Source organism: Amblyomma maculatum, chromosome 3, assembly GCF_055883805.1.
Source record: "Amblyomma maculatum isolate TAMU_Amacu chromosome 3, ASM5588380v1, whole genome shotgun sequence".
NCBI lineage: Eukaryota > Metazoa > Arthropoda > Arachnida > Ixodida > Ixodidae > Amblyomma > Amblyomma maculatum.
This window is the reverse complement of record NC_139346.1, coordinates 196,573,571-196,694,743: the sequence shown is the minus strand read 5'-3', so window position 1 is coordinate 196,694,743 and position 121,173 is coordinate 196,573,571. Positions and strand designations below refer to the sequence as shown.

The 121,173-nt window shown below is 47.3% G+C and overlaps 3 protein-coding genes across 3 annotated transcripts in view; 1 reads left to right on the top strand and 2 right to left on the bottom strand.

The window, feature by feature from the left end:
• LOC146197357 (high-affinity choline transporter 1-like) overlaps positions 1–3,987 on the top strand; it is an 18,431-nt gene extending 14,444 nt beyond the window's left edge. Inside the window, exon 9 of the mRNA XM_084597176.1 lies at positions 2,915–3,987. Within this exon, the coding sequence (XP_084453302.1) occupies positions 2,915–3,987 (1,073 nt within the window). The remainder of the gene's footprint in view (positions 1–2,914) is intronic.
• Positions 3,988–9,325: 5,338 nt separating this feature from the next.
• Positions 9,326–51,389, bottom strand: LOC146197356 (scoloptoxin SSD14-like). Its single transcript, XM_084597175.1, has 11 exons — positions 51,359–51,389; positions 50,059–50,218; positions 44,051–44,173; positions 42,434–42,531; positions 38,467–38,659; positions 32,185–32,321; positions 25,942–26,092; positions 20,481–20,550; positions 12,359–12,546; positions 10,488–10,722; positions 9,326–9,535 (listed from the first exon to the last, which is right to left on the bottom strand). Exons 1-11 carry the CDS (start codon positions 51,387–51,389, stop codon positions 9,326–9,328), a joined length of 1,596 nt encoding a protein of 531 aa, XP_084453301.1.
• A 5,917-nt stretch (positions 51,390–57,306) lies between these two features.
• Positions 57,307–113,530, bottom strand: LOC146197355 (glutathione hydrolase 1 proenzyme-like). The gene is made up of 12 exons (XM_084597174.1): positions 113,327–113,530; positions 110,276–110,398; positions 108,076–108,173; positions 107,335–107,527; positions 102,318–102,481; positions 94,416–94,572; positions 92,812–92,880; positions 90,608–90,677; positions 78,441–78,625; positions 75,803–76,037; positions 64,960–65,085; positions 57,307–58,137 (listed from the first exon to the last, which is right to left on the bottom strand). The coding sequence occupies exons 1-12, from the start codon at positions 113,509–113,511 to the stop codon at positions 57,958–57,960; spliced, it is 1,785 nt and encodes a 594-aa protein (XP_084453300.1). The 5' UTR covers positions 113,512–113,530; the 3' UTR covers positions 57,307–57,957.
• Positions 113,531–121,173: the final 7,643 nt, after the last annotated feature.

The window sequence follows — 121,173 nt, the reverse complement described above, 5'->3', positions numbered from 1 at the left end:
TACATACATACATACATACATACATACGTACGTACGTACGTACGTACGTACGTACGTACATACATACATACATACATACATACATACATACATACATACATACATACATACATACATACATACATACATACATACATACATACATACATACATACATACATACATACATACATACATACATACATACATGCATATGTGCATACATTCATGCATATGTGCATGCGTACATACATACATACATACATACATACATACATACATACATACATACATACATACATACATACATACATACATACATACATACATACATACATACATACATACATACATACATACATACATACATGCATACATACATACATACATGCATACATTCATGCATATGTGCATGCGCACATACATACATACATACATACATACATACATACATACATACATACATACATACATACATACATACATACATACATACATACATACATACATACATACATACATACATACATACATACATACATACACCAGTGCTTCGCTTTTGCTTGGTTTCACAGTAGCGTTCCAATTCGCAACCTAAGGATCAGGAGTTCGAATCCTGACTAACTATTATACTGTCACGCGCTTCGGGGCGTCAGAAAGGAAGAAGAAGCTGGGGAGAAGAAGAAGGAACAGAAGAGACAGTGGTGCGTGCTGGGGTTCCTTGGGGGACTCGCAGCGCTTTAGACGACAAATAAGCCCCCCTGTTACGTACTGTGTACGTAACAGTTGTGGTGGAGGTGCGGGGTGATCATGGCGAAATGATCATGGCTGTGCGCGAAAATATTCGCCCGCAGAGGGCGTCACATCATACCTGTAGAAGAATGAGGTGCTTTATGAGTAAAATAATGTATGAAAAAGAGGGTGAAAAATATCTCTATGTGCAAAATTTTGGTGATGTGGACTATTTAATTATTAAGAGCCAAACAAGCCAATTCGACGTCGAAACAGCCACTGACGTCGAAGTTGTGCAAAAAATGAAAGATGGCTTTGCTCTGCTATGCCTGGATATACGTAGCGAAAAGCAGTTACTACCTCGGGATCAGAAGTTAATTTCTCTAGTCTTCTGCACCGTTCGCCAGCAGCTAAACTCTCCTTGGCTTCCATGTCGAACACGTCTAAGTTCACCAGCGTTCTATAATTTGTTTACAGGAAAGAAAAGGCGCAGCATCTGTTGTTGATAATGATGATGATGATGATGATGTGGTCTTGCCTTTTGCAACGGGTTCGGAAGGCAAGAAGCGCCGCCCTGCGGCGTTGGAGCGCACTCGTCCCCGCTTGGTCTGGCTTGGTCCTCATAGCTGAAGGGCAGATGGGTGACGTCACATCCTTGACGTCACCCTTATTGAGTGACCTAACTATTTTTTTGTCTATATTTATATATGCTCTGTGGTGCGGCGTTCGAGGAAGCGCCAAATGAAAGGCGTCGCACGGACACAGGGATGGAACGCCCAGCGGGGTCAACTTCGTATATGCGTGAATCTCATGGTGATGTCACCACCAGTGATGACGTCATAAACGGATGTGATGTCATTATCACGTCCGGTTATTATACATGACCGAATGTGGCGTCATGATGACATCACATCCGGTCATGACATCCCGGCCGATATCGTCACAATGTGACGGCTATGGACGTCTCGAAACGTCTAACCATTACTATTGATTAGTGATAGTTGACCATGACTCGCACTTTCTGAGTACGTACTAGTTAATGTCTGATTAGTGTTACTTAAACACCCCTTAACTAGTAAGTGATGGTTAGTGATAGTTACGGTGACCTCCAAATGCATGGGTTCCTATGGGCATCTGCAACGCCGGAAGAGCACGGCGATGGGGCTGGCTGCGCAGCTGGCCTTGGCTGTGACGTCACTCGGTCGCGGCATACGGGTACGGCATACGGCATACGCGAAGCTCGGCTTTGACCCTCGTAGTGAAGCTTTTCGCTTCAAAAACGTGCAAAATAGTTGCAAAACCTTAATGCAAGGCCTCGTCACTGCGTTACAACATCGAAAACACTCAGTCAAGAGTAAAAGGGGGAAAAAAGTAGTCAAAGATAAAAGAGTAGAAAAGTAAAAAGAGGAAAGAGCAAAAAAAAAAAAACAGAAAAACAGCCAAACGAGATAAAGGAAAAAAAAAGAACAAAATAAAAAGGAGCAGAAAAGAAAAAAGCGTATTATTGAAAAAAGTATACACATCGCGGGAAAGGCGTTCGCCTTACCGCGTAAGAGAGATTGCTGTGATTCCAACGAAGTTTTCCTTTTCTGCACAATTCATTTATTTTATAAGTATACATTTCTGAATGTCATTAGAATCTTGTTGCGACCTACTAATTACAATTTATGTAATGCTTTATTCACCCTCGATTATGTCGCTTCACATTAAACCTTTTCAACCTATCTGGAGTTTCGCTACACAACGGCGGTTATCGACGGGACCCTTTTCTATTAAAATAGACCTTTAATACTCTCGCGTAGAAACAACGGACACGCACGTAGGGCTCAATGATAACTTGTAGCAGCAACGTTGCTTCGATGCTGTCGCATTCCACTCTTAGGGTGACTTAAGCTTTTCTTTTCAAACAATTTTTTATTCATTCATTCTTGTGCATATTTGCCTTTAGCCAGCTCAGCGTTCAACAACGTAAGCCTGTGTATGAAATCGCTTGCTATTCACTCTGACATGGGCGTAGCCAGCAGAGGGGAGGGGGGTGTGAGTAACATTCCTGGTTACGCTATTGAAGTTTGAAGTCGCAGGCGGCAGCCACCAGTAATAGCACAAAAGACTTGCCTCTGCTTTAATCTCTCGGGGCGAACGGAAGAAAAACTAGGAACTATAAGCCCCTGAAGTAAACTAATTCTTGCCCTTCTCGCCGCAGGCTTCGTGGCCGGCATCGTACTGCGCGTCCTCTGCGGGGAGCCCAATATTAGCGTGCCGGCGGCTATCCGCCTTCCTCTGTACGACAGCGAGCGTGGCCAGCAATTCCCGTTCCGTACGCTCTGTATGCTGTTCAGCCTGTTCACTGCACTGGTGACGTCGGCGCTAGCAGCCGCCGCCTTCCGATGCAAGCTCATCCCCGAGCATCTAGATGTGTGGCGATGCTTCGTGACAAGCGACCAGAGGCCCACGGAAGGTGCCGCGCCGAGCATGGCCGGCCTTGTGCCGAGAGGTCACGACGGCCAACACACTTCCGGAAGTGTCGACTCGAGAGGTGCAGCCGCGGCCACTGGGAAAAGCGGCCGTGTGGAGGCCATCTTCCCGCGTCATGGGAGTTTCACCAGCCTGACCTGTCACTCGGAATTAGTAAGCAGCGTGTGGAAGGAGCTGGAACCCTTAGAAAGCGAAGTCGTCGAAGTGTTGTTCGCGCCAGAGTCCGCGGAAATCGAGAGCAGTGCAACGCCGTCATCTTCCCAGGCACCTGAAGACCTTAACGTGGCGGCGGCATTGCAGGCTTCTCATTCACCGTCTTCTAAAAACGATACCTCTGGATTCTCGGGTGTTTTTTCGAAACGACGGCGCCACAAGCGCCGCAAGCCGAAGCGCTCCAAGCCTGCTTCCAGGGATTCGGAAGCAGGAGGTGTTGCCAGCACGGATAAGGATGGCGAGACGAAAAGAAAAGTAGGCACAGAAAAAGCTGGCAAAGACGGCTCCAGAGTACGTAGGAGCAAACGGTCTAAGGGGACCAGGTCCAGGTCAACTGATACTACGGCGTCAGCCACTGTACAAGCCAATAAGACAAATAACACAGAGTCGCGCAAAGAAGAGGCTAACACCGATGTCCAAGACACTGCGTACACTATCTCGGGCAAACAAAAAGTCGAGGAAGGATCCATCTACACGTCCCTGAAAGAGGAGGGCGGGGCTGCCTCCAAAGGAGCTGAAGAAGATTGTGCCACTGTGAGCAAGGACGTGTCGGCGAGGCGCCGTAAGAAAAAGTCCCTCCCAGCATAACAACTAGGAGGCGTCCTCGAGTCACCGAGACGCCCTCTTTGCGTGTGCTCACATTGCTGCACTCACTCATATCATAGACCTGTTGGCCCCATGATGCATTATTGGTTAACCGATCTCGTTTCAATTACCACTGCACTTCAGTGAAAACTACCTTGAACGTACGTCAGGTACTTTATGCGTGTCTTGCTCTTAGTTTGTTAAAGAAAAAAAAACTGGGGAACCGGTTACTTCATTCAATTGATGACATCGAGGAGAGCAAAAACTATGACGTGTTTAACTACAATGAAACTTTAAATAATTCGAACTGCAGCTTTATTCCGCTGAAACCAATATTTGCGGCCTTGAGCAAATCGGGCATGATGACTTAACTCATACGTCCATATTCAGATGATCCGATATGTTAAACATAAACATGAACGGTGTTTGAATTTTAATTTGTACTTTTCTTCTGAAGCCTCATTTGAACCATGTTGATGACGTAGACTTACCACCATCAGGCTTGTACATTAGCATAGTTTAAAGCAGTGGCACTGTGAAAGGTCTGAACCTTTGCAGCGGAACTAGCTTAACTGTATCCCAGCTATAGTTAACGCACAGGCGACGCTCCGGTACACATCATAGCAACAAAACTACATAGTTTTGAATTTTTTCGCGCGTTTATGCCTCTTTGCTCTTGTACTCGTGAAACGTTGTAACCGGAGGAGTGGCATGGTATTTAAAGCTTCTAACAAGGTTTCGAAAAGTATGGTACTGTTTTCTGATGCTATAATTTCCGGGCAGCGAATACATTCATGCACATTGAGTGAAACCAGTGACTTCGCGTTCAATAACGCATCGTGTTCCTACACGTGTTCCCACAGTAATGTGTTGCACGCCAGTAATGGCACATAAGCTGGTGCAAGTAAAGAATTCGAGGCGCAAGAAGGATACTGAAATAATGGTATATTCTCAACAAACTACTCCAACGCTGTGCTCTGAAGAGAGTGGCTTACGCGCTTTGTGCGTGTCCGATGAGAATTCTTGTTCGACTACTCCGCATTACACCAAGTACTTGCTGTAATGCACGCTTTACAGGCGCTCTTCCACTTGTGTTTGAATTCGATGGATGGGAAAATCACATTTCGCTTCACACTCGCGTCAAGTACCGCAAGGTAATGACGGTAGAGTCAGTAGTTGAGAAAAAAAAAAAAAAACGTAAAGTAGACAAAGTAGAAATTAGAGTAAAAAAAAACGAAATAAAACTGAAGACGAATGGCGCCATAGAACAGCTCTGATTTAATCACCGCAGAGCCAGGTGATAGTTTGACTACATCGCAGCGTTGTGAGATATCGACGTGACAATTTTCTGCTGGACGAAGAAACCTGATGAGACGGGTTTTGCACAAGAATTTCGTCACAACGCGTTCGTGAACGTTTCCTGCTAGATGGATAGCGTGTGTCATTCGAGACGGCCATACTCACTGCGTTGCAATGCGAACAAGTAGCTCTAGTCTGTATAAATCGAGCCAGGCCAAAGAGCGTCAAGTTCATCCACACCATACTTCCACATGATGCTACGGAATCAGATGAATTTGTCATACAGCCTCAATTCCTGATGACATTCCCCTTCCCTCATACTTAACGAGATTGGAGGAGGTTTCCCTTAGAAGGATAAGAGCTGGGGTGGCCCTTACCCCGTCGGTAACATGCCGATGGGAATCTCAAGCAGACATCGGACCAACCACATGCCCGAAGTGTTCCACACCAGCTGCAGAAGTGGATGTTCGCCACCTGCCATGGACTTGTGCAGGGACAAGGGCATCAAGGACACAGATTCTGCGCGAAGTGGGACTAACCACAACAAGGGTAGAGAACTTGTCTAAATGGCTCACCGACAACGCTAAAAGCGGGAGCCTGCTCCGGTTCCTCACAGAAAACCATTTACATGAGTTTCAATCTAAAATATGCCTTATGGCAAGCTTGCGTACAAAAAAAAAAAAAAAACTAGACAATGTGCAAAAGGCGCATGAGATTGTAAGAAAAACTACGAATAGTTAATCGTATCAGTGGTCACTTCCAGAAGTCTCGCGTTTATTTTGACTAAAGGTTCAGCTACTTCGTGTATCTACTACATCATTTTAGTGCTTCTTTCCATAAATTTATATTCCGCCTCGACCACAAAGTCAATACGAAGAGCAAAATATGGCTGCGCGGCTTAGCCCAGCTAAGCCCGGTTATACAAGCGAAAACTTTGTTATGCTTGGTGATGTTTGCTAAGCCAGTTTAGACTCTATAGATAACCTTAGTTAGCAGAAACTCGATAAAGCATGGTCAGAGATGGTTTGCTGCGGTTTAACTCCTGTCTCTTTTTCGTCGCACAAGAAACAAACCGCACGCCTAGTGTGGAGCTCGCATCACTATACCACTGCGCTGGACCTTATCCTGTCCACCACCCAATCTACTAGAAACCAGTCATATACCGTGGGTCTGTGTCTAGTTGCGCTAATAGAGCGGGAGAGAGGCGGGGACTAGGACAGGCGCGAAACAGTGGTACAATGAAGCGAGCCATATACAGTAGTGTATATGACTCCCAATTACACTTAATCGGCTCTAATTACCTAATTGACCCACCTCAACCATTTTGTCGATTGTATACCTTTCCTTGACGCTATATCTGATGGCACCATTCTTTTTACGATATACCAACTAGTTCTTTTACAGCTCCGATAAGGTCACGCCCATTCGAAACCCGTCTAAACAGCTATACAGTGCATACGCATTACTAAGCTCAATGGGAGGGGAAAGCTAGTTGTTTACTAAAGCAGATATTTTAGTCACGCAGAGATGAAAATTTTAATACACGAAGTTTTTCAAACTATTGCTTGGGCGATTTGGGCAGAAAATGTAATTACTATTCTTAGTGCTCGCGTTTCTGTAAACGTCGCAGCGGCATTAGTTAAGCTAAGCACATGTGCCCCCATGATTCCCTGCAATTGCCACAAACATTGTAGACATGTTCCTTCCGATTTAAATTGTGTAGGGGTGTTTATTCAGTCGACCCAGATGGAGCCAGCCGCTCAAGATGAACTCGCAGCAGAGCGTCAGGGGTAGCGAATCACGAAAACAGCGACCAACTTCTTCGTCCTCGGGTGCGGCAGCACGCGATGCATGCCAGTGGCTATGCCGACGAAGATTAGCACACTACAACACCAGGACCTTTGAATGAAGCAATGGATTCAAACGCATTGCTGTTTAGAGAGAGTAAATGGATTACTGTCAGCACATTGTGTGAGACTCAACGTGTTCAGTTTTTGCTGTGTTTATTGTTATGGGACAGGCATTCGGCTCCGGAATCTTCAGCGCCTGAGGATCAAGGAAGACGATGGCGACAACCACAGAACGCTGGCCCCGATGCTCGTGCGTGTGCTGGAAAAGATTTTTGCCTACAAATAACGAAGATGGTTGTCCCTTTGATTTAGTCATGCCCGTCCTAATTGTATACGGAGCTTGCGGATGGCTGGGCATTACTGCGATATTGACAACCGGCCGGCACGCATGTACTCTTCTGTCTATTGAGGTATTGAAGTACCAAACGTGTCCTGGACCGGTTACCAAGGTTAGAGCTCTTCGTCGCACTTAGTTAATTTTAGTGTGCTAAAATACTCCTGCGACGTATTTTGATAAATTTTTATGTCTGTTAAAGCCTGGCAATAAATATATAAAAAAGTGTGCTGGAAAAATCTACAACTAATCGCCAGACGTTCTGCTCATTATTCGTGGCGTAGCGTCCTGTTCAATTCAATGTACTTTATTACAAGAGGTGGAGGTGATAGCGACCGTCTCACCCTGAAGCTCCAGGTCCGACGATTGTCTACCACTTGTGGGATGCCTGTGACCAAGCCAAGCGAGCCAAGCGATCGATGATATCAGTTGACGGCAGCATGACGCAGCGCCGATTTTTATTTGCCGATGCAAACGCTACTCGCAGTGCACGGGGTGCAACGCCGCCATCGCGATTCGTCACTTGTATGGGCGAGGCTAACGAGGCCATTCGCGACGCGCTCGCGAGTTCCCTTTCATAAAGTTCACGACTGTACCTGCTAAGTAAGGACAGAGGGTTGGCCGCTGCCCAGTCTTACAGCTGCCTGCGTTGCACCAAAATGACCATGGCCGACCAACGCCAGGAAACAACTTAAGGAGATTCCCTTGCCGTTCCCAATGCATTGGAGAAAGTCTGGCGGAAGTGACGTCAAAATTTAGGGTTAGCCAAGTCGGGCCATTAGCAACGGCATCGCTGTTGCTATGAAAACTCGGGCCACTAGCAACAGCGTTGCTAAGGGCCCGAGGTATGTAAACATCGCGGAGAAAGAAAATGCGGAGGGTAAAGGAGGAGGAGAGACTCTGCAGCGTCCGGTCGCGGCGCGGCCGCGCCGGCTTCAAAACCAACGCCAACTTTTACAGCATGGCGGTGACGTCAACTAAGGGTGAGAATGTGCTGAAGGCGTTGCTGGGTGAACAACTTGCGCCGACACCTTGGCAGCCTTTGAAGCAGCACCATAATTTGGCAGGGAAGTGGTGCAAGGGGTTGGCCGTGCCCAGTCTTACGACTGCCTGGATAGCTTCAAAATGACCTTTGAGTTGAAGTGATCTTTCCACAGGTGATTCCGTATTTTGCGTCTACCGACGTGCGGCTGTTGCTGAATTGAACCTAGGATGACTCATGTCGGTTCGCGCGTTGTCACAACTCGTTAAACAGCAGTCCTGCCCACTCTAAATAGGAAAGAGATAACTGTTCAAGTAAAACAAACAAATGGTGACGCACTTATTTCGTACTAAACCGAAGAAATATCACCTGCTGTGTAGTTACTAGAAAAGCACACAAACTGCGAAATCCCCCTTTGTAATTTTTGAAACATCTGTATGCATTTTTTTGAGTGCCACGCGTTCGTTTCCTTGTTTTTCTCAGCATGTGCATAAATTACGGTCTAACTACTTTTGCCTTCCAGAGTGATTAGTTTAGTTACCACATCTTCCCGAATTAAATAGCACAAACAACGTGCAATGAACTACTTCCTGAAGGAAGTGCGATTTTGTAGATAATGATGAATTCTTTATTTTTGCGTCACGTCGCACATCTGTAATGCTCTCACGAACAATGCTATTTGAAAAAAAATAAATAAATAAAAATACGCAGAATAGTAAATATTGTGCCAAGCCTTATTGATGAATCATAGTAGCTGAGGGTCTGTTGTGTATGACTGCAGAGTTGGTGTGAGCGATGTACTTTATGTTTTCTTGAGAGTCTAATACATGAAGCGGCTGGCGCGGGCATGTTCCAGGGCTATGGTACCCATGCAATTTATGACACTCCAAGTCCACGGCTATGCGTTTCTACCCGCGGGTTTCGCAATATTGGGTGCACGTAGTGTTCACCGGCGCTACCTCCGTTGGTCGTAGACACATCGGCCACGCCCACCCAGGTACCTCGGTCCGTCGACATGATCCCGCTGACCGTCGACGTCAACACTCCTTTGACAATCTTGTGGCCCTTACCATGAAGGAGTTTACCCTGAAAAAGGATGAAGCGAGGGCCTTAAGCCGAGGTTCGCGGCCAAACGCAAAATATTTATTGTAAAAAATACGAGGCACTGCCATCTCCCGCGGCGTGCACTTTTCGGGTCAGTCACCACTACATGTCGTAAAATTAACCGCGAAGTAGGCGTTATTTACTAAGCATTACATGAGCAACGTACAGTACATGTTACAAGTACAGCGCTGTGTACTTATTCGCAATGCTTATCATGTAAGCTTTTCTAAAGTTTACGTATCTGTACGTGTAGAAGCTTCCGCGCATAGCACGATCTAGTTTCATGTGCGCTATAGCTCACCAATGCCATCTACGCAGTGAGTCGTTAGCGTGTGTGGTGACGGTGTATGGTAACGCTGCAGTGAAACTCTGCAGTAAATGTATGCGTACCGGGTCATAGTCGCCACTAGCAGGTCCCGTCATGACAGAGAACCCATTTTGTTCCGGAACCACGCGAACTCGCACGTTATTCCGTACACAGCTGAATAGCGGAAACTTGGTGAGGCAACTCAGGAGCTGAAAGATAGAAAGTGAGATTAGTCTCACCGGCGAAGCGTTAGTTTCCCAGTCAGTTTCGCGATGAACCATTGAAGACGTACCGTAGCGTTCACACAAAGAAAATTACACACTGCGTTCAAGGCTTTCAGTTCGGCGATACAATGCACCTCCAAGGCCATTTTATAACACAATGTTAGGACCCTATGTTTAGCGGGAAGTAAGACCCCCATGATAAAGCGTGAAGCATCAATGTTGTTAAAGCCAAGCATTTGCCAGAGAGTGGTCTTGCTCATCGTAAGCCGGAAGTTAGCCTTGAGTACCGGTGAATTTTTACTTGTTGCTTTGCTTCGATTGTGCAGAGCTAAGAAAATCAGAACCTTTTTCATAAAGTTCAAATTCGTGAGTCTTATTCCCTTGCACCTTGATGCAGTCTTACCTGTCCCATTGCCGAGATCGACTCCAGACCGCCGGTTGTACCTAGGGCGGCGAAAAAGTGATTGTTCAAGCCGTCCGTGATTATAGTTGGTATTATGGAAGTCTGCGGTCTCTTGAGCCGCATAAGCTTGTTGCTCTTAGATTGCTTCAGGCCCCATTTGCCTCCGGACCGGGAAAACAGATCCATGAAATTGTTCATGATGATGCCCGAGCTGGTTTCGTACATGGAGCCGAACCTGTTGCGGGGGCATAGCAAAATTTTGTGTGCTTACCGAAGTGGATTTCGAGTGGTAAAGAAGCGAGCATAGCGAATGGAAAGAAATGGCTAATGGCAAGAGTTTGCCATGATTTACCTTTATCGAAGAACTTCAATCATTTGGCGTTTTATCGAGGGCATAAAATTTTAACAAAAACAAACAAACAAACAAACTTGCTACAGATTTATTTGAGCCTTGGGGCTGCAATAGGGCTACGTCGAGTACTATTTCAGAGACGCAATTTAATAAGTTCGCTAATTGACTAAATGGGCTAACTCTAATTTTACTAATTTTAATTTTGAAGGCATCCGTAGAAATGGAGGATATCCTCCAATGAGTACACCGGAGAAAAATTTCATAAGAAAATTTCTAAGCGTGTAACAGGGCGCGCAGATGTCACACTGATACGAGGCTTCGCGCCGTAGCACAGCAGCAGTGAGCCCTTCCTTATACCCTGTCGCCTCATCTTTAGGCCCAGACGGGCGGCGTGTCGGCATCGTTGCTTGCTTCGCTTCGCCAGCAGCCTCGTCGAGTTGAAGCCGGACGGCAAACATAATAGAGAGATTTAGCTTACCGTGATCCGCGATCCGCTACCGTGATCCGCCACCGCGCGTTCTACTGAGTATACCCAGATCCCCTTGACGCCGATAGATGGCGCCACATACTTGATGTCGGCACATAGACCTGCAGCGTCGGAACCAATTAGCTTGAGCGCCCGCGCCGCCCACGCGCTTTAGTGGGTCACGGTGGCGTATCGCGGATCACGCTAAGCTAAATCTCTCTAATGACTGCACGCATTGGACACCGACACGGCAGTTAGCGAGACCACGGACGCGACGAGGCACACCAATACATGCTGATATCGCCGCGCACTCGTCTGAGCTTCAAGTGAAGCCTACATGGGGCGCGAAGCGCTGTGCGGAACTACCTGCGTCAGATGCGCTTGACGTCACTGTGTTACGATCTTAATCAGCCTATCAAAGTCACTGGTGCCCCTCGTAAAGTGCGCTATAGATGTTTTAGGAAATCTTTTCTCGGCTGTCTTATTTGGAAGAAGAGCCCAAATTCAGCAGATACAACATGACCTCAAAAGAGAAAAATAGAAAGGGTAATCAACGCATTTTTTTTTTAACGAATGATTGAATTTTTCTTAAACTACGAAGTTTCTCAGAAAGCTGCACAGCTTTCCTTTGTAGCCGTATGGCTGCGATCGGGTGGATGTCAATGAGTACTCATTCCATTATTACAAATATGCTCTACCTTAGGGGATTCCCCTAAACATTAGACCAAAAGCAACGCTATACACTCACAGAGGACAGCAGTATGTGAGAACACCAGAAATGTGAGAAAGCGCACCTGTGTTGTACTAGAGATGCTCACGTTGTCATGGACAATGACTTCCATGACGGGAAGTTGCGAAGAAAATTATGTCTCGCCGCCCTGACTAATTCCAACTGATTCAGCTTGCGCGTCCCACCATGTTCAGAGGCTTTTCATTAAATTAGTCTTACCCAAAATAAACTAATTTTGACCGGGCAGAAATAAAAGGTTGTACCAGCGCCTGAATCCTGAATCCCCTTACGGTTCATTGCCTGTAATGAAAATGTTCACTCACTCCGAGTTGAGGCTCGTGACGATGGACAGCGCGTTACCTTGCTTGTCGCGTACAGCAAGGTAAGCTCCGCCGTAGTCTTCGTTGAAGTTGTAGGTGGCGTTGTAAGAGGCGTAACCCTTGAGCGGGCTGCCTTCGGTGAAGTTCCTTTCAAATGCGGTCGCGATTAAATGGGTGGCCCTATCTTGAAACTGCGATATGCGAAAGCGCAAGAATTCGTGAGCGCGTACAGCGCTGGCTTGACTTGGCGCATACGGATGCTCTAAAATACCCGCATCTCGCCCCCACGTCTCTAGGTGGTCGCATGTAGAAACTTAATCTCCCCAACGCGTAGCAGATGACTACTAATGATTTAGGCTTCACTTCACGTGTAACATTCTGCGCCCCCCCCCCCCCCAAAAAAAAAAAGCCCAGCTTTGATTTTTTTTTATTGCGTAAGCAATACTACGCGAGGTTTCAGCCCGTCGCGTAAACCCGGCCAGTAGCCACGTTTGACCTTTAGAGCGACCGCAGATGGGGCCCCTCTTCAAGCGGTCGGGTAAACTCGACCGGTAGCCACGCCGCGCCGCAGAACAAGAAGAAGAATAAGAGGAAGAAAAAGAAGCAGGAACAGAAAGAGAAGCTGCGGTGGCTTTGCTTACGCAACCTACCGGGTTACCAGCAAATTTTTTTTTTCGTGAATATTAGACATGCTGACTAAACTATCTCTGCCATTTACTGGCGGTAATGACTATACAAGTACGTCGGGTAACTTAAACTGCAGTAAACACAAATATGACACAAACTCGCACCATCTTTGTAAACGATGGTCTCTTAAATGGACTACCTTAGGTCCCTGCCAAACTAAGAAAATGAACCAACTGTTATAAGGTCACCGCTGAGATACTTTGAAATCTTCATGGCCAGCAAGGGGGAGTACAAATACATGAATGATTGAACACAGGCTTTCTTTAGCAAGGCTTTGTTTTGTCCGGTCGTCTCTAGCTTCCAAAATGGAGTAGTTTACTACTGAACGCTAATGATGGTTTGGTTTGGTTTCTGCGGTTTTAACGTATCAAAGCGACTCAGGTTACGAAAGACGCCGTAGTGGAGGGCTTCAGAAGTTTAGGCCACCCGTGGTTCCTCAACGTGCACTGACATACGGATCCCAATGAAAAGCAGCGGCCACGGCCGGGGTGGGATGCATCCTTGAGCACAGAAGTCGAGCGACTTAGCTACTGCGCCACCGCGTTATTGAGTGCTAATGAGCAGGTGCGAAATAATAGACACAAATTAAGAGACTAGTAAATAAGCGTGTAGAAAAGGTTATGTACGCGAACGAGGGTCCGCAAGGAGAGCCGCAGAGAGGAGACATTAAAGCTGTTGCGCAATGCCTTTGAGGGTGAAGCTTAAGTGCTCTTTTTATTTTGCTATAATGGGTAGTGTAATGCTGAAGTGTTAAAGAGAAACAGCAGTCGCCCTTATTTATACTTCAGGCATACACTGCTCAGAAGTTTATGACTGTCTTGACTGTCTTAGTGAAGTGGCATGAGGACTAAATACACATATACCCATCCCTCCGCATCTGCGGAGCCTCCTCGAGCTCAAACCCCTCCCACAAAATATGGATCCCGAACACCACAAAGGTCATCGCGCAGCCCGTGCCTCATATTTTTCCAAACAGTACTCTACACGCCAAGACATCATCTACACGGATGCTTCACACAGTCCAGACATTCCTCCCATTTGCACTGCTGTACTCACGGACATTCGCCGCTCAACATTCAATGCCGCCTCCATCCACTGCACTAGCATCGCCGAGGCCGAATGCTTGGCCATTACACTCGCAATTGCACACATCAGTCAGTTGCAGACTCAGCACACCACAATATGCACAGACTCCCAAACAGCATACAGATATATACTGCGAGGAACCCTCCCACACTCATCTGCTAAAATATTATCTACTCTACCTACCCCTCCCGATACCATCACCATCACATGGGTTCTTGGGCATGAGGACATCCTCGGAAATGAGCGCGCTCATGCGTTTGCCCGAGAACTAAGCTTCCGGGCGCCGGTGGATGTCCTCCCCAAACCTTCATTATACACCACCATCGAACCTATTGACTACACTACAACTGTTCAGTACTATTGTCGCTGCCGTGCCACGTTCCCGCCACCACATCCCACGCTTTCCCACATCGACAGCACGTACTGGCGACAACTCCAAACACATTCGTTTCCATCTCCTCAATTTGCCCACATATTTCAACCCACGGACTTCCCACCGTACTGCACCACATGCAACGCCACGCCACCCACCCTCTACCATTACTTATGGGAATGCCCACATCCAATCCGCGTTCCTCCCGTCAAACACCCCACCCCCTCCTCCTGGGAGGCTGCCCTTCTAGCCACGCAACCTGCAGATCAGTTACGGCTGGTCGAGCGGGCTAAGCTAGAAGGAACAGCCAGAGGGCTCCTGGACTAAGAGGTCCTCCTGGGAGTGTTTACATTTTTTTTCTAAATAAAGTTTTTTCCTCCTCCTCCTCCTCCTCCTCCTCCTAAATAAAGCGTTACAGTCAAGTTGCAGGTGCATTAACATTGTTAATATCCTTATATGGAAGGAGATGCATTTTCAATTTTGAAACAAGTGTACGGAAGGTCTGGCTATAGGTTATCTCTCGGAGGTTACATGCTCTGCTTACAGTATAGGTACATGTAAAATTAAAGAAAACTTAGTTGAAGTTGAAGAGACGTTGCGAAATGTAGGCTTTTCTTTCAAAATGCTCTGGATGGTGCGTTTAAGAATAGCGCGGCGAATTAGTGATTGGTAAAACTAATTTATTTAGAAGGTATGGGGACGTCGCGAACGGCACTCTACTCAGCCCGTGTGACTCCGCTCTTCCACCTCTTCATCTTCATTCCACTGCTTCTGAGCGCAAAGTGTCACTTCCCCTGGTTCAGTCAAAGCTCGTCCTCGAGCAACTACATTAATTAGCAGGCAAACGACAAGGCTTTAGGCGGGCGACATAGGCGGCCTGGGTCTAGCGGCACCGGCAATGGCTTGAAGTAACTTTAGAAATAATGTAATTGACGTCACAGAGGCGCTCGACGATGACAAAGGGACAGGAAAACGTGCACATAAATCTCTGATAGTGGATTCGTCAGCGCAGAGGGGTCCACCAGAGCCAAACGTATAGTCACTGTGAGCGTGCGGGACTGCGATGCGGCCGTCATCATACTCTGCCTCAGTGCGAACCTCTGTGCTGAGGGTTCTCAGGCTAGAAAGTTGGCGAGCTTCCTCTGCACGGCATAGAGTCTTCGAAACGGATATATCAGGATGGATGGAAAATGGCAGAATCGTGTCGAGAAAGGTGCGTAGAGAGCGGACGTAGCGAAGAAAGAACGGTGAATAACAAATGGTCTCATGCTGAGCAGTATTGTACGCTTAAGTGACCAAAGGCAGCGCTGTGTCCCAGTTCTTATGGTCAATGTCAACGTATACATCGCTAACATGTTCGTCAATATGCGGTTCATGCGCTCTGTGAGGCCATTCGTCTGTGGATGATAGGGTGTAGAGTGCCGATAATCACAGTGACATAGTTGGAGTGACTCTTCGACGACATCGGCAGTGAATTGAAGACTACGGTCACTGATGATGACTCGATGGGTGCCGTGTTGAAGAATGATGGAGTGCAGCGATAAAGTAGAAACTTCTCGCATTCTGTCAGAAAAGAAAGCAACGGTCTCTACGTATCGTGGGCGGTAGTCGACGCATACAGTAATTCAGCGGTGGACGGTTGCTGACTTGGGGAGCGGACCAAGCAAGTCGATGCCAATTTTCTGAAATAGGGTATATGCGGCAGGCTGACCAGTTGCAGAAGTCCAACTAGGGGAATATTGCGATGTTTGAACTGCAAGCACTGGATGAAGCTTGCAACATACATGCCGCTCTGCCTTGTATAATCAGGGACAGTAGAATCGTTGCTGTGTTCGGTAGTACGTACGGGCAAAGCTTCCCAATTGGCCTGATGCAATATCATCGCGCATGGCGTGAAGGAAAGCACCATGAAGGCTTGAGGCTTGCAGGGAAGAGCAAAATCAGGCGGGCGTCCTCAATTGAATAGTTCTTAAAATGCAAGCTTTCATGACTGACGAGCGAATTTCCAGGTTACTGTTCCGCGACCTCACCTCCATCAGCCGTATCAGTTAGTTTTCCGGAAGTGGCGATACAGAGCGGCGGCGTGGAGACGGTGAACAGTGTCGCTGAATAGGCGGTGTGGAACAGAAGTCGGAAGTGGGTGAGTAGTTTCGGAGTGTTCCTTGTCGCAGCGACCGTGAAAGAGATGGCTTCCAGGGCAGGTAGTCACGGAATGCCACCGAAGGTTGATCAGAGAGACTTACATATGAACGTGGATGTTGGCCATGTTGCTCCCGACGCTGGCAGTGCCGGGAAACGTGCCCACGATGACTACAACAGTAACACATCGAAGCCGCACGATGAGTTGCTGGACCGTGAAAGTCATTGTTGGAATGGTAGTAGCGGCGAGGTGCAGGGACGACGAAGTCGGTCAAAGGGTGGTAGTAGGCTCGCGCTCTTCCATAGAGCGGCTTGAAAATGAGTCCTGGAGGAGGTCAGGTGCTGGATCGCTACCGGTACTACATAGTGGACGACTGCAGCTCGGACCGGCCCAGTAAGGCGGTGATTCAAAACATTGCGCCTAGAGCGCACATTCACTATTGACGGTCTAGGCGGTAGAATGCTGGAATTTCTTTGACGATCCGCCAGATGAAGGACACCATATCATCACGGTTGCAACTCTCGACACTGTAACAGTTGGGACGTTGAAGGGACGACCGAACTTGGAGGCGACACGCCGTCTATAACGCCTCAATTGTCCTGCAGTGATGGATGAACACGAAGTGCCCACACAAGAGCTCCATGGCCGAAAGAAGGAAAACCACTTTCGCCAGCTGCATGGTCGTGTCTCGGTGGCTATACTTGCTCACTCGTTGGTAATGTGTGAGCCACTCTTGGACTCTTCGTCAGGCATTCCAGAAAACGTGCGCGACTCGCGTTGATGCGGCCAGTACCTTATCTGTTCCCGGGGATGTTGTTGACTAATCCCAGACGTCCCCGTAGGCTGGTCGTTTCCTCTCGAGGTGTTCATAGTGGGCATGCAACGATGCCCGGCCAGCTGTCGGCTCTTTCTAAGGGCTGATGGGTCCAGAATCGATACCCCGCACCATCACCAGGTGTCACGAAGTAGCGATTGGTAGAACTAATTTATTTACCGAGTATATATGGAGACGGTCAGCGAACGGACAGCTACTGAGCCAGCGTGTCTCCGCTCCTTTTCTTTTCATCTTCATCCCTTGCTTTTAAGCGCAGCGTATCAATATAGAGCTAGATATCTTTGGCGAAATATCTTTGCTACCCATGAAAGGTGTTGTTGAACAGAAGCAACCAATGAAGGCGAATTCAAATGCATTAGTCATAAATTTATAATGCAGTTCTGATCATATTTTGTAAAAGTGCGCTAACTACCCTCTGGGATGTGGCGTGTGCGATCCGGTCTTTCCGCTATCGCCTTTTGCGCGGCCGCCGCCAGATCCCCGGTTCTTTTTCTCTTTCTCCCCCCTCAGGTGTTGGAGAGATGTCCGGACGACTTGCTCTGTCGTTCGGTCACAGCTCCCCCCCGGCGTCTCAGTGGCTTTACTCATTACTTTTGGCGGAAACACGGCATCGCTTGGACGGCTGAGCTCCCACGACCGTCCGAGCGGAGCCAAGAAAGAAACCCCTCCGAGATCGTGATCTCACTTGTACATCGGTACAATCAGTGGTCAAAGAGCCCAGGACCCAAACAAGGGGCTCCTCCAGCACAAAAACATCGTCGTCGTCACTATCCCCCTTCTGATCAACATCATCACTATTCTCCCCGCGTAATATTGCTACGAAGATGACGAAGCGGGCAGAGGCGCGGGGCGGAGCGCTCGCGCCAGGCCCGCTGGCCATTAAAGCATATTTCATCGTCATGTCATCACGTCGTTCTGTTTCTGTTGTATCGCCGTGTTCCATCGCTTCGTCATGCCACCACGTAACATTTGGTTGAAGGTGCGGTTCATCCCCATCCTCGCCTTTCACCGTCGAAACCAACCGTACGCCGGGTCCATCTGCCGAAAGAAAGCCCGTGGAGATCGCCGCTCAGCTCTGCCCCAGCCCTTTTTGCTCAGACCCAACCAGCCGTTGTCCGCAGCCTCGCCCCCAGCCCTGACCACCACACACGACGACCAGGAAGAGCCCATAGCCGACCGTACCGACCCTACCGACCCCACGACGAAGCGACCTCACGACCACTCGAGCGAAGACAGCACCCCCTCCCAAGCCTTTCGGAGTTTCCATGAGCCTTGGCCTTCGGCAAACAGTGAAGATTGAACTTGATGCTCCCGGTGCAAGCATTCTTCCCATCTTCGCATTCATTGTGGTGTCCAGCGTTTCATGTCTCAATCGTGTGTCTGTGTTCATCGTCACGTCATGCATTGGATTTCTAGCAATCGATCGGGACGATCGCTCGGTGGCCCCGGGTAATGCTGCGAAGATGACGAAGCGGGCAGAGGCGCGGGGCGGAGCGCTCGCGCCAGGCCCGCTGGCCATTAAAGCATATTTCATCGTCATGACATCACGTCGTTCTGTTTCTGCTGTGTCGCCATGTTACATCGCTTCGTCATGCCGCCACGTAACAATATTAAGTGAAATATTAAGCGCTATACATGTTAGTCTGTTATCGGCAGGGAACAGTTTGGTCGCATACGGGCAAACAACAACATCCTTCAGTCGAGTTTATTTCAGGTTATTTTTATTCTTTCTGCAAACACACCTGCAATACGGGAAAAATGGTATCGCCGAATACGGCCAGGGCTTGCCGCCTGATTAATATAAATGAATTACAATCATTTGATTTTAAACCAGTAAACGATGTACCAGCGCAATAAGTAAACAAATGAAATGGAATAGCGCTTAAACAGCCCAATATAGGAAGGCGCATGCTCACAATGAAATAAGAAGTTGAAAAAGGAAAAGATATGAAATACAGAAAAGAATTAAATAAGACAGTAGCCAAAAATTGCAATAAATTTACTAATGTATATAATAAGTAACAATGAAGTCAGCGTATTTTGGTTTTTAATTCTAGCGGAGTTTTGGAACCCTCTATCTAGTGTTTGCGGATGTCGATTGAGTGCTTATTTGCGTAGTGCTCGATTTTTCCAGCACCGTAATAACTAGTTTGCTCCTTGCATGGGCATATTTTATGTAACGGCCTATTACATTACCGTAAATGACTTTTGCCACTGTACACCTTGGTCTCATACCTTATAAGGACACAGCCGTAGTTACGTATCTCAAAATTGAACGAAATGCGAGGATTTTCCTAAAAAGCCTTCATATGTTCTGTTGAAATGCCCGTGCCGTTGAGAGCTATCGAATAGATAGTAATATCATGTTAGCAATGTTAACGGACTAGACTAGACAGACTAGAGAATTGAAGTGCATTTCTGTCTGCCTAAGCAGGGAATTTGCCGTTTATATTTGCCTCTGATACACTCTAAACTGGCGAACGTGAAGGTTATTTGCAGGCCATCAACATATACATTTAATTCATGGAATTTATTTTTACAACAAACAGTATAGTGCTTTAGGTATACACACGTATAGGTATCCTGTTACCCTGACTAAGGTCCTTTCACATTGCTGTGCCGAGACGGGCTCATTGAATGAGCGGTTGGCAGAAATACTTTCAGAAAGACGAGGCAAATCGCATCCTCGCAATGATGTCTACGAAGTCCGCTCCCAGATATAGTGAATGAACGTATGCGGCATGACTATTTAAAAAAGGTAAATGAGTACGCGCATTTTTCTCTACCAGCCCTTCAAAAGACTTGCACACACAACTATACAAGCCTTTTGAATATAGTGCTGGATTTTTTGATGGGTTTAACATCATAAAGCAACTTAGGCTATCAGAGAGGCGAGAGAGAGCGCTTCTTCCATGCGCGCCTCTGAGCGTGGTACGTTTTTCCTATAATAATAAAAAGGCTGTGCTTTCGGGATCCGAGTAGCACATAGCATGGGGCTCCTCACCCCTCCGCCCCGTTTCGAGTCGCCAAGATTGCCCACGCGGGAGATGGTGAACTTCAGCAGCTCCACTAGCCTGGAAAAAGAAGGAGGAAACACGCAGCTAGCGTGAAATTCTCCCTAACAAGCAGTTAAATATTCAGAGATAGGCTAAACAGGAGGGACTGTGTGCGAGAGCGGCAATTTTTACAAATTCACTGCTCTGTCTGCGACAGTATTGAGCCTTGCTCCTAAATAATTTTGAGCAAGTTTCAAATTTTTAGAAGTTAAAAGAGCAAACCTCAGCATGCTCCTGATATCTGGAATTTCCTCAAAAGAGTGACCAAATATTAGCTACGGGAAATGCCACTGCTTTTAACAGTACAAAGTTTTGTCACCCATTCTTAGCCGCCTTGTCCCAATGTCATTCCAGAATCATGGCTAACGTGGCGCCAAAATATAATGGCAAAGTTTTCGTCACAATACACGAATCCGCGAGCGTCTTACTAGATGTCAGGCAAATATAGTGACAACAGATGGCGCCAGGTAAATCACACTGCCTCTTATTTATTAGGCAGGGTATCATCCGACTATCCACTCACTGGATACTGACTTCACATATGGCGCTGTACAGGTAGAAGAGGAGAGTTTCCATTGATTGTGAAGCCTGTAGCGATATCCAGAACGACACCTTCCTCCCAACACTCTGGATTTCAGATGTAGTGGAAGTAAAACTAGCCGAACCAGGACATTTTCTTTAACACGAATTAGCTACAATAGTGCCGCAAACTCTATTTGAAGTGTTGGAGGTATGCTGCATTAGCGCAGCTAATTTAGGTAAAAAGGGCCACAGTAGTAGAATTGAGCAAAAACAATAGCTATAGCACCCATGGTACAAAATCAGAAATTAAAAATTTCAAAACCTTCATGAAAATCAAACCAAAGTAACTTTGAACAGGGCTTATAATAGCAAAGGTAAGTATAAGTCTGAAAACTGCAATACGATTACTAAAATAACCAGTATTGAACAGGCAAGAAGAACAACGCACGCCGCTCCAACAACACAACAACGAAACAGCAGAAAGTGCTCAGATCATCGACAACGGCAGACGTGGCCCTTCGATACTTTTGTGTAGGTATTTGTTACCACTAACAAGAAATTAAAGTATCGGAGTAATGGTATTAAAAATATCATTACTCCAAAAACAAAATACCTATCATTAAACTATCTTCATCAAAATAAAACCGATATTGAAAAGGTTAAGTAGAAAACAATATATCAATTTTTTTTTATGTCACAAAGGTAAATGTGCTGTGCTGTTTTTTCTTGTTCTTTTATATTTATAGATCTGAGACGGAGCTCATTTTGGTACTATTCGCTGATCCTGTTGATTTTCCATGTTGTGTAGTTATCTCGAAATTTTCTAGACGGAAATATGCACGTTAAAAATACGATGTTTTTAACTTTTTTTTTTTGTAAAATCACCGTCGGAAGTTTAGATGCACCATGATTTTTATCACTGACACCTCGCTCTTTTGGCATGTAGCGGGCCCGAGCTAGCGCGGCCGGTAGCCACGTCTTACCCATGTGACGATGTGACGTCACACCCCACGTGACACTAGGGTGAGAGCTGGACTACCAACTCAAGCGGTCGGCAGGAGCTGCCAACTTGGGTCTCTCGTATCACATGGGACGATTATGTCAGAATCAGCCTGCTAGGACCCTGACATTCCCGTTACCCCTATAGGCCACAAAGGCACGTTCATAAGACTTGGTTAAATGGGGCTTTGTATGTGGGCCGAGGAAGAAGAACGCTCGGCCACCCGCAGCTAATGCTTTCGCTCAATATTTAGTTCAGCTGCGTTGAACGCTTGTAATTTTTAGTTTGGAGAAGAAAGTGCTGCTACAAGCCATAAGTTCACAAGAGGCTCTAATAAGCTCGAATGTATATATACCTTCAGAATACTCGACAAGATAAATTAACAAAAAAAAAAAAATCCTCATGGCAACGAGGTCATCTTACTGGAGAGAGGCGTTCTGCATTTGCTTTAAATATAGCACGGCCGCATCGCGGCATCTTCGGAACTGGCTGTTTGAACGAAAGCTGTCCTTAGTGGAGTTAAGTTCAGTTAACATCTGAATAATGAATGTTATCAAGATATGTTGTACCTAATAACATCTTTGCCATTTCGTTTTTCCTTGTTTTTATTCTGAAGTTTTATCGCGGAAGGTTTCGATTCAAACGTCTGTTAATCACGGCATTCATTTCTTGTGATTAATTAACAACTTCTTCAGCCTTAGCCGGCGATTAATACACCCTATAAGGCGAAATATGACCGTAGGTTTAGAGGCAGTTTAATTTCGCGATATGGGGGCCGAGGTTAAGCTTTAACTGATATGCTTGATATATGTGAATCTAGAGCTTATTCTATATTGTTCTACGCAATGATATTTCAACTGACACCCAATCCTCTCGCACTTCTATACTAGACTGTTATACGGGAGGCGCTTTCACGATACCTGCCGGAGCCGCGGCAGTGTTTCGACAACTTCGCTCCGAGCGCGCGCTTCTCGTCAAAGAAAAAAAAAAAACGAAAAAAAAAATTCCTGCGCGGAAATATTTTGGGGACATCTGAGCTCCATCTGAGCGCCACTTTAATGTCTGCAATATGAGGCACCCCTTTCAGATCCACGCTCGCGCATATGCAATTTTTAATCTCTAAATGCTTAATCACTATTCATTTAATGCCTGCCTGTCTAACTTAAGGTTTAGCTATCCAGCTTTTCCTTTAAAAGTTCGAAGATTGCGGGTAAGGCCGGGCGCACATAGGCACAACCCCGCGTGCGAAACTTCGGTGGCTTGAAATGCTGGCCGTCACTATTCTCGCTTTGCGCGTGCTTTCAGGGTGCCCAACTAGGCAAACAATAGGTCAAATCTAGCAGCGACGCATTCCTAATAGAAGTAACTTTTACAGCAATCAATTGCGTCCGCTTCAAAAATCACCACCCGGAAGTAAGCCATTACATCGCCTAATTACTAAACCAGAAAAGTAAGTTATTACAATGTACATTACAAATAAAATAACTAGCTTACTTGAATTGCGTTGAGTAGAGTAAATACTCTCATGTCTTCTACAGAGCAATGATAAACTAATAAAAGCAGCTGCATCGACTGTGCAGCTTAAAATGCAGCCTAAATAAATTTGTGCAGCCAGATTCGTTATTATCCATTCATAAACAGTGCACGAAATTTGAATACACTAAATATTTCACTAATATAATTTCAAACTTCCCTATTTATGTTACCAACCTGATATTTAATGGATGTATCGCAATATTCACAATACACTACCGAGTATCTATATCAGAAATTAATTTGAGTTCTATACCTTGCATCGGTATAAGAAATCTAACGGCATCTGTATCGAAGATACTTTATTTTGAAATACAGTGTCTAGCCTTGGCCAACGAAAGTATCTGCATCGGAAATATAGTTTCGATTATATATTTTCTGTCGGTATAAGAAATTAAAATTTTCAGGACACATGCATCGAATATCAATTTTTTGACTTGAAGTTCCATGGCGAGCCGTGGGAAAAGACAGTATCTGCATCGGAAATCAATTTCGGTTGTATATCCTGCATAGGTACGGAAAACAAATATAGAGGGCAACTGCATCGAAAATACTTTTTTGATACATCGCGCCCAGCTCTGGGCAAGGAAGGTCAACGCGGTCACACGCAAGGCTTACCGGTGCAGTTCATCGGAGTCAAATACAGGGACCTGAATTTGTTTCTTTGCCGTCAGCACAGGATCCCTGCGGAAAAAAATTCACGCATTTTTCTTTCGTGTTTTGCCAAGCCACTAAGCAAGCGTTCTACGCAGCTGGGTGACGCGCCCGTGACGCCACCTGGCCGCCTCAGAATGGAGATGCCAGTACGAGGTAGCTAGCTGATGGTGGAGTCAACCACGATATTACTGGGAATGTAAAAATGGAAGGAGCTGTACGTACAAATATTTCACGCATAATGACTATTAACTTCCGGGTGATTTGCGATTACGTTAAAATTGAATACAGCGAAAATATGTAAAAAACAAGCGATATGCTTGATACTAAGAAACAGAAACCGCGTGGACTTATCAACGCTAGTAATGATATACATGATTAAACCGAGAGGGGAGAAAACACTGCTGAGTATCCCGAGGAGTCTGCCCCTCGTCAACCTTGGCTCGTGCCCTTCCAATAGCGAACCGGCAACTTCAATGTCATCATCTTTCAACAGCATGTTTTCGTTAAAATTACGCTAAACAAGGCGACATATATACAAGCTATATTGAGGCCGTTCTAGACGCTGCGTATACTAGGGAGCGTCTGGCTATTTTGCACAAGCTGATGTTTATAGCCCACTGTGTATCGCGACCGGGAATCCAACTCTGGATGAATAATGCTTAGTAAAACTTGCACGCAGGCTAGTTTGTTAGTTGAATCTGATGACTTCTGGCGCTGTATTGTCTAACACATACGCACATACACAAGCGATTGCAACAATACGTCCATACCGGTGATGTGCACGATATCAACTGGCTATTATTTATGGTATGAAGAAGAAAACGTGACAAAGAAACGGAAGGGTACAACAAGAAGAGGAAGAAAACTTGGAGAAAAAAAACGGAGAAGAAAAATAGAAAGAATATTAAAGAATAAAAAACGAAAACTATAATTAAACAATGAAAAATCCGCATATCTTCATGTTCTGCTGTCCAGACGAAGCATTAGAAATTCCTTCCTGATGAGCGCTACTGACGGTACACTCACGCACTCCCCCTCCTGACCCGAAATCATTTTAAAGATTCAATAATCTCTCTCTTCAAATTATTTTTCGCCCGAGCCAGCACCTTAGTTTCCCTGAATCTGGCCACATAACGTTTCATCTTTGGATCTTGTTCAGTGCCATCCTTTCCACTCCGAGAGCAGAGAGGGTTAACAAGTTCCCTGGAGCCGGCAATACTTCTCACGCATTCCTGTGCTAGCTTAACGTCTCATCTCTTGTAAATCTCTCTCTCTCGCGCGCGCGCGTGTGTGTGTGTGTGTGTGTGTGAGAGAGAGAGAGAGAGAGAGAGAGAGATAGATAGATAGATAGATAGATAGATAGATAGATAGATAGATAGATAGATAGATAGATAGATAGATAGATAGATAGATAGATAGATAGATAGATAGATAGATAGATAGATAGATAGATAGATAGATAGATAGATAGATAGATAGATAGATAGATAGATAGATAGATAGATAGATAGATAGATAGATAGATAGAGAGAGAGAGAGAGAGAGAGAGAGAGAGAGAGAGAGAGAGAGAGAGAGAGAGAGAGAGAGAGAGAGAGAGAGAGAGAGAGAGAGAGAGAATGCAGCGCCAGAAGTCATCAGATTCAACTCAGGACTTTGGGCTCTGGAGCAGAAACAGCGCTTGTGGGCGCAGGACTTACGTCAAAGTGTATGTGCTGGCGAGTGTCCCCAGCAGTGCTCCAGCACCAGGAACAGGAACAGTGTAAAGCGTCCTCGTCCCAAAGTAGTGCTCTATAGGAGTGACCCACCGCGCCATGTAGTAGATTATGTCTTCTGGCGTCATAACGCCTCCTGCAACGGCGACAACCAGTGTGATATATGAACGCGTTCGAACAGCAGAGTTTTTGAGCAGCGTGCACTGTAGTGAACCATTCCCGCCAGCCGCGAATGGTTCCGAGGCGCAAGTGCAGACGAAAAGTTGGCCTGAACATAGTCTGCACCTAGCCTGTCGAAGCTTTCCGCGTATGGTCTGCTCTCGGCTGGCGATGGCGATATATGCAATAGCGTTGCATGGTAGTGCAGTGCTAAAATTTTGATTTTAATGCGATAGCAATAATGGATCTGTTCTCCAGAAAAACCTCCGTCGGCACTGTGAGCGAAAAATCTTCTGGAAGGTGTTGATTGACAAGTGACTTGGGCTGGCACTGATTGGTCGTCGGGTTGTGTGACGTCATGAGACTACATGCCATTGTACTTCTATGCCATTGTCGAATTAGCAGGTAGCTCCTGTGAGATGGATGGCTGACTGTGGGAATCGAACTTGGGACCTTTGGAAGGGTCAGACGAGGATATCCATAGGCCGCGCAGGCGCGTTCGTACGTGTTGGTTAAAGCGGGCTTTATATTACGTCAGGTGGCCTTACGCTTAACGTGGTAGATCATGGCTGTATGTTAATAAGAACGTGTGATAAAAGAGGAGCGTAAATTTAATGCTTTAATGATCAATAGAGGAGCAAAATGCGTGCATGCGAAAGTAGATACGCAAGGGGAGCCGCAAATGGTGGCCTGTAGAGTGACAAACGCAAATACAGAGCTTAAAGGGGTCACGAAAAAATATTTTCTAAAACTATATAACGCACTCTAGGAACAGGTACCGCATTAATTCCTCGCGCGACGCAAAACATATTAAGCTAGCGTCATTCATGGGCAATAGAAGACATTGCTCCTCATTCAATCCTCAACAAGCAATCTAGGCCGGCGCGTAAGAAGAACAAACAAACAAACAAGCAAACAAAAATCCAGCCGCGACGCGCAACTTGGGAGCGTCATTGGCCGGGTGCACCCGCAGCCGCAATGACGTCAGCGGGGAGATTTGCGCGTGGAGTTGTGTGGCCTTAATGTCACTCTTTTAAGTTATTTGCAAACAGTTGATTCCAAGCAAAGCTTTAAATCTTGACTCGAATTCTCACAAAGACCACCTTTATGGATTTGTTGCATTAAAATGTTACCGCAAATACCATTTCAGGGGCCATTTAGGTGCCCCCCCCCCCCCCCCCCCCCTCTAACAAAAAGAGTGCGTCAAAGGATAGGTTGGGCACACACTTTCAATGATATCACCCGCACCCCGCCCTACAAAAGTGCGATTCGTTTCGTCGTGGACGATCGTAATCTGGAATTCGGAGCAGCTCCCAGTTGGAGCTGCCACTACAGAGCCTCGCCTAGACCGCCTCGAAGAGGGCTGCGCTTAAGTTTCGCATCATCTAGAGTTTTGACTTTCGGCAAATTGTTTCAAGAATCTACACCTCCAACCGATTTTTTTTTTGCACCTTCCAACAGGACAGGTAGTGGGCCTTTGTATTTTCAGTGCCATGTTTGCCGAAACATTTCCAGGGGTGCACTAAAATCCGCTTAAGTGCAGCCGTTTCCTTCTTACTGCTACCGATTATGTTGCATATGTTTTTTTTTTTTTTTATGCCTTTGCCGTCTCTCGAGGCTAATTGGAGGCGCAAGGCTTATTTGTTGTCCCCGGGCGAGAGCAGCACGAGATTCATTCATTCGTAAATCTTTTTTCATGCGGATGACCTGAGGCCTAGAGGGGAAGGGGGTGGGTTAGATGAGGTTGAGGGCGCCAGACTCCGACATCAAGTCTAGCAGGGCACTAAGCTTGCGCTTGGCGTCGGTAATGGGGGCTGTCCAGTCTTCTTAAGTTTGAATGTGGTGAGCAGATGTGTAACGGGCGCGGAGGCTAGCCGTACCAGGACAGGTCCAGATCAAGTGCTGCAGGTCAACGGAGTCAGCAGGGCAGTTGGGGCAGCCGATCTTGGTTTGGCGCCAACTGCTATGCTGTGGCTTTTTGTGTGAATTTCGCTAGATGGCACCACGCGTCTGTCTAACGGGTGGTTCGTTGTCTTGGTCGTTCGAATTTTCTATGCGCATATTTCGATACGCGGTCGTTGCCTTAGATAGCCTATACTCGGGAAAGCTTTTTAGATTTTTTTTTATCATTATCGATATTTTTTCTTTTCTAACTTACTACCACCCTCCTTTCCCTAAGTGCACTCTGATATTACGATGAGTATTACGATCGCGTACTCAGGAAGTCGGCGTTTTGCGGCGGATTGCGCATTCGACAGGGGATTGGAAGTTTGGTGGCTATATTCGTGGCGGACTTCTTTTCTTATTAATGAGTGCCAGTTCCTGCGGACACTCTTTAATGACAGGCTCTGCCGGCACATTCTGTCCCAGCCATTCATGAGACAAAAATAAGAAAAAGAGATATCAGAATTTTTTTTAACGCACTTACCACATCTCAAGGCGTAGTTTTATAAACGAGTACGTCCACATGGTTATACACTGCGCGCAGTAGGCTAACCAATGAATATATCGATTGGACCATAGACGAGAGGTTCAACGCAACACAGGCAAGAAATTCGCATGTCGAGACTTCTTTAAAACTACGGAAAAATATACAGCCGTTGGTTTGTCAAGCGTCATGCGGTGGCAAACGAACTTAACTGGACTACAGTCCCAAATTTCTGGTAAGGGCTGAGCGGGATACCTGGTGGCGCGTGGTTGACTTTATGGGGGTTATTCTCGTAAGTACGCTCCAAAGGAAGTCGCCTTCTAGCCCCAGCGTGCCAGCCCTAAGAGACAGAGCTGTGATTCCCAACCCGCGGTGCGAGAAGATCGCCACTGCAGCGGGTTCCGGCAAGAGGGGACAGACAAAGGTTGCGTATTCCAAGCAGGCTTTATTCTGCCCGAGTACACGGCAAAAACACAGCACTCAAATACAACCGCCGTAGCGAGCGAACGACCCGACCCGTTCGCGTACGGGGATGAAATAAAACCACCGAAATGGGGAAAAACACGCGAGAAGGCGGGAGAGGCGTTCTGCTCTCCTGGCGAGGCTTCGCGTTCACGGTCCGGATGCGGTATGCGTATGCGGTGGTCTCATGGGTGGAGTCTGAACTGCGCGCGATATCACCCGTGGAAAGACGAGATAATCGCGGGAGGCGGCGCTCATTTCGGACTGTGGAGAGGAGGTCTCCAGGGTAGGCAGGGAGGAGAGAGGGAAAGTCTCGGCTGCGTCGCTGCGGGAGGCAGTATGGGGTGAGCAGTGTGCCCTCCTCACGCCATCCTCCCTACCAGCGCGTGCGCAAACTCGAGTGATAATTACGCGCGGCCGTTATAATGGGACAGAGTATTCGTGTGTATTCCTAGACCCCCCCCCCCCCCTCCTTAAAACCGATGTACGACTAAGAAGTAGCCGCGCTCACTTTAAACCCATTTAAGAAAAGCGCCAACATATCAAAAGTTGCAGACAGCTCACCGCCACGGGCGCCGCTGCAGAAGGCCATGGGTACCAGCAGGGCCGACGACCACCTACAGACGACCATGGAACCCAGGATGGAAGTGACGATCACCGCACGCGCACTACCGCCCTTCATCGTCGGTCGGCCATGGCAGCTTGCTGGGGACGCGCGAGCGGCGGGTAGGATTGTGTCCTTCCGTTGCGTAGCGTGCTGCAGGTTTCCCCCCAGCTGATCGAACGCTCGCTCCTGGCGTGCCTCTTTTCCCTCCTTCGTCGACGCATCCGAGGGTGAGCGCAGCGGATGCCAAGATGCTCGCGTTGGTGAGATCGCAGCTGCGAGCCTGAATCGGCGCCTGTCTCGCTGTGGTAGACATAGGCGCTCGTTCCACGATCTTCAGCTCGATCGCTCTATGGCTGACGGAAACCGTTTTTGAATGTGGCTTGCTTGACGGTGACAGCAGGCTTTTACTCTAGGAATGCGGCCACCATCTTAACGGCTTGGCCCTCGATGCTGTAACGTTTGTAGTAGCGTCCACCGGCTCCCTTCTCTGCTGGTTCGATGCGAAGCTGTGTATTTCCTAGTTACTTTTTGCCCTTTACATTAATTTCTTCCAAACTTACCCAACTCGGATGCTTGCTCTGGATGCAAGCATGCACTCAATATCGACAGAGCATCCCGACAGTGTTCAGCACGAGAAATTACTCCCTGCGCCTTGGTCAGAGTTATTTCTATACCGTGGGCGCAAGTTGTAACGAGGTGCGATGCTCGAATGTCGAGCCTGGCTTCTCGCTGCAGGTGCATGCTGGTGGGGGAGAGCGCCTTTCTCGGGCCACGCACTGGTGCTCGGATTGCGATGCGCGTTGTGTAAATAAAGCCTTCGCCACCTTCGCTTGCAGCTCTGTCGCGCAGTCGGCGGGTGCCCGAGGCAGCAACCGTGGCGTTGCTAAATTATAAAGTTCTACGCGTTCGACAACTTCATCATGCGCATCACATGGCAGCGAAATGGTCCAACTTAAAGCAGGTCTTAGGGCAGCTCGCATGCTTAGCGATGCACACGTAGTGCAATATAGCTCGTCTAAGCGTGACGTTACTAACTTCGAAGGACTCACGTGTATCCTCCTCGTGGGGAAAAGGGTTGCGAAAGGTGCCATCAAAGTTTAGCAGGCAGGGATCCAACGCACTAACAGAAATACAAGCTACGTTCTGGCGCCCGCAGAGGCAGCGCTACCGGCATGCCCTCATGTATGCCGCGGCCGCACCACTCAGCTCTCAGAGCCCGTCAAACACTCGTCGACAAAAACGGATCCTACCGTTGTTCGTCCTAAAATTCTCTTCAGCTGACTAGGCTTCCCAATGTACCCATGCAATTAGTATGGTCACCATTTGCACCCAGCGAAGGCGCCCAACGAAGGCACCCGGTAAGCCTCTTCTCTGAGGCTGCCTGCTGCAAGCTATCGCGACGAACTGGCGAAAGGACTCGGCAGCACGGATTGCAATGTCATACTTTTCGTTCCCAGAACGTTTGCACGCAAAGGTGCATACGCTACAACGGTGTTCGTCGTAGAGCACGGTAAAGTCAAAACAATACGAGAGAATGTCCATCACACCAGCGTTCACGTGTCAGCCTGCTTTAGAGCGGTGCAGTCGTGCAACCACTTGTTCTCGCAGAAAATGCCAAGATCGCACTGGGTAGTGTCAGCCTCTGAGCTCTCGCGGCAATATAAGTTACGAGGTTTTTACTTTGTTGCCGTTGTGGAATCACTACTGCAGTATTAGAAGAGACTGAAAGTCAGTCCTGCACATTGCCACGACTAGGCTGTGTGTCGCTAGTCGGATACACACAGACACTCGATTTGTCACTCATCTGGCTCCACGTTCGGGCACTAGGAATGTGGGAGTTATTCTTTAAATAACGCTCTAAAGGGGGCTATACGTGAAAGTCGCCTTCTAGCCTAGCGTGCCAGCCCTAACATTCAGATCTGAGACCCCCAACCCGTGGTGCGAGATGTCGCCACTGCGGTGGGTTCAGGCCAGAAGGTACAAACGCGAGTTGCGTACTCGAAACAGCTTTTATTTTGGCCGAGTATACATCGAAGCACAGCACTCAAGAAACCACTGTAGCGGGCGACCCACTCGCGTATGGGAGTGAAATAAAACATCAAAGGGGGTGAGCTCACGCGAAAGGGGAGAGGAATGTTCTGCTCACCACGCGTGGCTTCACGCGCACGGCCCGCTGCGGTAGGTGCGTACGATGACCGGGTGACTCAGGTGACGGAAAGTCTGAACCGTGCGCGTGCGCAATCACCCGTAGAAAGACAAGAGAAAATCGAGGGATGCACGCTCCTCTCGGACTGTGGAGAGGAGGCCTCCTCGGTAGGCCGAGAGGTGAGAGGGAAAGTCGCAGCGGCATCGCTGCGGGAGACTGGGAGGAAGTGGGGAGTGGCCGGTGGGCACTCCTCTCACCATCCTCCCTAAGAGCGCGCACGTAAACTCAACTGACACGCTGCAGTTATAATAGGACAGGCGATTCATGTGTATCCCCACAACTTAGGCAGCAGTTAATGCATTGTAAGAGCTCGCGATGTATGACAGATCTGTGCAGAGTGAGAAGAGAAACGGATCGAATGGGTACCTTCTCTCTGAAGGTCTGCAGCGATCTCTTCGCCGATGTGGCTCCTGTAGAAGTAGCGTCGTTCCCTGTACTTGGCCATCTCTTCAAGCAGCTCGGCGAGCAACGGCTGTTGCAGCGCCTCGTTAGGGTGCATCAACCTATTCGCGGGATAATTCCAGAACCGATGCCTGCAACAGCAATTGAAAAATCTTATTCGCTCCGTAAAAAAAGGGTACATCTTGACAGGTAGGCAGGGCTGAGATAGAAAAATCATGGGGATTTAGCTCTTGTAAACCAAGCTACAGAGCGAGGGGAGCGTTTGACTTGGTTATGCTTGTTGTTAAATGCGTATATGCACAAAATTTTGGTTGCATTTTTCTTGTTGGTAGTGATGCGTAAAACGTACATTAATGTATATGAATCAGCAGCACTTGGTTTTTACTTGCCGAACGAAGGCTGTGATCGTCACAGGAGGAATGGTGTCACGTCAGGAATGAAAAAACAGCGATAAATTGCTGTTCATCGGTTGTTGTGATTCCTGTACGTTAAGCTTGCCGCGGTGGACGAAGAAAAATTATATAACTATTTTTCTATCGCTCACGTGACCTAGACTTGCCTTTCACGTCACATCCATCGCTCGACTTACGTGATCGAAACAAAAACAGGTGAGAAAAGAAATTTGACTTAAATTACTCAGCGGTCGTAGGCAAACATCACAAGGTATTCCGTGAACAGCAATATCTTGCGTATCAGCAAATGATAAAACACGGATCCAAAACTTAAGTGTCCATACTACTTTAATCTTCCAAACCAAGTGTCAAAAGTCAAGGCCAAATGTCAAAGGTGGAAGTTCATTGGGGTAAATGGTCAACTCAATGCTAAGCGGTCTAGTAAAGTTTAAACGAGAATTTCTGCAGCTTCAACATCAAATTGTTCCACCCGATTGCCTTTGTGAAACCTGGTGAGAGCTCCTGCATATCAGGTTTCAGCAAAATTATTCCTTGCACACTGTGTAACGCAAGAAAGGTTATGTACCCTGACTAAACCTAACTTGAGCTTAATTTATGAGCCGGCAATCACTTGGGTAGCTCTTCACAAATACAATCTTTCAGAGAGCTGTTCTTTCTATAGTTCGTACTCTATTCCACAGTGTTGCCTTATTGAAGTAACTACTGCAGAAACATTAGTGTTCAACATCTAGCGGTAAAAGTGAACCTCGTCTCCTTCCAAAGCTTTATAGCCGGTTACAGGTGAAGAGGGCAGCGGCAAGTACCCTTTAAAGAAGGCCCTCCAGCCAAAATACGTGGACAGAGCTACCGCTCAACAACTGAGGCACGAAAGGATTCTGCCCTCCGATGCCAGTAGATGACAAACGGCAGTGTGTTGGCGACCGGCGTTCAGAATCCAGAAGAAAGGAAACTAAGAAACTGCCAGCCTAGGGAGACGTCGACAAAGTTTGGTGTCTCTCCCTTTGGAGGGGTACCAGCGTCGAGAACGGAAGCTACTGCCTGGAAAACGCTCTTCTTCTGCCTTCTTGACCTGTAACTAATTAGGCACCTCGCTGTTTTCAGATGTTATCAGCACAGACGTAACGGATGTAGGAGATTCGTGCGGCGTTTGCCTTTGTCGTGCAAACCCCGAAAAACTTGCAAAGGTGAGTCAGCTAAAGCACAGAAAACATGCCCGTTAAGGAAGCGTCACCCCAGACCGAATGTGCGAGAAGCGGAATATCTGTAGCGAATACCCACAAATTCTGAACGGTGCTACGATTCCTCTGTTGGCGCAGATGGACAGTTACCGCGCCTTTTTATGCTTCACAACCTGCTCTCTCTTCATAAGATGCAAGCATTCTCCGTTGGTCGGGTCAAGGCAGAACTGTAAAAGCAGCGAATATAGCATAAAGCGACAGTTCTTTCCGCGAGTGATGTTCTTGCGTTTTTACTAACTGCTATAGCATAGGGGGGATTAAATATCTTTCTTGTCTGTTATCCTCAAGACAAAGGCTTGCAAAACAGTTTACCGCATACGTATGACCGTTTTAAGTGTATGTTTTTCTAGAACGATCACTGAGTTGAATAAGCTTAGTAACGACAGACTTTGGAACAAAACTTAACATTTTTTTTTTTACATATCACCTAATCACAGCAGACTTCTGCAGACTTTAGCAGCAGCGGCGGCGAGGGAAAGAGCAATTTTAAGCCATACTTCTGTTTTTTACAGGCACGTGAGCCTGGCGGACCTTTCCTCAGTTCCACCCCTGTGATCTATTCCGGTGGCAGAAATCTCACACTGCGATTTAACGACTGTGCAGAGTTTGGAAACAGCGCTTCATTGATCTTGAAGGCGTCGCAAGGACAGACTGATGTCACACTTGCCAAAGCGGACAGCTATAAAAACACATGACCTCCTTTACTATGGCAGTAGTGGTGACCCAGGAATCATAGATTGAAAGCCGTATATATACTCCTGATTTTTAAAAGTTGGTGTGTTTTTGTGTACTCTGGGTATTTTCTCCGACTTTCCTCCATGTCCCTGCTGCTGCCAATAGTTTCTAGTTTAACCTGAATGATGAATGATGATGGTGATGATAATGTGGCGGTGACGTGTGTAGCGTGCGGTAATAAACTCGACATCATTGGACGTACGTCATCTGAGATGTAATGAGTGTATGTGTACCATTCAGGAACGTGCTCTGGCATCACAGAGGTGCAAAATGGAAGTGACACAAAAGGCATGGCAGTGTCAGACGTGTCGTGTTAGCAAATCCAAAGGTAGCACGAAAGGAACGCACAAAGCTGACGCTGCTCAATGTACTATATAGCTTTGCACAGCAGTTAGCTGAAGACAGGCCTGATATCAGTCATATCTTGCACGACATTCAAGCAAAGCTCAGCGCTCTCATGTCGCCTAAAAATACCGTGGAAAATGTTGAGCCATCTGTGCAGATGATGTAGGATAAATATGATAAACGCCTTGCTCACACGGCATGTCATGACAGTTAGATAAAACACACGAAAAGCAGGGTCCAAGTGTTAGAAGTGCCCCGCCGGGGTGGTACAGTGGTAAGACGCCCGACTACTGTCCGGAGTTCCCGGGTTCGAACCCGACCACGGCGGCTGCGTTTCGATGCAGGCGAAACGAAGTGGCGTCCGTGTGCTGTGCGATGTCAGCACACGTTACAGATCCCCAGGTGGTCGAAATTACTCCGTAGCCCTCCACTACGGCTCCCCTTTCTCGCTTTACACTTTCACTCCCACCTTCATCCCTTCCCTTACGGCGCGGTTCAGGTGTCCACAGAGCAAGTGTGACAGATACTGCGCCTTTCCCTTCAGGTTAACCAATTATTATTATTAAGTGTTAGAAGCAAACTCAAGCCCCGAATCGCTGTCTGTGCAGGAATAACTGAATGGTTTAGAATGACGAAATCGGAAACTCAACATATTAATACGTGTAATCGATCAGAGAGACAATGAGAACTTGCTTGGAAAATTAAACGATTTAGCGAAGTCATCGGAAGTCCCCCCCTTCTCTAGAGCATATAGAGTTACAGTTCACCGAATGCTGTCCAATCCTGATAAGACGCCTGGCGTTATCGAAGGTTTTCTAAAACACACGCGGGACGACTGGTTTCAGAAAGGTATGCACTAATTTCATCTGTAAAGTTTGTTTTCATCCAAGAACACTTGACTAAGCGTTGTAGGGCTCTTCTTTGGGACGCGAAGAAATGGGAAAAAATCGCGGCGCAGGAACTCATTTTTTTTTTTTTTTGTCAGACGCAAAGACGGCTAGAATGGCTTTCTCATCAAGGCAGTAAGTAACCTGAAAAAATCGAACTGTATAGTTTGTAGTGGTGTTGAGTGGTTCACTTAGACTGTTAAAAGTAAGGAGAATGAGTCTCCAGTGGAAAATGAGCCCCGCTCTAAGAAGTTACGACTGAAGGTAGTGAAGATAAGGAAGAAAATTGAAAGAATTAAGGGAGAACCAATTATTTCTCCGCGATATGCTCAATCAAGAGAGCAATGTTCTAACTATGCGAGTGAAACCTGAGCAATCGTGCTTCAGTGTGAAAGGAAGTCAAAATGAAAAGAAAAGAATTCAACCCTGTCAAAGCAGGTGAAGCAGACCGGGAATACCCCATAGAACGATAACGAAGAAGCGGCTGCAGGACTGGAAGCGCAAGCTCAAAGAGAACAGCATAAGCCGAGAAGAAACTAGACTGCCGACACGAAGCTAAAAAGGGAGTAGGAAAGAGAACTCGACGCGCGAAAGAAATAAGTCAATGTTTTTTTTTTGTTGTTGTTTTGTTTTGAAAGAGAATTCGCATACGTGAAAGGTACAGAGGAACTAATCTGTTCCAAACGGGAGGCGCCGGGCGTTTTTGGAAATATAGTAGAAAGCATGGCTTGTTTGAGTGCTTAACATTTGATAGGGTGGGTGTTTCTGTATTGCTGATTTTTATGTGCATCTTGAGAATAGTGAGTTATGTTTGAAGCATAATTGTACTGATGTGTGTATTTTGAGATACCTATTTGAGACCTATTTGAACTCGGGGTGAGCGTACGTTTGCATTTGCAATATGAAGTTTGTGAGGGAATGCATGTGCGCGTGATGTACGTGTGTATTGAGAATATATTAGGACAATATTCTTTAAGGGAGCGGCAGTGTCATGAAATCGGCGCACATTTTTATTAGGCCAGCACGGCGCGAAGGGAGCACGCGCGGCGTCTGCATGTTGTTGTTGTTGTGGCTGTAGGAAGAAGGAAAAGGAAATGGACGGGCCTGCTACAGGCTCTGTTGCTGAGCCACCTCCGCTGCCTCGTGTGGACAGAGGAGAAAATAGAGGAGAAAGGAAAAAAGAAGAGGGAGAGAAAGGCGCGCGCCGCAACAACAGCCGTCGGCTACCACCGAAGCAGTGGCTGGTGCAATGACAGCCTACAACAGATAAAATTTGGTGGCTGGCTAGCCCCCGCCGCAAGCGGCGTTGACCTACTGTCCCAGCCCCGTAAGGCCAGGAACTGCCCCCGTCTGCATGGAACATTCTAGCACATTGCAAAAGCGTCTCCTTTCCCTGGCGAGGAGAGCTTGTAGCCTTCTAGCACATTGTAAAAGCGTCTCCTTTTCCTGGCGAGGAGAGCTTGTAGCCTTGCGCGCATCGGCGTCACCCCCCTCCTCATCACCCGGTGGCGATGGTGACTCAACCGGCCGGGAATGTGCCAGTCTTCTCGAAAACTTTCGTCAGTGCCTAACCAATTACGACGTGCGGCTCGGCGGGAGGGGGAGGGGAAGCTTAAAACAGCGAAGTTTCGTGTATGTGCGTGACGGCCTTGGCGCGTTTTAACAGAAAGACGCGGCGCGCCCTATTTATTGAGGTGTGCGCCGCTTGAGCCACCCAGCCGGTGCTTGAGCCAGTGTTGCTGCGAGTTCATAAGTGCGACTGCTCGGCTTCCGGGGTCAACCCGCTGCTCGGCAAGCCCGCAGATCTGCGAGGAAGCGGCGCTCGTCTTACATGGCGGCCACATCGTGACCCTCCAGAGGACGGTCTGCGACAGTGCCCGTTGAACAATTTGGTGTTTGTTTTACTCTTTCGTGGATTCCACAGTGTTGCAAAGCACCTGGGCTTATGAAGCTTCTTTAGTTGCATGCTGATGCTTCAGCAGCTGGCTGCAATCGCCTACTTGTCCCTTGGGGCACTTATGTCATTATAGAGAGGTTTAGCATAGCGCGGTCCGTGATCTGTCACCATTACCCATTACAGCGGATCGACGGTACTTATGCGCTGATTGATCAAGACGCGCCAGGTCTCTGTGCCGGATGGATGAATGTATGGAATGGATGGAATATAGGAGCGTCCCCTTTGAAACGGGGTGGTAGCAGTAGCTATCATGCTCATTTTTCTCCATATATCTTAATTATTGATTTAGAATGGTTAACTAAACCATCATTCTATTTATTAAAATTTAGTTCCTACATTACTAACATTGTGTCACTTCTCTGCTTTTAAGCCACCAATCTTCCAGTCGTTTTTTGCTAGTTTCCACCGCCGGTTTATTCACCCGGCCACTGGTATCTCTAAACCCCAGAGCTTCAGGAACAGTGATTGCGCCTGCATCAACTTCCGGGTGGATACCATTACATTCGCCATAGGCCGGCTCCCGGCATATGGCGCCCTCTGGTGACGTCAAGGCGATCTGGGCATGCGCAATAGAACGCGCAGTAGCGGATCACAGTAACAGATCGTAGATCGTGCTACACTGAAACTCTAATTGTCCCGTAGACTACTGTCTAACAGCTTTATAGGCCTACCGCAGCTTGGGCTCCAAATTGAGGCGTCTCTCGTTCCTCAGCAGAGCGGCAGCGAGTTGGGTGCTGACGGCAAATCCCTTCTTGGCGTAGTTGATGGCAGGCGTTATAAGCACCTTCCAGGGAAGCCTGCCCAGCCGCCGGTGCAGGGCCGCGAAGCCAGCCACGGCACCAGGCACTATGGACGCCTTGCGGCCTGCGTTCACCCGGACACAAAACTCAACGCTCAGCGCGAGAGAAGTGGCAGCCAAGGTCTAGAATACGAGTCTCGTTCGTAAGGTTCGCATTAAAAAACCGTTCGGAGATAACTTAAGCTTTAAAGGGCTGAGAAAGTGTGTGACAACAACCAATAGTCATTGGAACGCTCATTATCACTCGTGAAAAGAGAACAGGGTACTGTTGAACATAATACACTAACGATGTGGAGACACCAAATTTCCTTTTTTTTGTTCTTTGTTTCAAACGTTCGTTTTCACTCCAAAAACCATGATAACGCTCAAATATTCACATATTCGAAGCGAATAATTTAATATTGCATTATTTATGCCAACAATTCTCCCCCCTATCAACTGAACACAAGCCGACAGCGCCAGAAAAAAGAAAGGAATACAGGTTGCGACCACACCCTTGGCATAGCGTCTTTTATTTCGGGGACTTATTCGTAAGTCCCGAGGGAAGAGTTAACGTTGGTAACATGAGCACTTAAAGTAACGTTAGTAATGTTTTAGCTTGTGGCGTGGGGTTTTATGGCGGCTAAGCAACTATAGCTATCATGCGCCAAACACAAGATTAGAGGTTTAGACATCTATAGTTGACATAAGAAAACTGGCTTTTTGAGAAGCGGTAAAACATGTGAAAAATGCATAAGTGCTCGTTGTCCTAAAAGCAGTGCTGTATGAAATGGGATACGCTGACTGTAAAATAAAATGGGATACATTTACTGCAGAATAATGTAAACGATTCCTTTTTTTTTTCTGAATTCTTCGAGTTTTGTACATGTGATGTGAGAAAGAACCGACCTCAAGCTGCTTATGGAGAGATGCGCCTGCATTATTCGAACAAATGCGACTGTGAAGTATCAGCGCAATAACTACATCAAGAAGAAAAATCTAAGAAAGGAATACTTGGACAAAATAACATAGTTATTAATTATAATTAACATTTCAACGACGCAATGAACCATATAGTATGCTGACAATACCAATGCTTTTTTTAAAGCGATAAAGTTGAAAGGGACGTTACGTCGAAAATCCGGCATCGATGTCGTCGCCGGTGTCGTTGGCGTTGGCGTTCTGAGCAAACCATGGGCACGGTTGGAGTAGCTGCTAACACGAAGTAGCTTGTAGCTGAATTGGCCGAGAGCCGATTATTCGATGGTTTGTACGGCTTATGTCACGTACTAAAGTTGGGAGGAGCTGCCAACTCGGGTAGTTCATTAATCAGTAATCATTAATCAATAACAGTCAATCTTGCAATGCTGTTGGTTGCCGAGTCCGGAACGCTACTCCTAGGCCACGCATGCAGGTCAAATTTTCATACGGTTTCTTTAAAGCGGGATTATAGGATAGGGTTTATTGGCCTATCGCGTCAAACGCTTTAAGGTGGAGCTTAAGCGCACATCATGTTTTTTTCTGGCCCTAATTAACCTTACAGATACTAGAACAAACAAACAAAAAAAACTCATTCCGCCATAAAAATGCAAGCATGATATTATTATGCGCTACGCTTGCACAATACTGGAACAAGTTGAAAAGCCATTGATTTCTAGGCGTTATTTTTGAAATTAATCTTCTCTGATCCTACAGATAATGTCTGTAGCTAAGCAGCCCGTCTTGTTGGCATGACTTATGAATTTCGATATATTCTACCAACTCGGTTCAAGAAATAGTTGTATTTTTCACTTCTTCGCTTTCAATTATCGCTCAATAGTCTGGGGGACTTGCGGCTGAACTGACATGGATAAATTGTTAGTTCTCTAACGCAGAGCAGCCTAATCATTTGCGCCCCCCCCCCCCCCCCCTCAAAGCTGCATAAACTTAAAAGACCTAACGAAACATTTTGCTATACAACTAGTAGAAAGTTACAATAACTTCGCTAATTATTATCTTTGTAGACATACTAGTCATTCTTCTTGGCACGCCTCAATTCTATAGAACGTCTCGTACCTGGTAATCTACGGAAATGAAACTGTGTATTATCTAATCATGCTGACCTGTTATGTCCACCTACAACTAGTTAATGTAGGCAGAAAACTAAACCAGCTATTAGTTTTAGGCATGAATGCTCAACCTTTATAACAGTGCATGCTTGATCCATACTACGCAAATTTGTAAGTTTTCTTTTAACGTGAGAGAGTTACAGGCCCCGCTCCCAAGGACATGCGTGCTCGGAATCATGAGCGAAAAATCACAGCATGCCTTTGGCAGGTGATAGTTGGCAGGTGACATGGGTGACGTCAAGAGACCACATGGCATAGCCAATTTGGCAGGAGCTGCCAATTCGGGCTTCGCCTTTGAGATGGGAGGGTTAGATTAGATCCAGTACCCTTGGTTCCAGTAGGTTAGATCCAGTACCCTTGAATCCCGAGTTGGACACGCTGACCCTTGACTACACAGGCAAGTTCACACGGCGTGGTTACAGCGGGAGTTTATCTATACGTCTTTCGTATATTATGGTAGGATATGTCTTTGTGCCAATTAGTTTGTGCGCGATAATAGCTGGACCAATTAACAAAATCGGCAATTTATCGTAGCACGGATACAACTTAAGAAAGCAGCAGTTGCTAACACTGGGCGGTTATACGCGGCGTCGTGTGTATTTCTCCGCTGAACAGTAAACAAAATCAGTTTTTAATATTTGGCAATGCAGACAAGCAACAGGCCCCGCAATTCTTGCGATTTTATTTTGTTATGACGGTTAGCTTGTTACTTGAGCAACCACAGAAGACCTAACACTTTCTGTCGTGGAGGAACGGTGCGTGTCTGTAACTGCAGACTTAAGTTGTAGACTATTCGAATATAGTAGTAAAAATGCGTGTACGTGACCAAGGGTCCGCAAGAGGAGCTGGGAAGCGGTAACGCTATGACGTCATGCACTTAGAGGCGGAGGTGAATAATCGCCCCAATTTGTTTAATATATATATATATATATATATATATATATATATATATATATATATATATATATATATATCATCTTTCGTGTTTTTCCTCCTATTACAACAAATGTTTGCTGTACACTTTTTCATGACCAAGTCCTTTGCCTCTTGCGCAACCCACTTAAGCAGTCCCGGGAAACTAAAGTTGCGAAATGTAAAAATTATATTCTTTTGATTTGCATACAGCTAAAACGTGACGTTACGCACATATAGTTTTTTTTTTTTTAAACTGTTGACGTCACCACTGTCGCTGCATCCTCGTTGTCGTCGCGAGATCAGGGCCACTTTAGGAGGACATGTTCCATCCCTCTGCCTTTCCTCAAGAGTACGGTATTACATCGATTCTGCTGCGAATAGATTCTAAATTCTGATGCTCTAATGAAATAAAAAAATGTGTAATGTGGAACAGCTGGAATGGAGCGACACACTGTAAACCTATAGCCTATGCAATTTGGCCGGATCAAGAGAACTGCTGTGTTTAGTTTTAATTTTAAAATAGACAGTCATTAGACACAAAGCTACACATATGCACGTTCGCGCAATAAACTTAGACGTTGCATAAAGATCAGCTAGAAATTGTTTAGATCATCTTGAAGCAGTTACTTTAAATATACGTATGCCTGTTTGTAGCGCTGTGCTAGTTTTCTTTTCTCGATCGATAGAGGGGCCTAGGCATTGCAACTGTAGGAAAAAGAACCAATAATGAGTCGATATGAAAGAAAGGAAGCCTGCCCCATAAGTCCCACTAACCCAGGGTGGTAGTTAATTTTCTCCCAAGCGGTCTCCCAGAGACAGGGTAGCGAACATACTTACCGAGGCTCGCCAGTGTTTCGTTTTCGGCAAACATCGGCTCGACAGTATTCAACGGCGACCAACCCAAAGCGTCCAGTGCCTCCACCTTACCGGTCGAGCTGCAGTTGGAGAGAAGAAGCGACGGAATCAACTTTCTACAACACTGGGGGCAAAGAATACTGCGCCTCATGTTACGCGATACAACACTGAAACAACGCAAGAAAACCTAACGAGCATATCTCGGAGTGAAAGTCTCAGTGCGACCAACAAAGAACATTCGTGACATTTGAAATGGCAAAAGAGGGCGTCTCAGTCACTTGTCATTGCTGATCCACTTTCAGGTCGGTGAGCTAAGTGGCAGCTAAGAGAGAGAGAGGCCACCTTGACCACTCGTCAAATGTGTATTGTTCGCAAGCTGCGTCACCGCGGTGTCCAGAAAACAATGTAGGGTTGAATAACTCAAACCTTCAGCAGCATGGCTGTAACACATAGTTTTCAGAAAAGAAGGGCAAATAAGACGTGGACAAAGACGAGACGACAAAGGCGGGCGCGTCTCGTCTTTGTCCAAGTATTTTTTGCTCTGCTTTTCTGAAAACTATGTACTAACACGCCCACCTCGCAGCATTAGCTGCGATACATCTTATGCTACACGTATAATCTAGTATATGCTTTAGTGTACACGTTTCCAGAGAGGGCGCGTACATCGATCTTGCGCCGTGCAATTCGAAGTTGATTACGAAGTTGGAAATTAAAGCTGCAGGAAAGGTTGGAATAGGGATTAGTGATAGATGAGTGAAAGCCCAGAAGTTCATGAACGAGCCTTTATAAATTAGAAGTGAGGGCATATACTGTCTTCTTTCACTTGTCACGCGAATGGATCGGCCCTGCTTTCATTTTACCCCTACTTGCGCAGATGACGTCGCGAATGCCTTCAACCAGGCTTTGTTAAGCGGTAATTAGCGGCAACCATTTATATTTCAGAGCTTCTGCGCCATGTCCTCCCATCGCATAAAGGAGACACTTATGCAAGCGACTATTTTTACAAGGACGGCGGACCCGCGGCTAGCTGTTCTGCGGCACAACACGAATTAACCCCCCCCCCCCTCCTCCCCTTGCTTTTCAGCCCAACACCGCTTCAATGCATGGCGCATCTAAATCTGATGTCTAATATCAGAATAATCGCTTATTGTTGAGAAAATATTCTTGCCCATAAATTCAATCCCCGACGTCTTAACAGGACTGACTCCGCAATCGTATACTGACGGCCTAGCCCGCAGCCACGAACATTCGCGCCAAGAAGACTATACGTCAATGGAGCTACCGGCGTGCAAAACAAATCAATGATGACCGTGTGTGCAATCTTTCTTGTGCCCTGCATCAAAGTTCGGTCGACCGAGTAGGGTCTGTTTTATCATTAAGAACACGGTAATCTATCTGTATAGGGGAAATCCCAATTCTCCTTACTGTTCTTTTTAAAATGCACGAAAATTTCATCGTACGGGGCAGTTGCATTTCGAGTCCACCAAGCTTGCAACTATGAGTGCAACACTCAGAACGACAAAAGTCATATCGCGGGGTCACGGGCCCTCTCCATGACCCTGCGATGGAGGCTGGCGAGCTCTAAGGGCAGGTACTCACTGGTTGTAGTAGAGAGCCATCAGGCCTCCTCCAAGGCCTGACCGATGAGGAAGCAAGACGGCCATGCAGAACAAAGCGGCCACGGCGGCGTCGCCAATATAGCCTCCGGCCAGGAAGGTATTCCTGAATCGGTAGAACAGAGTATGAGACGTCTGCCGTAGTACTGTGCGCACGCAAGAGGGAGCACTCGAAAACTGAGAGACTTTCGAAGCAACTTTTCCCTTTGAGGCTGTCTGCAGAACAGAGTACGCTTGCGAGCTTTGTTCCGTTCCAGCCAGGCCTAAGTTGAAATATACTTCCGCGAACGCGCACGCGAACTGCGAAAGACGAAAGAAGGGCCATTGAACCAAGACGGCAAGGCTCACCACGGTGAGGCGCGCTCATAGCCTTTCGTCATGGGCACCGTAGAGGTCACTGTAGTGCGCTACGCCACACAGAGAATGCATTGAATTTTGCACGTGGCTGAGAAACTCAGATCACGGTGTGAGGGCATTTCCAGTAGCCAACAAGTTCCACGAAGTTATCCAGCCGCAGTGACGTGGGGATCCACATGACGCCCGTGTGGATGCTGCTCCCAACTCGGCTGTATGGTGCTCATTACACGCACTGATATATATGGAAAGATATATGCAATTAGTGCGGCTGCAAGGACTGCTACAAGACGGACTACTAGAGCGGTTCAATAATCTTAAAATTGCTTGGCTTCTTTCGTATCTCTTCAACTCTTTGTGGAGGCCTTTTCTACACGGAGATTTGGTCTAATAAAACGAGACTGGTAGGTCAACGCGGCTACACCATACATTATATGCAGATGACCTGACTCTGTGGATGTGCAGGGGCAGTGACGGTGAAATTGAACAGACACTCTAGCGGGCAATCGAAGTTATAGAAAGATACTTAGAACCGATCGGGCTCAGATGTTCGGCCGAGAAATCGGAAGCGCTCGTTCTCACGTCAATGCGATCGCCTCATCGTCGGCGTATAAAGCAGGATAACCCGAAAATAACACTCAGGGTCAACGGTAACGTTATACCAACGGTGGAAACCATTAGAGTTCTGGGATTACGAATTCAGGCCAACGGCAGGAACTCGGAAACGATACAGAGGCTAGACGCTAGCACCAGTCAAACCTGTAGACTCCTGAAGCGGATCGCAAACAAAGATGCGGGAATGAAAGAAGCTAACCTCCTTAGGCTAGTCCAGTCTTTTATAATCAGTAGGATAGTCTACGTGGCGCCGTAATTACGGCTTTACGAGGCAGAAAAGGAGAAACTTGACGTTCTCATTCGTAAAGGGATAAAAACGGCACTAGGTTTACCACCCAATACATCGACAAACAAGATTATGAGACTAGGGGTCTCCAATACCCTCGAAGAGCTCATTGAAGCTGCAAGGACTTCACAATACCAGAGACTGCTGCGCAGTCGTACTGGTCGGAGCATTTTGGAAAAACTGGGGTATGAGCCGCAAGCATGCTCCAGACGTACAGAAAAAGTACCTAGACAGGTTAGAGACAAATTAAAAATACCTCCGCTCCCCAAAAACATGCACCCCGTTTACCATGAGAGCCGGAGGAGTGATAGAGCAACAGCGCTGCAAGCCCGTTTTAAGGGAAGACAGGACGTCTTATATACAGATGCCGCACAATGCGCGAACGGTAGGGGACGTGTTTCAGTAGCAACTAGAGAAGACGGGGGCTCGGTAGTATGCTGCAGCACCAGAAATTCGACGACAACGGAGGCGGAAGAGGTGGCCATCGCGCTAGCTGTAACACGACAACAGGTCAAAATTATAGTTACAGACTCGAAATCAGCGATTAGAAACTTTGACGCGGGCCGCATTTCGGCCATAGCAGCAAGAGTGTTGGCCAGTGGTTCACCACCGGCAGAGCAGGTCGCGCTCATTTGGACACCGGCGCACCAGGGGTTGAGGGGGAACGAGAAAGCGCACGTACTGGCCCGAGGATTAGCTACATTCCGGGATCCCAGTGACGACTTATGCGCAACCCCGTACCCCTTGAGCGATGAGGAGCCCCTGCAGTTCGACGATGACCTTAACACCTACCAAGATATCCTAAATCATTACAAATTAGGCAGATCAGTACTACCAAAAGCGTGTAAGCAACTCACCAAAAGCGAGGAGGTTATGTGGCGTAAGCTACAGACTGGAGTATTCCCGAACCCCCAGCTTTACAGCAAGTGGCACCCGGAAATTTTTAGCCCCAGGTGCAAACATTGCGATGGCATAGCGGACATGATCCATATGATATGGACGTGTCCTAGATTTTTAGAACCTGACCGAACAGATGAGTCCTGGGAGGCACTACTTCTCAAGCAGGACGAAAAAGGGCAACGAGAAGTCATCCGTCTTGCCCTGGCCGCTGCTAAGATCCAAGGGATCCAGGTCGACGGCTGAGGGGGAGGACATGGTTGGGACAGAGCTTCGCCTCGGATCCTCACCAACCTTTTGACGGGTGCAATAAATGTTATTTCTCTCTCTCTTGCCAGCCACCGAATTTTTATCTGCTGCAGGCCGTCATTGCACTCGCCACTGTTGATGTGGTGGACGACGGTTGTTGCGGCGCGCGCCTTTCTTTCCCTCTTCTTTTTCTTTCTTCTCTACTTTCTCTCTTCTGTCCGCACGAGGCAGCGGAGGTGGCTCAGCTACAGAGCCAGTAGCAGGCCCGTTCATTTTCTTTTCCTTCCGTCCTACAGCTACAACAAAACAACTGACATCGGGAGGTGGAGGTGGTGAAGGGTGGTTGTTCCTGGCCCTACGGGGCTGGGCCGGGTAGGTCAACGCTGCTTGCGACGGGGGATAGCCTGTCACTGAACGTTTATATGTTGTAGGCCGTCTTTACACCCGCCACCGCTTCGGTGGTGGACGACGGCGGTTGCGACGCGTCTTCTTTTTCTTTATTCTCTATTTTCTCTTCTATTCGCCCGAGGCAGCGGAGGTGGCTCAGCTACAGAGCCAGTAGCAGGCCCGTGCATTTTCTTTTCCTTAAACTTTTTCCAATCCAATCCAAAAATTCTTTTCCTTCTTCCCACAGCCACAACAACAGCACTGACATCGCACAGAACACCGACACCACTTCGTTTCGCCTTTATCGAAACGCAGCCACCGGCGGCGGTCGGTGTTACCACTGCACCACCACGGCGGGCCCTAATGCTTTCATTGGTAATTTGCTTACAGGAAAGGAAAGGCGCAGTATCTGTCACGCTCTCTGTGGACGCTTGAATAATATAATAGTTGGTTTACAGGATAGGAAATGCGAGTATTTGTCACGCACAGGGATGGAAGGTGGCTGGTCCTGGCCCTGAGGGGGTTGGGATAGGTAGGTCACCGCCGCTTGCGGCGGGGGCTATAATGCCACCAAATTTTTATCTGTTGTAGGCCGTCATTGCACCCGCCACCGCTTCGGTCGTAGACGACGGCTGTTGCTGCGCACGTCTTTCTCCTCCTCTTCTTTTTCTTCTCTATTTTCTCTTCTGTCCGCACTAGGCAGCGGAGGTGCGATGTCAGCGCACGTTAAAGATCCCCAGGTGGTCGAAATTACTCCGTAGCCCTCCACTACGGCTCCTCTTTCTCTCTTTCCACTTTCACTCCCACCTTCCTCCCTTCCCTTACGGCGCGGTTGCGGTGTCCACAGAAAACTAGTGAGACAGTTACCGCGCCTTTCCCTTCCTATAAATAAATCGGTGGCTTAGCTGCAGAGCCAGTAGCAGGCCCGTGCATTTTCTTTTCTTCTTTCTACAGCCACAACAACGCACATCTTGAAGGTCCAGTTAGACCTTGTGAAATAGTACAATCTGCACTAAACGGACAGCATCACTATGCGGGGGTAAGTGAGGAAAAGAAAAATTTAAATGTGTCACTTTAAGCAAAGTACGGAGTAAGGGAACTGGGGTGATCGTGGCGTGTAAGGCGCGTAGCCAAGAAGATACCTAGGATTTATGGGCAGGGAAAGGAATTCTCGGCGAATGTTTTTGTTCTTGCCTGAATGGGTAGGATATTGTTATCATTCATAGCGCAGACGGTGAATTGAACGGGGAAATTTTGAATAAATAAATCTTACGGCTTTTTTTATTCTTTCAAGTTTTTCGATATTAGTTTTAGTATATGGGTCCCACACACGCATGCATACTCGAGCTTAGGCCTAATTAGTGAATTATAGGCGCGTAATTTAACTTCAGCGGGGATTTTCGAAAGCATTCCGCAGAGAACAGCTTGCGAAAGGCGGACGAGCAGATATTGTCAACATATGAATTCCAGGAATGATTTTTAGGTAATGTTACACCTGGATATTTAAAACTGAATGCTTTATGTAATGGTTACTGCCTAAGGTTATACCTGTGATCAAATATGTTTTTTACGTGTCATGCGAAGGGCAATTTTTGCTGGTTTGTTTAGGGTGCACCCTCTTTTTTGCACCATGCAAGGATGTTAGAAAAAAATAAGTTAGAGAAATTGAAGCCCAGGAACGTAATGAACTCTGTTATCAATAAAGGAACGGTTCGTCAGAACTTGCAATATTGCTTTTGATATTGCCATTCAAAATACAATTGCTGCACACCATTTCATGGAAAGCTTGTAGGAGGTTGTGTTTTGCTGCGACAGGGGTGTGCCAAATTAAATAAGACCCGTATCTATTGCCCCTTGGCAGCGCGCACTTTGCGGGTAACTTGACAGGCGCGAAGCCCATGTTTTTTGTCTCCTTACGAACACCATGATGTGCCAGGCGGCGCTAAAAAACTTTGACACTCCCTTCTCCGTGGAGTGCCCGCACTGAGAGGGAAGGTCCTTGGAGCTCTTCCACATGGTGTGGGCGTGCCCCTATAACCCTGCCCTTACACCCAACCCAAACTCCATCCGGGAGGACTGGGAGACGAACCTACTCGCCTGTGCCGACCTGAAAGCGTAAAAGGCGTTGGTCAAATCAGCATGGCGGCAGCGGAAGCCACAGGGGTCCCGTACTAGAGACTCCATCTAGAGTTTCTAAAGGCAAGGGCCCTAAGCCTGACACCGGAATAACCTCCATGTAACTCCGTCCTTTCAGAGGCAATAAGCGTTGTTACTACCACTACCGTGTGCTGGCGCATAGTCCTTTGCAGCCGCCGTGGTGACGCGAGCCGACGGTTAATTATCGCCAACGCTACCTCTTGCTCGCTCGCAGCTGCACGCAAGCTGTGACGTATACAGTCAAATCAGAGAAACTAACTCCCGCTTATCGGTGCGTCTTGTTTTGGGCGGAGCCGTATCTGCCGGTTGAAGGAAGCCACAGCAAAGGTCTATGGCGCAGGCGGCCTCATTTCGAGGAGTAAGGGACCAATTAACTCCTCAGCTCCGTCAGACTCCAGGGCGTCGAAGGAGGAAAAAACCGGCTGTGAGAATAAGGCCTAACGGTGATTCGCAGGTCTGTCTCAATCGCTTTCTTCTCCATTCAGGAAAGGGGAATATTTATTCGCCGAGACACAACCCGACTTAGACGGTACGATTATGATCTTGATTTGGGTAGAAACATACATTTCTCACAGACTATACTTGGTAAGCGGTGGCTTATTAAAACAAACAGTTTGCACAGAGCAAGCGCTGTAGAGAAAACTGGTGTCGCGCAAGCGTTTCGGCAGCCGCACGTCGATGAAGCAAAAGCAGAGCTGCCGACTATCATCATAATTAAGTGGTTTTTCAAGATAAATGGCTACTTTTTGGAATTAGTATGTTACTGTCGATTTGAAAACAGTTAATGGATAGTATTTTATCTCGTTTGAATATCCTGAAGCACGGATCGTACAGCATTACTCTAGAAGCAGGATAAGTTTGGAAAGAAGGGTAACGACATTTGCCCTCCGGTACTCGCTAATAAAAAACATCTCTAGCACTGAATACAAACCACTAACGGAGCACAGATAGGAAATATACTCGCCAAGACAGTGATTAATTTGCAGTGCGGAAAAATGATTTGTGAATTATAGGGTACACGTCGCGCCCTTTAAAATAAAACTCACTTGGCTACCACGGCGCATTCACTGGCGTCGGAGACGACCACCCAGTCTTGGTACTCCCACCTCTCCACTGGGAAGTCGAGCCAAAGGCGGGCGTACTTGTAGCTTAGAAAGGAGGAGATGATGCCGGCCACGATTAGGGTGAGCAAGATGAGTATAGTGGCTACGAAAGCCAAAGAAAGCGATGTCTGCATTCTCTGCCCACGAGGACGCAAGAGCTGGAAAAGAAACAGGAAACAAAAATGTATGTTATAAACTGGCCTGCTTAGCAGGCCCCGGAGAAGAAAAGAAAAAAAAATTCTAGGAAGAGCCCCAACGTTTGAGCGATAATTAAAGCATCGAAATGACACTTTATTAGAACAAATGGGATCGCGTAATGTAGCCGGAACCATGCTATCGGCGGCTAAATAAGTGGTCCCAAAAGCAGGCCTCCTTTCACCATAAGTGGAGAATTTACGTGTCATGTAGCCCTGCCCTTTCGCTTTTTTGGTATAAATGAAAGCCAAGGCACACCTATAAGGTTTTGCTTAAACTCTACACGATTTGTTTTTCCCGCGACGTCCATGAATTCATTACAATGCGCGATTCCGATCATCTGTAGTGGCCCTCTTTACACATACAGAGGTTTAATTCAACAAAAGAACGAGAATAAAATTCTTTGACTATTTTCAATCTGTTGGAACAGATCACACACCCCTATCTGACTTATTTCAATTATTATTTATTTCATAGGCATTTGAGGTATAAAATAATAAATTTCCGAGCCCATGTTCTAAGGTTGGCAAGCATGTTCGAAAATCATGCCTAGCCGAGCGAGAAAGCAAACGATTAAGCCAGTACGCGGCGAGCGGCGCCCAATGTATTCGGGCATCCCGCCAGATTATGAACCACACCTTTGTTCTCGAGTTCTCAACGGTAGTTTAATTCACTGGTTTTAGTTCAGCAGATTGAACACGTCGCTGACATATTTCATAATCTTAAGTGGGACTGGAACAGCTTTGGAAGGCCCAGTAAGGAAACCACGTCTTGCAACGAAGTTTGTTGCGTTGGCCCAGACAACCGAATAATATAAGCATGAGGTCTTCGACCAGAGGCTGTCTCGTTTACTGTTAAGGCACACAATATGAATACCGTCTATCCCGTATATTTCGAACTGGAAGGGCCCCTCGAAGAAGTTCGATACATTGGTAATTCGATATATAAAGCACGTCAACGTATGAGCTTCTCTGTAACTCAGAAGTGCGAGTGCGATGTATCCACGTTGGCGGCACGCTTCCTGTCCGTCGGTTTACTGGCAGCCCACCCGCGAAGCGCACGCTCGCCCCATACGTCATTGGGCGCGCTGGGAGCATATCCACACCATATACTAGGGGAATGCGCAAGCGATCCTGCTCCAACTACGCTCTTGCCAGCTCCCTCAGCGGAGGAGTGGGACAGGCTGTTGGCCAGTAGAAGAGAAACAACGCAACTGGCCCTCATCACGCGAGCTCAAGAGGTCGCCTCCGACTGGAGGCCACCCTCAATTCGTCCCAGCTCCCATTAATCCCTTGCATTTAGAGGCAATAAAAGTTGTTACCACCACCACCACCACCACCTACCTTGTACACTGGGCGACGTCGAACTAAAACCTCAATCAACCGGACCGCCACGGCCTTGATGGTGCGATGAGATCGTCCAGGTAAAGGAATGGGGGGGCGGAACTTCAGGCTGTTCGAGAAATGCCGCTGTTCTCCCTAAAACGTTGCTGACACTCAAGATTCGCAGCTCTTCGTCTCAGGGCGCCAGCGCGTGCTCACGAGTCACGCCGGTGGCGATGATGATGTTCCTTGCAACATGCCACGCATACTGAAGGGATGAAAAACAAGGAAGTTGTGTTTTTTCTAAAGTAGTACGTCAACAAAATCGGAATAAAACACGACGTACTCCCATCTGTACAAGCAGGAGCACGTAAGAATCTATGAAACCCTTTTCCCCTGCCTGCGCATGAGCGGTAGCTGCAGTCGTTTCTCTGAATACGACGCCGACCTTCAGTCGGATTTTAGGCATAGCGTACTGGTACCGTTGCAGCGAAAAGCCGTCGCTATATACTCCGGTTTGAGAGTGAGCTTTCAAGGACGAGTCAAATTCCTGTAGGCGCCAACTAGGCTTCATAGAGCAAGCATTTGAGCTGCGCCGTCATGCGATGTGGCAGCCAGAGGAACTAAAAACCTGATACGTGTTCGCCAAGGTAGATAGTAGACGAGCAGGTCACAACAACGTGACCACCCGTTCCGAAGGGTTCCCAACTCTACTCTCTCTAATCAATTGTCACAATTGTAAAAGATCACTACCGAATGAACTGAAAACAGTCCCGTATTTCTCTAATGAATGTAGAGCGTCAGCCATTTGCTCCGCTATAGTCAGAGCGCGGAAGCAATTTGAATTTGGGCTCCTGAATGGTAAAGTGAATTCTCCGAGTCTTTGGTGGAATGCAGAATGTACTAGGATTATAGACGGCAAAAGGCAGCCTGAAAGAAGAAACTAATTCACAATCAATGCACCCAAAATTGGATAGATTACAAAGTTATTGCAGCAACATTTAAGAGATCAGTGTCTGAGGCAAATGATGAATATGGTGAACAGAATTATGAGTATTCATCTCGATAAAAAAGCAAACGAGCCGTGTTTAGCTTCCTGAGATCGAGAAATAGGTTGCCGATGCCGTACATTGCACCCTCAATTATCTTGACCACGACGGAAGTTGAAAAGTCATTAGGAGAAATAAGTAGAGGTCTGGAGCGTCGTTATTCTGCGGTTGGTCCCCGTGCCCTCAAAACGGGTAATCAGTATGACGACTTTGTTAAGGTATCTATTCCTGAACTCTCCAAAATTGTGAATCAATTACCTACCGTAGCTCCTGGCCCTGACTGGTTTACCTTTGCGACGATTAAACTAAATTTTGACGAAACACCAGGAAATTTACTGGACCTTGCAAATTATTCTTTTAGGGCCCCATGGATTTCAGATGTCTGACGTCTATCAAAAGTTGTCCCTTTTGTTTAAAAGAAAAGTGAAGGATTGGTCTTAGATAATATTAGACCGATTTCTTTAACTTCGAATGTTGTGAAATTATTGGGACGTGTGCTATATGACCGAGTCATGCCCCTCATCACCGAAATGAAAATGCCGAGTTCCTGCCAAATTCGGTTTAGGCAGGGCGGCTCAATATGATGTGTGCATACCGATTTAGAAATCCGTGTCCGATTAGCCCGCCGGCATCACCAATATGCTGCACTTGTTACTCTGGACATCAATAAAGCGTACGACAGTGTTGAACATAGGCCCCTATTGTGCAGACTGCAAGTTCTAGGCTTACCAGAATACTTTGTTGCATGGGTGTCAGCATTCCTGACAGGCATAAAATTTTACTGCTGCCAACGTGAGGTATCTTCACCTATATTCAGACAAACTCGAGTGGAGCCGCAAGGCGCGGTTCTCTCTCCCTTGCTTTTTAATCGTTTACTCCGTTCTATTCCGACATCTGCTGATGTGTATACATATGTGCATGCTGATGACATAGCTTGCTTTGACACAGCGGGTGACTTACATTCTTTTTACAGGGTGTTGCAGTCATAATTGACCAGAGGCTAACAGATGTCAACCCTTGACCAGAGGTTAAAAGATATCCATTTATGTCTTAATGCACGCAAATGTGCATCGTTAGTATTCCCTATTTCTAATCAGGCTCATCAAGTTAACATCTCACTAACTTACCGGCATAAAGTGATACCTAAGGTGTGCTCTATAAAGTACCTCTGTGTCACATATGACGCCTCTCTGGCTTGGCAGAATAATATAGAGCAAGTTGCTGAGAAAGGACTCGGGGCAGTGGGAATGCTGCGTAGGCTGAGCAGCCCCCGACGCAGTATGCGCAGGCACGCTGTTTTGATGATTTATAAAAGATATGTTTGCCTAATTTTAGAATTTGGCTGTGTCCTGTTTTCTGCAGCCGCTGCATATAAACTGCATCATTCTACTCTTAGAGAAAAAGAAGCTCTTCGTCTCTGTTTCGGGATCCTTAAATGTTTGTCCAAGAATGTTTTATACTTTGAAGCACGGTTGCCACCTCTTACCTCGAGGTTTCGCCTTCTGACAGTCCAAGCATTCTTAAAATAACGCGATTCGGAGCGGAATAGGACCAAGTTGACTTCCCTTACTCATCCAGGGCAATTCTTTAGTGCAAGGTGGTTTCAATTTCTGTCTCCTCAAATTTGTTTCGTTGAAACCTTACTGGGACCACTAAATGTGCGAATAGATCGTTGAAATAGATTTATTGAAAGGAAAAGTAGAGAGGTTGGCCGGAATAATTCAAATCTGGCCTGCTACTCTGCACTGGGGAAGAAATGCCTGTGCGAATGTGCAAATGTCTGAAATTGTTCCGGTAGGACCAATCACATCATTTGTAAATATAATCGTCGATGATATTTATCCACATAATGCCAAATTACTACTTTTCTTTTTGATAAACGGTATAATACAGGACTACTTGAGGACCTTTCGCTCATATGTTATAACTGCGACTGATGCCTCGATATGTGAAGAAAAGGAGGATGTGGGCATTTTCTCTTAGTCCCTTGGCTGGCCTTTTTCTGTCCGTTTTCCAATCCCCCCCCCCCCCCCCCCCCCCCTATTGAATTAGCAGAATTACCAGCAGCAGCTCTTGACCTGAGCATGCTCTCCAATTCTGTTTTAACGGCTTTAATATTTGCAGACTCATTATCGTTGTGCACTTCCTTAGCTGCCTCTGAGTCGCCAGTTAGATCGCACATTTAAATTTCTCATCCCTTGTAATTTCTAATAGATTAGGATAGTTTGGGTTCCTGGTCATAGGGGCCTTCAATTCAATGAGCCTGGTGATGCTTTAGCAAAAGCAGCACTCAGTGGTCTGATCTTTGACCTCCTTCCAACTTGTGCGATCGTCACGGCAGCACGTTTTCGTACCTATGTTGCAATGAAAGTATTTCGCACTACTGCCCTTGCTTCTCTGGCGTCTGTGTACTTTGCGATGTCAGTGCACGTTAAAGATCCCCAGGTAGTTGAAATTGCTCCGGAGCCCTCCACATCCCTTTCTCTGAGATGAGAACCGAATCCTCCGGGGCACTTTGATCCCCACTCAGGAAAGCTACCACTTGGGCACGCACGCAGGGAGGTTCACATACCGTGGTGGCCCTGCAACTATGCTGGGTCGTCTCAGTGTGGTAGCTTACGACAGTATGCTGATTAGTGCGATATATGTAGGCTCAAATCGCTCAAATAGACTGGTGGTTAAGCAAGCAAGTACAGGTAGCAAGCGAGGATCCTTAAGACGAGCCGCAGATGGGAGATATTAAAAGCTGTCCCGTAATACTGTTATAGGCAGAGCTATAAATGTCCCAAAATTCCTCAATTTCTTTGTCTCTTCTTTCTCTCTCTTTTCTGTCTTTACTCTCTTATCTCAGTTTAAAAAAAATCTCGTTTTTTATTTTCTTCTTTCTTTGATCAGGCGTAGCATAAGTTCCTTGGCAGATGCCGAGGAACCTGTAGGATATGATAGGATAGGATAAACTTTATTGCTCTAGAGATATTGCCGACAGAGTTCCTCCAGCTTCTTTGCGTCGATGGCGTGCTCCGACTCACAGGGTTGGCGCCCCTATTCCAGGGCACCACTGAGGTTTGCTGCTCGCTGGGCATGGATGACTAGTCCTCTTTGGAGTCCACTGGAGAGCATACTCTCCCACTGTTCTGCACTCGGATTTTGTAGTTTGTAGAAAACTGTTTCTATCGCAATCCCATGCCAGGCAAGCTGCCGAGCGAATCGAGCAACGAGATGCCAGACTAGCTCGTTGCCGAGAAGCTTACCGAGGGCGGAAACAAGCAAAGATTAAAGCGGCAATAGCGACTACGGCTACGGCCGATGGCTAACCCTCGTGAATCTTGGTTCAAGGATAGTTGAATCTCTACAATTTCTTGAAATTTGTTTTTGAGTGTGGGCGTGGATCCAAGCCGGTTGAAGCCAACGTGGATGCGAACTTCTCGTTCACTCCGCCCGTAAAAAAATGTATTGCTTCACGCCACGCAATACAGGTCGTCCAGCCATTTAGCAGCACAATCTGAAAGCACGAAACTGTATCGAAAACCTTTCATTACAAGCTGGATCGCGGAGAGTCCGTAACGAGACTAAAAGTACTTGGCGGCTCGCTTTGGAAGGCAAAGCTTCGAATGTGGCTTGTTTCGTTTTACAGTTACGTCCTAACAAGCATATACATAACCTACGCAATACAATCCAGCTTCCAAAGATTGCGACAAGATAGCCGGATATGATCGAAGGTGCCACCACCAGTCCGTTCTAAAGAGTGGTAGGATGCTATAATGACTAGTTCCTGATCCATTGACGCAAGTCCAGGCCACCCAGACTCACAAGGTCGCCGAGAGCCATGGACTCAAAACCCTCTAGTATATAGCCTGGCGCCCACATAGGGCTCTATCTGATAAATGCCGAGCACATTTATAAAACCTGCTCAATAATACATATGATCGATGGTAGAGCACCCTTTTCGATTACCTATTTGATCATTCGGTTAACTTTACCTTTGTAAAGACTTCCCTCTATGAACAAAGAAAATGTTAGCGTTCCTCCAAGAATCCGGTACCGTCGATGTCATCAGGCTTTGCGTACACAGTAGCCAGTTCTTCGGCAATCAAAAAAAGCCGTAGTTACCTGATCCTCCACCGGTAAAGCATGGAGAGCGCATAGAAAATTAGCGAAATCTGTCGGGAAGCGAGGTGCAAGACAATCATCCGCCCCCTGAATTTTCTAGGCATCATATTATGCCATCGTAGCCTTTCGACACCTCTTCAAGACGTTTTGTGCGACTTACCATTTCTGAGCTTACCTAGAAGAGGGGATTATGTTCAAGACCCTTTGGTTGTAAAACTGGTCCTGCGAAGAACCCGATATATGGTTTCACACCTGGGTCTCTTCTCTTAGCATTTCATGTACTGCATGCTTGACAGCCCACAATACAACACTACTTCATAACCCAGTTTTGTTTCTTTTTGTACAAGCGCTTCTCTCAACGCGAAATAAACAGCATCGCGCGAATCGTTTGCAGGCACGCAAGAGGAATTTAGCGGAGTGTCTACTGCGGCTACACCGCGACGCGGTGCGCCACCACGCGAGAATTGCAAGGCCGCTGTCCCGGGCTTGGGATCCCTGTGTCCCTGTTACCAGATTTGCTTAGTCAGGGTGTGTTGCAGTCAGGGAATGTTCGTAGCGAGCCCCTAACTCATTCGATAATTTCAATACTGTTTTCAGTAGACTGAGTTTATTGCTACCGCGTATTGCAGCTTATAAGAAGGCTTCTTGATGAATTTCTCAACCTTTCTAAGCATGTTCGTTTGTCCGCACATCACTGCTGCCCTCAGTACATTGCATCGACAGGATCATGTATGGCTACTCTTTCCGTCTTCACCATCCCCCTCCCCCTGTGAACCAACGGACGTTAGACATAGGCCTAATGTAATGCGTAATGCAACTCTCCAGAGTTGGAAAAAACACACCATTGCATTCCAGGGTTCGATATTGTAAAACATCAACTGCATTTTCCCATCTTTTCACTCTGCATTGCCAAGGAATTATGATTTGTGCGAGGGAAACAAAAATAGTCTGAAAAAAGCACGCCTCCGAGCGTTAACAAGTATGTAATTTACAAATATCCATTTAAAACAATTATACTTTCCGTACATGCCCAGTGACGTGCACTGGGCGCACCAGAAATAATAAAAAAAAAAGAATCAAGCGGCTTGACATTGCACCGCCAATAGCACAAACGCGACAACGCTGACTGCGCTGTGCACTGTGCGTCTGTAGGGACTCAGGCCAGCTCAGGTCCGCGGATTCTTGAAAACCGGGTGCTCGTAATGGGTACCCGTCGAGCTTCCGTCGGTGCGCTTGGTGTCGGCAGGCGCCATCCATGAGTCCCGGGCGGTGGTAATGATTGCTGTGGCGGCCGACGTGAATAGCGCATTCTCAACGGGCTGCTGAAACTTGAGCAACAGCTTGCCCTGCGCGCAAAGAGAAGAAAGCACGTAACAGTGCCGTCACTTTTTTCAGTGAGACGCACACTTAAGCTCGCCTAGCGCTGTAGTCCGAACGACAGCGAGAAAAAAAAAAATGCGCGTGTTGTAGCGCTGTTTTTACGAAATATACGACTGGACAGATTAGTTGTTTATGTACTGTTGCTGACGACTCTTCACACCGTAATGGAAGTTTCCGGAAATATCGACTACCTGGAGTTCTTTACCACGCATTGACATTGCACATCAGACGGGCGCCTTGCTTTTCGCCTCCATCGAAAAGCGGCTTCGATGTCGCAAATTGCAACACCAGGTACAGCAATCGTACGCCATAACCACTGCACCACCGTGGCGGGCACTCATGGTATGGCATGGAGTTATGTTTCAAGGCACGGTATAGACCTGTGCGTTATGGAGGCTAACGAAAATAGGTCACCTTGAATTCAAGGACACTCAGCTATGGAATGAAAAGTTGTAGGTGTAACGTTAAGAGAATAGAAGCGTGCTGGACGGAGAGAGAACAAACTCAAGACAGGAATATTCTAAGTTATATTTTAGTATAAAAACATCTAGGTGTACTTTGGATTACTCCAATGCGGTGAGGCGAAAGCCTTTAGAGGCGGCATGACGGATACTGTGCCACTGAAGCAACGAGTTCGGCATGCTTTGCACCCACTGTTATTCATTTTTACAACATTTCCGTTATCTGTCGCCAGGTGACGCTGCTCAGAGGACCCAACCGTTGAGGAAACGAAATTACGCGTCGCCCGGCGGGTGCAGTTTCGTATACGCTTGAATCGCCTGGTGAAGTCCTAGGTCGTGACCGGATGACACGTAAAGATGACGTCAGAGCCGGTTATTAGACGTGATCGGATGAGATTTTAGGATGGTGTCACATCTGGTGATGACGTCACGTCCGGTCATGGCCGATAAAGTCACAAGGTGTTACATCTATATGAGTGCTGATGTCATTATTACTATCATCATTAACTGTCACTGTCATCATTAGGAACTAAAGCCGCGTGTGATGAATGCGACAAGAGATCATCGTATTAACTTTCTGGCGTATCGCTTTGATGTAAACAGGCATAATGCGCCAAGAAAGCGCATCGCATTGTTGTTGCTGTGGCTGTAAGAAGAGAGTAAAGAAAATGCCCGGGCCTGCTACTGGATCTGTACCTGAGCCACCTGGTGGTGGTGAAAACGTTTATTGACTCTTGAGCCTTATTGTATGTATTGATGGGTCGGCTTGATATCGCGTAGGGTGGCCGGAAGCTTGTGGCTCTCGGAGACATTTAGAGCGCAGCCCACCAGCTCCTTTTGTTCAGCTGGGTCCGAGCTGGACACCGCGATCTCACATCACTCTATGTCTGTTAATTGCCAATGGCGGGGTGGCTGGAGCTCAGAGCACATGTAGAGGATGTGATTAAAGTCTGCTTTGGGTGCCCCGCAGAGGGTGCATGCAGAGGAGAAAAGGCCGGGGTGGATATGGGCAAGGTGTGCTGGAGATAAGAAGGTACGGGCCTGGAGCTGGCGCCAGGTCACCTGCTCGAGTTTAGATAGTGATTGGTGTGAAGGCGGATACTGGAGTCACTGTTCCCTGTAGTGGAGAGTAATTTCGTTATAGATAACCAGGCGTTCGCGTGCACTGCCTGGGTCTGTAGCTGGCGCTGCTCGGTTGACGTGCGCTCGAGCTATGTTGCGGGCAGCTTCATTCCCCGGGTTGCCCGCATGAGCAGGTCAGTGGATGAATAGAATTGAGAATTTTGAAAGCAGGCGTGTGAATCCTGCCTGGTGCGAAATTGCAGATTGCTGTTTTTGAGTCACTTAAGATTAGTGTGGCAGTGCCTGAGGAGATTGCCAAGACAATTGCAGCTTTTTCTGCCTTTAACGAGGATGCAGCTTTAATCAAACCAGAAACTATAGGGTGAAGTGTGCTGGAAACCACGCTCAAGACATAGGATTGATGAGTAGCATACTCTGCGGCGTCCACATAGACTGCACTGGTATCTGCGTGGTACTGTTAGTGCAGCGCTGTGGCTTTGGCTTCTCGTCGAGCTAGGTGATGGGCCGGGTAGACGTTTTTCGGGAGTGGATGGATTGTTAAAAGAGATTAAATTTCTCCAGAAGTTGAGTGCATGGGCCTGAGGGAGCTTATAGGGTTGAGGCCTAAGGACGAGAGAATATGCCTCATAGACTTTCAACTTTGCGGTGCGAGTGGCTTCGCTAAGCTCCTCTAGGGTATTGTGAACCCCCATAAGGAACAGACGGGCATTCGACGTATGTCTGGGGAGATTGAGGGCCGTTTTATAGGCTTGCCTGATTAGTGAGTTTACTTTTTCTTCCTCCACCATAGAAAGAAACAAGTATGGAAGGGAGTACACCACTCGACTCACCACGAACGCATGTATAAGATGGCGGAGGTCGTGCTCTCGCATTCCCCGGTGACGGTTCGCAATTCATCTATTCAGTCTCATGGTCTGATGGACTGTGTTTGTGAGCCTAGTAATAGTGGCAGTATTCTTGCCGTTCTGAATAATGATGCCCAGTATACGCACCTTATCAACCTCGGGAACTTCTTGGTCATCAATGCTGACTCGAATATTGGGCCGCTGGTTGTTCTTGTAACTGGCCATAGGGTTTTCTTGGCAGGAAATACTGGAGTGGGTTGCCATTACCTTCTCCAGTGAATCACATTTTGTCAGAACTCTTTGCCGTGACCTGTCTATCTTGGGTGGCCCTACACAGCAGAGCTCACGACTTCAACGAGTTTCGCAAGCCCCTCCGCCACGACAAGGCAGTGATCTATGAGAGTTGGACTGTGAAAAAGGCTGACCGCCGAAGAATTGACGCGTTTGAATTGTGGTGTTGGCGAAGACTCTTGAGAGTTCCACTAAATCAGTCGATATTGTCGACCATAAACCCTGACTGCTCATTGGAGGGTCAAATTCTAAAGTTAAAGCTCAGCTACTTTGGTCATCTGATGAGAAGAGAGGAGTCGCTGGAGAAAATTTTGATGTTGGGAAAGGTTGAGGGTCGCCGGAGAAGGGGTAGGCAGCGAACGCGATGGTTAGATGGCATCCTCGAGGCACTGCAGATGAGGTTATGTGATGTTAGGAAGATAGTGAGAGACCGGAAAGCGTGGCGTGACATGGTCCATAGGGTCACGAAGAGTCGGAAACGACTGAACGACTGAACTGAACTGGTTGTTCTTGATGTGAGCTGGATCTTGCAGACAGCGGAGAAATGTCCACGTACCTTTCAAACCAAGAATTCCGCTTATGCGGTCGCATAGCTTACTCCTCTGCTGGCGTGCTAACTGTTCTGCATAGGCTTCAATTTCTTTTGGGAGTATTGCGATGCGAATCCTGAGTGTTCTGTTATGTTTGTTCGTTAACCATCGCTTTTGCAGGCTGGCGTGGGCCTCCCTGATGTGAAGGAGGCGGCTGTCTGCGATGTCGATAGCAAGAGTGAGTGGGATTGTGGAGGTAGCTAATGCCACATCTTGGGAGAGGCAATGAGCCCATTTGTCGACATCGTCAATGGGTTTGGGAGCTGAATTTCGGATCTGGCGGAATTTATTCAGCTCAGTTCACTGGCTCGATATACTCGGCGCCCCGTAGAAACTGAGCCACCTCCACTGCCTGATTAAAAAAAAAACTGATTTATTTATAGGAAGGGAAAAGCACGGTAACTGTCTCACTGGTTTTCTGTGGACACCGCAAACCCGCCGTAAGGGAAGGGAGGAAGGTGGGAGTGAAAGTGGAAAGAGAGAAAGAGGAGCCGTAGTGGAGGGCTGCGGAGTAATTTCGACCACCTGGGGATCTTTAACGTGCGCTGACATTGCACAGCACACGGACGCCTCTTCGTTTCGCCTCCATCGAAACGCAGCCGCCGAGGTTACTGATTTATTTATAGGAAGGGAAAGGCGCGGTAACTGTCTCACTTGTTTTCTGTGGACACCACAACCGCGCCGTAAGGGAAGGGAGGAAGAAAGGAGTGAAAGGGGAAAGAGAGAAAGAGGAGCCGTAGTGGAGGGCTACGGAGTAATTTCGACCACCTGGGGATCTTTAATGTGCACTGACATCGCACAGCACACGGACGCCTCTTCGTTTCGCCTCCATCGAAACACAGCCACCGAGGTCGGGTTCGAACCCGGGTGCTCCGGCACAGTAGTCGGGCGTCTTACCACTGCACCACCCCGGCGGGGCCCGCCGAGGTTACTCGTGCGGACAGAACAGAAGATAGAGAAGAAAGAAAAAGAAGAGGGAGAGAAAGATACGCACTGCAACAGCCATCGTCGACCACCGAAGCGGTGGCGGGTGCAATGACGGTCTACAACAAATAAAAATTCGGTGGCAGGCTGGCCCCCACCGCAAGCGGCGGCGACCCATCTGTCAGTGAAGGGTGGCAGTTCCTGGCCCTACGGGGCTGGGACGATAGGTCAACGCCGCTTGCAGCGGGGGCTAGCCAGCCACCGAATTTTATCTGTTGTAGGCTGTCATTGCACCCGCCGCTGCTTCGGTGGTGGACGATGGCTGTTGTTGCGGCTATCGTCTTTCTCTCCCCCTTCTTTTTCCTTTCTTCTCTATTTTCGCTTTTGCCCCCACGAGGCAGCGGAGGTGGCTCAGCTACAAAGCCAGTAGCACGCCCGTACATTTGCTTTTCCTTCTTCCTACAGCCACAACAGCAACAACAACCCACCAGGGCCAGGATTAGCCACCCTTCAACACCTCCTCCGTTCAATCAGCCTGCGCATAGCATCAATCCTCCAGACGGGAGTAGGTAAGGGGGGGGGGGGGGGGGGAGGGGTTAGGTCGACCTGGATGGCGTATGCAGACAGAGCCGCGCATCGCATTGTGAGTCGTGGGAAGGCGCTAATGGCACTACCATATTGCTAAAGGCACATACCATACTGACATGCTCTGTGCTGCGGTCCTGCGCGCATTGCATGCCCGTCTCAGACCAGTACGAAGAGGAGTATTGTTTTGCGTTTTTTGAATTTTTGTATCGAGTCAAGTAAAATTCTCTTTACCATGCTCACTTCCAGTGAGATTCTGCCCCTGTGATGGCATGACGGGCAGCTGGCACGCAGGATTATATGCAGGATGTCGGCGGATGGGGCGCGCGCTTAACGTATCCTCTTCTTTCGTGAGGAAACATTTCTTGCAATTATAAGCGAGATTAACATCAGTCAGGCTACTCCATTCAAGACGGCAGAGCAACTAAGCGCATTTTAAACTCATCCAACAGAAGATGGGAGTTGGGTGGCAGTGTTTTGGTTGGCACAAATAACCTCCACAGCGCTTCTAACTGCCTCGGCGGCTGCGAATTTCGGCTACGCGTACACCGATTTTACTTGCGAACTCTGGCTAACCGTGGCCGGTAAGCTTGGGTAAGGCGATACGCTCGTATTGCATTTTCCTTTTTTTATTCTTTATCTTCAGAAAAGATATAAGTAGGCGCACTTTAAGTTGACGCATGCCCTTGTGGTACTGATTGCACGTGCTCCTGATTGTATCAGCCTTTATAAAAGCAGTCCCTTGTCTGATAATAAACACACTGTGTTCATTGCCTCCCGGCCGTTCACATAATAAAGATGACATGGTATGATTTTGGCCACGATTAAAGCAGTGTCCTTGGGCTCAGAAATTAAGCTACCATGGGCGTCGTGGCATTGAAGCAGAGGCATTTTATTATTAAGCTTATCGAAGCCGAGTGGTGAAACAAGCGCTTCGTAGAGCTGAAATTTACCCCTTTAACAATACTGCCAAGCCTCTCATTTCAATCGGAGGTACAGTCTTTGCAAAACTTTAGAGCCCAGGGGGCGTGCTTGTTAGCCCAATGCATTTCCAGGTTTCCAAACTAGCTGAAGTCAATAAGATTTTTCGTCCTACCCTCTCCAATGGCTAGGACTTCCTCGATTGTTAAAGAAGCATGATATACGGCCTAAAAGCAACCCCTCTGGGCTCTAAACGTTTGACAATGGCTGTACATTTCATGCCTTAAAGTGATGATATGTTCACATTGTGGCATTTGTACCATAAAGACCGATCGGAATCCCGGGCCTCTTTAGCGAAAAATTTAGCGGAGAGCAGTACCAGTGCGCAACAGGAAAAACCGGTTGTTCACTGCTAGGCAATAGGGGGTGGGGCCGGGGCAGGTAGGTCACCGCCACTTGCGGCGGGGGCTAGCCTGCCACCGAATTTTTATCTGTTGTAGGCCGTCATTGCACCCGCCACCGCTTCGGTGGCGGACGACGGCTGTTGCGGCGAGCGCCTTTCTTTCCCTCTCCCTTTTCTTTCTTCTCTATTTTCTCTTCTGTCTGCACGAGGCAGCGGAGGTGGTTCAGCTACAGAGCCAGTAGCAGGCCCGTGCATTTTCGTTTGATTTAAGCTGATTTATTTATAGGAAGGGAAAGGCGCGGTAACTGTCTCACTTGTTTTCTGTGGACACTGCAACCACGCCGTAAGGGAAGGGAGGAAGGTGGGAGTGAAAGTGGAAAGAGAGAAAGAGGAGCCGTAGTGGAGTGCTACGGAATAATTTCGACCACCTGGGGATCTTTAACGTGCGCTGACATCGCACAGCACACGACGCCTCTTCGTTTCGCCTCCACGCATTTTCGGTTTCCTTCTTCCTACAGCCACAACAACAACAACAATAGGGACGTAAAGGATTGCAACCCTGCGGACCGGTTAATTTAGAGCGACCCTGTATGTCAGAACAGGTGAATCGATCCTTTTCTCGTTCGATGCCGAAGGCACAAATGTGAACGAGCCACTGTAGTACAGGAGCGCCTGTGGCACGTACCGGGTCGAAGGCCTGGTTTCCCGGGCTCACTTGGACCATGATGCCTGCGTCTTCGAATTTCGGGTGAACACGCACGTTATGCAAGATGCAGCTGATGAGCGGGTATTTGGCCGCGCAGGCGAACAGCTGGAACAGGCGGCATAAAAATTTGTTAACAGCAGTTGAACAATGCCCACATGAATTGTCGAAAAACTTCACGGCATAGCTTCCTTTTGTTGTCTCTAACTCTTAAGTCCTTGGGAGAGCCACTGTGCCCGTACTTAATCCGCGGACACTGCTACATACTAGTATAGGGCGTTCATTGTTTCTACTCAAATACCACACGCCGTGCGAGTATAATCGTCTTGTTTAATCTTTCTGTAGCTTCGCGTTCTAAGAAGTTCTAATACAGCTTCAAAGAAAAGGCGGCTGACTCGAGTTGTCACACAGCGTTTCCTAGAAGGGAACGCTATGTGACAACAATGTCGTCTCTGGTTCAGCTCAGAAGGAGAGACCTCGAGGAGCCGATCAAGGCCCAATTCCTTCCCACCTGTGTCGCCGGCCGGTTCACAGGAGAGGAACAAAAAAGAAAATCAGAAAAAGAAGCTTTCCCAGGAAGGCGGCAGCAAGGTAAGCTGGACATCTACCATTGATCCGCACTCGGTAGAAAATGGTAGTAACACAAACAATACAAACAACACAAATATTCCTGTCAAAGAAGCTAAAGACGCGAGCAGTGATGCACTCAGACGCGAGCTTGAACTCGCTCGACTCAAACAAAATTAGCTCGAACGCAAGGTCGAGGAACTAACAAAAACACTAAAGGGACAACAGCGGGAGCTTGAAATCACTAGAGCCCTTCCAAAACAGCCGCAAACATCCAACAATGGAGAACTTGAACCACGAATGCAACAGATGATGCAGCAGATGATGCAGGATATGATGCGGCAAATCCAATCTCCAATGCAACAGATGCAAGCACAATTTCAGGGGCAGATCTCAGAAACCGAAAGTGCTTTTCGAAAACAAAGACATAACGAAAACATTAGGGAAAGAGCGTACAACCGTCCAGTGTTAACGGTGTTCACTGTCGAATAAGGCAACAGCACGAACACCAAGACGCGTCAGCAAGACCAAGAAAACTTAGAAATTTGGCAATACATAAACACACAGCTTACACCCCCTGATGTGATTGCGCTCCAAGAGACTGGAACCAGGCCCTCTTTACAGGGGTACGATGTTTACGAGAGCCAAAACGGAGGTAAAGCAGCCGTTCTAGTCATCAAAGCCATCACCGCAATCAGGCACGATACCATCGCCGACACGGACATCGAGCACGCGCTTGTCGAAATCATTTCGAAAAAGCGAAAGGGAAGGAGCACATTCGTACTGAACGTGTACAGCCCGCCAAGAGAAAGAAAAGCCAAATTCTTCGAACTCTTCCACGGAGCGCACAAGCTGGTCAAAGAAAATGCACTCATTATCGTAAGAGATTTCAACGCCATGGACGCGAGTTGGGGATACCGGAAACAAAATATCAAGGAAAGAACATTAGCGGACGTAGCCGAATATTTTGGCTGCAGGCTAATCACAGATCCCGCGACCCCCACGAGAATCGGTAATAGTGTGAGCACGGACACTTGCCCGGACCTCACGTTCGTAAGGAAGAGCAAGGAGTCACAATGGGAAAACATGATGGAAAACCTAGGCAGCGATCAATTTATCCTCCGGACGCAAATAGCATCGGAAAGGGTAAGACGCCGGATCGGACAAGCAAAACTCACGGACTGGAACGCGTTCCGCGGAGCTTGCGAAAAATCTGAAGGCGGCATGTTGACAGAAACGCGAGACAAATGCACAAAAAGTGTAAGATGAACAACAACAACGCCCGAAGTAGACGGGCACCTTCTGCGATTATGTGAAGCCAGACGCAGTCTCACCAAAAGATGGCGGAAGCAAAAACACGACAGGAAACTAAAACTAAAGGTAGCAGAAGTTACGGCAAAAGCTGAAGAATACGCAGCGCAACTTGCGAGACAAAATTGGGAACAATTCAGAGACTCGCTTAAGGGAACCTTAGGTACGGCCAGAACCTGGAATCTCCTAAGAGCACTAATCGATCCGATCAAAACAAAATCAGAAAACAATAAAAGCAGCCACAGATTCATCCACTCCTTCGAGGGTTCGGACACCTACCTTTTAGAGAAGGCACGAAAAAATGTTTCGGTGATCACAACCCCTCACAATACCAAGGAACCTATCGCGGAGCCGAAAACGAGAGGCTCGACCGCCCAATAACTGTGGAAGTTTATGCGGCCATAAGGAATACGACCAGAAACACGGCAGCAGGAGCCGACAGAATCGACAACGCCCTGATCCGAAACATGAGTGACGACCTCATACAAGAGCTCGTAGGCTTTCTAAACAAACACTGGGAGGAGGAGACGGTTCCCGAAGACTGGAAACACGCCGAAGTAATTATGATTCCTAAACCTGGCAAACAGCTCCAAATTGAAAATCTCAGGTCCATCTCGCTCACGTCGTTCCTCGGCAAGCTATACGAGTGGATGGTGATAATCAGACTGCAAAATTTCATGGAAGATAATGAACATGTACCCCATACCATGTTCGGCTTCAGAGCAAAACTCTCCACGCAGGACGTGCTGCTTCAAATATAAGATGTGCTCCACAATGTACCTCGAACGGGTGAAAATGTCATAATGGCCCTTGACATCAAGGGAGCACTTGATAACGTCAGTCACAAAGCGATCCTTAGAGGCCTAGATGACCTAGACTGCGGACGCAGAATCCACGGGTACGTCAAAGCCTTCCTGTCAGACAGAACTGCCACCATCGGCATGCGAGACCTTCGATCGAACAAAATTCACACGCCAAACAAAGGAACACCCCAAGGATGGGTCATCTCACCTATCCTCTTCAATATAGCTATGATAGGTCTAGCACGAAAACTAGAGAAGATCGAAGGCATCAGGCACGCCATGTATGCAGACGACATAAAGTCTGGACGAACACCGATTCCCTCGGGGAGAAGGAAGAAAAACTACAGGAAGCGGCCTCCTGTGTACAGAAATACCTCGGAGAAAGAGGACTCGCATGCTCGACCGAGAAATCGGAACTGCTTCGAGTGTGGAGAGGCAAACAAAACCGGACCGTCACAACCAGTGAGAACCTGAAACTCATCTACCTGGAAGGAATGCCCATCCCGGAAAAGACAACAATAAGAATAATAGGTATGTGAGTTCAATCGAACCAACGCAGTAGTCACGCTTTTACCATGCTCAAAACAACAACGCTACAAGTGACACGCATGATCACTCGCATCACCAACAGGCAGCATGGCATGCGCGAAGAGGACACACTAAAACTAGTTCGAAACCTGGTAGTGAGCCGAATTATGTACAACCTGCCATACCAGTGCCTCAACAAGAGTGAAATACAACAAGCGGATGCCCTGCTACGCAAAGCGTATACGACGGCGCTCCGATTACCGCGCAACACGTCTACCGAAAAGCTCATGGCGCTTGGATTGCAAAATACATTCGGTTGTGCAGTGGTAAGACGCCCGACTACTGTCCGGAGTTCCCGGGTTCGAACCCGACCACGGCGGCTGCGTTTCGATGGAGGCGAAACGAAGTCGTGTCCGTGTGCTGTGCGATGTCAGCGCACGTTAATGATCCCCAGGTGGTCGAAATTACTCCGTAGCCCTTCACTACGGCTCCCCTTTCTCTCTTTCCACTTTCACTCCCACCTTCATCCCTTCTCTTACGGCGCGGTTCAAGTGTCCACATAGCAAGTGTGACAGATACTGCGGCTTTCCCTTCCTATGAACCATTTATTAAGAACTACGCGAGGCGCAGCTTGAGTCGCAAAAACTCAGGCTGCTGCAGACGACTGGAAGAGCGCTCTTACAGAGACTCGGATACTGTGAGAAGATGCGAGAAATAGCGAGGACGGTAACGATCCCCGACGAACTTCGCAAATCCCTCAAGGTAGCTCCAATCCCGAGAAACATGGACCCTAACCTCCACTAAGGTAGAAGAGAAGCAAGGGCCGATTTTATTCAAAAAACATAAGCTCCCCAAGACACGACCGTGTATGCAGAAGCGTCCTCGAGAGGAGGTCACAACAAAATTGCAGTGGCCACGGTGGTCGATTCGTCTCTACGCGAAGTGACCAGCGCCTCTATCCGACACTGCACAGTAGCAGAGGCCGAGGAAGTAGCCGTTGCTCTAGCGGTGGCTAAGGCCTGTAGAGCTGGGCGGTCGCTAACGATACTGACGGACTCTCAAACAGCCTGTCGAAATTTCATGAATGGTAGGATTGGTCGTCACGCGCTTCGTATACTCCTCGAAGCGAGCGACATAATTAAAAACCACGAAGAAAACAAGACCAGACACAAAATTATATGGGTACCGGGGCACATGGGGGTGGCAGGGAACCAAGAGGCTGACAGGATAGCTCGAGCATACACCACTTACCGAGCATCCGAAGAGTCCGCGGAAATTTTGCCAGCACCCAAGGCATACTCGGCCATACTAGAAAACTATAGAGGAAGAAGAATGCGATATCCCCCACCGCACAGTTCTCTCACCAGAGAGGAAGCTGTCATATGGAGACAATTACAGACGGGTTCATACCCAGACCTACACATACTAAACAAAATGCACCCTACCATATACGCTGACAGATGTCCGTGGTGCGATGAAAACCCGACACTATATCACATCAAATGGGCCTATAAAACATAGATGTGGTCCCCAAAATTCGAAACCCGAGTGCGGAGCAATGGGAGACTCTGCTGTCCAGCGACCGCTGCGAAGACCAGCAAGGTCTGGTACAGCGAGCCCAACGGGCGGCAGTAGCCAGCGGAGCCCTGGACTGAGGGCAACCGACCATTGTGCAAAAGTGGACGAAGTCGACGGAGAAGACTTATGGATTCAACAAGCAGACATCTCTGAAGACGTCCCAAAACCGCCAAGTAATATAGGGCTAAATAAAGTTTGTCCTCCTCCTCTGGAGAGGCTAAACATGACACTGGGGCAGGTAGGTCACTGCCGCTTGCGGCGGGGGCTAGCCAGCCACCAAATGTTTATCTGTTGTAGGCCGTCATTGCACCCGCCACCGCTTCGGTGGTGGACAACGGCTGTTGTTGCGGCACGCGTTTCTTTTCCTCTTCCTTTTCTTTCTTCTCTATTTTCTCTTCTGTCTGCACAAGTGTGCTGTGCGATGTCAGCGCACGTTAAACATCCCCAGGTGGTCGAAATTACTCCGTAGCCCTCCTCTACGACTCCTCTTTCTCTCTTTCCACTTTCACTCCCACCTTCCTCCCTTCCCTTACAGCGCGGTTGTGGTGTCCACAGAAAACAAGTGAGACAGTTACCGCGCCTTTCTCTTCCTATAAATAAATCAGGCAGCGGAGGTGGCTGTTGTTATTGTTGTTGTGGCTGTAGGAAGAAGGAAAAGAAAATGCACGGGCCTGCTACTGGCTCTGTAGCTGAGCGACCTCCGCTGCCTCGTGCAGATAGAAGAGAATATAGATAAGAAAGAAAAGGAACAGGGAAAGAAAGACGCGCGCCGCAACAACAGCCGTCGTCCACCACCAGCGGCGGCGTGTGCAATGACGGCCTAGAACAGATAAAAATTCGGTGCCAGGCTAGTCCCCCCCGCAAGCGGCGGTGACCCACCTGTACCAGCCCCATCAGGGAGGTGGCCCAGCTGCCCCGCCGGGGTGGTGCAGTGGTAAGACGCCCGGCTACTGTGCCGGAGTACCCGGGTTCGAACCCAACCTCGGCGGCTGCGTTTCGATGGAGGAGAAACGAAGAGGCGTCCGTGTGCTGTGCGATGTCAACGCACGTTAAAGATCCTCAGGTGGTCGAAATTACTCCGTAGCCCTCCACTACGGCTCCTCCTTCTCCCTTTCTACTTTCACTCCCATCTTCTTCCCTTCCCTTACGGCGCGGTTGCGGTGTCCACAGAAAACAAGTGAGACAGTTACCGCGTCTTTCCCTTCCTATAAATAAATCAGGTGGCTCAGCTACAGAGCCAGTAGCAAGCCCGTGCATTTTCTTTTCCTTCTTCCTTTGCCCCGCCGGGATGGTGCAGTGGTAAGACGCCCGACTACTGTGCCGGAGTACCCGGGTTCGAACCCGACCTCGGCGGCTGCGTTTTGATGGAGGCGAAATGGAGTGGCGTCCGTGTGCTGTGCGATGTCAGGGCACGTTAAAGAACCCCAGGTGGTCGAAATTTCCGGAGTCCTCCACTACGGCGTCTCTCATAGCCTTAGTCGCTTTGGGACGTTAAACCCCGCAAACCAACCTACTGCCACAACAACAACAACAGTCAGCGGCCTGCTCTTTGAAGCTATATTAGAATGTCTTAGAATGCGAATATGCTTTCCCCAGTTTCTATATCCTCGACAGACCTGAGCAGAAGTGTGGATTGCTTGACAATTCAAATGCATTTCTGCAGCTTGTGCGGATTTCCAGATTCTCGGCGACGCGTGTCATCGCCGACCTATAAACCGCGATTTTGTCATTCCCCAGGAGCTCCTCGCTTCCCATCACCGACAAGAGCGAATCCCTGATACGACTGACATATACACCGACGCATCGATTACAAGCGAATTCGCATCTATGGCCTGGGTATGCGACGACAACCCTTCCCTTTCAGGCGCTTATGCCTGCCATCTACCTCAAGGTACCCCTCTTCACGCTGAATGAACTCCTCGCGATTTGGGGAGCCTTGTCAGGAGTGCCTTGCACCGGAACTGGGTCAATACGTATTCTTACTGATTCCTTTGAAGCTTACAAGGAAATCGCTACTCCGGGTTCACAAGATGCAACAGCTACGGCTATACAGCGCCTCCTTAAACGCCACCAACTCGCGACCAGAACTGTCGCTATTCACTGGACCCCAGGTCACTCGGACGAATCAGGGGGCAATGCGGCGGCACACGCCGCCGCTGCCTTGGCAGGTGGGATGTCCACATTTACTTCCCCACCCACCTTGCTTCATCCTTATTCGACCTTGGGCGGGCAACTCACCCCTTCTCTTGCCCTTATGCACTATACTCGGACCAGTCTTCGTAGCCTCAGTCAGCATCGCATGCAGGTGGCCACACCAGATCCGCCTTTTATGAGAAGAACCCACCTCACCTGAAGTCAAGACGTATTTTTGAATAAGGTCATCGCCCATGCGGCTTACACGCCCCGTATTATGGCCCGCTGGCGTCAGTATACGAAGAAAATGATTACGTGCCCCCACTGTACGACTCTAACCTGCGGCGGCATATCTCATTTACTTTGGGTTTGCCCTGCTTTTTCTACTGGACGCCCCGAGATCGAACCCTACAGCCTGAACTACCGTTCCCTTCTAGAAACTGATGATAACACACAGATATTTGCCAAGTATGGCTCGCTTAGTGGCCTGGTTAGAGCAATGTGATTCGAGTGACGACCGAAACAATGAAGATTATGTCTACTCCCCTTTACCCCCATCCATGGCCATGAGCCTTCCCATTCAATAAAGGACATTCAATCAATCAATCAATCAATTTCTGCAGCCTAGGTGTTTCCACGAATGTAGACAGATATACAAAGAAAAAAAAAACGCAGCCCCAAGTCTAACAGTTCATCCCCCACGAGTTTTCCGGATGGCCCATTCTACGTGCCTCTGTGCCTTTAGAAGTTAGCCATACATTTCTGGGGCATCCTAAGTTCGAAACTTGCCCGGTAGAATGCATGCATGAACAAAAATGAGAAACCATTTCAATATAAAGCAAAAGAAACTCGGGCGCTACTGAACAGCTGCGAGAATAAATCTGATCCAGACAGAGCATCCAGTTTGCAAGGATGCTCAAAGTAAGTGTTTTCTATTACACAATAAGATTCGAGTGACGACCTGTGCAAACAATGAAAATTCTGTCTACTCCCCTCTGCCCCCATTCATGGCCATGAGCCTTCCCATTCAATAAAGGGCATTCAATCAATCAATCTTCACGAAAAACCGACTGGGGGATAGCAAAGTGCGTACTCTGACTTCCAGTACCAGTTAAGCGGAGAATTAAGTGACGAGTTATTTAAAAAAATGAGCAAAAAAGAGATGTGCAATTTAGTATACATGGGGTTAGATGCGACGACAGGTCTGGTGTCGGCTTCATACAATAATAATAATTGGTTCACAGGAAGGGAAAGGCGCAGTATCTGTCACACTTGCTTTTGTGGAAACCTGAACCGCGCCGTAAGGGAAATGAGAAGTGGATAGAGAGAAAGAGGAGCCGTAGCAGAGGGCTACGGAGTAATTCCGACCCCCTGGGGATCTTTAACGTGCGCTGACATCGCGCAGCACACGGACGCCTCTTCGTTTCGCCTTTATTAGCACTGATTACGGGCGGGGACTACGACCCTATTTGCACCAATTGCGACTTTGCAGTAACGGTCACATTGCCACACACTCTTTGGGGATGTAGGGGAAGACCCCCCCCCCCCCTCGTACTTTACTGCCAGCTCCCTCCGAGAAGAGCTGGGACCTACTTCTTACGTGCTCAGACAAGGAGACGCGGCTGGCGCTTGTCTCGTGGGCCCAGCTGCGTCGCCCCCACCTCGGGGCCAGCTAGGTCAACATGCCTTAATGATTACTTTTTTGGCAATAAAGGTTGTTTCTCTCTCTCTCTTTCCATCGAAACGCAGCCGCCGCAATCGGGATCGAGCCCGAGTACTGGTTGTTGTTGTGGCTGTAGGAACAAAAGAAAAGAAAAAGCACAGGCCTGCTACTGGCTCTGTAGCTGAGCCACCTCCGCCGTCTCGTGCGGACAGAAGAGAAAATACAGAAGAAACAACAGCCGTGGTCCACCACCGAAGCAGTGGCAGGTGCAATGACGACCTACAACAGATAAAATTGGGTGGCTGGCTAGTCCCCGCCGCAAGCGGCGTTGACCTACCGTCCCAGCCCCCGGGCCAGGAACTGCCACCCTTCCTCCTCGCTCCCGGGTACTCCGGCACAGTGGACGGGTGTCTTACCACTGCACCACCCCGGCGGGGCCTTCATACAACTGAATTGTTCTAGTTTTACCCTAAGTTTTTTTTAATGCAACATTACTTCGCTATGTTCACAGATTTCTGTCCGCAGACCGTGTCCGCAGATCGTGTCCGCTAAATAGTGTCCGCAGCGGTTGTGAGTGATTGAGAAGTGGTAGAGGTTAATGAGTGGTGTCAATCGATAGAGGGTGACGTAATGTTTTTGCCGAAAATATAATTAGGTCAATAAGTTAACTAGGTAAATAATTAGAACAACTGGTTCACAGGAAAGGAAAGGCGCAGTTTCTGCCACGTTCTGTGGAGACCTGAACCGCGCGTAAGGGAAGGGAGGAAGGAAGGTGGGAGTGAAAGCGGAAAGAGAGAAAGGGGTGCCAGTAGTGAAAGGGGTGCCTGACGTCAAGGATTTGAAGTCACGCAACCGGAACTAGAGACAAAAAAAGGGCATAGGAAGGAATTGCCGCGCATTTTGAAAGTACCAAATACTAAAATGGGCAAACAAGAAGTGAAAAGCAGGCGAGTATGATGAAGCAGATCGCCGATGGAAGCGGATTATGCGGAGCACAGAGATATACGTCCGTCCTCGCTGGCCGAAGAAGTGAATTAAGCAACCAGAAGCAACCAACAGCATCACCCGTGCTTCCGCATTACTCCAATGCAGACTCTTCAGTGCTCTTTGATTTTTTTTTTTACGTACCGTTCAACGTTTAATTGTCCAATTTCATTTGCGGAATCTATCTGCCTCAGAACGGGAAGCTTCCAAGTGAACTTCGGTTTAAAAAGTGAAAATCACTTTTTGAATCATTACACTGAGTGTTACATCAGTCAACCTCCAACGCTGACAATGACAATGACAATGGATGGATGGATGGAATATTGGAGCATCCCCTTTGAAACGGGGTGGTAACAGTTGCTATCATGCTCATTTTGCTCCCTATGTATTAATTATTGTTTTAGATTGGTTATCTATACCATCATTTTATTTATTGGATTTCTGTTTCTATATTACTAACAACATTGTCATTTTTCTGCTTTTAAGCCACCAATCTTCCAGTCGTTTTTTGCTAGCTTCCACCACTGGTTTATTCACCCGACCACTGGTATCTCCAAACCCCAGAGTTACAGGAAGAGTGACTGCGCCTGCATCAACTTCCGGATAGATACCGTTACATTCGAGTATATGGTTAATATTTTCACGGGAGTTAGAACACGCGTCATCTTCACTGTTAAATTTTTGTAGCTGCGTGTTCTAAGGCACCCTGATCTAGCTTCAAAAAGTAGGGCACTGCCTCTTGAGTTTTCAAAGCTTCCTTCCTGATCTGCCTTTTCCACTTTCGGTATAATTCCACACACTGTTTCGTGAAGCCGATCCGACAGGTGGTCCAGCTGCATTGCGTCATCCGTCGCGGGGATGACGTGCCGCGCTGTGTGCGAGCTGCAGGGACGGTGACTTATTTCGATTAGGACAGTGCCATTTCTTCTCGACAGCTTTTCAGTCTGACTGCTCGACTTCTGCAAAGACGACGTATGGCTTCAGCGCACAACTTGGTTGCTTATGCGGCATATTCGCGCAACTCTGGCAAAGCCTATAGTAACCCTGAGCGTTTGCAATCTCTCGAAATCTCTAGCGCAGCATTATTTTCAGCGTGTGCAATCGTTCCTACAGCGTTGTTTCTGTCGGCTAAGGAATGTCATTTCAAGCATGCCAGAGCCTTCACACTGTGAATAAGGAATCGGCAGGCTGCACAATGACCGTGCCCTAGCCTACGAGGACCTTCATCGGCTCTCGCGGGCGGGCCTTGAATCCGCACCTGGCCAAGGGCCGATATTGCAGCCAGTCCTCCGCTTGCCCCCAGCACGGCGTGCAGTTTGGCTTTTCTGCTGGAATTGGTGACGATGGCGGGTACCATGAAGGTTAGCGGTCGCTTGCGTGGTTGCAGCAAGTTGAATGGCGTCTCCGTTGTCCCGAAAGTACCGCCAGGCTTCCCGAACGCGTCCATATAGTTGTTCATAAAGATGCCCAACACAGGGTACTTGGCGCCGAACCTGGAACAGTCAAAAAGAGCATTCACTTATTGATCCATAGCGGCGCGAAAATTATGATGCGGCTCAGTTAGGGACCAGTTAATTAGTTCATATAATTATATAAGCTGTGCTAAGACGCTTAAAAAAGGCGTCTTAACTCAGTATCAGCAACTATTCTACCAGTTCGAAAAGAGAGCCTGAGGAACACGAAAGACAGACAAGTGATCAAAGGCAATGTGGTCAAGCGGAGCGATATGTCTTCCTTGTTCGCGCGCTGTTCTCAGTCTGGAGAACCGATTTGCCCACCAACTCTTTTCTTCTAGTTCATATAGAATATGCTGTTCTCGTTGAAAAATTCCACATTTCCAAAATTTTTGATGCCCCTCCTCCGCCCCCGCTCCCTTATTATAGTGCAGAGAGGCAAACATGCATGCTGTGCAGTTATCGTTATCACTCAAAAATGACTCCCCACGGCTTTGCCTGACTGTGTTGCTTCCTGCTGAAAAACAGAATTATCGCTGACTGAAGTAGATTTACAAACTAATTACTCTAGTCCGCTCAAACTCTTACGTAATCATCGAAAAAGATGACTTGTTGTTCTGAAGTAACAAAGGAGTAATTCCTCATTGTTATCCACTCAAGCGCAGTCATACGGCTACAAATTAAAGCTATACAACTTTCTGAGAAACGTCGCCGTTGAAGAAAAATTCGTCTTGGTCCAGGGATCGAACACGAAACCACCGCCTTTTTACCTTTCCAGAGCTCACGGGGTAAGGAGATTGCTCCGGAAAGGCGGTGGTTCTTTGTATCCGTACGGCTGCGCTTGAATGGATGTCAGTGAGTGATTACTCCCTTATTACAAATCTACTACACCTTGGGGCGTTCTACCAAGAATATTCTACCAACACCGCTCCTAACCTAACCTAACCTAACCTAACCTCGTTCTCTCGACCTACCATCTGTCCTGCTGACCATCCTGGTTACCTCAACTGGTAGAGTCATGGGCCCGGAAAGGCTGGGGTCCCGGGTTCGATCCCCGGACCAGGACAAATTTGTCTTTGCGCGAAGTTTCTGAGGAAGCTGTGTAGCTTTCCTTTGTAGCTTATGACCGAGCTTGGGTGGATTTCAATGAGTAATTACTCATTATTTGTCCTCAGTGCCCACGTGAATTAGAGCCTGCGCTATGTGCCCAGTATATGATCAAAGCCCAGTAAAAAATCAGTTGGTACATGTGGGTTCGCAGCTGGTTTTAGTTGGAATAATGTCCCTTAAATGGGTAATCCGATTGGACTCCCAGTTTGAGCAATTGAGTATCCGAATGGTTTCTCATGGGACTAGGTCCAAACGCTACCCAAAATCGACTTCCGATTGCTCGCATTTAGATTTCAACAGGTTTCAATTGTTGCTTGAGCTTGGCAGTCAAAATAGACTGCAAAATGGACACTAGGGTAGCCTTATTGATAGATCATGTTTCAGCAGCATACTCTGTTCGATCAAGGTGTGACAAATGGTGAGCGCAGTCGGCTTTACGAATTGTGTCCAAGAAGTCTATCTACCACACACAATATAACCGTATAAACTATTACGCATATTGGACAAAAAAGGCGGAGCTAATACGGTTCCTAAAGAAAGATCTATCAGCAGCTTGACAAAGTGAATTGTACCCATTATCTGCACCACCAGCACCAGCACCACCACCACCACCACCACCACAATTGTCAAAATTAAATAGAAAAAACTGCACCGAATGAGAAATTCAACGCTACTGGTTCCCAGCAGCGTGATTATAAATGGAGTATATATACAGGGCTAGAATCATGTTCTCCGGACTTATAAAGTTTTAGTTCAAGCAATAAGTGTGATGTTTATCTGCTGGCCTTGATTTTTATAAAAAGTATATGCCATTCTCATAGTTTCAAATGTTAATAGGCACCAGGTACTGTGCCTCAGAGCAGTTCTCAGAAATAAGTTTTCATTTTGCACGCAAGAATACGCAAGTTAAACTGCAGAAATGTTTTTCATGTTGCGTATTTTGTGCAGCTCATTGTGAAGTGCAGTTTGCAAACATCTGCTGGGCGCAATAACTGCCTACGACCAAATGAGTTCAGTTGACTGAGTCCAGATGAGTGCGCCTGGTCGGGTGACGAAAAGCGAACCAATTTTAATGCTCGATAGGCTGCAGCTGAAATTTCCAATACTTTTGTTTTAATGGGAAAGAACATTCAAAACGGCTGCTTAGCTTGCTCAAGTACCACCATGCTGCCATTCTATTCAATATCCTCTGCTTTCTGGAATGTGGCGACACTGTCCGTGCAGCTTCTGGAGCTCAGCTAACAACAACAAGCTGGAAGAAATAGCCAATAACAGGGGAGGATTGGGGGGGGGGGGGGGGCTGTAACGTATTTTGAATAAATTACTGCTCACTCTGAGTTTATTCCCGTAGTGACCGAGAGTGCGTTGCCGTGAATGTCCCGGATGGAGAGATGTGCTCCGCCGAAGTCTTCGCCCATGTCGTAGCCCTTACCATACTGCTGCGTTCCCAGAGGTGTGCCAGTGTCGGGTCTCTGTTCAAAGCGAGCCAGTATTTCTGGAGAGAGCTTGTCTTGGTTCTGCGGTGCAGGGAATAGCAACGCTTAATTCAAAACAGGACGGACAAAAGCTAGTTGTGCTCAAATCGCACTAGTCGGCCAGTGTAGAGTTACTGAGCTCGAAGTCGTCACGTATCGGGCAAAATACGTGTTCCCATCAGCTTGCGAACCATGTGTCGTCACTGTCGCGTTCACAATTTGCGCCGAGGGGCTGGACATATTTACGACGTGGAAAATATATCGCAAATGGAAGCGCGAACTCGGTCCTGTTAGAGTGCGTGCTTCTAGGCTAAAACGGAGACTTCTCGAGAACGGTCTCGTGCATGAACCCCCCCCCCCCCCCCCCCCTTGCGAAAACATACAGTACGGTCCACTGTTAAAGGGAACGAGCGATCACGTCGCCTAATCTTCGATATTTTACCGGCGCGGCGACAGGGGACGAGGAACAAAGGTAAAATATCGAAGATAAACCAACTAGCTCAAATCTCCGTGTTACTACACGTCGCCTAAACACTTGGCAGAGAGCTGTCACCTACAAGTGGCGAGAAATGGTGGCACTACATGTGCATGCATGCTCGCGAACAACAGCCGGCCGTACTTACTGCGCATGCACTTCGTGCGATAATTTGTCGCACTCTATCTCGGAGATGCTTTATAAAGCGCGGCAGCCATGCGGTCTCCCATTCCCTTTAACATTGACCCGTACTGTACATTACAAACTGGTCGAGGGTACGAATCCCACGAAGGCATCTCGTTAGGAACGGAACCGCCCGCTCGCGCGAGCGTGAGTCAGGATCAGGGATCGTGTTTTAATAGTGTAAACTACGCGCTTTCCGGTTAACCGTTGGTTGGTTGGTTGGTTCATAGGAAGGGAAAGGCGCAGTATCTGTCACACTTGCTCTGTGGACACCTGAACCACGCCGTAAGGGAAGGGATGAAGGTGGGAGTGAAAGTGGATAGAGAGAAAGGGGGGGGGGGCGTAGTGGAGGGCTACGGAGTAATTTCGACCACCTGGGGATCTTTAACGTGCGCTGACATCGCACAGCACACGGACGCCACTTCGTTTCGCCTCCATCGAAACGCAGCCGCTGAGGCCGGGATTCGATCCCGTCCCTTTTCGTCTTTCCGCCGGCTCGCAGTTACATCGGTGCTGTCCCAAAAGTAACGAGCTGAGCAGGGAAGCTCGAAATCTTCGCTCGTTATTGGCTTGAGCTGACGGGGTATAAATGGCGATGCGGAGATGGTTTCGCTCTCGTTAAAGCATTTCAGTTTTGGTTGGGCAACGCCGTTTGTGGGAAACGGAGAGTAGATGGCCATTCTCTTTTTACGTGTGTACTTCGGCCTCGGTTGACCCGCGCCGCATTGCGAGGAAGAGGGCACATGCTTAGTCCGAGTTCGTTTTTGCTTTCAGTAGTTGTGTTGGATCGCGTGAAGTCTCTGCGCGTATTTAATTTAGTTTCGCTTTTTTTTCACTGTGTGTTGCCAGTTCACGTGTGTTAGCACATAGATGAATTTGGTTGTACGTTTTTAGGCGAAAGCCTTTTTGCCTCATCGTTGTCGTCAGCAAAAATGTCATGCTCTTGCAGCGGCTCTGATTGGTCGAGACGGGATGGCGTCATGGAGGTCTCGACCAATCACAGAGCACCACTATAGTATACGCGAATGCGTGCCTTATATGACCATATGGCAATCAATGACTAATCACTAAACTAATAATAGATAATCAATCGATTAATTAATTATAATTACTAAATATTTATTTATTACTTATTATTAATCACTAACTGATAACTAAATAGTTAACAAATACTAAGCAGTGACAGTTGCGCAAATAATAAATATTTTATTACTAATTAATGCCGCGCACGCGGTAAAATCAACCACACAACAGTAAACATAAAACTGCGAAGATACAAGGAGCGCAATCTCGTCGCTGCCAAGCAGAATTCACTGAATGAATGCACTCGCAGAATGTGAAAGAGAAGTCGCTCGCTTTACTCGTAGCAGCATTCATCGCTACATGCGCAACAGTCGCGTAGCAGAATGCAGCACTAAGGCTTTCGCCTTTCATCACTTTAGTCGCGAAAGTGTCCTCGAAGTTTTTCTTTTATTTTGTCCGGTCACGGGATACTAGCGTTGGATACAGTTTAGTGCTTTGCTTTGTGTATTACCGGGTCCCATGGGATCCGCTGGAACAACGGTGGTCCGCCTATCTAAGCGGCGCTGGGTATACTGTTGCTCAGGAGGAGGGCTGCCCATTAGAGGGCCTGTCCAATCGGCGGCGAGCCAAAGGATTAAGAGGACATTTGTTGAGAATCTAAGGGTTCTCGGCGACTTCATATAACTGGTACTCTAAAACTCTGTCCGTCTTTGCTCTAACCATGATATTCTCGAGTCTTTGTCGTCATCCTTCGCACCCAACCCTAATCAAGAAGGAGAAGAAGAAAAAAAGCTCTACTGGCCAGGTTCTGAGAAAACTCGTCCCCAATGTTTCTGGAAAAGATGCCCTAGAAAAGTGCTCCGCGGGACAAGAATCCTCAATTTGTATAGCAGAAAAATGTCCCCATATAGGTTCTTTAAGTTGTCACCATAACACAATCAAGAGTGTTATAAAAAATGGCTGAATGTGCAATCTCGCAGTGATCGGAAGCATTGCACGGAATAATAGGTGACATGAATGTATTGTTCCTGGTACCAAACACAAGCTAGATAAGGAGCACACGATTCTTACGTCAATTTGGACTAGTAGACGAAAATGCATAACGGAAATCATTGGTGGCACTCAAGACAAAAGTAAGTCTGTTGCGTTTCTCTTGCCTGTCGCTTGTATTCAGAGCCCTTTTTTGAGCCATATGTTGCTTCTCAATTCTTGCCCAACGAATTGTGAACGTACCGCAAGCAGCCCACTCTCTTGCCGTCGGGCGATCCTGGATCGTGCCATGCTGACCGGTGGTTCTTCCGCTAGAGGCGCTGCGTTGTTGTTGTTACGAACTTTATTTTTCCACCGATGTAGGAGGCCCCCTACTCCCCGCCCCCGGCACGCAGGCCTATGGGACGGAGGCCGGGGCCTCCGCGACTAAAGACAGGCGAAGTGACAGTGTTTCTTCGCGGCTTCAGCCGCCAGGCGGACAGCTTGCTGCTGGTTGGCGGGGGACTCGCTCCGCAGTAGCAGTTCCCAGGCTTCTCTACTGTTTATGTTTTCCTTGGCGCCAGGGGAATCAAGGCATTGCCAGATTATGTGATCAAGAGTACCCCTTTCTCCGCAGGTTTCGCATCTATAGTCCGCCTTTTCCTCCACTTGCGTGTGGAAAAGCCAGACGGGACTTGGGAAATTCCCAGCTTGCAGGCGCCGCCAAGCGACGGCCTCCTTGTTAGTTAGCGTTCGGTCCGGTGGTGGCAGGGACCTTCTGCTAAGTCTGTAGTGTTCTAAAATTTCCTTATAAGTTTGCAGCCTCTCGTCCATCCCATCGCAATCAGGCGGCTCTACGGCTGCCCGGAAGTAGAGAGCTCGGGCTAGCTCGTGCGCCGCCTCGTTGCCGGGGACGGACTCGTGCGCGGGGGTCCAAATAATTCGAATCTTTCTTTCAAGTTTTCTTTTCTCTAAAATTTTGGCTGCCTCCGTCGAGACCCTCCCTTTTCCAAAGTTCCAGACAGCTGTTTTGCTGTCACTAATAACTATGCTGGCTTCCGTTCCAACGCAAGCGAGCGCTATTGCAACTTCTTCAGCCGTGTCTACATTTCGGCTTCTAACGGACGCGGCGGCGGCGGGCACGCCGCGGCCGTTGACGACCACAGCCACCGCCGCCCCCGACTTCCCGCTAGCCGCGTCCACGTAGGCGACCTCCCCCGGCTTCATTTTCCCCGCTTTCTTTGCGAGCGTCTCGGCCCTCTTTTGTCTCCTCTCCTTGTTGTACGTAGGGTGCATGTTTTTAGGTAGGGGGGGCACTATTATATATTCGCGACACTCTCGTGGAATGTCTACTTTGTGGCTTGTTCCTCTATCTGACTGCAGTCCCACCCAGCCGAGGATGGTTCTGCCCGTGGTGGTTCTGCTTAATCTTTCTAGTTGCGCCATGCGCACAGCCTCCGCTAGTTCCGTCCAGTTGTTGTGCACCCCCATTTCGAGGAGGCGTTCAGTCGAGGTCGAGATGGGTAGTCCCAGAGCCCTCTTCGCGCATCGTCTGATGAGTGCGTCTATTCTCTGCCTTTCGTCTGATCTAATGTTTAGGAATGGTGTGGCGTAACATATGCGGCTAGTGATGTAAGCCTGCATTAGTTTCAGGAGGCTTCGTTCCTTAAGGCCCCGACCCTTTAGTGCGATTCTCCTGAACAGACCCGTGACTTGCGTGGCGTACGCGTTCAGTTTCTTTACCGTTGTATCGTTGTACCCATCTGCTTGTAGAAACAGCCCCAAGATCCTAATTTGTTCGACTTTTGGCACTATTTGGCCGTCTACTGTTACGCTGATGTTTATCTGGCGTTTACACCTGAGCGCCTTCGGGTTGTATATAAACAGTTCCGATTTTTGTGGAGAGCACGAGAGGCCCCTTTCAGCCGCGTAGGACACGACGGTGTCCGCCGCCGCTTGCAAGCGCTCCTCGATGCTCGCGTCACTCCCCTGGGTAGCCCACAGGTTGACGTCGTCAGCGTACATACTGAATTTCAAGTTTTCCACTTTCCTCAGTTCTGCCGGGAGGTTTCGCATGGCAACATTAAAGAGGAACGGGGACAGCACCGAACCCTGTGGCGTACCCCTGCTTCCTAGTTTGACGGTGGAGGATTCAATGTCCTGAAACTTTATCTTTATCGTTCTACCCGACAGGAAGTCTTTTACGTAGTCGTACGTTTTCTTTCCGACCCCCAATTCTTGGAGACCAGAAAGAATTGCCGCGTGTTTTACGTTATCGAACGCCTTTGTCAGGTCTAGACCTAGTAGTACCCTCGCGTCCCTGGTTTCGCTTTCTATGATATCGTGTCTCAAGCGGAGCATTACGTCCTGTGTGCACAGGCCGGGCCGGAACCCAACCATTTCGTGTGGCCACAGGTCGTTAAGCTCCATGAAACGCGTTAGTCGCGTTTGGACTACCCGCTCCATCAATTTCCCTATACAGGATGTTAGAGAGATTGGTCGTAAGTTCTCTAGTTTAGGGGGTTTGCCTGGCTTCGGTATCAAAATTACGTTTGCCGTCTTCCACTGTTGTGGGAGGCGGCCTCTGTCCCATACGATTCTCATGTACTTGGTGAGCGCGCGGATGGAATTATCGTCCAAATTTCGGAGAACCTTGTTTGTGATTCCGTCTGGGCCGGGAGCCGATTTTGTTTTTAGGCCTAATATTTCGGCGCGAACCTCCGCCTCCGTGATCGGCGCGTCTAGGGCCTCGTTTAAGGGTCCTTCGTAATCCGGCAGGGGTAAGGTTTGCGTGTCGCCTACGTACATGTTAATTAGTTTCGCCATGAGTTCCCCGTCCGTGCCCTCGAACGCGTGTCTGGCTTTCGTCAGTCTTATGCCCGATTGAGTTTTCGAATTGTCAGGATCAAGTAGGTGTCTGAGTAGGCTCCACATATTAGCAAGGCTCATGTTCCCTTCCATCTCGTCACACCTACTACACCAGTTTTGTTCGCAAAGTTTTACTGCGTAATCTTCAATCTCTTTGTTATATCTTGCTATCCTTCGCCTAAGGTTCCTGTTCCATCTTTGCGACCGGAGACGCCTCTCCATGCCGCATTTTGCTTCCCACATATGAAGGAGTTTGCTGTCAACCGTCACCGGCGCATCGTCCTCCCGTAGGGTCGTGGTTGCTTTCTCTACTTGTTTCTTAAGCGTCTCTGCCCATTGCTCTATGTTTTGGATTTCATCTCCCGATTCGCAGTTTTCTCTGATTTGCCTAAACCTGTCCCAATCGGTGATTTTGGGTTTTTTGAGGCGACGCGTTTTGACGCCCTTGCTGAGGGTGAGAGCCAGAACAAAGTGGTCGCTGCCAAAATTTTGAGCTGTGTTTTTCCAGACTGCGTCTCCCGTGTTTTTTCCTAAGGTAAGGTCCGGGGTGGTGTCTGCACAGACGCTGTTTCCCATCCTGGACGGACAGCTAGGGTCCGTCAGCAGGGTGAGGCCGAGCTCATGTATGTCCTCCCACAGTTGCCTACCCTTGGGGTCGTGTCTATTGTAGCCCCATTCTTGGTGGGCGGCATTGAAGTCTCCTAGAATTATAAGAGTATTGCTTCCTGCTGTTTTGATCGCTTTGCGGAAGAGGGCGCGGAAACGTACCTTTCTCTGCTGGGGGGTGCTGTACAAATTTAAGATGAAGAGACTAGCCTCTTCCTTGCGACCAGTGATAATTTCTATTAATACAGCTTCGATGTCTCGTGAGTTGACCTCATGCTCGACTACCGCTATGTGTCTTTTAACTAGCGTGGAGACGCGGGATTTTTCTCCCCGATTACCGTGGAACGCCTGATATCCCGATAATTTTGGTAGACCTTTTCCTGTTTCCTGAAAGGCTATAGCTAAAGGTTTTTCTGCGCTCTGCTCTAAGTGCTGTTGCAAGAGCGCTCGCTTTCGTTGGAAGCCGCGGCAGTTCCACTGCCACACCAGAGAGTCTTCATTTTTACTGCGCCTGTCCATTTTGTTGAATTGGGGTCACAGTCTTTTCTAATGTAGTTAGCCTCTCGGTGAAGGCGTTCTGCATCGCGGTGAATTGCGTCTGCATTTGATTTACCGCACCCATTAATTGGGTGAGGAGGGTCTCGATTCTTTCAAATCTTGCTTCGTATTTAGCGTCCAGTCTCCTTTCTAATGCCACCAGCGGATCCGTCTCGTCCCCTTTACGTTTTTGCGGGGGTGGCCTGATTGTTTCAGTAATCATTTTCTCCTCTTCATTATCCTTCTGCTCAGGGCGCGCGACTACGACCTTTGTAGGCGGGGAAGAGGGCATCTGTTTCTGTACCTGTTTTTGGGGTACCAGTTGGTTCCTCGGTGGAGGAGGGGGGGTACTCTTTTCCATTCTTAAATTTTGAATCTCTGTAGTGAGCATGCTGAGCATGCTCTTGAGCTCTCGATTCTCTTTTTCTAGTTTTTTAGTTATCTCGTCTGCCTCCCTATTTACCTGGGAACTGCTAACCGTGAAGCTTACCGTTTTTCGATCTTCGCTCGGACTGCGTCTGCGTGCAGGTGGTCCCCACGACGTCTTGGGGTCCCGTGTAAAGCACCCGGAGCTGCTGGCAGTGGATGAGTCGGCCAAGGTCCTCGAACTGGAGCGGCTTCGTCCAGAGCTGGAACGGTCCCTGGTACCGGAGCTCGAGCGGCGTCGCGTAGAGTTGGCGGTGGCTCCTTCCTCCAGCCTTGGGAAGTCCCCCTCTTTGGCTGTGAAGTGGTGGCAGTCCTTGCTGTTTGATCTCGATCTCCTTCTTAGTAGCCGGGGGTCCTCTTCACCATTTCTGGTTCTTGAGCGTCCCGCTCGCTCGCAGTTTTGCGTTGCATCAGCCAGTTGTTCCTGCTGACCCAGTTTTTTCTCCCAACGTCTTTTTTTGGTGATGTATGGGGTTCTATATATCTCCCGGCATCGCTTATCGCCGAGGAGGTGATTCTTTCCGCATAGCTGGCACCTGGGTTCGCACAGATGACCTTCTTTCGGGTTTTCCATGCCGCATCCGCGGCACTTTTTATTCGTCGGATCCGGACAGACGTCGTCTCGGTGTCCCATGCGCCCGCACGCGTGGCAAACTTCATATTTCTTCTTGTACAAGACGCATCTTTGCGCGAAAGGAGATAGGTACACCCAGCGCGGAACCTTCTGATCTTCGAAGAGGATTAGTATTGTTTTGGAGGTTGCTCCCAGTCTGCGAACACCGAGCACTGAAGGGTTCTCCTTTCTCCTGCGTATTCGCTCCAATAGCTCTTCGTTGGAATAGCGTAGGGGGACGTCGTGCACGACTCCCTTGCCACAATCTTCAGGCATAGCGGGATAGGCCTTTACTTCTATATTCTCGCTGCCGCAAAGAACTGCGCGCAAAGCCGCGTACCTTCTTCCACGCTCTTCGCTAGTAGTGGCGATTAGTATGGACTGTTGCTTTATATTTGCCGAGAAGATGTCGTTCTCGGCGTCCCTGAGCTCGATGCCGGCGGCGCGGGCGATCGATTCAGCCAGTTCAATCATTCCACCTTCTATTAGACGGCTGACTCCGCCCCGGGGGCGTATTATTATTTTTTCGGCGTCCTTCGGTATCTGCACGGACTGCTTCTCTACCGATTTTGCCGCTAGCTTTCTTCCGATGGCGGCCTTGTGACCTGTAGTCCGCCGCTCTTCATCTTTGGTCGCGGTTCGCGTTTCCTCTTCGAGGGGCACTACGCGGCCTTTCTTTTTCGTAATAAACCAAGTACCCTTAGTTAGCTCCGCGGGGTCGATAGTCTCTCCCTCCACCAGCTCCATTGCGTTGCTCATGCTCTTCTGTGGCTCCCGCCGCCGAGAGCGTCTTTCTTCTGCTAGGCCTATGGGTAGGCCTAGCGGTCCCGCGTGGGCCACCGAAAAATAGGCAAATTAGTGTGCCTACCTCCGAACTTGCGGTCTCCTCGGACTCCACTTCACGTGTGTAGTCGAATCCAGCGGTATAATGCACGCCGTAGGTCGAAACTTGGACTTGAACGGCTGCGTTCGACGGAGCTCATCGAACGCGCGGCCGCTCACTCCGGCTCAGCTATTCGTTTCTCCCCCAGCTGGCGCCGGCTGTGGTTCTAGAGGCGCTGCGCTTCCACTGAGTGACGGCATAAAAGAGGCGCGTTGCTCCTGGTTAGACAGACTTTATGGACAAGGAGAAAGAAAGATGGCGCCAGGTCGCCGCATTGCTTTCGCAACCTACCAGGCTTAACTAAAGCTAAGCCCCAGCTAATTTTTTCTTTATGTGCATTGACATTTCTCTCTTTTCTGTGCTTGTGAAACAAATTTACTCTGTCGTGCTGCTCGAGGGGTCGTTTTCTCAGTTCTGGAACTGTTTGCGCTGTACATGACCTGACAAGTTAGCCCGACTCGTTTCTTTAGTGACACCGGTGACGAGTTATAATGTTCTCTTGTTAATTCCTTTTGAACTACTTACAACACCCTGCGTTTTCTGTTACAATAAATATCGCGGCTTCCCACTCTTGGAATTTGTTAAAGAAGGTTGCGCAACAGAACCCTTCGAGGATGGTTAAGTTTCCCAGCCTGTCAATCTACTTCAGCTTGAGCTTGCTGTGATCTAATGAATAACTTTTTATTTTCCTCTCCCAGCCTCAGGAGTTCTTGTGTGAGGTTCTCGCTGCTTTAAGGAGTTCATACTTATTTCTTGGAAGATCGTCATGAAGTGGGTCACCAAATGAGACCCATTCGAGGTCCTTTTGCATTATTAGCTCGAAAACTCGCTGGGAAACTCTGCAAATGGTGTGCAAATGGTGTGTCGAACAGTAGGTCAGTTTCTCGGTGACTGCTGGTATCACGTTGAGACCACTGATATTTATCACTAAGGTGAATTACTCTGTGCGCTGTCTCAGTGTAACCGACTTCCTGTGACGATGACTTGGATGCTGACTCGGGTAAACGGAAGTCGATCATCGGCGTGATCTTCGTGGAACATTCTAGTTTTGTCTCGATGACATGCTGCGCAGTTAGGTCCAGCGGTGATTCACTGAACATGGCTTCAAATATTGAAGGCTTCTGTCAACAACAGCGATAATAGTTTCGGTATTTGACTTCTTGAGCAACTGGAAACCTTCCACATCCGTGGATTGAAGCACTTTACGCCGCGTTGAGATGTAACTCTCCTGGTAGGTGGATCAATCAAGCTTTGTTTTCCCAGTGTGAGCCGCAGGTTTTTGTTATACTGAGCTGGGCTCCATTAGAAAACAGACCGTTGTTGATTTCTGTCGACCTCGGAGTGAATCGTTGACCAGAGCCTTGTTCTTAGTCATGTTCAAGTTTCCTAAGGCCGTCAAAGCTTCTTTCGATAAAGGTGCTTCTCTTCAAGCATATGCAGCTTCAGCGGGTGGCTCAACTGCTGCCCTCATAAACCGACAACTATTGGCAGCAGGAGCAGGCTCCTCAAGGGTCTCGATGTGGCTGCGGAGGAGCGTCGTCGTTCATGTGGCACTTTACTCATACTCTAGAACGAATGCGATGTCTTCTGCTAAAACGCTATCTCTAAAAGCCTGCATATCCTCACTAAGCACGCGCAAGCCCTCGTGCAGGTCTTCAGCTGCACGTTAATAAGCTTTAACTAAATAATATTTCCGGTGTTTTGTTTCAAACGTTCACTTGCATCATGGACTAGCTCAGTCTGAAAAGCATACTGGATGGTGCGCTTCATTTTTATGCGGCGCATAATAACTCGGTGAAGCCCTCTTTGTCTCCGGTGGGGTTCGCTGGCGGAGCTCCTTTCTAGAGGGGCAGCGTCATTTTTCCTACTGACCTCCAGGAAGAACCGATCGAGGAGTTCACGATAACCTCCCGGGTTTCGGAACCATAAATATAGAAGCAGGAAGGCCTCCTCTGTCTTTTAATCCCTGGTTATCTCCAACCACCTTCCCTCGGCTGTTAATATGACAATTAGTCTCCACGCGCCCCTAGTCGACCCCTACTCCCCTCCCCTTAGTTGAGCTTGCAGACCCATGCGCGAGTCTACAAGATGAACTCATTTGCGTCGCCAAAAGCCCTACTCCCCTCAAAGCTCACTGTGTTTCTTTTCGCCATGAATGAACAAAAAAACAAAAAAAAAAAACATCCGAGAGCATGTAATGGTGCAGGCAAAAGTAAAAGGAGCACACTATTTCATTATTATTACTTTTCCCACGTTTTATAATTGAAACTGGCAGTGACGGTCTAGTGCGCTTTCACTTGGAGAAATAACGCTTTCTTATCTATTACACAAGGCGTGATTGCAATTTGAACGGAAAACGCCCTCCGTTTACTTATGTGCCCACCTGTACATCCCTGAAGCTTTACTAGACGGCCCAGCAGAAATAGTTCCTTGTTGATGTTCCTAATGTACTGTAAATAACTATGTTTTAGAAAGGACAAAAGTGATCTGTAGCATATCTTCGGCCCTAGTAACGTCGCACATTTCAAAGGGAACTAACGATCGCTATATGCACACACCACAAAAAGAGCAGATTCTGATTAAAAACAATTCCGATTGAAAAAAGTTTCTGATTAAAAACATTGGCCAATTGTTCTTTTTAAAGGGACACTCCGGTGGTTTTTTCGTCATTTTGTGAAAAACCGTTCTTCGAAATTTCAATAAGAAGTCTTTTTAAAAAGGGAAAACAGCAAATTGAAACCGAAACTGCTTTCACGGCCAGAAACGACGTCCCAGTTTACGAAATAGCGAGGTCACACTCAGTATTAGAAAACCACTCGTACGTGCGTTGGATGGTGAAAATAAAGTATGGAAATCATGACGCACTACATAAAATGTCTGAGGTAGTTCAATATAAGCCCCACGATTTCATAATCACACGGGAAGTGGACAGTAACGCCGGTATACTGTTTGTGACGTCAGAAACTCAGTGTTGCCCGCAGAAATACTCTTAGCTTAAGCCATGAAAAGGGCATATTTTAAAGTCGCGTTGCGCGCGAACGGATTATCGTACGGCGCCTAAATTTTGTAGAATGCGTCAGGGCGGAGAGCAGAACCTACAGTAAAATTTTTACTACAATATTCGAATGCAAAAAAACCTCCGGAGTCTTATCACAAACATCTAGTCTTATCACAAACATCGTGTCCGAAGACTAAGTAGCAGTAGGCTTCACACCAAGTTATCATAGATGACGCATGTTATATATCATTCTGCCCTTCTGAACGTATTGCTAGGCCTGCTGGCGTCGATAGGTACACGCGCATCATGCGGCGACTTAAGCTCGAAGTTGCGCGAAAGCTTCAACAAAGAGGTATCAGCTATACGCTGTTTGCAGCCGTCTACTGAGCTGTTAGCACATCGCGTGCCAGCAAGCGATACCGAAGCATGGCTTTAGAACTTACATCAATGGCTGTTTTAGTGTCCCCAAGCTCTCCTCTCCCAGCGAAGATGAACTTCAGCTTCTCCACGAACCTGATAAGGGGAAAATCTGTCATTACAAATTGCTAGCTTTGAGTGCATAATCACATGGCTAGACTATATATGTTTATCACCATACGAGAAAACACGGAATAGATGAAAATGCTCCGTAAATTCGAGGGTTGAAATGGGGCCATGGAAATTTGGCGTCAGTATTTTTGTCCCGGAGCAATAGCTCTAAGGATCGCTTCTTGGGCACAGTAGAGGGCGAGATGACAAGCTTAGATTTCATGTCGATTCGCCAAGCGAGCCAAGATTTCATGTCGCTGATTGTTATCGACTGCCGACCCGTCACAGACTCGCTTATCCCTCACTGGCACATGTGGATATATACCAGGTGATGCAGCTGAATGTAAGCAATGTTTTAAAAAGACTGTCTGCAGCACTTTTTTCATTTTGTTAACTTTATTAGAAAATACTACTTTGTTAACTGTCGAAATATTGCTTTCCGGAAAAGAAGTGCGAATACAAATGTTGCAGATCACCTAGAAAAAAAAAAGTTAAGTAAAACGTTTGCACCAATTTGCACCAAGCTGCTAATTATGCAATTACTGTTTTATTTGCACTGGTAAACAGCTCGCACACATAAAAAAAAATATCGAGCAACAGCGATACTATTTCAGAGCCTACTTGACCAGTAGCAGGACAGACGAGAGAGAGAGAGAGAGAGAGAGAGAGAGAGAGGGAGGGAGGGACCAACAGTTGTTCACTTGCTAGCTTCATCATAAGGCGAGTAAAAAAAGATGCGTAAATGCCTTTGTGCAAATAAATTGATCAAAATAGCTGTTGTGATCAGTTGGTTCATACTTAGCACCACCGGGCTAAGCACATTCAAAATACCAGCCTAAAAAAATTGAGACAAAGGAACACAAAACTACAGGATGGGTGCTGTCCTGCAAACATTTGTGGAAATATTTCAGCTTCGTCGCTAAGCTTGCTTTTACCCCGCAACTGTCGTGGAGCCAGCTCCTACTTTGATTCATCAGGAGTTTGGGTCCGCTACATATCCAGCAGTTACCCTTGTTATGTGTCGAGGGGGATTGAGCCGCTTCACGATCCCAACGCTGCCAGCAGTGTTAGATGTCCAGTGCCGGTGCTGCTCGAACCATCTTTTGCCAAGACGGCGTCTGTTCTAGGCAGGACCGGAGGGCCGCTGAATGAAGACGTTTTTAGGATGTAGAAGAAAGGCCTTATTTTACATATTTACAACTTCGATGTAGGTGATCTACCGACCAGGTAGCGTTCGTGCCCGAGCTTTGTAGGACTCCGGTTTCCTAAAGTTCCTAGAAGCTTGGGGCGGGCCAGCCGAGGAAGCAGTAACTTTAACACATCCCTCTCGCGCAAATTTCTCTCTCTCTCTCTCTCTCTCTCTCACACACACACACACACACACACACACACACACACACACACACACACACACACACACACACACACACACACACACACACACACACACACACACACACACACACACACACACATGGCCACTGACACGCCCCCGGCAAGATCTTGCTTGAAAGAGAGGAGGTCGCCGTTAGCGTCTCATGCGTCCCCCAAGGTGACATATCCCGAGGCCCAACATTCGCAGGCGTGACTAAAGGGAGGAAGCACACCCGGAGACAGTCGTCTCTTTGCTGCATGTCGTCGCTTGTCCTCTCGACGTGGCCCTGAGGCGGTTGCACCAGAGGCCAGCCAGCTGCTCAGAGTTGCCTGGGCTGGCTGGGTCCGCGACGTGCTGACACCGTGCGTCGAGTAACGTCGAAAGCCACGCTGCTTTCCGCGAAAGGCGAAGCCGGTAGCCTTGTCCCAGCACGTGTCCTGAGCCGGCAGATCCGCTTCAGCTGCCACTTGACGCTCTTGACCTTCCGGAAACCAGGATTCGCCACCTCCAAGACCGCTCAGTTCCGGATGCAGACGCCGATCTTAATACCTTTAATGCTGATGCCACCCCCATCTTTGAGGTGGTGTAATCACAGCTCAGGATAATTTTCAACGCTTTCAAGTTTGATTTATCTAGATTACGCTTTAAGCCACGAAGCATACATGTGTTGCAGTGTTTCGTTTGTACATGTTACAACGCGAGGAGTGAGGCATCGAAGAAATGTATAGGCAGTGGGGTGCTTACTCATTTAAGGCTTTTCCCTCCATCGATGGAGCCGGTGGTTTGTTCACTGTTCCCTGCAGCACCGTGTAACTGCAAAAAATAATTTAAAATAAAATTAGTAGAGATAGACGGGCAGGCTCAGCGCATGAATTAGGGCGAGCTGTTATGGTTATAGCTTAGGTTTACATGCATAGCCCTGTATTCTGTCGTAGCACCACACTCGTCATAACCTCCACTCTTCACGGTAGCCACCCAGTGGGTCCTTCACGTGCCATCCATCTTCCGTTCGCATCTTCCTCAGCTCGTGCCATTTGCTCGAATGTCAAGAGGCCCCCCGTCGGATCACGACCACTCTCGCTTCCCTCTCGCACTTTTCCTAGTCCTTGTTACCCCTAAATGTGGGGAGCGGATCTCTCTTCACTGTGACACCTGGAGTGGTTGGCAGGTGCCCCCTGTAATGTGTAAATACCACTTGTCCAGCATGGCAGGTGGCAATCAGATGAATTCAATTTTCAATTAAGATGCTATGGCTGACGCGCTAGGTTCCAGGATAAAATACAGGGCCATGTGGCTGAACCTATGACAGCCTTATACCAGCCTTCGCGTATTCAAGCCTTCGCTGCAAAAAGAAGTTCCTAACGTAAATCATTGAAAGTATGTGACCTGAAAAGGAGCGGTATTACCATGTCGGTGTGCCATTTCAACTTGACGGCCGCCATGCAAGCTCCTGGTCACTGCTTCGCATTTATGTACCACTCTGCAGAAGCTCACACGTCCGCCAGTCGTGCTTGATGCTGTAGCATTAGAGCGTCAAGAAGCTGAAAACTATCTGACGTAGGTGCCGTTGTGAAGCCTCACCTGGCAACCATTGCCAGGTGAACTTCACGACGGTGTTTATAGGTAGATTTTTCTCTCTTCACCTGGCAACCATGGGAGGTAGAGAGAAAATATATATATATGTCTCTCTCCACTTGTATGGGAGTGGAGAGAGAGGCCAGATTAAGAATGTGAAGCCTTCACTTGCCAGTTGTGGCAGGTGGTGCCTAAGGGGATTCCCTTCCTCTTCCTGCCAACTGAAGCAGGCAGCAGAAGAAGAGAGCAATCCCCTCTCCCTGCTTGTAGACAGAGGAGACCTGAATGAGAATTACTCTACAAAAACGAATCACAGAAGAAATTGCGTATATAAATGTAATAAATATAGAATTAGGTTTGGCGTAGAATTTGAATTCAAGTAGAACTTCAAGTGACAAAAAAAAAAAAAAGCAATCGCATTTGTTTGGCGTATAGATAGCAATTTCGTTTTCATGAGCGTTGCCAACACTGGCTTTGATAGATTCACTATGCAAAAACACATTCTTCCACAAATGTTTCCCGTACTGTTGTAATTGATTGGATCATCATAACATTACTCTGCTCGCGCAATGGAAGCTGCACACATACCAGCCGCCTGAACTAGAATGCGAGCCGCGACCCTAAAAATATAAAGTGACTATATATGCCCTCGAAATTTTGCTCATTTCGTTAGATATCATTTGGTAAATTGTATGGGAGAAGTTGAAAATCGAATCAAATGGAAATGAAATATACATAAAAGGGGGGGGGGGGGGGGGGGAGGGGGTGCTTGCCTGAGGTTGGTGCTGTCAAACAAGGCTCCCACGATGGCTCCGCTGCCAGGGAACGGGGCGCTGTATACGGTCTTCCCGCTGCTTATCTCAGCGGCCAGAGCTGGTAGCCACCGCGGTTTGTAGTCGTGGAAGTCTTCCGGAGTTATAATGCCGTCATCTGGTACCAGAACCGCAAAAAATAAAAATAAAAAAAAAATAAAAAATTAAAAAACGCAACCCGGTTCGTTCTCGCTTGACTTTTGCTTAAATCCTTGGTTTGTTGCAGAACCCTCTCAAATTCTCAAATAAGGCGCCCAAAACATGCTGGCAAATGTATTGAAATATAAATAACAAAGGGAGCAAAGACAGAACAAGCTATTTTTGCCTCCTGTGAGTCCTGTCTCTCACCTTGGCAAAAACAGCGTCTTACGCATGGGAGGATATGCGGCACTTTCAAATTGCGTTATTAGTTGATATGTTTGAAAGGTTACTGGTATAAAAGTTGAACGTATTCCTAGGATAAATGTTTATATTACTTATGAAGGTTAAAACTGCAAACGATAAAGACTATGGGGACACTTAAACAAGGGCCTTGTCAGGCTCACTCTGATAGCACCCTCCCATATGAAGGAAGAGGCACGAGTTGGCAGCTGCGGCCATGTCAGCGCCATGATCTTGATTTATAACTCACAACACCGTCAACGAGCCGACACCTGATTTTCTGCTGAACAGGGCATTAAACGCTACTACATTAAAATGCCAGCAGCCCGAGGACCTGTGTGCAGTAGAGATCGTTTATTTATTTATTTATTCAAATACCTCACGGGCTCCGATTGGAGTATTATGTGAGGGGGGTTACATAACTGGGGTGCGAAACAGAAGCATGTAGAAGATGGTTATTTTAACATCGTTATTTTCAAAACGTTAACATTATACAATGGCAAACACAAGAAAAGAGAACAAAATTTGAAAAGCATATTATAGAACACACTTCAGTAACAGCACACTTCAGAACAAAATGTTGCTTATTTTTTCTTTGAAAAATAACATAATCTGAAGTGTGAACAATGTTATCAGGAAGACTATTCCAATAAATGATGGCACGGGGCAGGGCTGATGAGTTGAATGCAGTGGTTCTTCCCGAAAGGCGTTTAAAACTGAGGTGATTATGCAATCGGTGAGATGTGCGGGCCGGTTTTGTGAGAGGTAGTGTGAAGGAATGATGGCTATAAAAAATTTTATGGAAGAGACAGATAAGTGCTATTGTTCTGCGAGATTCTAAGGATGGAAGGGATAACGACGCCTTAATGTTAGTTTTATTTATTCAAATATTTATTTATTCGTGGAGTAGCTACTAAATGCATTTCGCAGAAAAAAATTCCCTCACGCTAGCACGTATAGCCTACTGATGTAACGAAGCTCCGCACACTTGCAGAAATGCAGTCGGATACAGAGTAAAAGTTGTGTGGCGAGGCTGATAACCGGTAGGTGTTGCATTAAACTAAACACGCCAGTGAAAACTCTGCACGCCGTTTTGATGTCAATAATACGTGTGCTTTATAAGCACGGTGCTGTTATCTTTCTGGATTTCTGGTGTAGAGAATGCACCGGAATTTTGGGTAAATTGGCTGTACTGCTACATTTTTCAGTGCAGGAGTGCATTTCATGGATCGCACGCAGGGTCTTCACTGCTTTTGCTTCCTCATTGCAGCGGCCACCCGGACAATTATTGAGTTTACTAAAGCAGTATGCCTTTGAACTCATATATGCCCGAAATTGAGAAACCCGAGGAAATGGTTTGGTTTGGTTTGGATTGTGGGGTTTAACGTCACAAAGCGACTCAGACTGTGAGAGACGCCGTATTAGAGGACTCTGGAAATCTCGGCAACCTAGGCTTCTTCAGCGTGCACTGACATCGCACAGCACATGGGCGTCTTGCTTATCGCCTCCAGAGAAAAGCGCCTGCCGAGGTCGGAATTCGAAGCCGCATTCTTGGGCTCAGTAGTCGAGCGCCGTAACCACTGCGTCACCCCGGCGCACAAAGTTGAGAGGAAGTAAATAAATAAATAAATAAATAAATAAATAAATAAATAAATAAATAAATAAATAAATAAATAAATAAATAAATAAATAAATAAATAAATAAATAAATAAATAAATAAATAAATAAATAAATAAATTAAATAAATAAATAAATAAATAAATAAATAAATAAATAAATAAATAAATAAATAAATAAATAAATAAATAAATAAATAAATAAATAAATAAATAAGGGAACCTAAGTTCCGCCTTAACAGCATGACACGATAGCAGTCAGGTCTTCGCTTGCGTAGGTACATTTTGCAGCTCATTTAATAAATTCCTATTGTCTCGCACATATTCATTAACATGCTAAGTTATGTGAAAGACCACCTGATATAGAAATACATAAAGCCGCGCCTTAACCAAGTCGTATGGATGTGCCTGAGTGGCTCAGGAGTAACGTTTATTAGTCCTCTCCCAAGTGTTCTAAAAGGTTCAATTTCTATCTCAGTTTCCCATTTCAAAATGAAGAAGTGCAAGTTGGCAGCACCTTCCGTGTTACGTTGTCTCGTGGCGTAACACAACTCACCGACAAATCAGTACCAGGCCATGTGACCTGCCAACTAACACCTGCTGGAGGCAACGCTGATAACGTAGGATTTTCTGCAGAACAGGGTATTTACGCGGTACACTAAAAATCGTTCAGCTATTTGTATTGCTAAATGTGTTGCTGACGTGCCATCAAGTGGCGCAATCTCTGCTCAAAGGCGTGAACGGCACAAACGTTATCAGTTCCCGCAGCTTCGCTCAGAAGGCGCCACAATGTTTTAGCGTGCAAAAAAGCATCACTTCCCCTTTCTCTTCGTTTTTCCGTGATGTGCCAACGACGCTTCAGATAAAAAAACGCGTCCTTTACCAGCTGTCGATATACATCAGGAAGTAGTACGTACGAGATGAAATTTGTGGGCGGTAACTTTACAAGCACATAGAAAGAGGACACACGACACGCGGCATGTCTCTTCCTCCGTGTTTGCACCAAAACATTTCCGTCATTTACCAACTTTCTAATCCAAGAATTGGTAGTACGAGAAATAAGATTATATGGTTACGCTTCGGTGGATGTCAGTGAGTAATCACTGCCTTATTATAAATATGGAGTTCTCCGTGCCGTTGGTGAGAATGCATTTCTGCGACAGTTTCAACCAGTGTTTCACGGTTGTGTGCCATATGTGGTGTGGCGGCAAGTAGTGGCACACGAAACGTGAACACTTGCTCGCGCTTTCTCGGCACCGGTCAAAGGGCTGGTGCACGCGCGCCTCGAACCCGCTGCACAAAGAGCTTTTAATTTTTTCCCAATAGAGACAGAACTATAAAACGATTGACATTCGGAAAGTCTGTTTCTTCGGCCAGTTGGTGGAGTTTGCTCATTTTGGCGAAGCTTGAAGCTAAAAAAAAAAAAAAAAAAAAAATGAACGTCGGAGAGGCATAGGACAAAGCGCTCTGAAGGACATCGAAAAGAGCCCGATGTGTGTGAAAGGATGTTCAGCCAGGCTGTTTCTTGAGATAGTTGGGGCAATTTGCTAATTTTAGAGAATATCTAAGTGCTTTGGAACGAAAAATGGAACGAAAAATCTTAGGGGTAACATTATGAGATAGGAAGCGTGCAGGGTGGGTTAGAGAAATAACTCAAGTTACTGACATTCTAGTGGAAATCAAGAAGCAGAAATGGGCATGGGCATTAGATGTAGTGCGAAGAGAGGATAACCGATGGTCGCTTAGGGTAACAAACTGGATTCCAAGGGAAAGAAAGCGTAGCAGGGCGCGGCAGAAAATTAGGTGGGCGGATGAGGTTAAGAAGTTCGCAGGGGTCAGGTGGATGCAGCTAGCACAGAACCGGGTTAATTGGAGCAATATGGGAGAGGGCTTCTCCCTGCAGTGGGTGTAGTCAGGCTGATGGTGAGAAGTGCTTTGCCCTGTGTTTCTCTCACGTCTCTGTCTTTTTTGCGTTTCAGGCTTCTCCAAAATGAGTAAAAGAAGGCTATTGTACATAAGGTCTGTAGACGGAAAAAAGGAAATTAAGGGTGTGCAGAGAAAACGAATTGATGGTGGTTAGAAACATTAGTATTTCGATAGTCTATAAACAATGATATGAAGGGCGCTTTATATTTTCGTTGGTAGAAACCTATATATGTCTATAGACAAAAGTAAATTAGGGTCGGTAATGATTTTAGTCTGTAGCTAGTCCACAGACAAAATGAAATGAAGAGAGACTAAATAAATAAATAAATAAATAAATAAATAAATAAATAAATAAATAAATAAATAAATAAATAAATAAATAAATAAATAAATAAATAAATAAATAAATAAATAAATAAATAAATAAATAAATAAATAAATAAATAAATAAATAAATAAATAAATAAATTAAGACCACTCTAAACTGATCTATAGGTAGTCCATAGATTATCTTCAGACAGAAGGAGGTAAATGGTATTATAGAATTTTGTGTTTAGCATATACTTTATAATTCTCTACAGACAAAATGAGGTGCCTGAAGGATTTCTATGGATTGTGTAAAAATTCTATACAAAATATGCAGATTATTTTGATAAGTGTCAGCCGTCCTTCGGGAGAGACGTAGTTCTTTGCTCGTGCTCTAAACCGCCGACATGGCATCAGAAGTCGGAGGTTGCCTTTTCCGAAGAGAGTCTCATCATCCTCAGCTGTAAAGTGACCGTGAAGGCATAGGCCTTAGCTGCGAATTCGGCAGACATTGGACTGAAGCGTCCTAAACTATTCACATTCGACTAGGCCCCCCGAATGGGCATACTGGATACTGAAGTTAGACTATTATACCGCAGCGCATCCAGTCTCAACAAGCAGAAATCGGAGACCCAAGTGCCAAGCGAAGTAGATATGTTCTCACTCACACCTGAAGACGAAAGAGCTATATGACCTCGCCGAGGCTACAAGTGTGCTTTAAACGGCGCGAACAAGAATTTGCGTTTCCTCTCCTGTCATACTTGTCCTTTTGTCCCTTGCTACTTGTCCCGTTAGGTTAAGTTGCACTCTTTCATCGGCTTGACGCGAAATCAAGCTATTACTAAATTCCTCTTTCTCCGGCATGTCAAGAGCTGGCTACCTTAATAAAGTGACGGGGGCGCTAGTTTCACAAGGCAACCATTTGGCATCCCATCAGTGCCTGAATACATACAGAAATGCATGTCTGAAATTCTTAGTGGTAAATCAATCTCCTGGGAAATATTTCCGTTTTCGGCCGCGACTAATAGGAACATTATTGAAACCTTGACGCTGAAGACCTGTCACAAGGGTATCCATCCCAACCCTAAGGACGTCCTTCACCGGATTTCGCGGAATTTGGTTAACCGGTGAATTACCTGTCAAGGGTTTCACAACACTTGCCCGAAAAAAAAAAAAAAAAAACAAAAAAGAAAAAAAAAAGCTCCGCTTTGTGATCTCTTTAAACCAACATCTGTCTGGACCTGGAGGCCTTCTCATTTCGCAGCTTCCATGAGTATCAAATATCTCTTATGTTAAAACATGTTAAGCTAGATATTACTGAGACTACCCTATACAACTGTCAGCGGATGCACCAGACCATGTTTTGGGCGCAGTCTTCCTAAAAAACGCAAACAGATGGTACGAAAGCCCAGTCGCATACGCCTGAAGACACCGGCCGAAAAACGGGATGTCCAGACAGAAATAAGCGTTAGTTCGGCTGACCACGTGGACAGTTGAACTAACGCTTATTTCTGACTGGACATGCCGTTTTTGTGCAAGTGTCTTGAGGTATATGACAGCCGTACTAATGCTTTGAGAAACATACTTTGACTCAAAGCAACATTCTAGGCAGATCAACCGTCTTTGGTACTCATTTTGGGAGAGGCGTCTCTAGATTGTTGCTACCACACATTCAACGCTTCCGCTTATGAGCCAGATGCGCTTCGCCTACACGATGCAGTGTGCCAGGAGGGAGGCTTGCAACAGCCGATACTTTCCCCACGGTATCTGTAATTGCAGACCTATAGAAGCAGGGGCGCTTGCGTGAAACGGAAATCTGTCATTGGACCTCATATTGCCCCGCCGGGGTGGTGCAGTGGTAAGACGCCTGACTACTGTGCCGGAGTTCCCGGGTTCGAACCCGACCACGGCGGCTGCGTTTCGATGGAGGCGAAACGAAGAGGCGTCGTGTGCTGTGCGATGTCAGCGCACGTTAAAGATCCCCAGGTGGTCGAAATTACTCCGTAGCCCTCCACTACGGCTCCTCTTTCTCTCTTTCCACTTTAATTCCCACCTTCCTCCCTTCCCTTACGGCGCGGTGCGGGTGTCCACAGAGCAAGTGTGACAGTTACTGCGCCTTTCCCTTCCTGTGAACCAATTTAACTTAACCTCATATTGCGCCTTCGATCCGATGAGGCAAACACAAAGCGAAGACGAAATTTATCGACGTCTTTCTTGGTTCTGCATATCTAACTGGTCATAAAAGCGCTAAATTCTCACTCCTTATCACCATCCATGCATCACCGAACAAGAGTATCTGAAAACGACGGTGCCTTGCTATTTGGACGGCGTGTGGCTATCCCCCAACCAATACCAAAGGAAAATCTCGCTTGCGCTGCACGACGGCTGCATAGGTTATTTACTCAACTACGTCCGTTATAGTCTGGAACTGTGAAATCTGTGCCAAAACCTTCAAGAAAATCACAAAATCGTTTTTACTAACATCCACACCTTAGACAGCTTGGCATATGGGCGGCGTATATCTCTTCAGACTTCGAGGCATTCAGAGATAGCACACTCGACACTCAAAAATAACACCCTTGGCTTCCACAATGACATACGCAGTCTGAATCACATCCAGCCTATCAGCTTGTCTGACATTCCCTTGGCTATGATTTTAAACAACGGCGCTCAATTTCCTTATTCGGATTTCGCGTAATTAGCCAAGGAGTATGGCTGACCCACAAAATCAGAAGTCGCTTGCATGCGCAGGTTAACGGGATGCACAGCGGGCAGTGCAAATAATATAACTTCTACTCAATCAAGAATACAGAAGACCACTAACTCGAGTGTTGGCCTGCATACTCACTATAGCGCTCACAGGCTTCTTTGAAATTGCGCACAGGGCAACGTTATGGGCTCCGGCATTTCCCAGTGTTTTCAAAAAGAGCGGAAGTCAAAGTGCGACAACGGCGAAACTTCAACCGATAAGGTGCCCGAGAGCTGTAGACTACCTCGTCTAGTACCCGGATGTGGGTGAAGGACTTCGACTATGCTTGGAAAATACTTCAGCAAACCAAGACCCCGCGATCAAACTGGGAACGTTCGCTACAATTTGGCGGATGCTAGTTTATTTTCAAATCCATCCCGAAGTCGGGTAATGTTGCCTCCTCCTGCATGTTTCCCGAGGTACGACGCTGAAGAGTGGCCATCAGCTTTATGTGTATCGCCAGCAAACGAAGATGGCGGAGCCCGACCGCAGCGAGGCGGCGCAGGTTTCCACGTAGGCCCTAAAGACCGTTCGAGGCATCTCACGGCGCTCAAGCTGCAGTTTCAAGAGCTTCAGTTGCCATAACTCACTCGGGGCGCATTGTGTCTTCGCGGGATCATTAAGGAGAGGAAACTAACAGATGAGTACACTGCATGGCGTCATGTAGGGACACACCCAAGTTCTACCCTAACGTGAGCGCGAGAGAGCACCCTCCCGGCACAGATTAAAGGGCACACGGATGTGGGGCTCGACATCTCTGCAATAAACGCTCTCATCGTTTTAAGCCAGCCGCATGGAGAGTCGCGTGTTTACGCGCTCGCAGAAAGAACCCGGAAAGCCAGTTTTACCAAAATCTCAACATAGAAGTTCACCAGTGGACGAACCGTCTTTGAAACTTGTTGCTATCTCCTCAGCGAGGTCGCCAGAGTAAAAGACGTCGCCTCCCTTCGACGCCGCGATCCTTCTGAGAGTTGCTGCCAGCTCCGGCTGAAAAAGCGTGTCATATTTCTGCAGCCATTGTTTGGTTTCGGTGTTGTAGAATGGGTACCTGAAAAGGGAGGAGAAGGATACACGTGAACACTGGGTAACAGTCTCCTGAGCAATGGTCTGGAGCAAAGCACGGCCTCTGGGTCATTTCTCTGCGGTATTATTTCTTTTTAATGACGCTACATTTATAGATCATTTTAATTTAAGCTTTGATGAGCCACCCCGGTAGCTCAGTAGAAGGCGTTCAGGCTTTCAGTCTGATATCACGACGCGAATTGCAATCGAGGATACAAATAACAAACGGAACACAGCGTCATCCCAGTGCATGTATCCTTTGTGTTCTCATCTATCAGTGGAAATATTATTCGAGAAAATTCCACATCATCTCTCAGTTCACACGCTACTACGCTTTGTTGTCGAGACTTTTAAGCGACGTTTAAAACTGCCTCGGCCGCAGCGCCGGAGTTGTCTGAAGGCAATGGAGTTAAATAGGAAAAGCTTGTGTATGGAGATTTACCCTGTGCCTTACTTCCACACTTATATAAATGAACCGAATAAATTTAAATCCAATTCAATTAATTAACTGATGATACGCCAAGGGACGAAGGTATATAAAGGGGTGTAGGGAGAGACCAGACAAAGCACAAAGAATGGCAAAGGGCAGGTATGCCTTCGTCCCTTGCATGGTTGAGCTTTATATCAGCCAACATTTAACGAAAACCTTTAACGGTTCATACTGTCAGCCACAATTCTGTAACCCGCTTCCGTCACACTATAGCTGATGTGACGTCACATCCGGTTAGCGGCCACTTTAGTCAGCAGGAGTCATGTCAACCAAATTGATGACGTCATCAGAAAAATAAAAAATCCTGTCTCCACCAGGAATCAAACCTCCATTCCATGAATTCCCAGCCGAGTCCTTTAACCAACTACGTCACACACACAGGATCACAGATAGAATAAACAAATATCCAGCGGATAAGGTTGTGAACCAGAGTTTGCTTCTTCGGCGCGCACGCTACAGCCGACTAGCGCCGCGCCGACTGCTTACAGACGGAGGTACCGTGGAAATCATGTGTTCTATAGAGAGATACGCTACAAGTTCAATGCAACAGGTCGCGCTACTTGGAAGAAAACGTGAGCAGCTGCCTACTGCCAGCGGCATCAACTCAATGATGATGATGAACAATGAAAATGGCCCCTGCGAACTGTGTGGCAAATTATTAAAGCACAAAATCTAAGATTACTGCAAAGGACTGCAAAGTAAACGTAATATTCACGAGCAGAAATGAATGCAGTTTTGTTTCTTGCGTAAGAAAAAAAAAAAACGTGTCATATTTATAATATTTTAACTTGTTTTTACCGACTTCTATTGACCATTTAGTACCCGCTACGTAGTTGCCCAAAGCTCAGATACGGCTCTGACCGAAGCTTTTTCACACCCTGCATGGGTGAGTAATAACCCCGGTTTAGCATTCGACGTTGCGCGCTGCGTGCAAAGTGCGTTATCTGTGTCAAACAGTAATTATTTCGTTCTGCTGGTTGTGGCAGAGCTTTATAGCAAGGCGAAGACTGCGTGCTCGATGAGAAACTGATTGCCGCTGCATGTGCGCATTTTCGAACCATGCGACAATGCTGCGTCAGAGCCCGGCGGATGGGCCAGTTCGGCCTCCCAGGGACGTCGCAAAAGTGGCGATTTGTTTCACGGATACACGTCTGCACGAGCGGTGTCTCGCTGCATCTATTTTAATTGAACGGTGAAGGTGAGATTTTATTGACCCCAAGACGCGTGTCCCATTGAGCAAAGCGTAGCGTTCAGCTCCCTTTGCTGCGTGTTTCACATACTGCGTCGCATTACCGCGGCTTCCTCATGTATATGAATGTTTAAGTTGTAAATTTGTAGCCTCACATTGACTCCTCTCAGCGACAGCGCGGGTAAAAAAATAGAATCGCGAACAGGGCGAAATTTATAAGTTGTAGGGAGCTTAGCTGTATCGCAGTTATTTTCACTTCTTAGACGCATTAACAATTCTAAATATAGCAATAATTCCCATTTGAATTTCTTACCGAAGCTCTTACAGCTGGGAGTCCTAACGCTAGCGTTACAGTTATCTCGTTCGATTTTCTTTGTTCTTACAGTTACCTCGCTCGATTGTCGTTTTCTTTGACACCGATATGTACTTTGTTCGCAAAATTTCTCACCCTTTTATATTCTCACCGTGTCACGTTTGGAGACCTACGATCAGGTCATTTTGTTATCACAAGATTTCAATAAAAACCATGACAGACGAATGTGGTCGCTTTCCTACAGTTCAAGATTTGCATTGTCGTGACGCGTCTATGTAAGTAATTGTGAATTAATAAATCCTGGCTTTCGATGCAGCACAGCTTCACTCATTTATGCCCTTAGTGTAATTCCTCAAGACATGTGTTTCTTATCCATGTGCTTTCCAAATTCCCTTGAAGGCCCTTGATGTTCAGAAACGTGACTGAAGAAATAGGCCCGAAAAAACGTTTACATGACGCGCGACGAAAGACTAGGCTAATGACGACGGAGCCAGAACGATGCTATGATAAGGTGTTTGAAGATGCCGTAACATTTCAGTTAACGTAGAACTTGACAGTAGAAATCCATGTCAAGTAAAGTTGGCTGAACAGTTACGGTGTCCATTCTCCCGCCTTATCCGAGCACCGTTCTGCCTCCGTCGTCTTGTTTTTCGTCCAAAAGCAAAAAATAAAAAATAAATAAAACTCCCCGCCAATGGTACTTCACTGTGATGGTCACACACTTTTGTGACGTCACAACGTCACGTGTTTGCTTTGCCGCACAGTTCGCAGGGGGCACCAAGAAACTAAAACCTCGCTCAGAGTCGACATGCAGGCTTCTATGGGAGTTACGCTACCATTTGCTATTTCTATCATGGACGCTGCTCCCGAGCCTCAGTGGAGAAGCAGAAGAGGCATGTCGAGGCGAGCTAGCGAACGCACACGTAGACACGCATCAGAAGACAAACACTATCAATATAAACCCATTTCAACTACATCTACATCTACATCTACATCTGCATCTACATCTACATCTACATCTAATCTACATCTAGTAAGACTTCTAACCAGGTGATCTACTCCACCCCCCACCCCCCCCTCCTCTTCCTCTCCGGCCCGCAGGTCAGAGGGCGGATACGGCCGCCTTAGGTGCAGGTTGGGAGGTCTTGGGTCCAAACACCTCTTAGCCAGTTGGACGAGCAGGAGCTGGAGCTCAGGGTCCGAGGTGCGAGGGAGGGTCTCCCAGGTGTCTCTACTGCCTATATTGTGCGTCCCTCCGGGGGTGTACGGGCATTCCCATATTATGTGGTCGAGGGTCCCTCTCGCCCCACAATGATTACACTTATCGCTTCTGGACTCGGGGAACATGTGGTTTGCCTTAACCGCGTGCAGGGATCATAAAATGCACAACGTATTTATTCTTGTCTACCATCACGATGATAGTAGCGATGACAATGACACTTCAATTACTGAAAATAATGATGACAGTAGCAATGAAAATGGTGGCGCATTTAGATGATGATAATGAGAGCAAACGTGTCGCACCGTGTGCAGCACAAACTCTCCGGCTTTCGCATTTCTGCAGTGTAGCTTCCACATTGCTCTCGGAATGTTTAAAAGTCAGCAGTCCATTATCTTTGCATTGAAGACTGCCACTTGCTACGAAAGGCAGAACTCACTGAATTTGCACTGCTTTCACGTTTGGATAGTTCACCTTGAAAATGTCAGAAAGCTCATTTCCTGATTAAAATTTTATCTGTGCCAATGAAAGAATGGTTAATCTGCCATATGGCGGCGTAATATCAGGGCCGATGAAATCATGGTTTGGCTGTCAAATGACGGCGAGAATACGTTGGCAATAAAGAAAAATGAAAGATGTTCCGTTATTTTGTCAAACACAAGCAGTTATACACAGTGAGTCCTAAGGTTTTTAGGACACACCTGTATTCTAGCGCCTGACTCAGAAAACCAAATCGAACATTCTTTATGTAAAACGAGAACACTATTGTGCGGCTCTCCAAAACTGCCTTCGCACGCGAATTTACACAACCTGCGCATTGCACGAACGCAGGCACGCAAGCATGCAACATAAAGTGGCACATTGTAAACGAAATAGCTGCACAACTCGGCACCAAATCTATAGATAACTTTATGCAATAAAGCTTGCCACCTCATTATCATCATTATCATTAATATCATCATCATCATCATCATCATCATCCGCAGCAGCAGCAGCAGCAGCCGGACTACACCTTCTGCAGAGCGAAGGCCTAGCTCTGCCTTCGATTCAAGAAGGCCTTCAATTAACCCTCTAATGTGTCTGCTGCATCCACTTGACCCCTGCGAAACTCTTCCACTTCATCCAATCACGTAACTTCCTGCCGCCCCTTGCTACGCCTTTCTTCACTTTGAATCCATTTTGTTACCCTAAGCGACCATCGGTTATCCTCTCTTCGCACTATATGCGTTGCACATGCCCATTGCTTCTTTTTCCGCTAGAATTTCATTACCTCGAATTGCATCCGTGACCATTCTGCACATGAACTGTCTACATGAAGGTCATTTGTGTGCATTCTAGCGTGCGCTTGGAACACAATTTGAATAATCCGCTTTGTTCCTTAGGTGTCACAACAAGCGTGACGTACAGCCTACTAGCGACGTTTAGCGTCGGGATCATTTCGTTAGCAACAGCGTTTGGCCTATGTGATGCCCATACTTTGCATCCGATTTTTTTTTTTTTTTAGAGCCGGTAGTTGTTCCTCAGTATAGCTTCAGCAAGGTGGAACACGCGTGACGTACAGCCTACTAGCGACGGTTAGCACCGGGAATATTTCGTTATCAGGAGCATGGCACATGTGATGCCCATACATTGCGTCCGGGTTTTTTGACAGCCGGTCGGTGTTTCTCAGGATAGCTTCAGCAAGGTTGGGTCCGATGGCGAACCCGTTCTCAGCCAGCTTGATCGTGTCTTCGAACAGCATGCTCCACTGCAGCGTGCCAAGTTTCTTGTGCAGCGCCTTGTAGCCCGCCACAGCACCGGGCACGATAGGCGCCTGGCTGCCTGCATAGTAACCGCGCTCTGTGTCGTAAGGTCTGTGTAATTACACTCGTTACCGTGGTGATGCGTCATACACGAAGCTTACTGGACAATCATTGCAGAACGGGACATTTGTTTCTAGTAATTTTTCAGAGCCGCGCAATATCTTTATTGCAAATGGCTCGTATTACTTTCTCATCATTTGTTCGTCCTGTTATACCTTGGTATGGCTCATTCATTCATTCATTCATTCATTCATAAAAGGACGGAAGGAAAGAGAAAGGAAAGGAAGTAACACATACAGCCATCCAAATCTTTAACTGGCGTGCGCGATGGCTGCCTTTTCTGCGCTCCTGCACTTTAGGGCGGATAAAACCCGCCTAAAGGTCAAGAATAAGTAAGGGCTTGGTGAACCTTGCCTATAGTTGGAATTTTTGCAGGTTAGCTCCTCTGTAACACTCAGAATCACAGAAAATGAGGCCTTCGCACACGCTACTAAACAATTCGGGTGGGTGTACACATAGGGTGGAAACGAGGTTGCTGCCCACTTATCACCGACAGAGAGTCCATACCGGATTTGGCGAGGTCTGGGTTTGCGCTGAACATGTCTGGCTTCGTCGCCTTAGGCGAATGGCCGAGGGCGTCCAGGGCGAGTAATGTGTTGGTCGAGCTGCCACAGGAAAACAAAAATGCGACGCCTGAGGTCACAGCAAATCAAACCATACTTTCAGCTGCGCCCTCTAATGATTGCGCTGGCTAACGCAGAGAAAAACCAAACGCGCCCTCTATGTTGCGTTTTCTACTGCACTAGAAGTCTGAAGGCTGATGTTTGGTTCGGCAAAAATCTAATTCTTTGGTCACCTAGCTACAGCCAAAGGGAAGGTTCGACAATTGTAAGCATTTTTCTTTACAGACTTTCATTCGTTCTATGTGCATGCTTTTCAATTGTGCTGGGAACATAATCGTTTTTCATTGCCGGCTTCAGTAGTGAGCGCGAAAAAAGACACATTTTAATTGTATGGCACGTAGTGTTAACTGCCGTTTGCGGGTTCTCTTGCGGATCATCTGCATCCTCTTTTAATTTGTGCCTCTTCTCTCGCCCATATTCATTACCACGCTGATATCATCAAGAGGCTGCTCATAGCTTGATGACTGCCCTAATCAAATAACTGAAACCCTTTCTCGTTCTGTTGCGTCCTTAAACTACGCTTGCTATGGTGCCAAGTTATGCCAGTTTTATGACTCAAGCGTCAGCGAATAAAGGACGTGTGCAGAACAGGTGCGCGCATTACATCGGAAAAATCTTATCACGGAAACTTAAAAGCCTTATCAGAGGAATAATACGCCGTCCAGTGTCAATTGTTCTGAAATCGCTGATTTGTCCTCGTTTTATGTGACGTCGTGAAACAACATGACATGACCAAACACTGCGTGACGAGATGCGTGACATCAAGACACCACATGACATGGCCGGCTTGGAAGCTATAGCTAAGATTGTTTTACGTTACGCTCAGCTGTCTAGACAGCTGTGCGTAATTCAGAATCAACGCTGAGTGTTCCTGCCCGCAAGTGGAGTGGGCGGCTGAACTAGTATGTCGCTGAAGGTAGAGTATCAGCGGATGCACAGGATCAGCGTATGCGGCGAGCAGAAGTGACGGGATGAGGAGCAGCAGGCTGAGCGGACTTAACCCTTCAATCCTGTCTCAATCTCGGCGCGTAGAGTTGTCAGATGTTCCATATTTTTGATTTTGTTTTCGCCCACCGTGACGCCTTACTGCTTTTCACGCTATTGCCGCGAACAATTCAAATCTTTATTTGTTCTTTTCCGACAGCCGTCATGTGTCATTATCACTGTCATTCCAGTCCACGAATCAATTCTTTACTCTTTGTTTGTGCATGGTCATTGTTGAGAGACGCAGCCTTGTCATTTTCTTTACCGCGCAAGATGCGCAGAGATGTATCTGGAAGATTCTTGCCCCTTCCATGTGTGTCTACAGTATAGGTAAGAGTGCGGGCTAGTTGGTGATCCATTATGTATGGATACCAGCGCGACACAGCAAGAAGTAACCATCAAATAAATGTTCATAATGTTGTTGGAAAACCAGTATATAATTACATTTTTCACCCATTAAATGTCAGTTAGATGTTCAGCGCTTGTGTGCCCTCGTTCTTCGTAGTGCGTCTTGCTGTGTTGCACTGGCATGCATACATAATGTGTTTCTACAATGTTCCAGGTTATGCTAGTCACAGTTTGCAGCTTTTATCTAGATTTTTCTTAGCTGCCTTTAAACTGAGCGTTCGGGGGTGCGACGGAGATTCGTAGATTGACGACGGCCGACCCCGATTGTTGCTATCGCCGCCGCCGATAGCCTAGTTGTTTTAAGGGCTCAACTCAGCTCAATAGTTTATATCATTGAAGTTCAAGCCTACTCATTTCTTGCCAACGGCATTGTCGCCCCTACGTGACACTCTTACTGATCCGAAGTCCCGGGTTCGATATTAGCCGTCGAAACTGCTTTTAGATTGAGACGTAACACTAGGCTTTCATGTACTGTGCGATATAATATAGTGTATACTGTGCATATTAAATATTCTCAGGTAGTCGCCGGGACACTCATAGCCTGAATGGCTTTGACAAACTATGACATTAAATCTCATACCTAAAATTATAAGCCATTTCTTAATGTCAAGCAGGAGAGGGATTGTGCTAGTAAGACCACAGCTATCGAGAATGAGAAACCCGTAGCAATGCAGTGAATTTACTATGCTCACCTGTTGTAGAAGACCGCCATAAGTCCACCGCCGATTCCAGACAGGTGCGGGGCGGTGACACCCATGCACAGCAAGGCTGCCACGGCAGCGTCGCCCATGCTGCCACCTTTGTCAAAGATGTTTCTGAAAAAGCGGTGGCCTCAATTGGAGATATTTCTGTGCACAACATTGTGTGCGTGCAGAAAGGAGGTTGTGAGCCGTCACTAGAAGCGAAACCGTCGATACTGAGTCTGCTTTCTATAGCGAAGCCTTGCATGAGCTTGATTTTGGTCAGAAATATCAATGTAAATCAAATGAAAGGAAAACAAAGGCGCAGTATATGCCACACATCTCCATGGACACCTGAACCGTGCTGTAAGGGAAGGGAGGAATGTGAAATTGAAAGAAGATAGGGAGAAACTGGTGCTGTAGTGGAGGGATCCAGAATAACTTTTACCGCATGGGGATATTTAACGTGCACTGACATCGCATATCACATCGCACTGCCCGTGAAGGCGTGGGTGGCTGCTCCGATAGCCTTCCGGGCTGGGAGCCAAGGACCCTTCGTCCTTTGTCGCAGAGGCTCCTTGTTGCCGGTGTATCTGCTGTGCGTGGCGTCATTGCGCTCGCCGCCGCTTCGGGGGAGAACGACGGCTGTAGCGATGTGTCTCTTTTTCCTTTCCTTTATTCGTTTTCATTTTTTTTTCATCTCTTAAAAAAAAAGCAGATTGATTTATAGGAAGGGAAAAGGCGCGGTAACTGTCTCACTTGTTTTCTGTGGACACCTCAACCACGCCGTAAGGGAAGGGCGGAAGGTGGGAGTGAAAATTCTCCTCTGTCCGCCCGAGGTAGCGGTGAGGGCTCATCTAGAGCCAATTGGCAGGCCTGTGCACTTTCTTTTCCACCTTCCTACGGCCACAACAACAAACATACAGCACATAGACATATTTCCTTTTCGCCTCCATCGAAAGGTTGTCATTTCAGACAAATCACGACTAACTAACACTCGTTAGTTTAGCCCAACAATGCATACACTGTACATTTTGAGGGGTTATCTATGACGTCATATTATGGTCAGTCCTGATGTCATCGCTTGGTCGAAACCAAGTTTAGATTTCCATTTCCTGTTTCTAGCTTTTTTCCGACACTCCCATGCTCCGTATTTTGAAAAAAAAAAAAAAAAAAAAAGAAACCGTTTGCACAGGAGAGTGCACTCTAAGGAAGTGATATGTGCTTGCATACTCCAATAGCTTAAAAGAACTCTTTTTCGCTATCAAGCGTCCCAAATGTTTTGCTCATCAATTTTGTTGTCCACGTTAGAATAAGAATATAAATTTCCAATTTTGTGTGTCAAGAGCAACAACTGAGGTTGCCTCACCCGACGCCCGAATACTCTTTTTATATATCCCCGCCGGGGTGGCGCAGTGGTTACGGCGCTCGACTACTGTTCCCAAGGACGCGGGATCGAATCCCGGCCTCGGTGGCCGCTTTTCAATGGAGGCGAAAAGCAAGGCGCCCGTGTGCTGTGCGATGTCAGTGCACGTTAAAGAACCCCAGGTGGTCGAAATTTCCGGAGTCCTCCACTACGGCGTCTCTCATAGCCTGAGTCGCTTTGGGACGTTAAACCCAATAAACCAACCAACAAACCATCTTTTTATATATGAATCATTCGTATCCTGTGCTCTCAGTTTGTCGATAGATTCAAGGCATGCGATGGCCAAAATCCAGCTGCAATATAATTCATTTCCTACAATACCTTTCTACTCGTACCATCCACTCGTGTGACAGAGTGATTAAACTCACACCTGGCGAGAGTACGAGAACAGAGTGCGGGAAAAATCACCGATGTGCAGCGCGGACGAGTATGTTTCCTGCTGGCATGATTGGTATTAAGGTTTATTTCCATAGCAACTCTCTGACAACTATGTCTGAATATGTCTGAAGGGTGGAAACCGTGGCACCATGCGCGTCGACCCTTTTTAGACTAGTCCGCTGCGCCTCCTAAGTGTGCAACCGATTTCGCGAAAATCATATTTCTACGTTTTAGTGCTGAGTGTTCCCCGTAGCCCTCGCCCTCTGTCCATGCGTTTCGGCATGAGGGCAAGATGAGCCCACCGCCGCAAAAAAAATAAATAAAATAAAAATAAAGAAGCACGCTTTGTTTCAAACTGAGCGGCGCAGCAAACACGAATTAGCAGACGTTTTCTCTTAGCAGACGATGCCGCTTTGCAGCTGGCATTGCCGAGTGCACGAGTGCATAATTTCTTTGGTGCGTGTCGTTTCTATGTTGCGTGTCTTATGCAATCTGCGTTAATTCGTTACAGTGATTACCGACCGGAATGTCGCATCGCAAAATGTCCATGTAAAGAGCACTTGAAAAGAACGGGCATGTTTTGTATCAATGCGCCGGGGTGGATCTCTTTAAAACATTGGAAATGTGTCCTTATTCATGGCTCCGGTTGATGCTGCACGGGATGCAGATTAGACAGACAATAGACTAACAGATAGAAGACACAACTTAGTAAAGGATGCGCTCGTGATTCGATTTAGAGCGCCTCAGCCGACTTCCTGGCAGACGCGCACACTGTTAAACGTCGCTGTAAAAACCTAACGTACACTCCCAATCCGCAGAGCCCCTATATGTGAGACACGCTGGCAGTCATTGCTTTCGGTGACACCTCTGCGCTGTCGGTCGGGGCACTGGAAGGTATATTCTAGACACTGACAAAGCTGACCGAAGACGCGTCACAATCACGTTTACAGTGCTAGCTGGTAAAGGCTCGTCGGCCGATATTGCGGCGCTGATGGCGTTGGCGTAACGCGAAGAAACGGAGAGGAAAGAGATTACGAATTTGTGGGATCCACTCTGCGCCGCGGCGCGTACTAATGTCTTTATCATATGCGCATTTGCGCGCAGAGGATGCTACTCGATGGCATACCGTAACACAGCATACGGCGTGTTTAGTAATGCAAACGACTAGCTGTCATTCAGCTACGCATGGATGATGAGTATCCGGAAGTTTGTGTTTTTTTTTCTCTCTCTCTCCCAAAAAACTACGTATCTATCCTTACTTGGCTATTTCGGCGCAGTGCTTGGCGTCGCAGATGATGGCCAAGTCCTTGTACTCCCACTTCTCGGTGGGCCAGTCGACCGACGTAGCGACTAGGAAGTAGATGAACACTGATGCCACGGTGCCTGCCACGATCGCACACAGCATGAAGAGCAAGCAGATGCAGTAGCACCAGTCGCAGTTCATCTTTCGACCGCAAGTGGGTGGTGGCTGCTGCAGAAAAACATCCAGGTAGTGTTTGAAGTAGCATAGGTGTGCCCACCGTGCGGCGAACAGATTACGACATCCGATAACACTCATCTAACGCAGTGATGCAAGCTTTATTCTGTAGAGATCTGTTTTTAGGGCGGCATATCTGATGATGACGGCTTGTGACCGCGGAATTCGCGCCAGTGCTCAAGCGCGTGGCTTGATTTGATGTTAGCGCCGCTTAAGCTTGGCCACTAGGGAAAAAGAGCACTGTGGACGACATGGTTTCTTCGGCTGACGATATCCAGGAGACTGCTCGCACTCTATAATAATTTCTGACCAAGCGGCCAGTGAAAAGCGCCGACGCGGTAAGCCCAAGCCACGTGCTCGATCGGCGGACGTAATGCATTACAGACGTTCTGCTGCTCAGGTTTCGGTCAAGTACCAAAGTGCACGCTCTTCAAAATACTGATTTGTAGTTTATTAATTACTTCATTTGATCGTCTTCTTTGTAAGTCAACATCACGTTGTAGAAGGCGTTTTGAGTTCTCGCAACAAGCCGGCAAGTACACAGCTGCACTGAGAAAGGTTAGCTTACCTGGCGTTCAAAAAACTCTACAGTGATTGAAAGAATCGATGGCACCCTGTTCCACTTTTCGTGCGGCTTGCTACGAACTCGTTCCAGATGACTGCTATAGCCACGTCTAGGAGTTGCAACGCACCATGACAATCTCGCTCACCAGACGACTGCTGTAGGAAGCAGTGCTTTCTTGCAAGCAGCAGCACCGCTTATAGGTGTGACCGGTAACCGCAGCTTTCAAATGAAATGAGCCGCAAGGGGCGAGTGATGATGCTCAAACGACTTGGCACCAGTCATTTGAAACTTCAAGTTCGGCCGCAGGAGCGTTGCTTGCACGAAATTCACGTGAATGAGTTCAAATAAATCCTTACATCAACGTTTTCCCACACATTGTTTGCACAAACCTAGCGAGTCCGGTAAGATGAATTGGACGTGAGGGCCTCCTCACATGTGTGCTTAGCCCTACACTGTTTGCATAGTGCTTACTCAAGGTCTACAGCCAACTTGCACCCAGAAAAATGTGCTGCACCCGCATCTGCCCGAATCCTGAATGCGGCAACGAGATTGGGGGAGCAGAGCCCTCGCTGCCCTGCGTCGCTGGTGGTAGTCACTGAACTCACCAAGAGATCCGATTACGGGAAACAGCTAGGCCGCTTGGCTCTCTCTATTGCGCTGTCGATGACTTCGTGGCCTGTTTCACGACCAAGTTAATCGAGATTGCCGGGGAGGGTAGCGCTGGTTCACCGATAGTCCTAACGGAGGCAGGTGCCAATGCGTCCAACACCGATCGTGAGCTTCTTCACGCGTTCCTCGCGCACCCTGAGGCACGCGGTAGTCGGTCGTCATCCTTCGCTTCTTCAAGCAAGCAGAGCGCTTAGACTCCTGAGAAGCCACTTGACTATTTGCTTCACGCAGAACGCTAACAGCATTGTGCCCATATTTTGTGGCTCATTATTCATTCATGATATACTATTTTATTTTCTTGTCAGCATCATTTGAATTACCGGATGAAATGAAATGAATTCGTTTTTAGTGCAGGAAACTCTTGCCTCGCAGTAGGTCGTGCCGAGCTATGCTCATCTCCGACCGCTCGTGACCGGGCGCTGGTGCAATAGGCAGAGAAGAAGAAGAAGGCAAACTGAGAGGACGCTTCCTCCTGAGAACGCAACGCCATGGACCCTCCACCACACCCTCATGAGGCGCCGCCGGCTCCGGAGACTCCCGACATGACCAGTCCCGGCACCAGGTAAAAGGGGCTTTTCTGTGCTTATCGGTTTGCGCGAGCGGCGCATCGCCGGGAGAGTACTCAGCGTCCATGAATTGCCCGAGTTCCACCGTGGTGTAAAGGCCCCCAGTTGGAATGCGGAAGCATTAAAGTAGCCCCAGCCAAAAAAAAAAAAAAAAAAAAAAAAAACACACCGCAGAAAGTGTACACTGAAAGTGTATGTCCGCATGTGCAAAACTGGCCCTCGTGGCCTTCGCAGACGATAGCTTTCAGAGTACATGACCCTGCATTGACTGTCTTTAGGGCTGTGCTCTGTCACGAGATTACATGACAAGGTCGAATTGGAAGGCGCTGATGACAAGTTTCTCATTTTATTGCAGACATAGGTGTGGGAGGTGGGGGGGGGGGGGGGGGGGGAGGGGGGTCGGAGACTGAAGCCTTCGACAATAAGACATGCGATTATTATATTATGCCAGCCAGTTACGTCCAACTGGCTTGCTTGAATTAGGGCTCTATAGACATATTCGAGTTCTCTTTCACATAACTGGGTACCACAAGGTGTCCCCAAAAAGTGCGTAGAGATTGCTGTATGCGCCCCCAAAATTGGCCATCTGCGCCCCTGAAATTTGCGCTTTGACCAACATGCTGAAGAGCTCTCGTTTCCTTGGGGAAGCAACAAATATCAAGGAGGAGGAAGATGAGGAGAAAAGGCAGGGAGCAACAAATATCAGGGAAAAGGAAAAGAAAAGGATGACAACGATGGCAGCAAATGAATGTAGTATGAGATATAGAAGAGGTGTTACACCAAAGCATGTTCTCTAGCAAGCGCATGGGTGTGTGTGGCTCACCATGGCTGGCCATCTCAGTGGTGACATCCAAATACAGGTCGGCCACCTTCAAAATTTGGAATGGTTACACATTCTCCGCGTACATAAGGCTACGTGCACCCTCAAAAATGTCCAATGAGCCCCCGCAAAAAAATATAAATAAAAAATAAGATGCCATTGTGTGCTTACTATGCCGTTCAAGCAGCCGAGTGAACTCTCCTTTGCGTATCTCACGCCAGGTGGGACATAAATAACCAACAAAACTAGAGTGACGCAAGCATTGCCAGCAGTGGTCGTGATAAGGAAGTCGGCGTGTGTAAATTAGCCACCGGCCACAGAGGACGGGATATTTAAAATAACGTGGGCGTGTAATTTGTCCTGCAATAAACGTGATTAGGCTGGATTTATTCCTACTGCTGCCTCTAATGTCCCAAGGTCATAGAGGACGCCACAAAGGACGACTCAAGGCAACTGAGGGACGGATCAATGTACTTCCCGATCTGAACAGGTGAAAAAAAATGGCAGCAAAAAATTGTCTAGTTGCCTAGAAGCCGTCATGCGTTATGTCAAACTCATTACACGCCAAACGAGACCCTATTAGTGTTACCTCGTGCCGTAACATACATCTTTCATAAAGCTTCCAAAAGTTTCACGAAATGTTTTCACAAAACGAGCATTGTAGGAAGTGTGCGTAGCTTACGTTTGTTTTTGTACTTTGCCGCTTGTGGCTGTGATTTGGTGACAACCTGCATTTTCCCTGGCGCTGCGTTACACTAAATGGTTTGCTTTCAGTTTTTGTTTCAAGTTATTTTATCTGTGCCTCATTTTAGGCTTACTACCGGTACGTGAGCTCAGTTAGTTCGTGTCCTAGCTAGCTCTGCGAGGTGCAATAGCTACAGCCTTGCCGATCTTGTCTTTCCGTATAGCGATTAAAGGGGCGAAAAACATATTTAGCTGCTCCGGCCTCGCAACCGTTTCCTTTGCCATCCCTGTCCGCCAGCTCACTCAGCGACATCAAACTCGACTCGAGGAACCTGTGCACCTCTGCTGCCGCCTGCATCTGCTGCTGCTGCGTACTCGCAGTGGGAATCAGCTTGGTGACGTCCTTCCTGGTCAGCATCTTCACTACCCCAACTGTTTACGCAGATGAGTACGTCGGCTGGGCCGTCGTCGCAGACGCCAAGGAATGCGCCGAAATATCCCAGTGAGTCGGGTCTACCCACCGCACTCCAGCGCCGAGGTGCATGAATGACGGCAGCGTTTTGCCGGCTCTTCATGCCGCAGCCCCGCCGGGGTGGCGTAGTGGTTACGGCGCTCGACTACTGTTCCCAATAGCGCGGGATCGAATCCCGGCCTCGGCGGCAGCTTTCCTATGGAGGCGAAAAGCAAGGTGCCCGTGTGCTGTGCGATGACAGTGCACGTTAAAGAATCCCAGGTGGTCGAAAGTTCCGGAGTCCTCCACTACGGTGTCTCTCATAGCCTGAGTCGCTTTGGGACGTTAAACCCAACAAACCAAACCAAACCAAACGATCTTCATGCCGTTGCGTGGTTGAACACCTTCAGTGTAGCATACTGCGTTGCACCTGTAAATTACGGCGGTGCAGTTCTTCCAATGGTAAATTTAGTTAAATACCTTTCTCTTTCTTCTCACATCCATTTTTTTTTTAAATTAACAAGGCCAGACTAAACTGCACGCTTCTAAAATGTGTGAATGAACACAGCTGTAACAGAATCTCTAGATCGATAAGTCAAATGGCATCGTGATTCAGATTTTGTATATATAGTATCAGTGGGTTGAAGACATCTTTTTGCATTGTGCCGTATGACATGCCAGATACGGTTTGACGACCAACATCTGGCCATGACCTACGGAAGACGCCGTAGCGGAAAGCACTCGATTAATTTGCTCGGACATATAACAGTGTATTAGTACGTACCAAATGTTTTTTGACACGTTAACATTTGAGCAGGTAAGACAATTCCATCAACTTTCGTAACGTGTATAGTTTACAAAATTACCACCGGGAAATTTCTGCGTCAAATAAAAACCCTAATGGTCCAGACTTTGCAAAAAGGCTTCCTTTTTGGCGCCGAAAAGAATAAACTTTCTTTCATGTTCGCGCCCTGTTGCTTTACACTGTTTGTTGTTCATTTCTTCTTTTGAGTCTGACCACGCGATTGGTCAACTTGATTCAGTGTGTCCTCATTCAGCACCACTCATATTTTATGTTTAAATATAAGCATATATAGTGCTGTCATGACATTTAGTATTTCAGTAAGAAACAAGCCTGTAAGCAATGTCTATACTAAGCGAATACCGCTCTTTAGCGGTCATTCTTTATCAGCTACGTTTTGTTTCTTGGTCAGTTTGTTTGGCATCATTTATTACAAATATTTCAGCGAAGCTTGTCAGTAAACACAATGCGTGCACTCATATTAGGATAGTGCTAGCTTGGTGAGTTCAAAAGTTTCCTCTATGCTTATGCAGAAGGCAGCATTTATAACGGTTGTCCATACTGCATATGCCCTGGTGAAATGTTGCCGGTGCCTTTTTTTTTTTCATTCCTTATTCCAGCAAGATAATTGACGAAGGCGGCGCAATTGGCGACATCGCCGTGGCTGTGATGCTGTGCATGGGCATCACGGCTCCGCACCTAATGGGCATCGGCGGTGGCTTCATCGGTCTCTTCTATAACCAGTAAGGAATGTTACAGTGTCGTGTACTGCATTACACGAGTTCGGTAATACAATGAAATGCGAACATGAGACTGAAGGGCTTGCAAGTAGGTATTAATTGGCAACACACGTATAGACATGACAACGCAATACCTAATCGCATGTGTATGATACTGCCATCGTTTTCCATCGGGCACAATACTAGTGAGGCTCTGGTCTCGAAATGTGCAAGACAATAAGCAGTACTTTGTAATGGCTATCTCAAGGCCTAAGTCCAACAACACATTGCGATTTTGCAATTGAAGATAAAATCATGAGCGAGTTCTTAGTTTGTTCAGGGCTGTGCAGAAACTAGAATTATTATTCATTCACTGTAAGAGTGAGGGACTTAGCAGGAATCTAATAAATGCTTGTAGCATTCGTATAGGAAAAAGAGTTATCTTTTTGCTATTTCTTACATCTGTTTGCTGAGTTGGCTATACGACGAATCATTTCCACGTGTCGAAGCTATTCTTGCACGCAATGATCGGCACGAAGTGAAAACAAGGTGTAAAAAGCGCAATTTCAAGTTTGTGTTGACTGGCTTTTCGCTCGCAGTTTTGATTTCGGACCACGGCGTTGAAAACTAACTTGCATTATTCTCAGAACAACGTTCCACCTTTGTTTACTCATGCTCTTCAATTTTGTTTTCCCGTGAAAAATAACCTTACTTCTGGTTCACGCAGCGTCGGGCGTCCTTAAGATGAGTGAGTGTTCTCAATGGAGACATTGATCGGATCATTATGTATGTGTTCCGTTTGGCGCATGATGGCTTTAGTAGCCTAGCGCCAGTAAGCTGAACAGCGCGCGCGCACACACAAAAACACACATAAACCCGCACACGCGTGCACACACACACCCATCCACCCACACACACTAATAATAATAAGAAATAACACTTAACGAGAAGCAGTACGAAGCATCGTTACACACACACACACACACACACACACACACACACACACACACACACACACACACACACACACACACACACACACACACACACACACACACACACACACACACACACACACACACACACACACACACACACACACACACACACACACACACACACACACACACACACACACACACACACACACACACACACACACACACACACACACACACACACACACACACACACACACACACACACACACACACACACACACACACACACACACGCGCGCGCACGAGCACGCGCACGCGCACACGCACACGCACACGCACACGCACACGCACACACACACACACACACACACACACACACACACACACACACACACACACACACACACACACACACACACACACACACACACACACACACACACACACACACACACACACACACACAAACACACATAGGCTTTGCCTCTTTGCTACCTGAGAATCATCTGTGGGCTGCATACTGATTCTGAAAAATAAAAATCCTAGCGAACTTTTCACCTCAAGAGCATGAAGTGATAGTGAAATGATTCCTAAGGTGCTTAGGACTCCCTGCGCGCCGTTTAGATGACGTCAACATGCTTATTGTTATAACAGAGCGTTTTAACCAAGTCGAACGAGCATGCCTATAGGTGACGAGCGTCTGACTCGAGACACCTAGGTCGGAGTTTCGATTTCATCAATTTACCACACGTTGTTTTCATTTTCGACGTCAGTGCATGTAACGTCATGACTACGTCACGACACTTCTCGACGAATTACAAACTTCTAGTCAAGATGACTCAGGGTTGTTCACCGAAAGGGGCCTTGAAAGTTACTGCGTGGAAATAGCCACGAAGCAGTTGCGATTTTCAGACATGATCTTGCTCCTGCAGATCTTCCCAGCGAGTTCGCACCTTGATGTCGCTCGGCAGATCGCCTTCCGCTGCCAAACCAGACATGTTCAGTTCCAACGACAGTCTCTACAAGATTGGTGAGCGCAACGTTGTTCATCGCATTATCTAATGACTCTATGTAGAAATTCTATAACTGATTGGGACTGAGTACACACATTAGTCTCATGCTTGGATTTGTCTTGAAGGAGTCATTTACTAAAATAATCGCCAAATAATTGGCTACGAATTCATATAGTTGAGGAAATTTTCAGCTTTTGAGCAGATTGGCCATGTGACTCATTTAAAAAAAAATGATTGATTTTCTTCATTATCCTCATGGTAACATCAACAACAGTTTCGTAAAAAAGTTATAATACCTTCCGCACAGCAGGGGGCGTAGACAAAGGCATCCGTTCCTATTACTCTATTACTTAAGTTACAATAACTGACCCCCTCCCCCCTCCCATCTTTCCTTTGTAT

What these genes read in the sequence shown, in the direction of transcription:
- LOC146197356 (XM_084597175.1), bottom strand. Translation starts at nt 51,389, where the DNA reads ATGACGTATGGGGCGAGCGTGCGCTTCGCGG. An exon ending in CGAAACACTGGCGAGCCTCG is followed by an intron (nt 38,660 to 42,433) that starts GTAAGTATGTTC and finishes GGGTGAACGCAG; the next exon opens with GCCGCAAGGCGTCCATAGTG. An exon ending in GTCACGAGCCTCAACTCGGA is followed by an intron (nt 10,723 to 12,358) that starts GTGAGTGAACAT and finishes CCCCCGCAACAG; the next exon opens with GTTCGGCTCCATGTACGAAA.
- LOC146197355 (XM_084597174.1), bottom strand. Translation starts at nt 113,511, where the DNA reads ATGAACTGCGACTGGTGCTACTGCATCTGCTTGCTCTTCATGCTGTGT. An exon ending in CCCAGACCTCGCCAAATCCG is followed by an intron (nt 107,528 to 108,075) that starts GTATGGACTCTC and finishes GTTACTATGCAG; the next exon opens with GCAGCCAGGCGCCTATCGTG. An exon ending in AGCAACAAGTTTCAAAGACG is followed by an intron (nt 94,573 to 102,317) that starts GTTCGTCCACTG and finishes TTCTGGTACCAG; the next exon opens with ATGACGGCATTATAACTCCG.